This window comes from Delphinapterus leucas, chromosome 20 (genome assembly GCF_059928025.1).
Source record: "Delphinapterus leucas isolate spDelLeu-1000000601 "Yukka" chromosome 20, BTC_Dleu_Yukka2, whole genome shotgun sequence".
Classification (NCBI taxonomy): domain Eukaryota; kingdom Metazoa; phylum Chordata; class Mammalia; order Artiodactyla; family Monodontidae; genus Delphinapterus; species Delphinapterus leucas.
The window spans coordinates 50,902,393-51,046,571 of record NC_143148.1 but is presented as its reverse complement, the minus strand read 5'-3'; the positions used below and the strand labels follow the sequence as shown (position 1 = coordinate 51,046,571).

The following is a 144,179-nucleotide window of genomic DNA, read 5'->3' as shown; positions in this document are numbered from 1 at the left end:
GCAAGAGGGCCTGGAAAAGCCAAACCACCCTCTGTCCACCAGGGGGCGCTGCGGTTCAAGTTTAGCAGCTAAACTAGCAATGGTTTCCAAAAGCGCGTGCAAATAAATTCTGGTTGTCACTCACACTGTCTGCAAGCGACTTGGTTTCCTGAGTCTAAAAAATGAGAGTGATAGCTCTGGAAATAAAAAGATGAACATTTCTTTAAAAAAAAAAAAGGCTGGGGGAGGAGGGTCCTATAGAATTCCAAGAGTTAACATGCTGCCGAGGGAGGGGCCAGGAACATGAGCCAGAGTAAATTTTGACCAATTAAATTATTTTTCAAGGGTCATTTTCGCCCTGCTTACCTAAGTGTTATATAACTCTGATTCGTAGTTTGGCTAAAATGACCCATCACCGAGGCTGAACTACATTCAGGAAAATTCCCATGGTTCCTGGTTATTGAGTGGAAATTTTGTTTCCACCTAAGCAGAGGTTTCCCCAGAACTAGTATTCTCCCCAGTGAAGAGGACCTTCTGTTTCTTTTCAAGTGATGGGAGCTTGTCAGACAAATATCAATACATAGACCCATCCTGGGACCCTCTGAAAAAAGCAGGTGTGTGATGTAATCTGATGTAGCCTTTGAGCCTTTCATTCTGTTGCTGTATGGAAAATGAACTCTAGGGGGTGCTGTGCGGATAAAATAAAATAAGGAAAGGGCAACAGAATGCCAGGGCTTGGCATGGGTAAGTCCTCCACATCTCTTAGTGAAATCTAAATGGAAATGCAACATCTCTTGATTTTAAAAAATGCGATAGATCTAGTTGAAATATTTTTCCTTAAGTCTCGGATTTTTAAGTATTTTTGTTCATGCATTCATTCAGTGCACAAATATTCACTACATGTTGCTTATAGGCTAGATGCTATGGTTTATTTTAGGCATATCTTTTATTGATAGCATATGTTTTCACTTAGTTTTTTTAATATACAAATTTATTTATTTACTTATGGCTGCGTTGGGTCTTTGTTGCTGCACGTGGGTTTTCTCTAGTTGCAGCGACCAGGGGCAACTCTTCATTGCGGTGCACGGGCTTCTCACTTGTGGTGGCTTCTCTTGTTGCGGAGCATGGGCTCTAGGTGTGCGGGCTTCAGTAGTTGTGGTGCACGGGCTTAGCTGCTCTGCGGCATGTGGGATCTTCCCGGACCAGGGCTGGAACCTGTGTCCCCTGCATTGGCAGGCAGATTCTTAACCACTGCACCACGAGGGAAGTCCATTTAGTTTTTTTTAACTATATCTGAAAGTATTTTCTTTTAGTTGGCAAGTTTCTCCCATTCAGTTATTGTTATGCAGGTAGATTTAGTTGTGTCATCTTTTACAGAGTCAGATTGCTTTTTTTTAAATTTATTTTTTATTGAAGTACAGTCGAATTATAGATGCTATGGTTTAAAAAAAATTTTTTTTTAAAGTAAGCTAGGGTGTCTGCCTTTGAGGAACTCAGTCTGGGGCTGATGGAGCAGTGTTTGCTTATATAAAAACCAAAGCCATTTTCCCATTTGAATAAAAACTTGACGGAGCCATTAAAATGTGTGTATTCGAATTGCTTTTCTGGGACTTTATCCTAAAGACACAATTCAAATTATGGGGAAAAAACTTACCACGCAAAAGATACTCGATTGTTTTCAATGGCAAAACATTGAAGCAACTTATATGTCACAGAATAAGGGAATGGTTAAGTAAACCATGGCTCTGACATTTATCTACTGAATGGAAATGTTTTGTAGCTGTTAAAGTGCTAATTATAAAGAATATACAGCAGGATTAAATGTCTTTATAATATTGTTAAATGAGAAAATCGAGGTGCATATTTTTATTTACATCCCCATAAAAACACGGGCATTCTAAAATAACTAGAAAGGGATTTGGATATATGATAAAACATTATGTAGGGGGAATGGGTGCTTTTTAATTCTAATGTCCAAACATTGTTATCTGGTACATATTATCAAACCGCTGCTTGATATAAGTTAAATGTATCTTTATTTTTTTAATTTTTAAAAATATGTATTATTTATTTGGTTGCGCTGGGTCTTAGTTGTGGCAGGCAGGCTCCTTAGTTGCAGCACATGGGCTCCTTAGTTGCGGCATGTGAACTCTTTTAGTTGTTGCAAGCATATGGGATCTAGTTCCCCGACCAGGGAATGAACCTGGGACCCCTGCATTGGGAACGCGCAGTCTTAACCACTGCACCACCAGGGAGGTCCCTAAATGTATCTTTAAATGCAGTCTTTGGATAAGCGAGCATTGGTTAGAATCAACCTCTTTTATAGACTGACAGTGTCATGTGATTGTTGAATTTCCTCACCCTAATACATAATCCAGGAGATTTCTCCTATTTCTGTGATGAATGATGCTTTCCAAATGCTTTTGTATTCAGTCTGAACAGCAGCTACTGAGAATCTTTAAATATCGTGACAGACAGCTTCTAAAACAGCTCTCAACCACCTCCTGGGACTCACAGTCCTGTGTAGTCCCCTCCACTTAAATGTGAGCTGGACCCAGCTACTTGCTTGTAACCAACCGAATACAGCAAAAGTGACAAATGTCACTTCCAAGATGAAAAGACAACCCTCAGAATGGGAGAAAATATTTGCAAACAAAGCAACTGACAAAGGATTAATCTCCAAAATATACATGCAGCTCAATATCAAAAAAACAAACAACCCAATTCAAAAATGGGCAGAAGACCTAAATAGACATTTCTCCAAAGAAGATATACAGACTGCCAACAAACACATGAAAGGATGCTCAACATCACTAATCATTAGAGAAATGCAAATCAAAACTACAATGAGGGGACTTGCCTGGTGGCACAGTGGTTAAGAATCCACCTGCCAGTGCAGGGGACACGGGTTCGAGCCCTGGTCCGGGAAGATCCCACATGCCACGGAGCAACTAAGCCCGTGCACCACAACTACTGAGCCTACGCTCTAGAGCCCGCGAGCCACAACTGTTGAGCCCACGTGTCACAACTACTGAAGCCTACGCGCCAAGAGCCCATGCTTCGCAACAAGAGAAGCCACCGCAATGAGAAGCCCTAGCACCACAACAAAGAGCATCCCCCACTCGCCGCAACTAGAGAAAGCCCGGACGCAGCAACGAAGACCCAACACAGCCAAAACTATAAATAAATAAATAATTAAAAAGAAAAACCAAACAAAACTAACCTACAATGAGGTATCACCTCACACCGGTAAGAACGGCCATCAACAAAAAATCAATTTCTTACCAGTTAAAAATAAAAGACTGTGACTTCTGTCTTCCAGTCTCTCTCTTCCTCTGACTCTTCTTGCCTTCTTTTTCTTTTTTTTTTTTAAAGGCTGACGTGTTTTTATTTATTTTATTTTTTTAACATCTTTACTGGAGTATAATTGCTTTACAATGGTGTGTTAGTTTCTGCTTTATAACAAAGTGAATCAGTTATACATATACATATGTCTCCATAGCTCTTCCCTCTTGCGTCTCCCTTCCACCCTCCCTATCCCACCCCTCTAGGTGGTCACAAAGCACCGAGCTGATCTCCCTGTGCTATGCTTGCCTTCTTGTTCTGATGACACAAATGGCCATGTTGTGTGCTGCCCTATGGAGAAGCCCACATGGCAGGGAATGGAGGGAGAACTCCAGCCAACAGCCAGTGAGGAACTGACACTGTCAGTTCAAAAGCCTGTGAGGCCCTGGATCCTGCCAACAGCCAACGAGAGAGCTTGGAAGCAGATCCTTACTCAATTGAGCCTTGAAATGATATCACAGCCTGGGCTGACACCTTGATTGCAGCCTTGGGAAAGACCCTGAGCCAAAGGACCCAGCTAAGCCCTACCCAGATTCCTCACCCACAGAAACTGAGATTATAAATTGGTTTAAGCCAATAAGTCTTAGGGACAATTTGTCATGCAGTGATAGATAATTAATACATTGTTACCTTGAATGTATAATTCTTATCTTGCAAGATACATATTATACCCATTTTACAGATAAGTACCTTAGTTCTCAAAGACATAAGCAATTTGTCCAAAGACTACATGACTATTGGCAACAGAAATGTGCTTCACACTCAGATTTGACAGACTTCAAAAACCAATGCTTTTTCCGAGTTCTGCCCCGATCATGCTGCTTCCTTTGATTCTCACATAATGGTTTCCCAGAATTCAGTTGTTTATTACCCTGGCAAGTCATTAAGCACCTGGAAACTCCTTGGAGATTAGGAACAGTTTTTAAACTGCTTCTCCAATAAGGTAGAGCCCAGGGAAACTGAAAAGCTGTTTTCTTACCAGTTAAAGCTGACTAAGATGCTAGAAAAAAGTTCCCAGCTGGGCAGTCTGTAATCTGCATATTTTGGGGACATTGCTTTCTGAAAGGGACTGACTCCTTGAAGTTCCTTATATGGGGGTTGGAGAAAGGATTAGGAGTCTTGATCCCCAGTCATGCTGTTTGAGTTTACATCCTCTTGGGCTGCTCTTGGGGATGTGAAGAGTCTTTTATGACAACTCTCAGAGGGAAAGAAACTACCATTTTTTGATCAATTCTTTATGAAGCACAGCGTGAGGCATTTTACATATCTTGCTTCATTTTATCTGCACCTATACTCTTAGGTGAGTATAGGCATCAGAGTTTCAACAGAGGAGAAACCCAAGGATGAAAAATCGCAGGAATCTGTCGCAGGTCGCCCTCTGAATGGTGTGGGAACCACGTAGGAATTGAGAGAGGGAAAGTTGCCCTTTTCAGGACTCTGGAAAAACCCAAGATGGGGCTCTGCTGTCTGCATCCCAAAACTTCCCTCCAATAACATCATCAAAGGGTAAAGTCTGCAAAGAGATTTTTCTCCCAAGTTATCAGTTTATGAACTGAGGCACCTGGGTAGGTGACAGGGTACAGAAGATGGTGGTGACAGCCTCCAGAAAGCTACTGGTCTCCCTTGTGGCTGCCAGGGAGATTTGTCTAAGGCACTCTTCTGCTTAGAACCTCTCCCCATTGCATTCAAAAGAAAAGTCTAGTGGACGTGGCATTGCCTAATACAGTCACCACTAGCCGCGTGTGGCACTGAGCACTTGAACTGTGGCTGGTCCAAACTGGGGTGTGCTGGGAGTGTGAAATACACAGCACACTTCAAAGACAATCATAATGAAAAAGAATGCAAACTCTCTCCTTGACATTGATTAAATATTGAAACAATAGCCTTTTTAATATCCTGGGTTAAAGAAAACATATAATTAAAATTAATTTCACCTGTTTCTACTTTTCTGCCTGTGGCTACTACAAAATTTAAAACTTTGCGTGTGGCTCACATTATAATTCTGCCAGACAGCCCTGGACTCAGTTTCTGGGAGCTGATGTCTGTTGCCCTTTCTGGCTTTGTTGCTTCCTCTTCCCCTTGTCTACCCCCTCACTCCCATCACTGGAGACACATCTGGACTTCTCAGCCTTGTGCCGATGTATAAACCCAGTTCCTTCCCACAGTGCCCTGGTCCTGGAACTAACTCAGATTTGTCTGTTGATTTAGATGTGAACTCTTCTAGGAAGCTGCTCTCACCGCCCACCCCCACCCCTCACAGTCTGGGCTAAGTGTCCTTTGGGCTCCCCCGGCACCTGGACCGGCTAGTAATGTCACCCTCACCCCCAGCTTAGAACTTGCCCATCAGCCTCTCCTGTACGTTGCTGTCCAATAGAAATATGAAGTGAACCATGGATGAAACTAACATTTCTCTAATTAGTCACAGTAAGAAGTGTAAAAAGAAGCTGCTGAGATTCATTTTAAAAATATATTTTCTTTAACCAGATCTATCCCAAATATCATCATTTCAGTATATGCTCAATACAATAAAAAGTATGAATGAAATATTTTATATTCCTTTTTTGGTACTAAGGTTTTGGAATCCGTGATGTATTTTACACTTCGAGCGTGTCTCAGTTTAGACCAGCCACACTTCAAGCGCTCAGGTCTGTCGTATTGGAGAGTGCAGCCATAGACGGCAGGAAAATGGCACCAATCTCAGGGACCCCAGCGCAAAGGTGTGTTTGGCATATGACAGCCTCCGGAATGAATGAATGAATGAACGAGGAAGTTGATTTGAGGGGAGAGTGAGACTCACGTGGCTAAGCCATGCCCAGAGGTTTCTGTCAGGTGTATCCCTGGTCCCAGTGCCCTTGGCCCAGGTAGCTGTATCTTGGTGGCCTGCTTGGTGCTGCCTGGATGGCCCGGTGGAGTCTGTTCATAAACAGGGTCATGGTCCCCCACACCCAGTCTGAGACGCCAGTGCCAGCTGCGTGGCTGGCCAGAGGCTGGATTTCCCAGGGCTAGGGATTCTGGCCACAGTCAGTCCATCTCTTCTGGAGCTGGTTTCCCATCCAGACAGCGGGAGGAAATTTGAGTCATGTCATTCAAACGCTTCAAGAGGCCAAGATCCTGAGCACAGAGGCCATCTCAGTCTTTTCTGACACTTCTTGTCCCTGGGAGGCTGCCTTGATAAACCATCCCAAGCGGATGGGGGCAAGAGGCAGTGGGAACATCCCTGATTCCTAGGCTCTGCTTTGGCTCACTAATGTCATTCCAGCAAGTCACTTCACCTCTTTGCCCCTCATCTTCTTAATATCTTAAATGATGATAACTCTTCTATCCATCCGTCCGTTCATTCTGTCACTCATCCAGCAGTGCCAAAGCCCTTTTCTAGCAGTTGTGTGCGCAGTAATGATTGGAACAGACATGCTCTCTCTGCCCTGAGGGAATCACAGTTTCGCTTATTAAATAGGCTAATCATCATAGAGCGTTTCACGGTCTAGAAAGCGTGTTCCTGATTTGTTCATTTCGCCCCAATGGACCGCAGCCCATCAGAGCTGATCTTGTACCATTGGTTGGTGCTTCAACCAAGTCCAGGAGCATTTAAGTTGGTGTTCAAGCATGAACATGTGACTGGCTCAGACCATGTTCACAGAGGAACACCAGTTGTGGTCATTCTTATTTCTTTCTGCAATGGATCTAGGAGAGGTGGTTTTCTGGAAGTCTGGGAAGATGATGGTGAGCAAACACCTACAAGATCCTCTGCGTTCATGAAACTTATGGTCTTACAGAGACACAGACTTAAACAATCAAAGTGACTCAAATGAACGTAAGATTGCCATTGGATAATTCCAAGATGGTGTTATGAGAACGTGGATAGGGGAATTGACCTGGTTGGGAAGATCAAGAAAAACTCCTCTAAAGAAGTGATAATTGAGCTGGATTTTAAAGGATGAGTAGAACATAACTAGGAAAAGAAGGGAGAGAGGGCCATTCGAAGCAGAGGGAGCTGAGTATGAAAGCAGAGACTGCAAAGAGGCCAGAGGGCATGAGGACAGAGAATAAAAGTGAACCTGGGACAAGATGCTGGGAAGGTTGCCTGGGGCCGATGGTACTACATTCCAGAGAGTCTGCAGGGGTGCGGTTGCCCACAGCAGATCCTACAAATCTACACTATCCGGTCACCTTCTGAGTGGTCAGTTCCTTCACACTTCAGCAATGAGGGTTAACATTGCTCCGTCTTTGTTTGGGGTTTCATTTAACGTTTCACAATATTCCATTTCTTTTTCAATGGTGTGAAAGGCGTAAATTCATTAGGGTACAAATGATACCACTTGATAACCAAACCATTTGGCTTGTGCTGTGAATAGTACTAAGCCTAGCCATCTAAAAGAGGAAAAAAATTAAGATGGATTATTCCACGGATCACTGTGCCTATTAGATGATAAATTAAAAGCTTTGAAAAAGGAGAAATGAGTAATACCCTAATTAAGAAACACATCTACCAAACTCTTCTCTGGAAGATGACTCATATTAATGACGTCCATCTTTGGGAGGGATTGATGATTGCTTAAAACCCAAAATGGGTATTGAAAAGTAACACGTTCATTGCAGGTAGACTTGAAATCTGGAATTTGTGTTCTGTCAGGTAGCTGCGAGAGTCTAAAGAGAGTGAGCCCCGAGATTTTGACCTACGTGGAAGAGTGACTGAAAAAATAAAATGTCAGGGGCCATGGATTGATCCACTGGGAAGGCAGAGAAAAGATTCAAACACAACTTTCTGGATTAGTTGCAAGTGGGTCTTTGCAATAATGCAGGGCGTGGGGAAGGGTGGGGCATTTAAGGAGGCACGCACTCCCAGGGTCATTCGAGTGGTGGTTCAGCACCTGAGAGTGAGCGCCTCCTTAAATTTTGCACCCTAGTCATCTCTCTTGCCCCATCCCAGTTCTGGCACCACAGAATGGCCAATGTAGATGATCCTAGAGGATTTTTTAAGGGGCCACTGGTAGGAGTACCGGCTTAGAAGAGGTAAAGAATGTTCCGAGAATGAGGAAGAGGGAAGGCAAAAAAGCAAGACAGTAGAATTGGGATGAAGTAACTGGTCCTTTTTCCCTGGGAACTTGGATGGCCCTGACACTGATGACCACATATGTATCATGGCCATTAGGAGTTCAAATGAAATAAACATTGAGTTAGAAGCCAGAACTGTTGTGCAGAAATCTACAGTCCATAATTAAGCCAAACTATATATTCTTGTCCAGCTGTATTCCAAACTAAAGCAAAAGAAGAAAAAAAATCTAGTGAATTGCCTCCAACATTTGTTTGATCTTATTTAACAATGTTCCCCAGTGTCGAATTTGGATGGTGGAGTAGAATTGAAGTGGACACTTGTGGATGCTTATTCCAACACATAAGTGAGGTCCGGGGAGGAGGATAAAATATGCATGAGATGGTTCCTGTCCCCTGCGGAAAAATATCTGTTATACAGTGTGTAAGAGAGATGTTTGAAGTGTGATGGGCATAGAAGAGGAAGCAATTAGAGTTGGGAGAAGGATGAAAACCTGGGGAAAACTCTTGGCAGAAAGGTATTATTAGAATGAGACTTGAGGGTCAGGGAGAAGTTTGTCACTCAGCCAAAGAGAAAGGCATAGAAATAGTCAAAGGAAGTATTACTTATGCAGAGAATGAGTCATTGATGGCCACCAGAGCACTGAGGGTGATGCTGGCGATTATGCTTTGAAAATCCTCTTGAATTACTTAAGATCCTCAAGTCTGCTGGGAATGGGTTACATCATAATGAGCTCCTGCCACTCCTGAAATCCCACGTGACAATGGCAGAACTTACAAAATGTAGTTTCAACTGGTTCTTGCTTCAAATCCTTTAGCAAAATCCTCCAACCAGTTAGAGAAGCTCTTATTTCTGCTTGGAGGACTCTAGTTCCTTACTAATGATGTAACCCCTTTGCTTCCAGATAGTACTGGTTTTATTCATTCCCAGGTGGATAATGATTCCATTCCATGGCACCTGAAAGTTTTCCCCTGGAACAGTCAAATGTGAGAGTTATGGAAAAGGGTTAGAACTGTAAGGAGGCCAAAGACCTTTCAAAATCTTGAAAGGTCTCATCTTTTCAAAGGGATGACAGCCAGACCTGCTAACATTTAGGAAAGTACAGTTTAGAAGGCCCTTTCCATAGGCTTTAAGGGAAAGGGCTTGTTTGCAGGTGTTTGGGGGCATTTCAGTACCTAAGGGAATTGAGATAGCATTGACTATGTCATCTAGATATGGCTGTCATTTAGATGAGTGCTGGGGTACCCAGGGTGCAAAATTAGAGGTGGCCAACCGAGGCAGGTATGCCTGGGACAAGTTGTTTGGGGACTGTGGGTTGCTCTAAAGTAACGAGTGAAATAAAAGAGTGACTGTGTAAGAGGCATTTGCAAACAAAAAGCTCTTGTAGGAAGCTGGTTCTCCACCACTTGGAAGGGGGGTTTCTTGTGGATACCCCCCACTTAGACAGGAAGGAAGGGGAGGGCTATATGTTTTGGACCGTAGTGATTTAAGAGTCACTACCTGCCCGTAGGTTATATTAGGAGAAGGTAAGTGTCTCAAGAAAAGAGCTGAATCTAAAAATCAGGTAAATGTGAAGGACGAGGCAGAGGTGGCACGTCCATGGGGTGGTGGGGGGCAGTGCTCATTCACATCACAGCAGCTGACATATGACGAATGCTTAGCAGGTGCTGTCACCGAGGAAAGCACTTCTGTGCTTGATCTCCTTTCCTTGCACCAGCCCTGTGAAGTGAGTGGGAATTTGTCAATCAGGTATACATACAAATATTCTCCCTTTTTTCCTTGAGTCCGTGTTGCTCACGGAGTTTCATCTGCTTGTGGTTCGAGGGGAAGATCTCTGTGGAAGTGGGGTCATAGGATGTGTGTGCAGAAGTGCGAATCAGCGTGTTACTCAGGCGACCCATGGCCCATGGTGCAATGAGCCTGATCTGATTGTGATGTGAGCAGAAAAAATTAGAAGCAGAGTTACATGCTGGAAATGCAGTGGAAGGCTGGTTTCATTTTGGCAAAGGAAACGTCAGGATGTAGTGTGACCCAATGGCTGGTGGTGATGTGTATCCTTGAATTAAATCGCAAACCTGTCAGGTGAACAGAGAGCCCAGAGATTAAACTGTATCTGGCTATCACTACAACCAAGTAAATAACAGTTTGCATATGGACAAGAAACTGGAAATCCTACCTTGAAAAATCACACCCGGTCTACAGCAAAACTAATCACTGTTTTCATTTTTTTAAAAATTATGAACGCATGGTAATGTTTGGGTATTGTATTGGTTTCCTAGGGCTGCAGTAACAAAGGACAACCAGCCAGGTGGCTTCAAATAATAGAAGTTTATTCTTGCACAGTTCTGGAGGCTAAATGTCCAAAGTCAGGGTGTCAGAAGGATGGGTTCCTACCAAAGGCTCTGAGGAACAACCTTTTCCATGCTTCTCTCCTAGCTTCTGCGGGTTGTTGGCAGTGCTTGGTGTCCTTGGCTTGTAATCACAGCACTCCAATCTCTGCCTCTGTCTTCACGTGCCATTCTTCCCTGTGTTTCTGTGTCTCTTCTTTTCTTATATGGACACCAATCATACTGGACTGAGGGCTTACCCTATTCCAGTATGCCCTCATAAGAATTTAACTCTCTGCAACGTTGTAATGTTGAAATACATCTGCAGTGACGCTATTTCCAAATACACTGACATTCCAAGGTTCGGGGAAGGACATGAATTGGGAGGGGCACTATTTAACCCGAGACAGGTAGTACACCTTTAACTTTTTTTTCTTTTTAAACTTTTGATTATGAAATAAAACACACACACACACACACAACCACACAAAACAAATATATAGTTTGTAAGTGCTCAGGTCAAGAAATAGAACTTTGTTGGACATCCTCAAAGCCTCCCCCCACCATGTATTCTGTGCCAACCTCAACTCCCTCCCCTCCTCCAACTATTACCACTTGTATCCCGACTTTCAGAGTGATCACTTCCTTGTGTTTCTTTTAGTTTTTCGCCTGACTGTACTACCCTAGGCACCATAGTTTTATCTTGCCCATTTAAAAAATGGACAAGTCCTTTTAAATCTATTTCTTCTGTTTTTTTGTTGCTGTTCCTTGCAAGGTGAAGAGCCCAGGTTGTTTGGTGGTGGTTTCCTTCGCCCTGTCTAGATTCTGTGGATTGCAGATAGCTGGTATTGTCCAGCATGGCATCTGTGACCTGTATTTCCTCCAAGTTGGTAGGAGGTTTGATCAGACTAAGACTGTAGGTACTGTTGTGTCCTCTGGGAGACACACAATGGCTGGTTGACCCTCTTTTCCTGATAATCAATGCCTAGACCCATTAATTTATTTGGGGTTGTGAAACGGTGATATTCTGATTCTAACACTCTGTTCATTTATTAGCTGCCATAATTTTTTAAAGAGACACGTCCCTTCATCTATTAGTTGATTACGAGTGATAAACATCTCATATAAGAAAAGGAGAATAAATAATTGATTCTTTCCTTATTTTTATTGGTAGCAGCAGCCTTTTAAAAGGAGCAAAATTAAGGAAACTGAATAAAGCTTTATGGGTAAACCATTCACTAATTGAATAGTTAATACTTCTTATTTGATATTGAAAAGGAAAAAGTTGGAGCAAAACATGTCCATCAGGGCTTCCCTGGTGGCGCAGTGGTTAAGAATCTGCCTGCCAGTGCAGGGGACACAGGTTCGAGCCCTGGTCTGGGAAGATCCCACATGCCGCGGAGCAACTAAGCCCGTGTGCCACAGCTACTGAAGCCCGTGCGCCTAGAGCCCGTGCTCCGCAACAAGAGAAGCCACCGGAGTGAGAAGCCTGCGCTCGGCAACAAAGAGTATCCCCCGCTCGCCGCAACTAGAGAGAAAGCCCGCGCGCAGCAACGATGACCCAACTCAGCCAAAAATAAATTAAAAAAAAAAAATCTAAAACAAAAACAAAAACATGTCCATCAGGAGTAGGATGGTTGGGGGAATTGCAGGATATCCCTGGAAGGTCACCTCATCCCATTTCTTACCGATGTGATAAGGAGAAAAAGTAATTTTATATTCAGTGTGATCACACCTCTGTAGAATATATATTAATATAAAGAATAAACAAGAGCTTGTATCAATCCAACTACCCTGGGTATATCTGTGGTAAGGCTAGTTTTCATTTTCTCCATTATACTTTTTGTGTTTTTTCTGTTTATTTATTTTTAAAACCACTTTATTAAGGTATAATTGGTATATAAAAAGCTGTATGTAATTAATGGTTACAGCTGAATGAGCTTGGGGATAAGCGTACACCCATGAAACCATCACCACCATCAAGACCATAAACATACCCATCACCTCCCAAAGTTTTCTCTCACCCTTTTTATTATAGTTACTATTTTGAGGTAAGAACACTTAACATAAGCTCCACCCTCTTAGCAAATGTTAAGTACACAATACAGTATTGTTAGCTATGAGTACTATGCTGTATAGCAGATCTCCAGAACTTATCTTACATAAAACTTTGTTCCCTTTGACTGTCACATCCCATTCCCCCTCCCCCCAGCCCCTGGTAACCACCCTTCTACTCTCTGCTTCTGTGAGTTTGACAGTTTAGATTCCACATATGTGACATCATATTGTCTGTGTTTTTTTAAATGTCCACAGTGAGCATGTGTTCATGCAGAGTAAGTTTTAAAAGCAATGGTGGGTAAAGCACCAACTCCACTTTGATCATCACGATAGTGAAGGGAGGTTACAGAGCAGGAGTACAAGGAAGCTCATCAGGGCGGGGCATCTGGAGCCTTTCACAGGGAGGTGTAAATAACTCCTAAGTAAAAGGAACCACCAGCTATGCAGGAGAAGCCGTGTGCTGTCATAATCAGTGGTCTCATGTGCCAAGTGTCTTTTCCAGGATGTCCCATCAGAGGAAGCCCCATCAGAGGTTACCCCATTCAAGGATGTCCCATCAGTCCTGCAAGGACAAAGCCTCTAAGAGGAAACTCATTATTTCACACCTTCTTCCTCTCCCTTCCTCTCTCCAGGCCACCAAAATCTAAACTTGACCTTTAATTGCAGCAAGCACCTCCCCTGCTGCAGCTAGTCAGTCAGAGGTCTTTGTTCTCATCTCCCTGTGTGTCCTATCTCCACTCTCCATCACTGCCTAGCTCAAGGCCCCATCACCTCCTTCCAGGATGATATTTCCAGCCTCCTATTTGGTCTCTGAGGCCCCAGTTTCTCCAATCTGCTCTCCTTCTACTGCCAGAGCTATGATTAGTGATCGATACAGCTGTATGTCTTTCATGTCCCAAATGCTTGGGACTGTGCTATAAATTCAGTAAGGATAATGATAATAATAGTGATTTTAATGGCTAACACCGACCACTTAGCACACAAGCTGGACGGATGCCGAGTGTCAAGTGTTTTTTGCGGAATAGTCCGTTTGCTCCTCATTATAACCCTATGATGTATGTGCCGTAATTATTCTCATTTTACATATATAGAATGCAAGGATTGGGACGGTCAATCTGCCCAAGATCACAGACATAGGAGGTAGAAGAGCTAGGATTTTCACCTAGACTGCTTATAAAATATTAGCAGGTGAAATGACATCATGTCTGGGATTTGCCTTAAAATACTTCAGAAAAATAATGGAGGAGGGGAGGCACCAGAGGAAACAAATTGGCCAAATGTTCATCACTGTGGAGGCTGCCTTGATGGTACATGGCTGGTGGGGGTGGGAGGTGGGTCAGTATTTGCTACTTTTGAATATGTTTGGAATTTCCCAAAAAGGTTATAAAATATGAACTTTGACTTTGTTCCCCCAAACAATAACTATAACAACAATTTCAGCACCCAAATGCTCAACTGTATACGTTGGATACTGATGTTATAAATGAGGGGTTTGGGCTCCTTAGAAGCTTGGTGCTGGAGAAGGTCAAGGTCTTACCCCATTTCCCCAGATAGAATAATGTATCCTTTTCAGCAAATCACCCAGCTTTGCAAGGGTAATAAATTCCAATATTGAACGCCTACCACAGGCCAGGCAGCATTCAAGGAGATGATCGCACACGGCCCCTTCCCCAGACAAGCCCCCACGCTGCCGAGGTGGGGACACCATCCATGCACTCCGTCCAGGAGAGCATGGGAAGAGCTATATTCTAGGTATGAATCAAGAGGTGTGCAAGCCCAGGGGCAGGAAATGACTCAGTTTAGAGAAAAATGGCATTTGCTCGGGGCTTTTAGGGGTGGGAGGCCTTTTCCAGGAAGAGAAAATGCATGTACAGAGTCCTGAAAGGGGAAGGATGGCTCACACAGGGACCTGAGAGTTAGTGAGGGGACACTGTGCTGAGCTGTGCCAGCTGGGGGCTGGAGGTGGGGCTTGGAGACATCTTCACTTGGACCTGATCAGAGGTGTGTCTTGAGAAGATGGCCTGAGAGGGATGCCGGCAGGTGGGGCAGGGGACGAGGAGAAATGGGAATTAGGGGGGCTGTGAGGTGGAATTGACAAATTTGATGGTGGGATATCTCAATAGGCTGCCCATCCCACCTGGCCTTTGAGATCATTTCAGGCTGTTTGAAAGCCATGTAATTCTCCAAAGGGGAGAAAGATCCTCTAAAAAGACCTACGTTTTGAAAGAGTCTCTATCAAGCACAGAGGAGATCTGAGGTAATTTGATATATCTTCGTCCATTTTAATTAGCGTTGCGAACAGGTGACTTTGCTAGAGAACCTCCCTTCTGTCGGCGCCTGTGTGATTCTAAAGTCAAGTTTTTAATTATCTCTGCCCGTTTGCCAAGGCACAGAGGGGCATGGGGGCTAACCTTTTCCTTCCTGCATCTTCCTCGCTTGTCTGTCAGCTGAGTTTTTCCCCCTAAGCACCAAGGAGTACCTATTAGCCTTGAGGTTGTGTTGCCACGGCGACGAGATGGAAAAATACACAGGCTCAACACACAGGGTAAAAAATTCAACGGTTGAGGGAGGTTTTGTCTTCCAGCCACTTTCCTTTCCTGCTCAGGGGCCCACTGCCTCAGCTGATAGGGCCACACGTCGGGGACAGGGTGGACGGGCCACTCGGGTTCACAGGGTGGTCACACTGATCCCCGAGGAACAGCTTTTACACAACAGTCAGACCCCTCTGGAGTCATAGGGGAGGGTGGATCTGGGAAGGTCCCCATAGCAGACAAAGAGTTTGGTAGAAGTTGGAGAGGTGGGTGGCAATTCACCCGCACTAATACAAAACTGAAGTCACATCCACACCACGCAGTGTAGGGAATGCTTGCACTCTTTACACGGTCTTTAAAACACCTTGTAATGTCTTTAAAATGCTCTGACCTAGCAATTCCACTTTTGAGAATATATCCTGAGGAAATAATGCTACATTTGGAATAACAAGAGAAAAAGCTTTATATCCAAAATGTTCATTGCAGCTACAGCAATAAAAATAAAAAATAATCTAGATGTCCAGGAGCAGGGGAACAGTTGAGTAAACCCTGATCTACTCATTTGTTGCAATACTTTGTGACCATGAGAGTTAAAAATGCTGAAAGAGTCTATCAGAGGGGAAAAGAAAGCAGTCTGCAAAATTTTTTACTATGTGATTATAACTTCTAAAAAATGTCAAACCCCCGAACAAAAGAAAATCAAAACAAACCCCCAAATGCACAAAAAGAAAATTTTGGAAGGAAAAAACCCCACAAAATATATTCAAGGGTTATCGTTGGGTGATGGGATATAGATGGTTTTTTCTGCCTTTATTCTTTTTTCTTTGAAGGGGTATATTTTTAAATGTCTCCATTGAATATGACATTTTTCCTATTGGAATAAAAACTTTTTAATGGTTTTAGTGCTTTTCTTCTTTTTAATTTATTTTTTATTGAAATATAGTAGATTTACCACGTTGTGTTAGTTTCCAGTGTACAGCAGTGATTCAGTTTTATATATATATATGTATATATATACTTTTTCATATTCTTTTCCATTATGGTTTATTACAGGATATTGAATATAGTTCCCTGTGCTATACTGTAGGTCCTTGCTGTTTATCTATTTTATATATAGTAGGGCGTATCTGTTAATCCCAACCTTCTAATTTATCCCTCCCCTGCCCCACCCTTGGCAACCACAAGTCTGTTCTCTATGTCTGTGATTCTGTTTCTGTTTCATAGATAAGTTCATTTGTGTCATATTTTAGATTCCACATATAAGGGCTATCATACAGTATTTATCTTTCTCTTTCTGACTTACTTTACTTAGTACGATAATCTCTAGGTCCGTCCATGTTGCTGTATATATATGTATACACCACATCTTCTTTATCCATTCATCTGCCAATGGACAACTGAATTGTTTCCATGACTTGGCTGTTGTATATAGTGCTGCAATGAACACTGAGGTGCATGGTGTCTTTTTGAATTATGGTTTTCTCTGGGTATACGCCCAGTAGTGGGATGGCTGGGTAGTATGGTAGTTCTATTTTTAGTTTTTTAAGGAACCTCCATACTGTTCTCCATAGTGGATGCAGCAATATACATTCCCACCAGCAGTGCAGGAGGGCTCCCTTTTCTCCACACCCTCTCCAGCATTTGTTACTTGTAGACTTCTTAATGATGGCCATTCTGACTGGTGTGAGGTCATTGTAGTTTTGATTTGCATTTCTCTAATAATTAGTGATGTTGAGCATCTTTTCATCTGCCTATTGGCCATCTGTATGTGGAAGAAAATAATTTTTAAAAAAGTTCCACAATCTCGAATCAGCCATGTTTCCAAGTGAATGAGTCAATAGTCTCACCAATACAGGTCCCAGAAGCCACTTATTACACTATTTTTTGGACTCTTCTATCATCAAAACAATTCTGGGCACTGCAGGAACTGCAAAACCAAATAATACAGCGTCTTGGCCCCCATGGACCTGACAGACTAGGTCTGTTCGCCTCTGGATGTTCCATAATTGAGCACTCTGAACAGACCTTGACTCAACCCAGAGCATCTGTAGGAAACACAGCAGACAGGTCTCTGTACGATGTGGAGTCTATAATTAGGCTCATCCGTTTTCATTGCTTGGGATTCCACGCAGGTTTTAAAGAAATTATCACACGGATGAAGAAAGCTTGGGAGAGCGTTCAGTTTATCACTGCATGTGTACAGGTGGGATTACGAGAAACCTGCCCCCATGGAGGACCCATCTGCCTGCGTTGTCTTCCCCTCCTGCAGTTCATCAGTCTGCAGTCTTGGCACAAAGAAGAGGTAGGTGTGCATGCCTCTCAGCCATGCACAGCTATTTAAGTCACTGAAATAGATCTAAATAATAATGTGGATGAAAACAGCTATTTGAGCTCTGATTACTGCAGGCAATATAATAGTAACAGATAGTAATGATTATAATGGTTATGTCTGTTGAGTACTGACGACATGCCAGCAGTAACCGGCTAACTGGTTTCCAGGCATCATCTCCCTTAATCTTCACATCAACTTTGTACATGGTGGGTTATTATTTCTACTTTACAGAGGATGAAATTGAGAATCCTAGAACTTAATATGCTCAAGGTGACACAGCTAAAAATATTAGAAGAGCTAGGATATAAAGATGGAAACCAGGAGACTTAAAATCTGTTCTGTTATGACCGTTTAGACGTTTAGTGCTTCTAACAAGTCTGAGAATGAGGCATCATTGCAATTTTTAAGGATGAGAAAACTGAAGCTAAGAGAGGTTGAGTAGCTTTCCCAGCATCATACAGCAAGAAGGCAGCATAGCTGGGATTCGAACCCAGCTAGTGTCCATGTGTCTCTAGAGCCTGCTTCCTTCCCAACTGTGACGGCACAGTGGCCCTGTCTCCTAAGCATGACAAAGAATGTTAGGCGAATATTTCATTTGTAACACTTAACATTGGACCCCATACCGAGCAGATTCTTAAAAAGATAAAAGGATGAGTACATGACATATAAATGCTGAGAAACTGTAAGCAAGACGAGGTGCCTCCATCCATCCCAAACAAAACAGTCAACCAACAATCAATCATCCTGGAATCACTACTGAAGGACTGTGTCCATCAGTGTGTCCATCCACACCTAGGACTGCAGAGGTAAAAAGAAATACTTCATGCCCTGAGTGATTGGTTTTGCTCTTCCAGAAGCTCGGTGCTGCTCCATGGGGCTGCCTTGCTGGGACGTGTCTTTGAATGTCAGTCACATGGGAGGCAGTCGCCAGGAGAAAGTGCAGTGGGAGCTATTGTGGGGAGATGAAGGGAGTGCCCTTGTGATCCCAAGAAGATGGTCCCCAGCCCTGCCTGGGGAGCATAAGATTTAGTTCCGATGCCTGGAGGCTAAGCCATTCCTTCTCAGGATGGGAACTGAACGGATTTCTCTAGGATTCCAGTAGAATAAACAGAGCTTCCAGAGTGACACAGCTCCCTAGTGCCTTATAGCGGGATTTTCAACCTCGGCACTAGTAACATTCCGGGCCGGATGATTCTTTGTTGCGTGGGGCTGTCCTGTGTATTGTGGGACGTTTAGTACCATTCCAGCCCTCTGCTCACTAGATGCCAGTAGTGTCCTCCCAGTTGTGAGGACCCAAAACGCCTCCAGACACTGCCAGCAGTCCCCAGAGGACAAAATCTCACCCAGCTGAGAACCACTGCCTTAGAGGTAGGCATTAGAAACAGGAGACTGGAGGGGAGCCTGTAAGTCATCCTGGGGCCCCCCTTAGCTTGATCCTCCTAAGCTAGGAGGGTCACTAATTGGAGAAGGGGAGAAAGAGGGCTGTGGATGCAAGACTTCTGTTCCCCCAAAGAATTATCCCCCCTTCAAAGATGTCACAGATCACTGCTGCCATTGCCACTCTGACCTGTAGAGGGCGCTGATGTATGTCCTTCACTGTGTGGCCCAAGCGTGACGATGTAATTTTCACTTAATTATTGAACGAGTTGAGAATTGGTTATAACACGTAAATAAGACTTAACGTAAGGCTCGGACATAATCTGCTCCAGTATTTACTCATCCTTCATGACTTCCTCTCTTAGTTTCATGGTAACCCTGCAGTGGTAGAGAGTGAAGTACACCAAGCAGGAAATTAGCAGTGAGAGGTGAAGTGACTTGCCTAAGGTCACACAGCTAATAAGTGACAAAGTTTGGGTTAAAATCCAAGTGTTTTTTTTGACTTGAGAAGGAGGCTTGTTCCACTGTTCTTGGAAGATTGAAGTCACGTGGAGGCTTCACATCCAGGCAGGATGACATAATGACATATAAGCCACTATGTACACCACCTCCTACTGGCCTTAGGAGCTCACTGTTGGGGAGCAGAGAGGGCCAAATAGGTAAACACACATGCAGAACATCAGGGGCTATATCGGGGGGATGAAGCATGCACTGCTGGCACCCCAAGAAGATGATCCATAACCCTGCGTGGAGAGTGTGAGGTTTATTTACAACTCCCAGGGGCCATACCACTCCTCCTCTGGATGGAAATCCAAGAAATCTCTCTAGTACTGCAGTACAATGAATAAATCCTGGGGTAGCTTTGTCAGTGGTAATTGTGGAGCCTCTGCCCCAAAAGGCCCAGCCTTTATGAGGTCAGTGGCCTCCTCTGCTGCCCTCCTGCCCTGTACCTTGACACAGAGGATTAATTCTGAATTCAGTGTGTCTGGGATTGTGCTGGGCCCTGGGGCAGAGCTAGTTTAATGGAGACATAGTGGGCACTGGAGCTCCAATCCCAGTCTCATCACTTCCAAGCTGGGTGACCTTCCACAGGTCACTCAACCTCTCAGAGCCTCAGTTTTCTCATCTGTAAAATGGCGTAAGTGCCCACCTCATGGAGTGGTTGTGAGGATAAAATGAGACAATGTGGTAGAGCCACCAGCACAAAGCCAGGCGTATAGCAGGAATTCAATAAAGAAGAGGTTCCCCTTCTCCTCTTTGCCCTACTGAAGCAGGATGTTCAATGTCATGGCCAACAGGGAGATGACTGGGGCTTTCTGAGGGCTGAATGAGGACCTTATGAAAGATGTGGTGGAGAAAATGTTTTTGTTTCTTTTTTTTTTTTTTTTCCTTGAGTCCTACATGGATAGGCTTGGGGCAGAAGTTGTGTATCAAGAGAGATAAGATGAGATGGGCTAGATGGACAGAGTTTCAAGAGGCAGAAGAAAGGGAGCCACACACCTTGTGCTGGGGGATGATGCACTGGCGGGGGGGGGGGGGGGCCTGCGCAGCCATGATGAGGGAGCGTGCCCGTGCTGAGAACTGGGTTCAGATCCCAACTCCATCACTCAGCAGCTGTATGACCTTGGGTGTATCCTGTAACCTTTCTGCTCCAAAGTTGCTTATCTGCAAAATGGTGATAATTGTTATCAGCAACTATAGCCTTGGGGGCTTGCATGAGCTGGCATGAGAAACTGCCTGATCTGGTGCCTTGCACATAATCCACAAGCAGCTGTAAGAGGGGGCTGAATCCAGTGTGTGCTGGAGCCAGCCCCTGCTGGTCCAGGAAACCTGACTGTGTGCATTTCTTCCCTAATCTCAGTTCACTGATGGCATGTTGGTTGCTTGAAATCAGCCACGGTGGGAATACTGCACATTTTCCCAGTCCCTAAACTTGCAATGACTTAGCATCTTCCTTCAGAAGACTATAGTTCTATCTCACATCTTTGGGCACATTTTCTTGGGTAATTGTCAGCTCTCTTTACACCTCCAGCTTAACAGCCTCTTTGGAATCCTCACCTGGTAGGGGCTTCGACTTGTCTCTTCAATTTGTGTAAATCTAGAGACCCAACGCGCCTGGTCCAAGAGGTCTTTCTCCAGGTCTCTAGACTTGGCTCCTTCCCTTTGCTGTTGGCTTTTACCTGAAGGTAGGGGGCAGGTACGAGGTGGCAGAAAGAGCTGCTTGCGCAGTGATTTGGGAAGATTCAGGCTCCTCTTACTGGACTTTGCAATCCTGGGCAAATCATGAAGCCCCTCTGAGCCTCGGTTTCTTCAGGTCTAACATGGGCTATATGTCGCTCCAGAGGTATAGAGGGAATTTGGCTACAGAAGTACAAGTGTTCTTTAACCTTAAGTCTCAGTATATGACGATAACCAGGAAGGTCCAGAGCTTGGAAGCGCCCACTGTACCCACTAGGTCTTTCCCGCAGCAGGCCAGGGAATTTGTAAGACAAGCCATTGCTGCTCTGATCTCCCCACAACCTTATCGCATCTCCCACTTTCTCCCTGCCTGCTTTCCCCTCACCCAGGCATATGTCACTGAGCCTTGGAGGAGGAAGTCAGGAGGGGTCAGAAAGAGAGAGGGAGGCAGGCTGCTCTGGAGAATGAGATGATACTCATTAGGCATCTACTGTGCTTTAGACAGTGCCAGGCACTCTAGACACATCACCACATCACAAGTCTCAACAGCCCTGCAAACAGGTATTTCTTCACTTTAACTTTACAACCAGTATTGATTTTACTGAGCAATTCTGTCTCCAGCAATAATGGCAGGAGACACGATCCAGTAAGTCCAACCCTCTTTCCCATGCTTCCTACTTACCTTTCTTTTTTAAAAAAAAGTTATTTATTTTAATTTAATTTTATTTATTTTAAAATTGGAGTAGAGTTGATTTACAATGTGTTAGTTTCAGGTGTACAGCACAGTGATTCACTTATTTATACACACACACACACACACACACACACACACACATTCTTTTTCAGATTCTCTTCCCTTATCAGTTATTAGAAAATTTTGTGTGTATTTCCCTGTGCTATATAGTAGGTCCTTGCTGTTTCTCTATTTTATATATAGTAGAGTGTATATGTTAATCCCAAACTCCTAATTTATCCCTCCCTGCACTCTGTTCCTCATTGGTGACCATAAATCTGTTTTCTGTGTCTGTGGGTCTATTTCTGTTTTGTAACTAAGTTCATTTGTATCATTTCCCACTTCCCTTTCTGATCCTCATTCTCTCCCTCTCTCTCTCAGATCTGGGGTAAGGATAAAGTTTTCTCTTAAACATTATTGAAAGGACAGTGGAGGAAGGACTGGGTACAAGGTTCCTTCTGATTGGAAAGTGTTAAAAAAAATTCCTGATGCCCCGAAGAGGTGGCTTTCCCTTGATTCCCCAAACAGTTGTAATTCTATAGAATATCAGTTCTGTTACCTGCACTGCCAATTTATTTCATTATCTGTAATAGGCAGTGATGACATTCCTTAATAACATTCCATAAAAATCTCAGTTATCACTTTAGAATTACATCGGGTTAGATGAAGAGGCATGTCCCACAACCAAAAAGAAATTTCACTCGTTGAATGAAACTTTGATTATTTTTTCAGAGGTGCCCTACCCTCTGTGAATCAGTTGGCTGGTTTCAACTGAAAGTAAGAACCAAGTGAAATAAACTACATTCGGTGAGGCGGAAGTAAGAGAGAAAAAAAATTTGCCTGAAGAAATGTTCCGTGGGACCATAAGGGAACAGAGCATCTTGATGCATTTTTCTCTCACTCAGAAATGAAAACTAGATCGGAGTCGCTTTTGGAGGTAGCATAAGAGGCGGGTCGTTAAGCTGCCATGAAACTGTTCCCCAGCCTGTGAGTTTTTCATCAGACCTGTAGACCCGCCTCTTACTCATCCTTACGCCTCCATCGTCTGATGCAGGACCTGCCATAATTGGTACCTCCTGCTTGGCTTTGAAACTCTAAGGTACCACACAATCAAGTACTTTTCATATTACAGCTGAACCATAAACCCATCCTGCCTCCGTCTGTCCGCTCCGCTGGAATCCCTAATTTTTCATGGTGGTTACTGTTTAGTGTTTTGGTTTTCAAAAGACGGTTCCACATACCACTGCATTCATTTCCTCTTGCTGCTTCTTAGGCCAACTACCCCAAACTTAGTGGCTAAAACCAATACAGATGTGTCATCTTACAGTTCTGGAGGTCAGAAGTCCAAACTGGCTTTCACCGCGCTAAAGTCAGGTGTCAGCAGGGCTGTCTTCCTTCGGGAAGCTCTCGGGGAGAATCTGTTTCTTCGGCTTACACCCACACTCCTTGGCTCGCGGCCCCTCCTCCATCTTCAAAGCCAGCGGCACCTTCAAGTCTCCGCGACTCTCACCCTCCTGCTCCCTGTTCCAGGGACCCTTGTGATCACATTGGGCGGCCTGGATGAATCGGGAAAATCTCCCCAGTTCAAGACCTTTAACTTAGTCACCTCTGTAAAGTCCCTTTTGTCATATAAAATAACATATTCACAGGTTTCAGGGATTAGGGCGTGGACGTGTTTGGCCGCCATTATTCTGTCTACGACAACCACTATTCATCTGGTTTTCAGGCCAAAAATCTAGGAGTTTTTCTTGGTTCTCTTCTCCCGCTCTTTACCTCCAACCTACCAGAAAGTCTGGTGGATTCTACTCTTACTCCCCTTTTCTCAGAACCATCTATTCTGCACAAAGGAGCCAGAAGGATTTTTCAAAACAAGAAAATCAGACCATGTCCGTCCATTGCTCAAAGGACCCCAGTGGCTCCCTTCCTATCGGAGGTGGAAAACTCCCAGGTTCCTACGGTACCTCCCACCCCAGACCGTGCTGCTGCTCTGACCTCCTTTACTCTTCCTTCCCTGTCTTAGTCCTTCTGGGCTGTGATAACCAAAATACCAGAGACTGGATGGCTTATAAACTGCAGAAATTCATTTCTCACAGTTCTGGAGGCTGGAAAGTCCAAGATCATGGTGCTGGCAGATTCAGTGTCTGGTGGGGGCCTGCTTCCTGGTTCAGAGACACTTTTTCATGTGCCCTCACATGGTAGAAGGGACAAGGGATCTTTTTGTGACCACACCATGCAGCATGTGAGATCTTACTTCCCCAACCAGGGATTGAACTTGTGCCCCCCTGCAGTGGAAGCGTGGAGTCCTAACCACTGGACCACCAGGGAATTCCCAAGGGAGGTTTTTTAAAAAAATAATAAATTTATTTATTTATTTTTGGCTGCGTTCGGTCTTTGTTGCTGCACGCAGGCTTTCTGTAGTTGCAGCGAGCAGGGGCTACTCTTTGTTGTGGTGCGCAGGCTCCTCATTGCGGTGCACGGGCTTCTCATCGCAGTGGCTTCTCGTTGTGGAGCTCGGGCTCTAGGCGTGTGGGCTTCAGTAGTTGTGGCGTGTGGGCTTCAGTAGTTGTGGCGTGCGGGCTCAGTAGTTGTGGCACACGGGCTTAGTTGCTCTGCGGAATGTGGGATCTTCCTAGACCAGGGCTCGAACCTGTGTCCCCTGCATTGGCAGGCGGATTCTTAACCACTGAACCACTAGGGAAGTCCCCCAAGGGAGCTTTTTAGGGCTCCTTTTATAAGGGCTCAATTTTGAGGACCTAATCACCTCCTAAGGCCATCATGACCTAATCACCTCCTAAGGCCATCACCTTGGGAGTTAGGTTTCAACATATGAATTCTAGGGGAACACAAACATTCAGACCACAGTGCTTCCTCTCTACCCCAGCCATGTTTGCCTTATTGCTGTTTTTTCAAATGTGCCCAGGCTATTCCCACCTCAGGGCCTTTGCGCTTGCTGTTTCTTCTTCCTCCAGCTCTGCATAAGACTGCTTTCTCTCTTCCTCAGATAGGTGTTTAATAAATATTTGAACGAATGAGTGGATATCTAATTTAATCAGTCCTCACAACAGCCCTGTAAGATACAGTTTTTAGATATGGGTTTGATTCTGGCTTTGTCATTTATGAGGTGAAGAACCTTGGGCAAGTTACTCCACCATTCTGAGCTACAGTTTCACCAATAAAAGAGGAACTAAGATATACTTCAAATTTACTGTAAGTTCAAATGAGACAGAGCAATGAAACCGCAGGATGTAATACTTGAAGTATTTTATCACACAAATTTCCTTTTCTTCTCTTGGCCACTAAAATTATCAAGAACTTAGGGGCTTGAGGTTGGGACACTTGTGCTACCCACATCTGATTTTCCTCTCCTTCCTGGGCACTCAGGAAAACTACATTTCCCAGTCTCCTTGCAGTTAGGTGGGACCGTGTGACCAGTTTTAGCCAATGAGATTTGTGTGAGACACTATCCCCCAAGTACTTGGAATCCCACTGCTTTGTCCCTCTGCGTGGAGTCCTAGCATGCTTCCCTCCTAACGTTCATTCTCCTGTGTGCTAGCTCAGCACTCCTGGTTAAGAAAGACTCCCCCTTTGTTTTTCCCTTTTGGATTTCTGTGAATTCATGGAGGCAAACAAGAATGCAGGTTTGTGGGCAGAGCAAGAGAGGAGCCTGGGAGTTCACAAAGAGTGTGAGCCGTGACATCTCAGCAATTGCTTCACTGGTAGGAAGCGGCATTCTTCTCCCCGGACACTCTCTGTTTCTACTGTGGGTTCTAAATGATGAAGCACCATCCTGTTCTTCCCCTGAATTTGAACTATTGCATGGCTAAGATGTGACAATCTGGTGACAGAGACAGAGCTATATGTTTGTAAAGACGTTAGTTTCCCAAGCTGTGTTCCATGGAACAAGTGTGCCTCAGGAAATTGCATTAAGTGAGCTACAAAGCAAATGGTTTCCATAGTCAAATAAGTAGGACAGTGCAGTATATTCTCTAGACAAGGAGTCCTGGAGGAAAGAAACCTGTTCAACTTTGTTTAACTTAGCGTTTCTTTCTTTCTTTCTTTCTTTTTTTTTTTGTGCGGTACGCGGGCCTCTAACTGTTGTGGCCTCTCCTGTTGCGGAGCACAGGCTCCGGACGCACAGGCTCAGCGGCCATGGCTCACAGGCCCAGCCACTCTGCGGCATGTGGGATCCTCCAGGACCGGGGCACGAACCCGTGTCCCCTGCATCGGCAGGCGGACTCTCAACCACTGCGCCGCCAGGGAAGCCCTAACTTAGCGTTTCTTAAACTTTATTTCAAACTTACAGGGTGCATTTCCTGATTTCTCCTCCCCATCTTGCAACAAAAGAATAAGGATCCCAAAATTAGCTTGCACTAAATGCCCAGGTATGGATGAATGAATGAATGAATGAATGGATGGATGAATGAAACCCAAGGCAAAATAATATATGGTAACTCCCTTATTGGTAAAACAAGCAGCCTAAAAATATCACGGTCAAGATACATTTTTTCCCCACATTCGATCAGAAGATTTCTTGTCAGAAATAGCAAGTTAAAGTCCACATAGCTGCTAAGGTGTTGAACTTGGGTTTTCTCCCTAATTTCTTTCTCTTTTTTTTTTTTTTTGGCTGCACGGTGGTGCAGCTTTGGGGATCCCAGTTCCCTGACACGGGATGGAACCTGGGTGCCCGCAGTGAAAGTGCCGAGTCACAACCACTGTACTGCCAGGGAATTCCCTCCCTAATATTTTGAATTTAAATGTATTGCTACTAATCCTGCCAGGTGCCAGCATTCACGTAGCTGTGTGATTTCCATGTCCCCTCAGGAGTTTGTAAGGTATTACTACATAGCCAGACTTTATGATTTCCAACTAGGATTCCACTGTACAACATTCTGCATTTGCATGTATAAAATTTTTCCCGCTATGAAATCACTTTCTAAAAGGTATGGTGAAAATTACTATTTTGATCAAAATTTATGACATTGCATAGGTCTCATATAACTGGTGAATTTTGCACACCAGCAAATACAGTATTTGACCCCAGGACCTTTCCCCTTCCTCCCCTTATCTACCTTTTAACATCTCCCAGGCCTGATTCTTCCATAGAATGCATGTTGGAAAATCTGATGTAAAAGTTAATTCTACATAGGCTACTGTCATTTGTTTCCCAGACAGAAAATGTGTGATCTTGGCCAAGTTACTTCCTCTCTCTGGGCCTCAGTTTCCTTCTCTTTAAAACAGGGAGCTACTGAAATACTAAAAGCCCAGAACCTTTCACTTCTGACATGCCGTCATCCTGTGTGCGCTGATGTCATTTTGTACGAAGCTAAGCTGCTGAATGCCCGCCCAGTCACCCCCTCCAATAGAAGAATGTTCTTAAAAGACAATCATTCTGATCTGGGGGGCAGTCTAATACAAGGATTAAGCCGCTGGCCTCTAGACTACAATGACGTCAATTTGAACTGCACTGGCTGTGGGTTCCTGAGCAAGTGACCAATTTTTTTAGCCTCATCTGTAAAATGGGTAAAACCATTATCCATTCCCTGTGAGGTTATGAGGTTGAAGTGAGATAGAATTGAAGATCTTTAGCACAGTGCTTGGCACATCTAAGTACTCAATAAATTATGCTGAATCTTATGTCTTAGGTTAGGTCAGGGTTAAGCCAGATAGAACGAAGTGTCAGGAGACTACTCTGCTTTCTCCACCTGCTCCTTCTAGAAGGACAAACACACTGGGGAGGAGAGAGAAGAGCCCTCACCCTGCAACATTGGGGAGGCCAAGACAAGATGTAGCTCTCCTGGGAGCAAGAGTGAAGGGTCGGCTTAACAGCAGAGGCTTCTGATGCCCTGGGAATCACATCACTGAAGCACCAGAGTGAGTGACCCAGGCTGTGTACATGGTATTATTGGGTGTCAGGGAGCTCACCCTGAGATGCAAGTGAGGCCAGAGCCCTGGAGCCATTTAGAATGATGGGTCAGGATTAGGGGTGCGTGGTTGAGTATGATTCAGCTCTGTATGACACCTCCCCCCCGACCCCAGACCTGTCTCATGTGCTATGGCAAAGAGGCATTCAAAGGACGGGGTCAGACTCAACTCCTGATGGCCCCCTCACTGTGCAGAGACACAGAACCAACGAATGGGGTAAAAGGAGGTGGCCCCCAAGAACACCAGCAGTGGTTAGCAGTGGGGAAAATCTAGTGGCTGCCACCGAGGCTACGCATGGCCTGGAAACAGCACGAATATAGGCTGGGGGTAGAATTCGGTGGGTCATTCCAAAAATGTTGAGAAGTATGGGACTGGGGTTAGGTGAGTGATTCATTCCAGGAAGTATGAAAAACAGGAGCTCGGGGTATTAGTATTGGTGATCCGTTCCAAGGAAGATAAGGAATTTGGGCTTGGCAGGGAGGCAGGTGTCTCTGGCTCATGCCAAGAAGGGTGAGAGATAGATGTGGGTTGGAGGAGGGGCTATGTTGGTGGTTCATTCCAGAAAGGATAAAGAGCCTGGGCCATGGATGTGGGCTGGACGTTCACTGGGAAATATGGTGCTTTTTTGGAAAGACATGCAGGAAGCGGAGTGCATTGTGCTGGATAGGACAGTGGCTTGGAGGGCAGGTTTTGGACTCATTCTGCTGACTTGAAGTCCCAGTTCTATCACTTAACAGCTGGGTCTTCTCAGATAATTTGCATAACCTCTAAGGGCTTCCTGAACTATACAGTGGGGGTAATTACACCCCTACCTCACGTCATCTTGTGAGTATGAAAGCGCTTGGTAGGGGTGCGGGTGGCCTTTGCTTCATTGTGTAAGGGGTCTCCATCCCACCAGAGTTCCCTTCTGATTCCCTATCTGCTGCCCTCCCCGTTCTGAAAATATCAGTGGTTTGAGATATGCTGACTGCTTGGGAAAATGGGGCTCTTTTCTTCCATCTGAAATTTACTTTTATATTTTAAGTGTTCTCTGGAACACATCCATGATTTGCTAGAGCTGAGAATTGCTAAGGCCTTTATTTATGAAGTATTAAACACTGACAGAAATTCAGCATGTCTTGAAACTCCTTAGGGAATAATACAAATAGATGGCCTTAAAAACGCATGCACAGAGTGATCGTGTAACTCCGGTTTCTACCAAAGTAGAAAAAATGTTGCTGACCCTTGCCGCACTCATGATCCCTCTCTGGAAGAGAGTGCCCCATTGTCGAGGTGGCCCTGAGCCAAGCAGCTAATTATCGAAGGGGAGGGAAGGGGATTTCTGGAGACAAAGAAGGATGTCATATTCCATCCATCCAGAGAATTTAGAGCTCAAATAAAAAGCATTCAAAGTAAGTCAGTACCGTGCAGCTTAAAAGTAACAGAGTATCCTCGTGCAGCAACCTGGAAAGTTCCACTCATTAAAAAAAAAATTCTTACTTTTCTGACTCCTCTGTCAATCAGTATAAGACGTTTTGTGCAATTGGTTTTATAATTGATTTTGGTGACTAATATCCAACAAATTATTTAAGAGGGACTTGCTTTCAAATCTTATTCCCTTGATCATAACTATTTCTTTACACGTTGCCATGATGGGGAGAGTGAGGTACAAATGCTTTAAGGGGAAAAGGTTGGATGTAACACCCAAGATTTTCCAGGTTTCCGAGATGTCAGTTGCGGAACATTTGTACGTGACTTTTGCCTCACACGTAATGTGGTGTTACAGAAAGTCTCAGCACTCGATGGATGAGCTTTTACAAGCTGAGAGACAACCTCTCTCTATCCCTGAGTCCTGTCTCATCTATGTTGGAATAATAATAAGAGAGAAATACTAGCAGTGACAGCAGTGGGATGAGTGAACAGTGAGTTTTCGTAAGTGCCGAGTACTGTACTAGGCGATTATATAGCTTTTGTCATTGAGAATTATCTGACATTTATTCTTCAGAAAGGAGGCTGGTGACCAGACACATGATGGTTTCCCTGGCATCTCAAGTGTAACAAATGGTCCAGAGTCAGGGCTCACTGTCTTCAAGCCTTCACAAAGGGAGGCCAGCTCTGTGGTCTCTGACTGGACTGAGCATTAAAATGGCTTTGCCAATAAGTCCTGCTGTGACAGTGTTCCACTTGAGCTAAACAAACACCAGAGATATGAAATTTTACTCCATTATTCTGACAATGCAAAGAAGAGGCATCTCATTGTAAAGGGAAGGATTGAACTAGAGGTCAAAGGACTTTTGATTTTCATGAACAAAGGGAGTCAGAACCATGGGTCAGAAATGCTAAGAATTTGAAAAGAATTTTGAAAACTCGGTGGCTGGCAATTTTATTTTCTGAACTGCAGATCAGGACGGATGGCCTGATGTGAATTTGTGGGTATATCTAGGGCAACCGCAGGGAGACAGCACAGATTTGTGGCAAAGAGCGCAGCCTCTGGAGATGGACTCACTGGTTTTGATCCTGGTTCTACCTCTTACTAGCTGTTCGACCTTCATCACGTTATTGAACTTTGCTGAGCCTCAATTTCTCCATCTGTAAAATGGGAACAATAGCAAAACTCGCTATATGCAAAGCCCACCAAACCGTGTGATGGGTACTAAGTTCTCAGTAAATAAATAAGACATTCCTAAGCAGACAGGTAGAATATGTAAATGTATAAAGGACTTCAAAACACTGGAGAAAGTGTTTGGTTGATCTCTAACTTCAGGGGCGGCCATGTTGGAGTGACCTATGGAGGCAGAGTCCCTTTCCAGGTCACACGTAGAGGTAGAGTTACCTCCACAGAGGAGACTGCAGCAACAATGAGACAGGGCTCTGTCTCTGGGATGAAAACAAAGGCTCAGCCTGAGCTATAGGCTGGGAAATTGCACAGTCAGAGAAGCCATTGGGCGTGAGGGGAGGAGGGGCTGGGGAGGGCTGTGAAGCCAACTTTAGTTTCTATTCTGAGATACTTAAAAAAAATCTGGCCACATTTCCATGCGCTTAATCAGACACCACATCTCTGAGTGTTCTATTTTTTTTCCATTATTTTTTTATGATGAATCATTGGCAGGAAAGGATCAAATGAACACATACCATTGATCATCAAAGGACCAAATAAAGCATCTAGTCAATTTCATGGTCAAGGACTTTAAAAGAAAGAGGTGGATGAGGGAATTAAAGAAAGATGATGCTTCCGGCTTTTTATGTTGTTTTAAAGATTTCTCAAAGGGCACTGTCTTGTGATCCAGCAATGACTCCCTAAGTCCACAATCTATTTTATTCTTTCAATTTCCTCTAGTTTCTCCTCTAGACTTTACATCATTCACAGTGATGGGGAAAAGACAAAATTGATTTTAGGAAGGGAAACTGTGAAAAATGGTATGGGTTAGTCTCATCTCCTGCTGAGTTCATTTTATTAAATGAAGCAGAGAAAACACCAGAACCTGGGAAGCTGAAATGGTCCATTTTTCTTAGATTAGTTCTGGGCAGAGAAGAGTAGCATTTACTGAATGACACGCTCTGCATATATGGACCCCTTTAATCCCCTCAACAAGTCTTTACATTAAGGGGTCTGAGCCTGACTTTCTCAAGAGCTCAAGCAACTTGGTCAAGTTCAAATAATAACTATATGATAAAGCTGGGATCAAATTCACACTTGTCAGATTCAAATAAACATAAGAGGCAGACAGTGCTGTAACCAGGGCTACGACCAGGGTAAGTCAAGATTTAAGGAGGAACTCATGCTCAAGGCTGTATGTACATGAACCCGAGACAGAGTGACCATCTCCTTAACTTTTGCACCCTGAGTGCCTCATCGGCCCCACCCCAGCCCATCCACCGAGTTGTCAGCATTGACTGATGGTGGCGGGGGGAGTGCATGCGGGCAAATGGGCTACTAACCTAAGGACCTCCTATGAACTGGACACTGTGCCAGGAGCTTTATGTACATAAAGGACCACCCATCCTCTCACAGGCCTTGGAATATTTACCTTCAGTGTAAATGATTAGATAGAAACAACTGTATGTACCAGAATTCCTCTTCCAGCAAGAGGGCAATATATTTGCAAAGAAATCCTTTAATAAAAGAAAAGGGACAGAGAACGAGTTGGCCTTCTCCCTGGTCCAGAGCTTAGGTGTTTGCTGATACCAAGTCCAAAGGGGTAAAAACAAATTACTCTGCCAGCCAGAGGGAGAAGAATGTGACAGTCTCGGGAAGGAGGTTGAGGGGAGATGGAAAGAAGGGGGAATCAGGTGGTGGCTTAGAGGCTGAGGGTTCTTGCCCTTTGATATGATCCCTACCCCCATCCTCAAATGCCCCCGAATCACAAGTAAATTTGCTAAAGTTCAAAACGCTTCACCTGTGTGTGATGGGGCAGTGCGGGGGATGGCGGGCGTATTATGGGACTCAGCGAAGGTGCTGAGTTGATGCCTGCGTGATCCCAGGTGAAACAGAGACCCTGCCCATAGTCACGAGGAAGACCACCGGATCCTAAGCCCCAGGAAACAGCCAGTATTGAAGGAAGAGTTTCAGACTTTGCCAGACCACAGGGCTGGCTGGGGGTCTGAGTCAGTACACCTGGTTATGGGGAAGAGGGGCCCCCAGCGGACATCTGTCTTATGTACAAATGGAGTCAATGAGGTTCAGAGAGGTTGAGTCAAGTGCTCAATACCCCACAGCTGGTCAGAGGGTGGGCGCCAGCCTCTGGTGTGTCAGTTTCTTAGCCGCATAAATGGACATCCTCACCCGCGCTGAGAAAAGGGAAGGTGGGGGGGGGGCAAACCAGGAGGGAGACATCAGCGCTGGTGGCGAGAGGGCCAGCTTGACCAACAAGCCCAGCGCAGGCCAGCATGTGGCCGCTAAGCTCAGAGTAGCTGCCCTGAACAGTTTTCTACGCAGTCTTTTTTTTTTTTTTTTCCTCAGTGAAGGCAGTGTGTTTTCAGAAGCTGCGTCCCCAACTTGGGTAGAATCTTAGAGCAAAAAGGAGCCTTGGGGCTTCCCTGGTGGCGCAGTGGTTGAGAGTCCACCTGCCGATGCAGGAGACACGGTTCGCGCCCCGGTCTGGGAAGATCCCACATGCCGCGGAGCGGCTGGGCCTGTGAGCCATGGCCGCTGAGCCTGCGCGTCCGGAGCCTGTGCCCCGCAACGGGAGAGGCCACAACAGTGAGAGGTCCGCGTATTGCAAACGAAAACCTTCCCATCCACCTCATTTTACACATCGGGACATTGAGGCCCAGAGGAGAAAGCCTTGTGACCAGGCAGGAAGCTGGCTTCTGAAAAATGCCAGAGGAATTCTACAGAACAGAGAGCAGAGAAGGCCTGGCAAGTGAAGAAGTCTGCTTGATTTTGATAAAATTAATCCTCCCAGGGAAAGGATTTGCAGACCTGATTCCGGGCCCCTGAGGTGCTCCTTTTGGTTGGTGCTCTCAGCCCCCCAGCCAGTCCCCGACTCCCTGCCGGCTGTGAGACTTCCAGCTGCCCCTTCACCACAGAACTGCCCTCTGGAAGCTGAGGTCCTGGGGGTCTTCAGGCCATGCTGCTGGGGGAAGGCATCTTGAGCTGGGGGAGCTTTCCAAAGCCCCATCTGTGACAAGACAGTGCTGGCTTTGAGAGGCCACCAGGCCTGGTGCGGCGTTCTCAAGACCGAGCGCATGCAGAAATCACTCAAGATCCGAATTGATAGATCTGGGCGGGGGGCCCGGGAATCTGCATTACAAAGCTCCCAGGAATTCCAACTCAGGTGGTTCACAGACCACACTTTGAAGGGCACTGGTACCACACAAACTGGATGGGCTGGGAGGCCGGATAAAGCTAGGTTGACATCCTGGCTCTGCCTCATCGTAGCTACATAGCTACGGGGCGGGAGCAAGGGGGCTTGGTCCCTCTGTGCTAAATCAGGCATCTACTACTGCTGCTGCTGCTTCCTCTTCCCCTTTCCCTTCTCCGCCTCTTCCTCCCCCTCCCCCCTCCTTCTTCATCTTTCTGATCCAACTGGAAATCCAAGGTTATTAAAAGAATTTCAGCCACAGAAAGATAAGAGGCTGCTGACTGTGCTTAAGCTTCCTCACCCATCGCACGGGAAGTGTTTCTGGAAGTTGAATGAGAATTTCGAAAAAGTGCCTAACAGTGCCTGGCACACAGTAGGCACTTCATAAATGTGAACACCCTTCTCCCTCTTGGCCCGTATTTGAGAGGCTGGATCCCTTCCTGCTTCTCCCACATAATGATGGTCCCTGCCGGCAGAGGCCACATCACCACCCTCTTGATGACACTCCCAGCTGTGACAAGCCTCCAGCAGCTGCCTGTCTTTTCATCCTAAGGAATGAATCGCCTCTCACTCTGGGGCCAAGGCGGAAGAATGTTCCCTTGCAGCCATTAAAAAGCAGCGGCATTTCTAACAATGGCCCGGGCTCTCTTTGTTCAGTTGAAACCTGTCTAGCTCAGCTGCCTTGATGGAACTGGCCTTGGTAATTACTATAATTCTGTGGCTCTGAGAAGCTCAGCTTGAAGACTGTGCCTTTTAATTCCCAGACATGATAGGAGCCATGTGTATTTCACACACACACACACACACACACACACACACACACACACAAAGAGTTATTCTTTTTAGCAAATACAGTGTTCCACACGCTTGAATTTTCTAGATAGTCACGACTTGTGTCAGTAGACACTAATCTAAAAAAAAAGGTTTCTCTAAAGTGTCCAAGATTCCCTAATTATTATTTATTCAGTTAGGATTTGAGGGGACTTAGAAAAATGCATATGCCTGAAAGTCTCAAAGTGATCAAATTAGGACAAAGGGAAAATATTAATACAGAGATAAAATTAAGTTGGGGTAAGATGAGCAGGTAAAAAACAGAGAAAAGGGCCTGTACAGGTTTACAGGACAGCCCACATCCAGCTCCCACAGACACTGTAAGACTGAAACATAATTCATTACAAGATTCGTGGTCCCCAGAAGATCAGAGCCAACCAGTTTCTTAAGAGAAACACAGGTCTATCTCCCACTGGATGTATTTCTCCCATGTATCCTCGTAAAGGGGAATCTGTGGAATGGATCAAGTTCTTCTAACACCCCTTTGAGATATACAGTGGAATTTCTTCTTATTGCGATATCTCTGGGTACAAGATAGGAAAGTGTTTTCGGGCTCTGACTTGCTCCAACCAGAGAAGAGTAGAAAGCCCGTCACCGCTTGCTTCCCTCCCAAGTCCCATGACACACATTATCAACTCTAGGTAATAGCCTTTCTTTTTTCTAAGGTAAGATTTGGCCTCAGAATCCTTCCTAACACAGATTTTCAGGTAGCTACTGGCAACCCACTGAAATTGACATATAAAATAAAAATTTATTTGCCACTGCTGATCTAGAAGGATGGATATTTGTGTTAACTTCTGATGGATTCACTATGTGTGTGTATGTGTGTATACACACTATATATACATACTTTCATATATACACATATTATATACATGCAGTACATACAAAGAAGATACTCAGTCTTCTGAGGACCAAATACACACATTTGGATACAGTATTCAGTCATCTTAGAAGATACAATACAAGGCCATCATTATGATTATCAGGTAATGTGTTCAACTATAAGTCACTGGGGGTTTTCAAGCACTAACGAGGTATCTGGAGTTACTTTGTTCTTACTATAAGTGGCAGCTGTGTTTGGGGGAGAACTTTGGACCGCTTTTTGCAGGTCTACTCTGCTCTTTCTTGCCCCATTGCCGGGCTACTGGCTATCACTCTGGCAGTTAAGAGGACCTGCCTCCATCAGTTTCCTCCAGCTTTTCAAACTTCAGATCCCACAATAGACCAAGATGTGTAGCGGTTAGAACTGTGTGAAAACTAAAAGTCCCCAGGAGGTGAACTAGGTCTTGCCTGATGAGGCATATGCTTTTGACACCTCCGTGTGGTCCCAACAGTGACCACTTTGCCCTTTCTTCTGGACTTACGGCTGTACCCAGATACGGTTGCTTTTTAGATAAATGACATATATTGAGCCTGCCTTAATAGTTCCAGGTATTTCTTGCTTTCTGAACTCTCGCTCTGCACACCCAAGAGCCAAGGAGATTTCGCTAGTAAGGGATATTTTATAATGCCTTTCTCTTTCCCTGTCACAGTGGTCTTTTCTCTTTTTCACGTGGAGGCTCACTTTAGCTCATGCTACCTAAGAGCTGTCACTTGAAGAGATGGGATCTGAGAAGGCGGTTCACACCCCCCCAAGAACACTCACGTAGCCCCACATCCTGTTCCCCACATCCCAGCCTGTGAAGCAGGGAACGGGGATGTTCTAGGGGGCCACATATCTGCACCTTGAATTAATTTTAAACTGCCTGCCTGGCAACGCCATTGCTGAACACTTCTCACCCCAGCTCCAGACTCTATTTCTGTTAATTAGAGAATGTTTTGTTGCAACTAATCAGCCCAGCATCCTTTCTAATCAAAACAACATTCTGGGGCTTCCCTGGTGGCGCAGTGCTTGAGAGTCCACCTGCCGATGCAGGGGACACGGGTTCGTGCCCCGGTTTGGGAAGATCCCACATGCCGCAGAGCGGCTGGGCCCGTGAGCCACGGCTGCTGAGCCTGCGCGTCCGGAGCCTGTGCTCCGCAACGGGAGAGGCCACAGCAGTGAGAGGCCCGCGTACCGAAAAAAAAAAAACCAAAAAAAACCCCAAAAAACAACATTCTGGTCTAGGTACAACACCCATCTCCAAAGGGCCTGGTTAGGTTCGCAAATCGGGAAGCACAGGCAGCTTTCTGTTTCCCTCTGTATATCCCGGTTGCAGGCAAAGCATCCTGACACACAGACACACACACACACACACATTCATTCATCTGGAAGCTCTAAGAGGACTTTTCGCTAGTGGCTGGTTGGTCTCAGTGCTCTTTCCCGTCCCCATTGGCACAGCCTGTACTGTGAAAGGAGATATGGATACCTCAGCATCGTTTATCTAGCCAAGTGTCTCTTAAATAAACAAGAAGGTAGATAGGAACTTAAATTTAAACTAATAGCCGTGCTAGACACACACACACACATACACACACACACACACAACCACACACAGAGCGAGAGAGTGAGAGAGCACACACTTATTGCATTGAGCAAACATTTACTGGGAGCCTGTCCTGGGCAAGATATTCTGCTATAAATTCGAACCCAGAGACGACTAAAGGAAGATTCCTGCTCCAAGAAGCTCAAAGTTGGGGACAAGCAAAGTGGGAATTATGTAGAGTGTGGTGAGAGGTAAGACAGAGGAAACCCAGGGGGTCCTGGGAGCATGGTGCTGGGATGGTTGGCTCTTGTTGGGGAGCAAACAAGGAAGGTTCCCTGGAGGAGGTGATGTTTGGTTTGCGTCTGAAAGAATTCCTGATAGAACAGGATTTTCTTTCTCTTCTTGTGCCCTTCCTCCTTACCCCTCCTCATCTACGGTGGTTGTGTGTGTGTGTGTGTATGTGTGTGTGTGTTGTGGGCGGTGTTGCCTCTGGATAAGAGAGTAGAAAGAAACAGGCACCTTATTAGAATAGTAACATGTTGAAGTTGTATTCTGGGGAGGGTGTCAATGTCAGTAAGAGGAAATGTGGATGACCCTTTTGTAGGGTGTGCAAGGCAACATGCCTCTTTGACAACTCAGCAGGGTGGAGACTTGGGTGATATGCAGGGCTGCTACTCCAGGATGGAGCCAGGGCCCTGTAGGGTATCAGGGGAGGATAATGACCCAGGAGACTGTGGGGTGGACAGAAGACAAGGAAGCACTGGAGGTCATACCAAGTAGACCATTTACGGAATGAAAGTTCAAGGCACCTTGTTCGCCGTCCTGTGGGAGGCACACTCACGGTCAGCTTGGGAGGGTGGACACACGTCCTCCCCATTTTAAGCCTGTATTTTCAGGGATGGAACTGGATGTTGAGAAACAATCGGAAGAGGAGGTTTTCCATCCTCCCCACAGCTCTGGTCGCCCAAGTGCACCATGGGTAGCACCTAAACTCCCAGCAGGCATCTGGCCCTGACATTCTCGTGTTGGCCACAGGAGAGCGGGGATCAAGGGGACAGAGGCAGGGAGACAGGTGGCCAATGAAGTGGTCTATCTGAGGGAAAATGGCAGGTGGGATGATAGTGGTGGTAGGAGTGAAGAGAAAGTACTAGATTCAAGAGAAGTGTAGAGGGAAGAATGGACCAAATACGTGTTTGCATAGGTGTCTGCGGAGGTGGAAAGATTTCCCCCATGGCCACTTGTGTGGATGGTAGTACCATTAACTGGGATACAGTGAGAAAAACATTTCCAAGCGTCTGAATCAGCAACAAGCTTCTTGGACTCACTGTATCACCTTTTCCTGGCCTCTGAGACAACACAGAATAAACAGCTTGCTGGGCCAGCTGCTGTGGGCTCAGCGAGAGAACCTTCCAGCTTCTTCAGCCAATTAGCGAATTCCTTAATGCTTCCACTTTGCATCCCTGAAACTCCCCGTTCACATGCTTACTGGGCCATGAAATTCTTCAAAGTGTGTCTTTTTGATCGAAAAGATTCAGGCTTCTCTCTCTGCTCTTTATTTATTTCCCTGCCTTGTTGGGTGGCAAATAATTGATCATCTCCTAGGATGATGGGAAGGGGTTGCCTGTTGATCTAGAACTTCAGGGTCTGGCTTCAGTTGATTTCCATTCCTGCAGCTCCCCCAAGTATGAAAATGGGATGTCTGGGAATTCAGAATCCTTGCAACCCACATGTCTCCCACTCAAAGGCAGAACAAATCACATACCTTCCTCATTACTCCTTTGTGTACTTCTGTAATAATGTCTCCTAAATTCCAAGAAATCCATTGGAACCAAAAAAGCAAGGCAGCAGAGTAGAAAGACCCTTAGATTAGAGAAAAAGGATCCGAATCCCCCTCCACCCTATAGCAATCTTTTTGAGCCTCAGTTTTCTCATATCTAGCCTTATAAATTGCCTATTAATGGAAACAAACATAGCAAATTAATACAAACAAAGCAAAACATAAAGAAAACACAGTTAAGTCTCTGAGCTGGATTGAAAAGTGCCCTCTTTGCAATGCAATGATTTCAAGTTGAACAGGGGTCTTTGGGACTGCCTTGGGATGAATTTCATTATCACTGTTAAATCTGCAGTGGGACCCACCCGAGTTCCTTTAGCAATTTTTATTATCCAATATTACAGATGATACGGTTAAAGGAAATACTTTAATCAAAGGTAATACCTCTGAAATTATAAAGCACAGATATGCCTTTCCCCATAATAGCTGTATCTTAGCGCTCAAGATGATTTACCCCTCCCTTTTTCATCTCATTCAATTTTTCTCCCCTTCTGATTCCTCCTCCCATCTTAACACTTACTAGAAGATGAGCCTAGATTTCCTCTAACCACTTCCTTTATTTCCCTCTCATCCTCCTTCCAGATTGGCCCTCAGTTAATGAAGTGAGGCTTCCAAGGCGACTCTTCGAGAGTCGGGTTATTTTTCCGAGGCTCCATTAGGCCAAGGAGACAAATTACTCCAGATTATCTCTTATCTAAATCGTTCAAGTGCTGGTAGATGAATAATAAACTTTGGTTCACTGAAGTAATACACAGAGATGATTTTTTATCAAAACAGCGTCTGTTAGAACTGCTGCTGCCCAGCTCTTAATGGTGATGACTAATGTCACCAGAAATGCCATCACCACGAATCAGAGGGTGCTCTCTGCAGAGGACGCCCACAACGAAGTGGAGAAATGGCAGGGGTCACTTTGAAGATATGCCTGCCTTTAAAAAAAAAGAACAAAATTCAATATGTCATAAGAAGCATCCCTGTAGGCATAGGTTAAAAAAAGGCAAACCTCTGCTAAAGGAGTTTTTCTTATTTCTTTCTTTGAAATTTCCACATGTGGAAACAATATTAAAATACCAATTTACAAACCTCCTTAACACGTATCTTTAATCCTCAGAACAGCCTTATGGTGAACATAGGAATATACCCATTTCACAGATGAGGAGGAGACAAGACCCTTCTGAGTTTCATAGTCAGACAGCAGCTAAGTGGCACCGAGTAAACTCTGGTCTTCTGAACCCAAACCCCTTCCGTTTTTCTCTGTACCGTGTTGTAGGAGTCACAGGGACCCTAACATAAGGAAAGTTCTTGGAGAGACAGCATTTCCAAAATGCATCTTTGCTCGAAGACCCACAGTGAATCCCTATTGCTTGGTTCACCAAACCCAAACTGACTTCCGGGATAGCAGACGCTGTGGCTGCACTGCTCTCGGCCCCTCATCCTTACTGATCCCTCAGTGATGCTGGCCCATTTCTCTGTCCGAAGGCTTTCTCTCGCTGATACTGCCCGCACAGAGGGCCAGAAGTGCCAGAGTATTAACGTCACCCACCCTCGGGACAGCTTTCAACTAACGACCGTTGCGAGTTGATGCTTAAATATTCCGATCTCCTCGTCCCTCGGGGGGATGACTGAGGTGGGCGTTTCCTATTACCTCGCAAAGTTCCCCCATGGGGTCAACCTCCAACCACTCACCGGTGTTGCTGGCTCGATATGGCACCATGCAGTGACTGGCTTTCCTTTCTGCTCTCCCTTTCCCACCTCTCCCACTGGCTGTTCTAGATCCCAAAGAAATATCTTGCTCTTGATCCCCTGTCTCAGGGTCTGCTTATGGCTTATGAGACCCTCCATTGGCTGCATCTCATCTTTTCCACCCCCACTTGCTATTACTTCTCTGTCTGCTTGTCCACTCCCAGGGGCTTGGTCTTGCAATTGACAAAGTGATGAAACACCACCAGCATGTTCTTCCACCTCCAAGCCTTTGTTCACACTGTTTTCACCCCTGCTCTGCACTCTCATCTTCTATACGTCCTTCAAGGCGTTGCTCAAGTCCAGCTCCTCTGAGAAGTTGTCCCTGATGACCCAGGCCTTTTGAGACACTGCCCAACATTAAACAATGTACTCCTCTGTCATGTACCTTCTTGTCCCCTAATCCTTCTTTCATCCATGCCATTGTTCTAACCACTAAATAGACTTTAAGTTCCTATATAGGAACTTGCTCGCAGCTAGTGGTGTGCTGGTAAATGTTTAACAACCAACTCTGGAAAAACATATGCCTATATCTACATATATACGTTTATTATAAACTTTACTGACATAAAGAATGTGTAGTCCCCAGTTTTTAAGTGATAATAAAAATGATTATAAAATAATAATAAAACTAATAAATAAAATATGCATTACTCTTTGTTTATGAAGTCCATATAGTGAATTAAGTCCCATAGAACGCTTTCATTGATTTTTGCCCACCTACGGTGGCCTATCTGTAGCCAACCTGTGGCCACAATTCAGTCAGGATTTGACAAATTGAGTTGTACCTTAATCCAATTACTCACTACCCAATATATTTGTTATTGATCCTGATATGTGATTGATCTCTGATTAATCTCTAAACTGTTTCTCACCCTCATACAAACTTGTGCTCAATTGTCTGTAACCTCCTTCTGATTCAGCACTAGACATGACACATTTTAAAAGTTTAATCTGGATTATTCACATTTCCTCCATTCCTTTCTTAAGTTTGGACAATCAACAAAATGATAACTCAAGCTTTGATTTCTGTGGTGTAAATACTCCAGCCAGGGCTGATTTTCAAGCTACACAAGTGATGTCACTGCAGGCAGTTAGGAAGCAATGCGTGCAGCACATCACCGTGGAGTACTTTCCCTGTACAGATAAAATAAATGTAAATAACCCCGAGAGCATTGACAATCGAATGTAGTAAAATTAAGAAGTGATGAGTTTCAAGTATTTATTACCTTTGTCTACAATAGAATTTTTTTAATTGTAAGTTTATATACTTTAATATTTCATATAATAGTTTCGTTGATTGACCGGCTCACAGAATTCCTGAACATTTAACAATAGGCTCTTGTGAGCTGGTGGGAGCCAGCCCCAGCACACCACTGCAACTGTTTTGTAATTCAGATTGTCGAGTGTGGTCTGGGTGGCAGTCAAAGCTCTCTGAATACTTGCTGTGTGAGTGAGTGGCTTTAGCTTTCTAAAGGACAGATGACCAAAGAGCTTGAGAAAATGAGGCCACCATCAGACATTTCCTCAGTAAATGTTGCTGAACTGCTCAGGGCACCAAGCCAGAGGAGGGGAGGGTCTTGTCCCTGAGCTGATATTGGGGAGAAGGGTCAAGTAGTGGAAGCTGCCCATCACCTCTTGGTTCCTTCCTTCTTGTAACCAAGTATCTTGGCTGATTAGCCGTGGATTCCCCTATTTTCTTCTCAACAGAGACACCGGGCTAACCAGAGGTATTATATGTCTGAGACTGAGGTTATGTTTGTCACTGTCAGTTAATTAACTGGCATTCTGGTTTGGACATCGGTCTTATTGGGTGGGTCAGGCTGGGTTAGACACTGGCTGGCCATTGCAAACCAGTTCTGGGGTCCTGTCCCATTGGATGATAGTAAACGAGCGCATGTAATAGTTACAAGCAAGGCTTCGGAGTCAGACTGTTTGGGTTCAGATGCCAACGATTAGCGATGTGCCCCTGGGAAAGTTACTCAATTTCTCTAAGACTGTTTCATCATCTATAACGTGGGGACAGTCATTGCACCTTATAATCTTGTAAGGATTCAGTGTGAAATTGCACGTAAAGCTCTTTGCACAATGTCTTGCAGACAGTATGTACTCAAATAATGTAAACTGATGATAATAGCAGTAATAGCCTAACAACTTTGGGAAATAGAAGTTCAACTAGTATTAATGAGGTTTCTTTAATGCAGGACTCCTAAAAGTTCTTAGGATCTCAGAATGCTTAGGGTATTCCTAAGAAGTGATACTGCATGCTCAGTTTCCAAAACCACTAGTATTTGCATTTGTGAAACTCCCTGAGATGCCCGTGTTTAACTTTTTCTGGAACTCTTTGAAATGTCCCTTCAGGAGAAAAGAACAGCTGCTGTTCCTCAGCTTTTCCTTTTCCCTTTCCTTGAAGCAGAATTCTTATTCATCTGAGATACATTCATCTGAGATGCATCTCAGATACAGGGAGAAGAGTGGAGATTTAGGGACCCTTGTGTTTCCTATGGGAAGAATTCATATGTTTGCGAAGAATATTCCAACTCAAACTGAATTTCACCTTAATGGTCCTTCTTGGTTTCCAAAAGACATCAGAAGAGGAATCTCCTAGGTCTGCCCTCTCCAGCAACTGGGTTGTTGACATATTCTTTCTTTCTTTTCTTTTTTTTTTTTTTTGGCAGTACGCGGGCCTCTCACTGCTGTGGTCTCTCCCGTTGCGGAGCACAGGCTCTGGACGCGCAGGCCCAGCGGCCATGGCTCACGGGCCCAGCCGTTCCGCGGCATGTGGGATCTTCCCGGACCGGGGCACGAACCCGTGTCCCCTGCATTGGCAGGTGGACTCTCAACCACTGTGCCACCAGGGAAGCCCTGTTGACATATTCTTGATGTGGTTTCCAGTTGTATTCTTCCAAGAGCCTGAGGTATTCCTGTAAGTGCCGCTCTCAGGAGGAAGGAGGGGAGGGTGAGCGGAGGCCTGGGCTGATGGGCAGAAGCAGCAGGCAGGCATGGAAAGATGCAGAGTCCCGGTGATGTGGGTTCAAATCCATCTCCTCCACTACACAAGCAGATGTGTAATCTTAGGCAAGTCGCTGACTCTTTCTAAGCCTTTGTCTCCTGAACTGCCAAAGCTGGACTGGTTGTGAGTAGATTGCAGAGAAAATACAGGTAGAGTGCCCAATACTTAGTAGCTCAAGAAGTCTTTACAATTCTTTCTCGAAGAGAAGCGAGAAAAAGAAGCACAGAAGGAGGTAAGGATTGGAGGTAATAGACAATTTCAGAATGAACTGTCATCACCTAGTTTAAAAAAAAGCCTCTCTAAAAAGAAGTGATTGTCTTAGTTTTCATGTCTTACTGTGTGACCTTGGACAAGTTACTTTACCTCCTCTGTGCCTCATTTTCCTTCCTGTGGAATAGCGATAAGTAATACCATCTACTTCCTGTGGTTACTGGGAGGATGAAATGAGGTACAGAGCACATAAAGAGCTTAGGATGGTGCCCAGTTTGTAGTATAGGCTCAAAGTGTGTTCATCATCATCATCATCATTATTATATATTATCATTATTTTTTAAATGTTTGTTTTATTTATTTTTTGGCTGCGTTGGGTCTTACTTGCGGCATGCAGGGTCTTCTTTGAGGTGTGCGGGATCTTTCGCTGTGGCACAGGTTCTTTGCTGTGGCACAGGTTCTTTGTTGTGGCACGCAGGCTTCTCTCTAGTTGTGCTGTGTGGGTTTTCTCTCTCTAGTTGTGGTGCATGGGGTCCAGAGTGTGTGGCTCTGTAGTTTGCGGCACGCGGGCTCTCTCATTGAGGTGTGCGAGCTCAGTAGTTGTGGCACACGGGCTTAGTTACCCCGCGGCATGTGGGATCTTAGTTCCCCGACCAGGGATCGAACCCACGTCCCCTGCATTGGAAGGCGGATTCTTTACCACTGGACCACCAAGGAAGTCCCTATTATTATTATTACTAGCATCCTTTGCCCAGCTCCTCCTGTTTGCCCTTTATTCTCTCTCAGCTCTACTTTCCTCTTCATCTTTTAAACCATTAAAAGAGCATCACTGTTAGAAGATGAACGCCCATCCTCCTGCAGGTTCTGTAAGTGTTCTTGGCTTTTTCCAAGCTCCAACAGCTCCTATTATCTGGGCCTTCGCTTGGAAATTAATCACGGAGAGCCTTATGATGGCTCTTCTATAGTTATGAGATGTTATCCCAATCTTTCATTGCAACTTTATGCTTTTATTACCATTCTCTCTACACAGGCACTAAGCAATGATTCAAGGCCCACACTCTAATCATTGATGGTGAGAATCACAGCTTTCCATAGACCTAAACTGCCCAGCTTGGGGCAAATACACTACTCAGCACTACTCAGCACTCTTCCTCGAGGGAGAGAAGAGAAGAGGGGTTAAGATTAATGAAGTTTCAGGCCCTGTGCTAGTAACTCCAATGCTAGGAATATCAGCTAAACACAATGTCTGCCCCTGCCTTTGGGAAGCTTAGGGTTTGGTGGGGAATCTGGACAATAAAAAGACAATGTAGGGTCACGTGGATGAATGGACCAGGGTGAGGGACAGCGCCCCCCACCTCCAGGGGACTGCAAGACCAGCAGCTGTGGGGCTAACAGGGTCTTGGTGCTCTGGCCGGGTGTCAGGCCTGAGCCTCTGAGGTGGGAGAGCCGAGTTCAGGACACTGGTCCACCAGCGACCTCCCAGCTTCATTTATATCAAATGGCGAAAGCTCTCCCAGAGATCTCCATCTCCTTGCTAAGACCCAGCTCCACTCAACGACCAGCAAGCTACAGTACTGGACACCCTATGCCAAACAACTAGCAAGACAGGAACACAACCCCACCGATTAGCAGAGACGCTGCCTAAAATCATAATAAGGACACAGATACCCCCAAACACACCACCGGACACGGTCCTGCCCACCAGAAAGACACGACCCAGCCTCATCCACCAGAACACAGGCACCAGTCCCCTCCACCAGGAAGCCTACACAAGCCACTGAACCAACCTTACCCACTTGGGGCACACACCAAAAACAATGGGAACTACGAACCTGCAGCCTGCAAAGAGGAGACTCCAAACACAGTAAGTTAAGGAAAACGAGAAATACACAGCAGATGAAGGAGCAAGGTAGAAACCCATCAGACCAAACATATGAAGAGGAAATAGTCAGTCTACCTGAAAAAGAATTTAGAGTAATGATAGTAAAGATGATCCAAAATCTTGGGAATAGAATGGAAAAAAAACAAGAAACGTTTAACAGGTACCTAGAAGAACTAAAGAGCAAACAATGATGAACAACACAGTAAATGAAATAAAAAATTCTCTAGAAGGAATCAATAGCAGAATAACTGAGGCAGAAGAACAGATAAGTGACCTGAAGGATAAAATAGTAGAAATAACTACTGCAGAGCAGAATAAAGAAAAAAGAATGAAAAGAACTGAGGACAGTCTCAGAGACCTCTGGGACAACATTAACCACACCAACATTCGAATTATAGGGGTTCCAGAAGAAGAAGAGAAAAAAAAAAAGGGACTGAGAAAATATTCAAAGAGGTTATGCTTGAAAACTTCCCTAATATGAGAAAGGAAATAGTCAGTCAAGTCCAGGAAGCGCAGAGAGTCCCATACAGGATAAATCCAAGGATAAACACACCAAGACACATATTAATCAGACTATCAAAAATTAAATACAAAGAAAAAATATTAAAAGCAGCAAGAGAAAAGCAACAAATAACATACAAGGGAATCCCCATAAGGTTAACAGCTGATCTTTCAGCAGAAACTCTGCAAGCCAGAAAGGAGTGGCAGGACATATTTAAAGTGATGAAAGGGAAAATCCTACAACCAAGATTACTCTACCCAGCAAGGACCTCATTCAGATTTGACAGAGAAATTAAAACCTTTAGAGACAAGCAAAAGCTAAGAGAATTCAGCACCACCAAACCAGCTTTACAACAAATGCTAAAGGAACTTCTCTAGGCAGGAAACACAAGAGAAGGAAAAGACCTACAATACCAAACCCAGAACAATTAAGAAAATGGTAATAGGAACATACATATCGATAACTACCTTAAATGTAAATGGATTAAATGCTGCAACCAAAAAACATAGACTGGCTGAATGGATACAAAAACAAGACCCATATATATGCTGTCTACAAGAGACCCACTTCAGACCCAGGGACACACACAGACTGAAAGTGAGGGAATGGAAAAAGATATTCCATGCAAATGGAAATCAAAAGAAAGCTGGAGTAGCAATTCTCATATCAGACAAAATAGACTTTAAAATAAACACTATTACAAGAGACAAAGAAGGACACTACATAATGATCAAGGGATCAATCCAAGAAGATATAACAATTGTAAACATTTATGCACCCAACATAGGAGCACCTCAATATATAAGGCAAATGCTAACAGCCATAAAAGGGGAAATCAACAGTAACACAATCATAGTAGGGGACTTTAGCACCCCACTTTCACCAATGGACAGATCATCCAAAATGAAAATAAATAAGGAAACACAAGCTCTAAATGATACATTAAACAAGATGGACTTAATTGATATTTGTAGGACATTCCATCCAAAAACAATAGAATACACTTCCTTCTCAAGCACTCCTGGAACGTTCTCCAGGATGGACCATATCTTGGGTCACAAATCAAGCCTTGGTAAATTTAAGAAAATTGAAATCCTATCAAGTATCTTTTCCGACCATAACACTATGAGACTAGATATCAATTACAGGAAAAAATCTGTAAAAAATACAAACGCATGGAGGCTAAACAATACACTACTAAATAACCAAGAGATCACTGAGGAAATCAAAGAGGAAATAAAAAAATACCTAGAAACAAATGGCAATGAAAACACGATGACCCAAAACCTATGGGATGCAGCAAAAGCAGTTCTAAGAGGGAAGTTTATAGCAATACAATCCTCCCTCAAGAAACAAGAAACATCTCAAATAAACAAACTAACCTTACACCTAAAGCAATTAGAGAAAGAACAAAAAAACCCCAAAGTTAGCAGAAGGAAAGAGATCATAAAGATCAGATCAGAAATAAGTGAAAAAGAAATGAAGGAAACGATAGCAAAGATCAATAAAACTAAAAGCTGGTTCCTTGAGAAGATAAACAAAATTGATAAACGATTAGCCAGACTCATTAAGAAAAAAAGGGAGAAGACTCAAATCAATAGAATTGGAAATGAAAAAGGAGAGATAATAACTGACACTGCAGAAATACAAAGGATCATGAGAGATTACTACAAGCAACTCTATGCCAATAAAATGGACAACCTGGAAGAAATGGACAAATTGTTAGAAAAGCACAACCTTCCGAGACTGAACCGGGAAGAAATAGAAAAATATAAACAGACCAATCACAAGAACTGAAATTGAAACTGTGATTAAAAATCTTCCAACAAACAAAAGCCCAGGACTAGATGGCTTCACAGGCGAATTCTGTCAAACATTTAGAGAAGAGCTAACACCTATCCTTCTCAAACTCTTCCAAAATATAGCAGAGGGAGGAACACTCCCAAGCTCATTCTACAAGGCCACCATCACCTTGTTACCAAAACCAGACAAGGATATCACAAAAAAAGAAAACTACAGGCCAATATCACTGATGAACATAGATGCAAAAGTTGTCAACAAGACACTAGCAAACAGAATCCAACAGCATATTAAAAGGATCATACACCATGATCAAGTGGGGTTTACCCAGGAATGCAAGGATTCTTCAATATGCAAATCAATCAATGTGATACACCATATTAAAATATTGAAGGATAAAAACCATATGATCATCTCAATAGATGCAGAAAAAGCTTTCGACAAAATTCAACGCCCATTTATCATAAAAACCCTACAGAAAGTAGGCACAGAGGGAACTTACCTCAACATAATAAAGGCCATATATGACAGTCACACAGCCAACACCGTTCTCAGTGGTGAAAAACTGAAACCATTTCCACTAAGATCAGGAAAAAGACAAGGTTGCCCACTCTCTTCACTGTTATTCTACATAGTTTTGTAAGTTGTAGCCACAGCAATCAGAGAAGAAAAAGAAATAAAAGGAATCCAAATCAGAAAAGAAGAAGCAAAACTGTCACTGTTTGCAGATGACATGATACTATACATAGAGAGTCCTAAAGATGCTACCAGAAAACTACTAGAGCTAATCAATGAATTTGGTAAAGTAGCAGGATACAAAATTAATGCACAGAAATCTCTTGCATTCCTATACACTAATGATGAAAAATCTGAAAGAGAAATTAAGGAAACACTCCCATTTACCATTGCAACAGAAAGAATAAAATACCTAGGAATAAACCTACCTAAGGAGACAAAATACCTGTGTGCAGAAAACTATAAGACACTGATGAAAGAAATTGAAGATGATACAAACAGATGGAAAGATATACCATGTTCTTGGACTAGAAGAATCAACATTGTGAAAACGACTGTATTACCCAAAGCAACCTACAGATTCAATGTAATCCCTATGAAACTACCAATGGCATTTTTCACAGAACTAGAACAAAAAAATTTCACAGTTTGCATGGGAACACAAAAGACCTGGAATAGCCAAAGCAATCTTGAGAAAGAAAAACGGAACTGGAGGAATCAGGCTCCCGGACTTCAGACTGTACTACAAAGCTACAGTAATCAAGACAATATGGTACTGACACAAAAACAGAAATACAAATCAATGGAACACGATAGAAAGCCCAGAGATAAACCTACGCACCTATGGTTAACTAACCTATGACAAAGGAGGCAAGGATATACAATGGAGAAAAGACAGCCTCTTCAATAAGTGTTGCTGGGAAAACTGGACAGCTACATGTAAAAGAATAAAATTAGAACACTCCCTAACTCCATACAGAAAAATAAACTCAAAATGGATTAAAGACCTAAATGTAAGTCCAGACACTATCAAACTCTTAGAGGAAAACATAGGCAGAACACTCTGTGACATAAATCACAGCAAGATGCTTTTTGACCCACCTCCTAGAGAAATGGAAATAAAAACAAAAATAAACAAATGGGACCTAATGAAACTTAAAAGGTTTTGCACAGCAAAGGAAACCATAAACAATATGAAAAGACAACCCTCAGAGTGGGAGAAAATATTTGCAAATGAAGCAACTGACAGAGGATTAATCTCCAGATTTTACAAGCAGCTCATGTAGCTCAATATCAAAAAAACAAACAACCCAATCCAAAAGTGGGCAGAAGACTTAAAGAGACATTTCTCCAAAGAACATATACAGATTGCCAACACACACATGAAAGGATGCTCAACATCACTAATCTTTAGTGCAATGCACATCAAAACTACAATGAGGTATCACGTCACACCAGTCAGAATGGCGACCATCAAAAAATCTACAAACAATAAATGCTGGAGAGGATGTGGAGAAAGGGGAACCCTCCTGCACTGTTGGTGGGAATGTAAATTGATACAGCCACTATGGAGAACAGTATGGAGGTTCCTTAAAAAACTAAAAATAGAACTACTATACGACCCATCAATCCCACTACTGGGCATATACCCTGAGAAAACCATAATTCAAAAAGAATCACGTACCACAATGTTCATTGCAGCACTATCTACAATAGCCAGGACGTGGAAGCAACCTATGTGTCCACTGACAGATGAATGGATAAAGAAGATGTGGCACATATATACAATGGAATATTACTCAGCCATAAAAAGAAACGAAATTGAGTTATTTGTAGTGAGGTGGATGGACCTAGAGTCTGTCATACAGAGTGAAGTAAGTCAGAAAGAGAAAGACAAATACCGTATGCCAACACATATATATGGAATCTAAAAAAAAAAAAAAAAAAGGTTCTGAAGAAACTAAGGGCAGGACGGGAATAAAGATGCAGTTGTAGAGAATGGACTTGAGGACACAGGGAGGGGGAAGGGTAAGCTGGGATGAAGTGAGAGAGTGGCATGGACATACATACACTACCAAATGTAAAACAGATAGCTAGTGGGAAGCAGCCACATAGCACAGGGAGATCAGCTCCGTGCTTTGTGTCCACCTAGAGGGGTGGGATAAGGAGGGTGATAGGGAGACGCAAGAGGGAGGAGATGTGGGAACATATGTATATGTATAGCTGATTCACTTTGTTATACAGCAGAAACTAACACACCATTGTAAAGCAGTTATACTCCAGTAAAGATGCTAAAAACAAAAAACAAAACAAAAGACAGTGTATCTCAGTGTTGGAAGCACAGGAGGCACGTGAGCTGGGGGTGGATGTCCAAGTGAGGAGAGCTTAACAGAGGCCTAAAGAACAAGGCAGAAAGGATCTGAGGCCTGGCGTTGCTGAGGGAAGGAGCTGATGCCTGGATATTGACCTTTTAAAAATATTTATGTATTTTTTATTTTTTTAAATTGAAGCATAGTTGCTTTACAATGTTGTGTTACTTTCAGGTGTACAGCACAGTGATTCAGTTATACTATATATATATATATATATATATATATATATATGTCTCTATATCTTCTTTTTCAGATTCTTTTCCCTTGTAGGGTATTACAAAATATTGTGCATAGTTCCCTGTGCTATACAGTAGGTCCTTGTTCGTTGGATATTGATTTTTTTTATACCATCTCATAGTAAATATTCTGAAATGTTCTGAGATGGTTTCCCCCAGTTGTCCTGCACGAGCTGGGCAAGGTGACATGGAGCCAGGGCTTCTCCACACAGGAGACCAGCAAAACTGAGCGCTCTGCCTGATGGTTCCTGAGGGAATCCACCCTCCAAGCAGTATCCTATCATTGGCCAACCCCGGGAACTTGGCCCCAGGAGACATGTCCCAGAAAAGGTAGCTCTGACAGCTGATGGTGTGTGTCCCTTCCCAACTGTGCACTCATGATGGTAACTTGATACTGGTCCTGATGGAGAGTATTTACAACACAGAAATCGGCAAATGCTACCCGTCAGGGCGTTCTTTGCCAAGGCCAGTTGTTAAACATTTCCCAGCGCACCGCTGTGTGTACCTCCACTTGGGGAGCTTTCTGTGCTACCTGTTGCAGGAGCTACCACTTTCCAGGTCTCTATATCTCATTTCGCTAAAGAAATTTACACCCGTTGGATCGGCCCCCTCTTGCACAGCACTTGGAATCTTCTGGGTCCCTTTCATTCTCTAGCTACTGCTGCTGGGACCTGTACCATGCAGGCGTTGACTACCCTGCATGTGCCTTGGGCCCTGCGTGTACCTGGGCTTCACCCTGCGGTGTCCTTGATGCGTGAGCGGGGGAGCCCATCCTCATGCATGCACAGCTTGGTGCACTGGGGACTTGGTACCTGTGGGGCCACCTGGACGAATGGGTAGTGACAGTCAATGACAATGCGTTCTTCTTTGGTTTCCCAGGAAGACGGTTCTGAGATGCATTTCCCAAGTCTCCCCAAGAATCGAGCCTCGTACCTGTGTCTTCTCCTGCAGTCCACTGACAGCCAGTCTGACTAAGGCAGGTAAGGAGATGAAGGCTCCGAGAGTCAGTGACTTGCCTAAGATCGCGCATCTTGGTGGTGGAGGAGGTGGGATGCGAACCCACGTCACAGGGCCAGTGTGTCTTTCCGTGCCCGTGTGTTGCCTCTGCCTATCAAGCCAGCTTGCCAGCTCACCCTCCCTTTCCTCCTCGTAAGAGTGGTTCCCATGGGAACATCTCAGGTTCTTGGAATTAAACAGTTAGAAAGCACTCATCATAGCAATAGCTGCCTCTGATAACAGTCCTTTCTTCATGTCGTTAGTGTTCTCCATCTCTTTTACTTTTCCTCCCTGGGATCATTTCTCACATAAATTCTTGCACCCAAGCCTGTATCCCAGGCTCTGCTTTGAAGGGATCTCAGCCTAAGACGTCCTCAGAGTCTGTTGACGTCTGTCCATCACTCACATGACTCTCCTCTTCTGATAACAGTAACAAGCAGGAAGGGGCCCCGTGATGGGGAAGCAGGTCAAGTGTGACTGACCTCCTCTTTGAAGGAAGTCTTGCCTGGTTCCCCTCAGACCTGGTCATGCTTTGCCCCTATGGGAACTGCACTGCACTGGAATTGATGGGTTTATACATCAGACCTCTCTCCCTCCCGACTCTGGAAAATGAGACAGTGGGACATTCTTTTCTTCACCTTACAACATCCTCTAGCACAGAGTAGGTATCAATAAACTTTTTGAAGAGTGAATGCAGACTGCATTTTTTTTCAAAAGTTTACTGTTTAGCACAACTGGGAAAAATCATTCATTCAGCACTCATTGTTGGTAGAAGATGGGGAAGGACATTCCTGATGTGAGCCAAGCCATCCAAACACCACAGAGCGATGGCGAGAAGAAACTCAAACCACAGACAAGGAAAAGTGAAAAATTAAACCTGTAGCAAATAAGGAAATATTAAGCCTGAACCTCCTAAAGCAAATAAAACGCTCGGAATGTCAGTGAGAGAAGCAGAAGCCACTGCTATTGACCGATTTTTATGATTATTTTTTAAAAGGCATGTTTCTTAACACTGCAGGTCTGTGATAAGTTTATCAACACTTTAGAGGAAGTACAAACATAGGTGATGAAAGTTACAGCGAGTGAGTCATATTTGCAGCACGTTGAGGATGATCCTGTCACACAGCAAACCTAAATTGCAGCTAATGATGTAAACAGAGGATAATGATGTGGGGAAGCCTGCCTGCCTAGAAACAGAAGCAAGTCAACTTGTGGACAAATAATGAAGCAGCAGAGGACACTGAAAAATGGCAGCCAAGTGGAAGCCAGGAGCAGAAAAGCAGTAGGAAAATGGATCCAGGCAGAGACGTAGAGAATGGACTTGAGGACCAGTGATGAAAGCGGGGGGAAGGGTAAGCTGGGACGAAGTGAGAGAGAGGCATGGACATATATACACTACCAAATGTAAAATAGATGGCTAGTGGGAAGCAGTCGCATTGCACAGGGAGATCAGCTCGGTGCTTTGTGACCACCTAGAGGGGTGGGATAGGGAGGGTGGGAGGGAGACTCCCGAGGGAGGGGATATGGAGATATATGTATGCATATGACTGATTCACTTTGTTGTACAACAGAAACTAACACAACATTGTAAAGCAATTATACTCCAATAATGATGTTAAAAAAAAAAAAAAAAAGGATCCAGGGACTTCCCTGGTGGGGCAGTGGTTAAGAGTCTGCCTGCCAACGCAGGGGACACAGGTTCAATCCCTGGTCCGGGAAGATCCCACATGCCATAAAGCAACTAAGCCCGTGTGCCACAACTACTGAACCTGTGCTCCAGAGCCCACGCACTGCAACTACTGAGCCCACGCACTGCAACTACTGAAGCCCGCATGCCTAGAGCCCGTGCTCCGCAACAAGAGAAGCCACCTCAATGAGAAGCCCGCGCACCACAACGAAGTGTAGCCCCCTCTCGCCGCAACTGGAGAAAGCCTGCGTGCAGCAACGAAGACCTAGAGCAGCCAAAAATAATAAAATTTAAAAAAATATGGATCCAAACAGAAAAATGATCGCAGTGGGTGTGGCAGGGACTATTCCATATTTGCTCTCAGAAGCATCCTCCAAGGAAGAGCTGAAGAAACCTTGTCAATTTTTTTTTTTTTTTTTTTGCGGTACGCGGGCCTCTCACTGCTGTGGCCCCTCCCGCCGCGGAGCAACAGGCTCCGGACGCCAGGCTCAGCGGACATGGCCCACGGGCACAGCCGCTCCACGGCACGCGGGATCCTCCCGGACCGGGGCATGAACCCGTACCCCCTGCACCGGCAGGCGGACTTCCAACCACTGCGCCACTAGGGAAGCCCTCAAATTTTTAAACACAAAAAATAAAGTTAGAATATTGGCTAAAACAAAGGACAGTGAGCAAAACTTCAGGTGTCTCCTTTTAGCTCTTACTTCTTCTGTCCTGATCCTGCCTTAGGTTTTTTTCTTCTCTAAAGACAGTGAAGACCTGCCAACACATTGAACGCTCCCTTTCTTTTTCTAACCATCAGGAAATTATTGTACTTCAAAATTTAGAGCACCCAAGCATTCCGCTCTTACAAGTTGCTAAGGAGGCGGACAAGTAAAGCCCACAACTGTGATGGGGAGGGCGTGGTTTATAAGGGTCTTTCACAACCACAGGGACGCTCAAGCAGAGTTGAATTCCTGCCGTTTGCCATCAGTATTTCTTATGAACGTGCGCCCATTAATGAGCTTGCAACATGATATTTTAATTGTCTGTTTACATGTCTACCACCAGCTGGTGTGCTCCTTGAGAGTACTTTGCTTTTCTGTCCCTCCAGGGCCCAGCTCTGGGCTTGGTAAATAGTAGGTGCTCAATAAATGCAAGCTGGTTTTGAAAAACTATTGTGTGCAACTACATGGAAATTGAAAAAAAAAGTTAAATAAAAAACAGGTGAAGGAAAGAATCCATAGGCAGCCCAAACACTATTGGAAGCACACTTCTTTACCCCCAGTTTTTATATTAGTTAGAAAGAAAAGAAAAGAAGGAATGAGCTGAGTCTCTCTAGGGAATTTAGGGAGTGTTATGAACTGAATGCTTGTGTCCCTGCAAAATTCCTGTGTTGAAGCCCTAACCCCGCAATGTTCCAAAGCAAACACTTCCTCCATTTTGTTGTGGTTCCACATCCCTCCTTAAACAAGCATCATAATATACTCCTAACGCGCTCACACAGGCTCAGGAGCCAATCTGGGCCACTTAACAACTGTCAGGGGTGGCAGGGGAGAAGATGTATAGGAATAAAGCCAGGAATGGGGTACATTGACAATAACAGTAGTTCAATAACAGTAGTTCTGTTTAGGGTGGCACAATTATGGGTGATCTTTATTTTTTCTTTCTGTTTTCTAAATTTATATTGTGGTCATATGATATTTATATCATTATATCATTATATCATTTTATCATTATATCATTATCATTATCATTATCATATCATATATCATATCATTTAATCTTTTACTTGTGAGAAAAAATGCTGGGGAAAGAGGCAAAACAAACACATAAGCACAGTAGACACACAAACACACACATATATACAGACACCTATACACACATACACACAAAGACACACATATTCACAAGCACACGTACAAACACACATACTCACAAACACACATGAGCTCCAGAATAAGAAACCTTGCTTGGATTCCTGGTTCTACCTCCTAGTATAAATTACCTTGTTCAGTCCCTCTTTTTAAAAATCTGTATAATGGGCATAACAGCTGACCTGCCTGTCTCTGTGGGTTTTCTGTGGGTTTACTGTGGGGCTCGATTCCTACAAGGCAAGTAAAATGCTGTGCTGATGGGGGGTGGGTGCAGCGCACCTCTACACTTCCCACCACAGCCTTGGATACAGTGACTTGGATGGTAAAGATGATCGTTTGGAACGTGTTCACTTGCCAAGAATAAGAGTGCAATGAAAATAGCCCAACTAGCTCATAATTTGTAGCCACTGTGGCCGGCAGAGAGGGAGGAGGTGAGACTCAAATACTGGCTTGGGAGTCGAGGGAATTTGTGCTGCCCTTTATGTCCCATGTCTTGGAGAAGGATCAGCTCTCCTCACCTGAGTAAAACCCACCCCAGAGGGCTGAGGTGAGCATCTGACAGCTGAGGCTGTCAGCTGACGCACCACGGCCCCATCCTCACCCAAGTGCTGTTTGACAATGTGTGTGAGTGTGCCAGGGAGTGATGAAAGTGACACACGTTGGGGAAGAGACAGGGAAAGGAAGAAACAAACGAAAATTGTATTAAGTGCCCACTCTGAGACATTTGTACACAGCACACGGTTTATAGCTGACACGTGGTTGCCCCAGACTTTAACATGGAAGGAAGAGCAAGGGTCATCAGCCCCATTTTACAGAGGCAGAAAACTAAGGCTTGTGATTCAGAGTCACCTGTCTGCACTCACAGAAGTTAGGGACAGAGGCACGGGGGTTTCGAACACCGGTCTTCCCTCCTGACCCAGGATGCCTCCGATCAGGGTGATGGGGCAAGCGGGGTGTACGGCCTGGGACAGTCATCCCTGTTCCCAGAGGGGCTGAGACTTGGTTACGAGCTCAGCTTTAGGAGAGAGCCAGCCGGAGACTCAAGGTTCGACCCCACCACTTCTTGGCTATGTGAGCTCGTCCACAAAGCCACTTAGCCCTCTCTCCAAGCCTCAGTTTCCCCATCTGTAAAATGGGGAAGTAATGGTTCCTGACAGGATGGCTATGAATCTAGAGGAGCCAGTGCCCGTGAAGTGCTCAGGACAGCGCCTGGCTCAGTGTAAACAGCAACCTTCAGCTGCCACTACTACTTTGTCACTTGTCCAGTACCCACAGCTGCTCATTTAGAGTTTATTAAATGACTAACCAGAGCACGGCACTTGCCTGGCAGCGCCTCCCCAAACCAGCTGACAGTTTTTAGAAATCCGAGATGAGATGGGCAGAGGCTCAGAGGATCCAAACAGCCATGTATTTATCGTTTGTGCTGCTCTGAGCTTCTGTTCCATGAAGCAGCTCCTACTGATGCCTTCAGGAAGGAAGGAAAGCATAAGACCCCAGTTAGCCTGCCTGCCTGCATCACACAGCAGCAAATCAGGGAGGAAATGGGTCCTGGGGGCATTCACCTGCCAGAGGATAGAAAGACAGGGCCCACCCCTCCCACCCCTCAGAGTGATGACAGAGGCTGACTTTTACCATGGGCCCGGTCATGCCCGCCCCCCACATTGCCCCTGACATTTTCACAACAACCCCATAGAGGAGGCACTGCTGCTGTTATCCCATCTCACAGATGGAGAAAGAAGAGAAGAAGCAAAGTACCTTTCCCAAGGACTCACAGCTATAATTGGAGGGCTTGAACGATTCCGGAGCCTGCCCTTTGAAGCCTTATGGGAAATCTTGTCTCTGCAGCCCCTTATAGCTCACAAAATATTTCCCTTTTGATCTTATCTGACTCGCCATTTGTTATGGACTGAATCGTGTCCTGTCCTCTCCCGCCCCCTGCGAATTCATATATTGAAGTCCTAACCCCCAGAACCACAGAATGTGACCTTGTTTGGAAATAGGGTCACTGAAGTTAGTTGAGTTCACACTGGAGCAGGGTGGGCCTCCATCCAATATGACTGATGTCCTTAGAGAAAGGGGAAATTTGGAGACAGACACACACACACACACACACAAACACACTCACACACACACACACACTCACACACACACACACACACACACAACACCATGTGAAAACGGAGGCAGAGAGAGACAGTGATGCTTCTGTGAGCCAAGGATTGCTGAAGACGGCCAGCAAACCACTGGAAGCTGGGGGAGAGGCCTGGAACAGATTCTCCCTAACAACCGTAAGAAGAAAGTAACCCCGTTGACACCTTGATTTCTGACTTCTGGCCTCCGGAGCTGAGAGACAATAAATGTCTGTTGTTTAAAGCCATTCAGTTTGGGTTACTTTGTTACGTCAGCCCTAGGAACAAATATACAACTGTTCCGGGAAATAGGGTCAGTTGCTCCTATTTTATAGGCGAGGAAAAGGAGACTCAGAGAAATGAAGTGTTATAGGCCAGAGAGCCAAGAAGTGGGAGGGTTAAGAAACCCAGTATGTTTGCTTCCTGTTCCAAAGCTTATCCCACCTGATTGGAGCTGCTCTAGCCTGTTATCATATGCCACATATTGGCAGAGAGCTTTACAGTTTGCAAGGGTTCAGCACATATCGGCTCAAGTGATGGCACAGTAAACATAAAATCCTTTGCAATAACAGGGAACGTGGTAGTAGCTCCATTTTCAGTGGATGAAAGGGGTGCTCAGGAAGTAGGATGGATTCTGGAAGGTGAAAGTGAAGGCAGCATCCACAGTGTGTTTCCCTGCCGGGATATGACCTTTATTCATGTGTCCTCTGATTTAAATTATGTTCTCCTATTCAAATGATCTTGGCCTGCAGGAGAGTTATTTATCCCTCTTCTCTGGCCTAGCGAATAGGCCAGAATCCGTGATGAACACATCAGGACAGATACCTCGGAAAATATTTGAAAACAGTCCTTCTTATGCCACTGTGCAAATAAGACATATCAAGTGATTCCTCCAATACCTAGGAAGGCAAACAGAAGCAAACAGACATGTCCATTTCCAGCCTTTGGAAGCAGCAGAATCTCATCTGGGTCATGTGAAAACACAGCCAAGAGCAGTCTGCACTGACCCTGTCCCTGGCTCACAAGGAAACCCAGATTTGTGATGTGTTTTCAGCCAAATGACAGGTGTAAAAGCAAGAGTGATCATTTTCTTCGTAACAGATGTGTATTCAGAGCTGAGTTCCTAGACCTCTTAACAAGGAGCGGAAGTACCTGTCCTGAGGCCCCGGGAACCTTCTGCCCAGAGCATCCTGTGTTCTCCTTGCTTGGTACCTTGCCTAAGAGTACCTGACCCCAAAGACCTCAACTCCGTGGCGGACACATTTGCAATGCGCTGTAAGAGCAGCTTGCCAGTTCATACTGTCCGGTCAGCACCTTTTAGTTCCTCCAAACTGATGCAAGGTACAGTTATCTTCTCCATTTTCACAGGTGACTGTCAGTGAACACGTCAGTGAGGGCGGCAAACCCTTGGGACCTGAAAGCAGGGCTTCCTAACCAGGGGTGGGCGTCATGGCAAGACTGGGGGATGTCGGGGATGTTATGGCAGAAGAGTCAACACCGTCCCTACGTCTTGGCAGATGGGCAGGAATTTTGCAGGAGGACAAAGACGAGGGAAGGGCATGAGAGGTGGAAATAAGAGCACAGATAAAGGTGAGGAGGCAACAGACTCAGGTTTCTGAAGAGCCACAATGGTCCATTGCGGCCGGAGGGATGGGGACAGTGGGCAATGGGCAGGGGCTTCCACCTACCCCACCTCCTCCCAGGGCCGGCCTTCCTGCCTCCCCATCACTCTGTGTTCAGCCTCATCCATGTTTGTTGAGGCTTGGATTCTCCAACCCCCATCTCTCTCCAGCTTCCAGGCCTTTCCCTGGGATGTGGCGCATGCTTGGGTGGGTCACACCCCCATCCAGCTACCCTCCTCCAGGGCTCATTTCCCACTGCTGTGATTGTCTGGTTGCTCCTTGTTGAATGGATGGCATATTAATTTCCAATTGCTGCTCTGGCAAAGTACCACAAACTTAGTAGCTTAACACATCACAAATGTACTCTTACAGCTCTGCAGGTCGGAAGCTTGAAATGGGCCTATGTGGGTTAAAATCAAGGTGTCCACAGGACTGTTTCCTTCTAGAGGCTTCTGCTTCCTCGTCCTTTCCGGCTTCTAGAGACCACCTGCATTCCTTGGCTTGTGGTCCTGCATCACATCACCTTCCCTCTGCTTCCTTTGCCACATCTCCTCTGACCCTAGCTCTCCTGACACTCTTGTAAGGACTCTTGTGATTACATCAGCCCCACCCACATAGTCCAGGGTAATCTCCTCATCGTAAAGTCCTTACTTTAATCACATTTGCAAGGTTCCTTTGGCTGTATGAGGTAACATATTCGAAGACTTCGGGGATTAGGACGTGGGTATCTTGAGGGCGCTATTTTTCAGCCTGCCGCAGATGGATACGCTGACCCAGAGCTGGAACTCATCGTGCTTGATCTGTTGGGTAGTTAGAGCACACTGAGTCCTGGTGCATGGCAGGGTTGGGGGCATGACTGAATTGCAGAAAACACGTGAGCAGGGCATGCGGGGAAACTGGGAATGTGTGCGCGAGCCGGGGGTGATTATGTTGAAAGGGGGACATGCAGCAAAAAAAGTAACAAAAGGGACATAAAGCAAACATAGTGGTTACTTCTGCAGCCTCAGTTTCCTTATCTGAAAACTGGGAGGATGGACCAGGCAGAATGTGCAGCTTTATAAGGCTATGCAGCTAGAATATTAGTAAGGACTGAGGCCAGCAATCTGACTTCCCAAGCTGTACCTCTTTCCCATCTCCCATGTCCCCTTATCCCATCCTTAAATAGCCCTTCTCTCTCTCTCCCTCTGTGTGTGTGTGTGTAATTTATTGAGATACAATTTGCATACCATACAATCCATTCATTTAAAGTGCACAGCACAATGGTTTTTAGTGTAGTCACAGAGGTATACAACTGTCATTAATTTTAGAACATTTTTATCTCTCTGAACAGAAATGCCCCCAGCCCTAGGCAACCCCTAACCTACTTTCTAAACAGCCCTTCTTTGGACCCAGCACCCCCTGGCTATTTGCCAGCCCTTTTTTCTGCTCAGTGCCAAATAGGAGGCTTATGCTGGCTGTCAGACTGTCCTACCCATGATTCTCTTCCTGACCCTCTGCCTTCAGACTTCTGCCCTCGTCATTCTACTGAAAGGCTTTCTGAAAGGTCAACAATGACCCTGGGGCCAAATTCAAAGGCTTTTCTGCTCCGTACTTCCTGACTTGTCCGCAGTCCCTGGCTTTAAGACCTGTCATGGTGGTCCCTTTACCACTGCCCTGCCCGGGACGCCTCACCTTCTCCCTACTGTGTGAATGGTGGGGGGTGCTAGGATTCTGTCCTCACCCTCTTCCTTCTACAGTGGAGAAGTTAATGCCCACGGTCTGAATGCCAGCTTTGCAATGCACCAGCTGTGTGAGCTTGGGCAGCTAACTTCATCTAAGTCTACTTTCCTTATTTATATCTCAGGAAGAGTAACAGTACCCACCCCTCGGGGTTATTGTGGGGACTAAATGAGTTAATTCATAGGAAGCGCTTGCTTGGAGAACTACTTCGCACATATAAACAGGCTACGCTAAGTGTTTGCTAATATGATTATGTTGCTCCTTCTTTTGTTCAATTGAGTTTATTCATAGCCATGTTTTTTCAATAACTTCTATGCATCACACTTCCCTGGGATTCAAATTTCCATTAAATTCAATTATAAGCAGGGGCTTTGGGCAAGTATAGCTTCCCCAAAGCCTCACTTTTGTGACCTGTAAGACGGGGGTAATAGTAGCTGGGTCTTAGGGTTGTTGGAGAGTTTAAATAAGTTAATACATGCAAAACATTTAGAACAATGCCTGTCATGCGTAAATCCTCTAGAAATGTCAGTAGCAGCAGTAGTTGTAATTATCCAGCCTTCATCTCTCACCTCCATGTGATGGTGGGTTTTACTTGACCGTGGACATCACTTGCACGTTCTACCATCATCTTAAACCAAAATCACATCTGAGCTCATCAATTTTTTCACGGCAGCTTCAGTCACTGCTAACTCAAATCACACTGTTGGTACCCCCATTCCTGGTTTCCCAGGTCGAAAGACCATTGGTCATCTTGCATCTCCTTTGTCCTTTCTATCCAATTTTCATCCTTCCCAATGACTCACATTTGCTCATTCCCTCCCATTCACTTCCCCCACTTTTGTCTGGGGCTTGCCTACCCAGGTCTGAAAGTCTTCAATGACCTCTTGCCTGCCCCCCGTCCACCCACCAAACCAAAGTACACATGATACAAAATACATTGCCCACTTCTGGATGATGCTTCTAAGTACTCTCCCTATCCCCAACTCTGCCCCTGCAGGAGCTTTTAAATCTTTAAAAAAGGTCTCCACGAGCCAGTCGCCAACTGCCATAATTAAGTGGGACTTTCCACGGTTTCTCCTCGAGTCTTTGCCTCTTAGTTTTGGTTTGGGTATATGTTTCAGATGCTTGGCTTCATCCTTTCTTTTCAGTCTGGTGTTGGAGGTGAAGCCTGTGGCTTCTTTAAAACTGAAAATCACACCTCCACCCACCCATCCTTCTCTCTTGAGTCATCCCACCCTCCCTGTTCAACATTAATCTGCCTTTTATCCAGTCAGCCTCTTGCTCTGTGTCAGATAAGGGTCCCTATAAAGCTCAGCACCACATTATTTTTCCTTAATTTATTCTTTTAGGCAGACCCATCTCTGTATAGGTTTTGTGATGTCATAGAATGAAAGACACATTATAATTAAGCCACAACTATTAACATGAAAGGAAAAATGTGGGGGACACATAATGAGGGATTGGAGCACTTAAATCAAATAAGTGACTGCATTTGGTCAGTGAACTTCACTACAGCCAAGGCAAAGAGAAGTGTACAAGGAAGGGCACAATTAACGTAATTTACTAAAGGTAATCATGCCAGATTACTGGGGAGACAAATTTACCTTCAAACAGAAGGATGACATCATCTCATAGACCAGCTCTAGGAGAATTTCTGCAGTGATGGGAACATTCTTCCATCTCTGCATGGTCCAATATGGCAGCCACTAGCCACATGCAGCTACTGACCACTTGAAATGTGGCTAGTATACCCAAGGAACTGAATTTTTGATTTGACTTAATCTTAATTAAATTTGAATAGCCACATGTGGCTAATGGTACCATAATTGGAGAGTGTAACCACAGACTTTTATGTAAATTATGTTGTAAAATATCTTTAATAGAATATTTCAAAATTGCCAAGATCTCTCTGCAGCCCTGTATCCATTTGCTAGGGCTGCCATAACGAAATACCACAGACTGGAAGGCTTAAATAACAGAAATTTATTTTCTCACAATCCTGTAGGCTAGACATCCAAGATCAAGGTGTCAGTGAGGTTGGTTTCATTCTGGGTCTCTCTCCTGGGCTTGCAGATGGCCCTCTTTTCACTGTGTCCTCACATGGTCTTTATGCAAACATCCCTGGTGCCTCTTTTTGTCCTAATCTCTCTTCTTATAAGGACACCAATCAGATTGGATAAGGGCTGCCCAAAGGCCTCATTTTAACTTAATTATTTCTTTCAAGGCCCTATCTCTAAATATAGTCAGATTCTGTGGTATTGGGGGTTAGGGCTTCAACATTTGAGTTTGAGAGGGGACACAGTTCAGCTCATAACAGAGCCCTCTGTGCACTATTAAACAGCAGACAGGTAAAGGCACTTTTGATCAGAGGCCACAACTGGATACTTCAGGTGTGTATCTTTCTAGCGACATACTTGGGACTAGGATGGGCTTCTGGGAATTGGGAAATCAAAGGGTGTCATATTCCTTAGGCCACAGTCTCTAATAGCAATCCCCTCACCCAGAATGTCAACTCACACTCCTCTGCCTGGCAGTGAAGGCCCCCGAGATTTGACTCCATTGACTGAACCAGCCTTTTCTCCTCTCTTCCTTTGTTCCTGTTCCTCTGCTTTTTTTCCAGACCTCTCTACCCCATGTACCTTATACTCACTCCTGCTTCTCTGATTTTGTTCACACTGTTCCTCCTGATAATACCTTGTTTTTTAACTGCAACATCATCCTAAGAATTTATATCCTGCTAATCTCAACCAAGACCCATCTCATTCTCAAAACCATCTCTGAACATTCAGTCTTCCTTAACATCATTCTCTCTTGTTTTCAAATCCAGTCACACTTGAAACAAACACCCCATGATTGAAAACGAAGTTCTTCTCTAATTGTTTCTAGGTCTTAGTGTTGTCTCTGAAACAAAATCATAAACGCAAGGGTCAGGGAACAAGTGACCTATCCCTTCTGTAGACTTGACATCCTAACATAGTACAAGCACATAGCAGGTGCTCAGTAATGTGTCTGCTGCTTGGTTGACAGATGTAAGTATTTTTTGTCCCTTTCCCACCTCTGAACTGTTTTTCCAACTTTATGTACAATTGCACATTTAGTATCTGGAGCAAACCAGTTGCACGTTTAGTATCTGGAGGCTGCAGCATATCACTCACTCTTTGTATTACATTTACAATAAAGTCAAAGATAGATGGCTGAAAAGAAACTCTAATCATCTCTGATATTATTAAATCTTCTAGTCTGAATTCCCAGAGAGCCCAAGAAAAATTTCTTTTAATCCCTATGGTCTTTCTATTCCATAGATGAAGTTATAGAGCTGGCCTGAGAAGCAATTTTGTGAAATCATTTACCAAAGGGGAGGGGGGAAAATCATTATAGTCCTCCTTTGGAGGTTTGCAAGTAATAAGCATGCTCTATTCTCTTCAAGCCCAGAGGAGCTGCGTGGGCTTGATAAACGGCTAAGCTTGGCCCACCGGCAGCTCTAAAAAGATGTCTGTAAACATTACAGAAGAGAACCATCAGAAAGTTGGTGGGTGTTACTGATGAGTGGCTGTGGGTGCTTTTGTTGGCCAACATGGCAGCAGTCTTCTTTCTCTCCTTTGTGAATGGCTAGTGACCTATACTTCGTTTTCCTGGTGACTGTCTTAACCGATATGGCTTCTTTTAAAGCAGTGGTTTTCAACTAGGGAAAATTCTGCCTCTGTCCCCATCCCACCTGGGGGACATTTGACAATGTCTGGAAACATTTTATGTTGTCACAGCTGGCAGTGGGAGGTGCTGCAGGCATCTCCTGGGTAGAGACCAGAGATGCTGCTAAACATCTATCTTCCCTTGTCGCTTTGCTTTTGAGGGTCTCTCTGCCTTGCATACTCTTCTTCCAGTTTTTTCCTATTTCATGTCCCAGTTCAAACAACACCTAGCCTTCCTTATCGAAAGCCACTCTACAGCATGCATTCTCAGTGGGAGCAAGGCCACCCCCAAAGGGGTAAAAATGGATTCTTGGAGGATTTTTAAAAATCTTACTCTTTTAATGTATGTAAAGCACAAATACACATACAGGACATAAACAGATGGATGATAGATAGGTAGGTAGATGGCTGGTGTATCTATGGTACTAAAATTTCATAGAGGTGGTTGATTAAGAAAAAAAAAGTCTAAAAAAGCTCCTTAGGGAGCAATAATGAAAAAAAGGTTGAAAAATATTGCTCTGTGGAAACTGTCTCCCCGCTCCACTTACTCGCCAACATATACCCTAATTTACCTCCTTCCAGAACTTACTGCAATTGGAGAATACCCTACTTATTTTTAGTTCACTTGAGTATTTTCTGCCCCTCCCCACCCCTCTGAAAGTGAGCTCCTTGAAACTCAGGGATCTTGGCCATCTATTTGCCACTGTACCCCCAACGCCTGCACATGGTTGGGCATGTAATAGATATTCAGTCCATACTTGGTGATTCAATTGCATTATAACCAAGGAATGATTTCCAGTACTAAACCAAGGACCCACTGGGCCAACCAGACCCCTCTTCGATTTCAACCCTCACTTAAATGCTACCAGATTCATTGGGTCCCTTTTGGGCAGTGAGCTTAAGTCCCCTTCTTTCCTCCATGGTCAAGTTAATCTCTTAGCCCTGGTCTCAAGTAGCTCAAATTTTCTCTCCTCCCTGACCTCTGAGACCCAGCCACTGCAGTTCAGCCCTTGTCTATTCCACTGACATCCCATAGTGAATACCATATGGATGTTTGACCCACTGAATTAAAACATTTGATCCATTAAATTAAAACATTTTGACCCAAGTATAACGATAGGTTAACCATCTTAGAAATTACACAACAGAAGGAATGTATGATTATCTGATTTGATTTAGTAACACATTGAATTACAGTGAGCATATGCTGTAGAAAAAAGACTGGAAGGAAGCAAACCAAAATATTAACAATGTTATCTATCTCTGGAATGTGGACTTGCAGTTTATTTTCTCCTTATGTTTTTGGCTAATTTAGAAATTTCCTATAATAAGCATGTATTTCTTTTACCATAAGAAACAAGGGGTTTTAGTGGTCGGGTTTTTAAAGTATCATTCATGATATTGCATGATATTGCAGTATCAGAGAGGCATATATAGGCCTGATCCATGGATCCAGGACCAGGCCCCTCTGATTACATGGTGACTCCCACAAAGCTTTTTAGGGGGGGATTTCTGTGCTTAGGAAAGCCATTAGATTTTGCCCAACCTAGTCCATTAAGCAAATAACACCAGCTTTCTTGCCAGGATGACAGCTACTATCTGTTCCATGGAATTTTATTTTTGTTAAGTTTTTCAAAGGTGTCCGTGACTCCCCAAAGTACAAAAATGTACTTGTACTGTAAGACACTCACCCATGCAAAATGCAAAAACCAGCCAAACGAGCAAAAAACACACTCCCACATCTTTCTCAGGGGCTTCATGGCTCCCTGAAGCCAAGGTCATGACATCCTGACCTAGAAGATTTCTTAGTGGAATGCCTCTTGAAACCTAGACCACATTTCTTCATTTTCTCCTCACGGGCAGCTACCGTGACTGGCTTCCCAAATGTCCAAAACTTCCCTTGTCTTGAAGAATTTTCTAGATGCTGCCTCTTCCTAGCACATCTCCCCTGAACCAATATGGTCAGTTCACACTTCAGTATTCTTAAAGGTGACACGAGGGGCTCTTAATTTTTTTTTGTGATCAAGGAATGCTTTCAAATACTAGAACTTTTGGCAGATCAGTTAATAAAAAGACTCAGTCAAACACTAGATCCAACAATTCATTAATAATTACAGTGCCCTGGGTGGCAGCTAACAAGGTCTGGAAGGGGCTCCAAGCATCGGGGCTTGGCACACAAATCATTTCAACTCTGAACCATTGTCCGCCCTGGCCTTGATCTCACACACTCACATGGTGAGGCTATAACTGATGCTGCACAATGTACACGCTCTCTTGTAACCAAGGTGAATCGTACACACCCATCAAGATTTGGTGACCTACCCGGGAAGGGTTCATGGCATGAATGGCATGTTGACACACGTGATTTGAGAACCACTATGAAACTTAAAAGTATTTCTTGCATCCAAAGCACTCTATACTACAGGACAATGACTTTTAGGACCCTCATTTAAAGCAAACGAACCTGGAGAAAAATCACTTAATAAAAGAGCGGATCTGGCTGACCAAAGCTGACTAAAAAGACAGAGATTATTTGCTGGGGAAACATCATCCTTACCTCCTCCAGGGCCCACAGGGAGTCCACCACGGGCTTGACTTTTTTCTGGTTGTAGAGCCCAATGAGTTTGTCCACCACTCCTCGAATGAGGCCAGCACGGCCCTGTTTGAAGAGCAGGTTTAGAAGGGAAAACCCAGCAATGACTTTGTTCTCTTCGTATAGCTTGATGGGGTTCACCTTCTCAACCTGCCACCACTGGAAAGAGAGAAGGTGTGGGTTACAAGGAATCAATGGCAGGCCATGTTTGTAGCATTGCAGGGAGACAATGGGGCTGCACTTGGGTGGATTCCAGCTGCCCAGGAGGTAGCTCTTGCTGGTGTGTTTCTGTCAGCACCTCTTTGGCTGAGCACTGCTACAGGTGCACAGTGATGCTTCCCAGAAGAGACCAGGATGTAGGTGGGACACAGCCCTTTACAAAAACAACTGCTAGACCACATGTGATCAGAATGTTAAGTCACACGGTTGGGACCATCAGACCTGGAGTTGGATCCTGACTCTACAATTTGCTCCCTGTTATTCTCTGTGCTTCATTTTTCTCAGCAACATACACTGGCAGGATGCTGCCTCCGAGGTTTCCTGGGAGAATTTAGCGTAAAGCGCTTGGCTGGGTGGATGGCGGTGGTGGTGATAGGGCTGGTGAAGGGAGCGGGGAGGGGTGGGGGGACGTGGTGGGAGTGATGCCTCTGCCTGCACGAGCAGCTTTCCTTGGGGGAACAACAGCAAGGCTGGAGAGGTGAGGCAGAATGCTTCAGATAAGGAAGAGGAAGGAAGCGTAATATAGGAAGAAGGAACAGCATATCGGAGCGATGAAGCCACAGTGTTGGAACTAAATTGATGGTTCTCAACTGGGGACGGTTTTACCCCCCAGGGACATTTGGTAAATGTTTGGGGATGTTTTTTGTTATAACTCAAGGGGGGAATCAGCTGGCATCTAGTGGGAAGAAGCCAGGGGTGTTGCTAACTCTCCTACAATACATAGGACAGGTCCTCGAAACAGAATTATCCAGCCCCAGATGTCACTAGTGCTAAAGTCCTAAGTGGGATACCCACACCTGGCACATATGGCTCCCTTATTTCCGTCTTTCATCTCCCACTCCAGACATGAAAATAAGTAGGTAATCCATTAACTACAGAAATGGTGATCCAGCTGCTTTGTTCTGATTTAATTGTGTTTCTTCTGGTGCTGGTTAGAATTTAGAAATTCAAAGGTCCAGCTTCTAGAGGGTGCTAAGAGATCAAAATGTTTAATATAGAAGGCAAAGAGAAGTGTGATGGACACTTAGGAACATCTATAATAGTTATGTTATCGGTGTGTTTCTTTTACATCCTGCCTCCTTCCAGGATTGAGGAAACTCAAAAAAGTAAAATGTCTTGTTTTTTTAAGTGGGGAAATCAGATTGTTGTAAAATAAGTGTAAGAAAGACAGGTTGTAAACAGGGACAAGGTTCATGCACAACATTTTTTACCAAAATACGCTCCCCAAGGGCCTGGGGTCCAGCTCTAGGAGAGATACGTATTTGGCCGTGGGCTGCTTGCCACAAAAGCAAAGGTAGAGAAATGATTAGTAACTTGATTCACAGTGTATGTGCAGCACTTCCACAAAGCGTTTGTGAAATGAATGCTTGCCGAAGCTACAGTTGCTGCTCAGTTGTGTTTGTGTTCTAGAGCTGAATGCCTGGTTTTGAATCCCAGTTCTGTCACTCGCAAGCTGTGCAACTTTAAGCAAATCACTTAACCTCTCTGTGTTCAGTTTCCCTACTGTACCTCATGGGGTCGTCATGGGGAATAAATGTGTTGATACATACGAAGTACTTAGCTCAGTGTCTGGTGCGTAGTACGTGCTCTATAAATATGAAATATTTTTATCACCTTAAGTTGGAGAGATATCTTGGATCGAGCGAGTAAGAGCTCTGGATTTGGAGTCAGACTGCTCTCGAAATGTTGACTTCATTTGCTATTATCGTCATCGTTAGGATCTAAAAGCAAATGGCATGTGAACACAAGCTCCCCGTAAGAGTTTTAAGGGGGGACACCATTAAGATAGCTGAGTGAGAAATTCCTGTATGCTTCCAAATATGCCTTTAATTTCTAAGCCTTTCTCCAATGTATAGAAGAAAATGCCTTTCTAGAACCTTCCAGAACAAAGTCATCACCCCACTCCTCAGCATGCCCTGCCTTCAGTTTGCTTCTAACTGAACAACTGACATTGAAGCCGGCCTCTGAGAGGGAACAGTCTTCATTCCTGACCCCCAGCTATAATCAGCACCCTTGCTTTCAGCAGGAGAATCTTCCCCTCCATCTTGGCTGTTTCCACGAGCACCTTCACTGAACGTGGGCACACGGCAGTCATTACATTAACGCTCTGTGTTGTGATTGTGCACGTAGGGGAGAAAGGGAAAACACTTCTGACAATCGTGTGTAATTTGGGACCAATTTGGTTCCCTACAGCAGGCCGTCAGCATCATGTTAATTGCAGCCACAGCAACAAAACAGCTGCGAGTGACACAAAGCCTGTCGTCAGGGGACGCGCTCCAGACAGCATCATCCTTCACTAGACTCCATTCTTGCTCCCCTGTTCATCCCGAAGTTGCGATAACCTTGACCTGAACTTTAAAGCTCAAGTGCAAACCGAGGCCCTTTAATTCTAGTCTCACAGGGCAGGGAGTACTAATCATTCCAGAATCAGGGAGTGTTTGGAGATGAAGCCTTTGGCAGCCAGTGTTGGCACTTTGGGGACATATGAATATCCCACAGTGCCACAAAGAGTAAATTCTAAACCCCTTTCCCTGGCTTTGTCTGGCCACCCTATTCACCATGCTTCCACCCCATTCTTCTGTCTTCTACTTCAGCACCCTGCTTTCATCCCTTTCAGAGACTTTAGGACTATTTACAATCATCTTATTAATATGTGTTACTTATTCCATCATCTCCTTCATTAGAACGCAAGAGTCCCGAGGGCCTCAAATGCATCTGTCTCATTTGCTGTGGTATCCTGGTGCCTGGCACAGCACCACAAGTAGTAGGTGCTCAGAAGATGCTTGCAAAGTGAGTGAATCCATCAGTGGCTGCTAAGGAGGCTAAGAGGAGGGAGGACAAAGGCAAGCTCTGATGGGACACGGCGGCCCCTGTGGTGGGACAGGCGTAAACATGGAAGTTCAAGCCCAGATTAGTTTAATTCTAGTAAGTGTGGCTCCAGGTGGGAATGTAGACCTGAGGAGGTTCATGGTGGGGTGAGTGCCCAGGGATGCAGCTTCACAACTGCAGACACAATAACCACTGTGTTCAGAGCATGAGCACGTAAGCTAGTGGTTCACACACTTGCCTGTGTCAAAAAATCACCCCAGGAGCTTGTGAAAAGTGTCGAGTCCTATTGTCTCTCCAAGCCAGTAGGATGGGGCTACAGAGAAATCTCAAGTAGCCCTAGAGACCCGGTCAGAAAGTGGCCAAACTGAAAGGCTGGTCTCTCCGTGGACCAAGTAAAGTGCACGAATGCTAAGTTTATTCTTGACCAGTGATTAAAAATACCAACACTTAAACAATCTCTGTTGAAATCAAAATACAGTTTTCTGGAGTTTCTCGGGCACTCTCATTTCTCTGCTTCATTTGGACAAAAGTGGCCCAAGTCACAGTCCTGTCCATGTGTGGTGAGCAGGTTGAGAATGCAGGCTTTCTTGCAAATGAATGATGCAGATGAAGGACAAACAAGATTTAGGCTATTCGGTCCATGTCCTTAGATGGAAGAGCTTACAACATGCCAAGCACCACACCACCAGCATACTTTAGACGTGCATGGATACTTACTGATTTTGCAAAGCTAAAGAAGCTCTTGGTCTCTCCAGTCACCATGTTGGATGAACCTGCAAGTGGAAGATTCCCAAATCAAGCTAACGAAAATCAACATCTCTTGCTTTGCATGGAAGAATGGCAGTTGTCTGGCCCAGAACTGTCAAGAACTTGAAAAGAAATTTAGGTCAGCCTTGGAAAAATAAGGGAATTGGGGGGGGTGGTTGGTGTCGAGTTGACTTAATTTTAACTAAGTATCACTGGATCAGAGAGGAAGTAACATTTCTCAAGGTGACTATTTCATAACGTTGGACAATAGGTCACGTGGCAAAAATGTGATTTAAGTCAACATTCTAATAAAATGATGAGTTGCCAAAATGTCTCTGAGACTGAGAAATGAACTCCTTTGTGAGATTACTTTTATGGCTTGAATTTGATTCCTCGGCAAGTGAGGGGCTTGGGGAGCTGACCTTGGCTGGGCATTTAAGTAGTGGAGAGAGGTGGGGCTGAATTAGAATTTAGATGGATGGAAAGATGGGGTACAGAGGAGCAGATGAGGGTGAAAATAGGTTCACAAGCCAAGGAAATGGTGTGACCCATGTGTAAGCTCCAAAGAGGTCTGGGCAGAAAGGTGAAAACCACTTGAGACCAATGGTGTGGGAAACGGAGCCTTGCTGATGGGAACAAGCAATATTCAGAGTTAAGACAGGAAGTCGAGTTAGGAAAGATTCCCTAACATGCTCTCACAGAAAGGAAAAACCCCTTTCTGTGGTTCTGGGTTGGGTGGGGGTTAAGAGATACTATACCCTGGTGGTGCCTTTTCAGCGACAGATTTGGGAGTAAGTTCCTCTCAGAGAACCGTTAAATGAAAAAACAATGTATGGCTTAAACTTAGTTCTTTGGCCTTGGTAAACTAGTAGCCAGTTAATCACTGCTTCTCGTTTTATGGGGTGACTTTTACAGGGTACAAGCTTCACAGCACTAGGTTTTGATTACTTAGTAGTCAAGTAATTGATGTAATAAATTAGATACTCGTGATATGATCAAGTTGTGTACACCAAAATGACATCATGGAACTGGGGCAAAAATAGAACCAGTAAATGAATAAGGATGGGTAAAATGCTCATCTGTATTTGACTCACGTGTTAGTCATAGCCAATATCCCTACACTGACCTTTATAGCTTCTCTTATCAATAGTAATAATTTAAAAACTGCATCCACTGCTAAAGACTTTCAAATACATGACCACTACTCATAATGCCAGAATACTCCAGCAATGAAACTTTCTTCCTTCTCTGTCACCATGATCTGATGATGACAAAATGATGCTTGACTACTTATACCTCTCAGATATCTGTTTTATAAGCTTCTCAGCTAATAGTAGGGAAATGAGTATTTTTTTCTGAGTTATGCAGAACTAAGGCTCAATTTTCTACTCTACTTCCATGGGACAGAGTGCCAAAAATCTCAAGCATTGGAGAACTCCAAGATCATTTGGCTTTGGGATGTGACATCTGGCTTCAGATACGCTTTTTTCTTTGCAGAGACTAATGTTTAAATTGGTTTACCTGCCTATGACAAAGAGAAGAAGAGGGGGGAGAGGAGTCTCCGGGGTCTCATTCTGCTGGAGAAAACCTGCTCCCAGATATCTCTCATGAATCCTCCCAAACCCAAGAGCATATAAGTGAATTAGAGGCAGACATGGGCTCTATCCATCCAGGGCTTCTGTCTTGATTGGGACATACAGGAGTAGTTTAGAGGAAGGAGATTCTGTACCTTGCAACTTCATCTCCAATAGTGAAGATCCTCCCTTTTAAAACCACCACATCCTAGCCACTCTTCTCCATCCTCTTATGGGTGTTTTATTGCTTCATTTTTGTAACTTCCTTTGAAGCTATTAGTATTTTCCACCTGTGCCACCTTCTGTGGGTCGAGTCCCATCTTGTCACTACCTTGGCTTGGCCTTGCTTTATTTCTTTTAGAATGAGAAATGCTCATGGGATAATAGGGCAGTAGGCACTTTTATAATTGAGAACAGTAGCGATACTATAGAAAATATTAAAATATTAACACCATCCCCATCTCATTACGCCAGCATATCAACACATCTCATTTTTCAGAGCCCCTTGTAAGCACACGTGCGTTGCGGTGCTGCCTGTCGCCAACCATGTCCCCAGCTTCTGTTTAGCGCTCACCATATAAAATGTAGGTTCCCAGTGGTTTGAGAAGGCTGAGACCTTTTCCAGTGTTGTCCCCACAGAGGCAATCCAAAACAATGTCCACTCCTTCAGCAGAGATTCTAAATGGTGAGAAGACAAAGTAAAATAGTGTAACCTGTCAGGGACCAAACTGTCAATCCCTTTTCCTTCCTCTGTCATACTGTTTACTGCCAGAATCAGGAACAGAGAGCTCTGGGAGTAGAAATAAATAGGGCAGAAGCCTGGGAGGTGGATGTATCCTCCTGAGTCCAACTCTGAGAGTTTCACAAAGCCGCAGACAGCTAAGAACCTGGCTGGTGGTGCCAGCAGAGAACATCACAGTCAGTCTAACCACCTTGCTCAACTTCTCTGAGCCTCAGCTTTCTCCTTTGTAAAGTGGAGCTAGCGGGACTTCCTTGGTGGTCCAGTAGGTAAGGCTCCGCACTCCCAATGCAGGGGGCCCGGGTTCGATCCCTGGTCGGGGAACTAGATCCCACATGCCTGCCACAACTAAGAAGTCCTCATGCTGCAACTAAGAAGTCTGCATGCCGCAACTAAGGATCCCGCATGCTGCAACGAAGATCCAGCATATGCTGCAACTAAGACCTGGAGCAACCAAAAAATAATAAAAATAAATAAATTAAATAAATATTTTTTAAAAGTTAAAAAAAATAAAATAAAGTGGAGCTAGCATGTTTCTTTGTGCTAAGAATGAAGTGAGGTGGCAGATGTGGTGCTTGGTCCATTGCCAGCCACATAATAGTTGCTCCGTAAGTCAATCAACAACTCATATTTGTGGAAATTGGGGTGTGTGCCAGGCTCTGTCCACGGTGCTGAATAGTGAAAACCAGCAAGCTCCCTGTCTTCATGGGGCTTCCGGTCTACCAAGGATTGGCTTTCTTCCCTCTCCACCTCCCTGGGTCTCAGTGAAGCTATAAAGGCACGTTAATTTAACTTGCAAACTTCTATTCGTCCAATCTCCAGGTTCAACCTATAAACATACTCCTAGAGGAAAAGGGTTAAATAGAGAGGATTTTCCTACAGTGATGGAGGGCTCCAGAGGGAATCCACATTTGTACTCTATTAGCAAGAAGATCCCTTCTTCCATTCATTTATTTATACATTTATTAATTCACTCGCTCATGCACTTAACAAACATCTACTGGGCTTCTTGGGTTAAAAGAGATTATGCAGGAGGGGCAGTAGAACCGGAAGGCTCTGGGGATTGTAGGGAATATATTCCTACCTACAGAGTTCCCAACTCTGGCTGGGCCGTGCTCTGCTCAGACAAGAATGGCACTTCCTCAGACTTGTGCCTTTGCAGGGTTACCTTGTCTTAGCACATTGCTCACTTTTTCTACCCCCACCCTCATCCCCCAGCGAAGTTCAGGACCTGCCACTAACTGACGTCAACAGCTTTGTCCAGAGTGTCACCAACTAGGAAATTACACATGCATCTCCTGGGTTCATACACTAAGTCAACTGCTCCATGCCCCTGATAGCTGAGTCTTTTTTTTTTTTTTTTTAATGTGGAGCGCTTCACGAATTTGTGTGTCATTCTTGCACACGGGCCATGCTAATCTTCTCTGTATTGTTCCAATTTTAGTATATGTGCTGCTGAAGGGAGCACCTGAGTCTTGATGTGAATGTGCCCTTCAAAAGCCCTCAGGTCTTAACCAAAATCCAGCCCATTACAAAGGCTCTTCCAAAGTGATCAGCTTAGCTTCCCACCCAATAGTGTGCTTATCTCATGGGTGTGTCCGTTCAAGTTCCATCTGTAAATTCATAACCAGGGAGTTAGGCCAGTGGATCTCAAACCTGCATGTGTGTCAGAATCTCCTGGAGGGCTCGTTAAGGTACAACTGCGATTTGCCCTCCCTCTCCCTCTGCTCCTAGCTCTGATGTACTTGGTGTGGGGTGGGGCCCAAGGATCTGCATTTCTAAGAAGTTACCAGATGTTGATGCTGCTGATTCCAGCTCCACACTTTGGAAACGCCTCATCTAAACCAGTTACTCAGAGGTCGAGGCAGCCTTGTTTTTCTTTTAGTAGTAATTAATTTGTTCCTTAAATATTTAGCACTGGCACCACACTAGGCACAGGGGGTATCATGGTGAGCCCACACAGGTTTGATTTCTCCCCTTTTAGAGGTTACATTAGGCAGACATCAATCAATAGTTAAATAAAAATTAAATTGAAAGTGAATGGGGTCTAGTGTCACAAAGGTACTATGAAGCTGCTCAAATTGAGGGTTTGCCCAATCAGGGCTGCCAGAGAAGATGTCCCTGCGGAAGCGGCGAGTGGCAGTGGGAGGAGGGTAGGGAAAGAGTGGTGGGAACAGTGTTTCAGGCGGAGGGAACGGCATGCGTAAAAGCCCTATTCAGGAGGAGCCTGGTAGGCAGGAAGACTGGAGTAAAGAAGATGCGAGGGAGCTTGCTGCATGGTGAGGCTGGAGAGGCAGGCGGGAGGTCTGAGTACACATTCTGAGGGGGGCTCTGGGCTGGGCTGCAGACCCACTGATCAGCTCCCCACCTTGCATCGTAGGCCGGGTAGCTATGCACCTGTTTTTCTCACTTTGACCAGCTCCATTTTTGCCAAGTTTGCTCCCTCCTGTGGAAGTGAGATCCTGCTCTGCTTCTCCTAGACAGCCCGCCTGGGCCATCAAGTCCTCCCCGTGAACTTCATTTCCCTGACATCTCTCCCCTTGCCCGAAGGATGCTGCGCGTGCGTAGGGGCAGCCTCCCAAATGTGAGGCTGTGCACGCCTTCCAGGGAACCCCCGATGGACCCGCCCGTCGCTTCTCCTCACTTCATGCCGGATGCTCCTCATATCCGTAGTCTGCTTGTGGGTCCACGTTCTCTCCTCTGCCAATCACATCTCCTTGCGCTAGCTGCCCCGCCTCGGCCTGTTCCTCTCTCCTGTGGACTATGGTTCTGCAGAAATGCAGGGCACGCCCACAGCAATGGGTGACCACGAGCTCTGCGCACTTCCCCATCCCCACCTCCCACTAACCACGCCAGACAGTCAGACCTTCTAGCTGTTCCTAAAGTCCCACATTCAGGAGCACCTACTGTGTGCCAGGCACAGCGCTGAGCCTTCCTAAGTCTCATCTCATGACACCTCATGCCAACCCTGAGACTCAGGGCCTTTGTTATACCCATTTGATGGATGAGGAAACTGAGGCTCAGTGGGGTCAGGTGACTGCGGGAAATGGGTCCAGAAACTCAGTAAGGGCCCCAGAGATGGAGTAGGGTTTTGTAGGGTGGGCTGTCGCCAGCCCAGGGGTGACCACCACTGCCACTTCTAGCTCCCAGCGAGGGCTGAGCAAAGCTGGGGGTTGCTTTACTGGGCTTTACACTGGAAGGAGATACTGCAGGTCTCCTCATATCCAGGCCACCTGCTCCTCCCACATCTCTCTTGGCATTTCTATAGCTGAATGAGGCAAGACAGGGTTTGGCCATGCACAGGGGTCAAATAAGCCACAAATTCACTCCCCGTTGCTGTCATTGCATCCTTTAGGAGGTTAGTGGTGAACTGGGGGCCAAGCGGGGGGAGGAGATGGATTCTGTGGAAGAGAAGCTGGGTAGAGGCAGGTGTCACTCCCAGGGCCCTGAGGGTGAGGACACTCTGCTGTAGAAGTCAAACCTTTAAGCAGACATTGTTCCCTTTAGAGGCCAGCAATGTCCCTTCAGGTGAGAGTTGCAGAATTGAAAAGCGCTCCATCCCCTGTTCAGTCCTTATAAGCCCAATCAGCGGATCAGACTGAACTGGATAGTGGGTCTACTTAAATTGCTCCAGGCCCCACAAGTAAGCTTGGGTCAGGTCCTCCCTTGGTCATCCTTACACTGAAAAGCACCTTAGCAGCATCTTTTTTCTTGCGGTATGCGGGCCTCTCACTGTTGTGGCCTCTCCCGTTGCGGAGCACAGGCTCCGGACGCGCAGGCTCAGCGGCCATGGCTCACGGGCCCAGCCGCTCCGCGGCATGTGGGATCTTCCCGGACCAGGGCACGAACCCGTATCCCCTGCATCGGCAGGCGGACTCTCAATCACTGCGCCACCAGGGAAGCCCCTTAGCAGCATCTTTTAATGGAATAATCATGAATATCACAAGCAGAGCAGGTAGCCCATCAGAGGCACAGAGGACATCCTCATTTCTTAGCTCACCCCCGCTCCCCAATTTCTGGGAGTGTCTGCCTTGCCTGCATTTGTGTAGTCGTAATTACATAAAAGCAGAGAGGGTAAGGGCAGAGAGTTAAAGGCAACAGTTCCTATTCTGCTTTCTCCCTCTGTCATAAATCTCTGCAGACTTAAACAGCAAACAGAAATAGCCCCAGCTCAGAGATTCTGTGGGCCAAATTCAGCATCAAGATATTTTGGGATTGCTGATCCGAGACTTTCCTATCTGTCCTTCCTTGGTCCCCAACCCCTCGCTCCTTTATTGAGAATACTGCCTCTTTGCTTCCCATCCACTTGGATCAGTGGAGAATTTCTCTTGAGTGGTGGTAGTTGCAATAGAGCCGTTACTGGGTAAGAAGCCCTTCAACTTTGTCGAGAAATTAATTCCTCTTTACTGTAACTTTCATTTCCAGTTGGGTCCTTGGCTCTCCACACAGTTCTTCTCGTTCAGACTTCCCTTTTCTCTGAGAACTCATCTGTGCCTTAGCTTTAACCATCACCTCCAAGCTCATGACAGAGGGATGAGGTGATGTCAGAGTGCCCAGCACTGTGCCTGGCACACAGTAGGCTGCTTAGTAAAAGTTTACTATTGACGGTTCCCACGTGCACGTAGTACCACTTCTAGGAATCCTTTCTTGATCGCTTTCTCTCTGTTCTCTCCTGGTGGCTAGACTCTTGTTAATTTCCACTAGGTCTCAGTTTCTTTATATAAGATAAGGAATTTTCATCTTTCAGGATGCACCTACAATGATCTCACTGAAATGCTCAGCAGAGTGGGAGGAGACAGACAAAGCCTGGTGCCCCCCTCGCCTTGCCTGGGACTCGCTCCCTACCTCTCTGTACCGACTAAAAGAGTTCCCACTCTTCAAGCACCTCCTTGGGGTTGTCCACCTTGGCGTGCTCTCTGGTCTTTCTTCCCTCTTTACTTTTAAAGCCCTTACAGTCAGATGCACACAATTCAAGGCTTCTAACTCTTCCACTTGGTTTCAAGCATCTTCTTCTCTCTCCTCCGGAACAGAGAATGGGGAAGTGACATAAAGGTTATGTCTGTATTATAAATATTTTTTTTCCCCTATTCCCTTTATAATGCCTGGCTCTAGGATGCAAACATATTCAAAAGAAGCTTACTGAGTGACTGGTTGATAAAAGAATTTTCATCCCAAGAAATTTTATGTTATTATTTTTTCTAGTTGATTACACACAACACAGTGTGTTGTGTTACACAGTGTGTTACACAGTGTAACAAACAATATCCATGATCAGAAAAGGAAGACAAATCACTCAGCATTCCACTCCTATTGCATCTCAGTGGGTGGATTTTTTTTCCCCTTTCATTTTATGCCCTCACGCGCCAAGAATTTATACAAAGCTGTGATCACAGTGTAGCTGGAATTTGGCATTCTGCTTTTTTTCCACTCAATATGCTACCACAGGTATTTTTTTCATTTTCTGACAGAGTCTTCATAATTACCATTTTTTAAGGGGCTGCATAATACTCAAGTGTGTGGGTGTAGTGTAATCTACCAAACCGTTTCCCTTCTGTTGATAGTGGGGGCTGGTTCTGAATTTTCGCTTTTACAGACAATGCTGTAATTCACCCTGTCGTCATGTCCTGAGCACCTAACAATGAAGCAGAAGCAGTGCTTGGGTCTGCAGCAAGCAGGGTGGACCCGTGACTTTTATTTTCTTTCGGATTATATCCTGAGCGTAGGATTCGTGGGACAGAGAGCACAAACATATTTGCAGCTTCCCAGTCATTTTTAGGCTAATCCCAGAATCTCTACTTAAAAATGTAAGGAAGGAACTGTTGGAGGTCACATGTGCAGGAAGGTGGTGGGCAGGTGGGTCTCAGATGCTTCTGCTCTTCCGACATCAGAAGAAGTCACTGAATCTGGGGCTAAAGGCAGCGGGTCAAGGACACTGAGGGGATGGGGGATGGTGGAGCTACCTGGGACGTGGGGACAGCAGAGGCTCCCTGCTTATGGCCTCTGTCACTTCAGAAGAGCCGCCACCTCCCGACCCTCCTCTCCACTACCGCACACATCCTCTGACCACAGCCTACAGCTGCACTAGTCTCCTTTCACATTCTTGAATTGACCAAGTCTTTCCTGACCCCGGGCCTTAGCACATGCCATTCTCCTTGGTCAGAAAGGCTCTTCCTTTGGCCAAATTCTCAGCCCTCAGTTCTCAGCCCAAATCTCACTTGTTGATGGATGACATGTCTGATTTCCCCATTTGCCTATGTTTATTTCACTAGCACCTTGCATTTCTCCACCAAAGCACATATCAGAAGTATAAATCAATGAATTTTTAAAATATCTCTTGTCCCTTCTTCCCAACGAGGCTCCAGGCTCCATGAAGACAATGATTCTCAAGGTGGTTTCTGCTGGATCTCCTGCCCTAGCAGAGTACCTGCTAGGTACTCAGTATTTATTAAGCAGGTCAGTGCAGGAACAGAGGAAAGGATGCTTGAAGAAATATCTCTTAAGAGGGTGAAAGGAAAGGTGGCTGAAGGGAAAGTGGTAGTTCATTTTCCAGGCCACAGCTTGAAAGATGCAAGTTAAAGGAAGGAAGTTTATAAAAGTAGGCAAAGATATATTCTGGAAGTCTTTACAAACTACTGTACATAAAATAGATAAGCAACAAGGATTTACTGTATAGCACAGGGAACTCTATTCAATATCTTGTAATAACTTATAATGGAAAATAATCTGAAATATATATATGTATATATATATGTATGTATAACATACATATACCTGAAACTAACACACTATTGTAATATTGCTATATACCTGAAACTAACACACTATTGTAAATCAACTATACTTTAAAAAAAAAATGCCTGCAATCTCTGGACATCTGAGAAACAGGTGGTAAATTTCCAATATCTAGCTTTAAAGCTTTCTTTTCACATCACATGGGAAATACTGGGGCAACCTTAAATGACACGCAAATCTTGACACTCAAAATTTTTTTATAAATTTGAGAATTCAGACTGTCAGAAGACTCTCCTTTCCGAAAAACTTCCCAAGTTTCACCTAATCCGGTCTAAATCTATCACTTCAAACAACCAAATCTCCCATCCTCCAACCCTTCAATTTTTCATCTTAATCAGTGATTTGGAGGAAATTGTTTCTTTGTTATGATGCTATGCTAGCCGGACAACTTAATTCCTTTGTACCTTCTGATTTTGTGCTGGAGAATGAAATACAGAACCAGTGGCTCTGGGACATCTCTGAATCCCCCCAGGAGCTGTGAGTGGAGCAGAGCCTGGGAATCAGCAGGGGTGAGACACACAAATCACCTGAAAGCATGGCGGCAGCTGGGTGTTCCATCTGATTTCCTGTGTTGACATGCACAGGGCCATAAGGATCATAAGTGGAATATGGATCATGTTATAAAGCAACGTCTCCCCCGGGGAGACCACAACAGCCAGCAGATGGATGTCCCCTCCCATTCATTCTCTATGACGCACCAGTGACTCTTCCAAACCCAAATCTGATCATGTCACCACCTTGGTCCTTTGGTGGCTCTCAGTCACACCCAGGTTGGAGTCCACACTCCCTGGGGCTGTTACATGAATGAACGAGAAGTAAACTTCTCTGTGTTAAGGTAGTGTTATAGCAGCTCTCACAATTTAGCTTTGTAACTTAACTGCTCTGTTCCTCAGGTTTATCGTCTCCAAAATGGGGATAATAATAAGGTTGTTGAGAGGATTAGATGAATGAATACATGTGAAGTAGCACAGGACTAGTAATATATATGTTTACAATTATGATTGTTATTAGCCCTCCTCTAAATGAATGCTCCTGTTCTTTAAGAGAGAAGTGCAAGGACCATCCTGGTGCTCTTTATAGCAAACATCTTACCTTTTCACTTCCTGCACGTAGTCTGCATTTCTGTCAAAGAGATGAGTCACGGAGTCTTTGATGGCTTCATGCTTGAAAGTAGAAGCTGTTCCAAAGACAGTCACATTGGGGACAGTGGAGCACAGCTGAGCCACAGCTTGGCCCTGGGAGTGAAATACAATAGACAAGTCACACAAGAGAGCTACCATCCAGCAGCTAGTCTCACTGGGTGGAGAGCAGGATTTCTCAGCCTTGCCACTGCTGACCTTTTTGGGCTGGATTAGCCTTTGTTGCGGGGGGGGGGGGGGGGTTGAACTGTGCATTGTGAGATGTTTAGCAGCATCCCTGGCCTCTGCCTACTAGATACCAGCAGCAAGCCCCCAGTTGTGACAGCCAACAATGTCTCCAGACATTTCAAAATGTCCCCTGGGGACGAAATTTCCCTTGGTTGAGAACCACTGGTGCAGAGGAAGGTGAGCCAGCAAAACCCCAGTACCAAGACATAACAACTGTTATTTAACCATATTGACCCTCAGGCTCTCCATTTATAAATTAGCACTAATACTACCTGCTCCCTAGGATCTTGGAGGATGTCTTAGTTTGGATTTCCCAGAAGCAGATTCTGAGGCAAGGATTTGAGAGTAAATCCTTTATCTGGAATAGGATCACAGGAAATACCAGGGTAGAAGGCAGCCAATAAAGGGTGTGTTTATCAAGTCAGTATCCACCACGCTAACTGGAACTCAGTCCCTCTGAGGAACTCCATGAGCAAGTGTAGAATATGCCTCGGACATATCCAAACCAAGTAGTGAGGAAGCTGGAGTATTTATCCACCAAATTTCTGTCTGATACCGGTTGAGGGTTGCTTCTGCAGCAGTGACTCTTAGGCACGTCTTTGTCCTCAGAGGCCAAACGTGCTTCCACAGCCAGTCAGGAGCCCTAAGTAAGCAACCTTCAGCACACTGAGTGCAGAAAAGGTGTGGTGTGGCTGACAGCACCTGCTACAGGGGGCGCTAAATGAGGCAACAGGTAACATAGGTCCAGCACCTGGCACAAAACACGACACTTGATAGGTAATCAGTCTTAATCATCAGTACCCCTTATTGGCTTGTTACACCAGGGCTGAGGTGTCCAGGTGTATAAGGAAAATGCCATTGCATGAGGTTTAAGTCTCGAATGGTCCAAGAGAAATCACAGATGTAGTTAGGAATGGCTAATCTTCCCATATCCTTTTTCAATATCGTTAGAAGTTTAAGTCATTGGACAAAATACTGTGATCGTGTGCATTCAGAAACCTTCCAGTAAAACCCAATTTGCTGCTAACTAAGATGCATCCTAAAATCAAGTACTGTCTCTCTGCAGTGTTCCATCTACCATCTTAAGAAGGCAGAAATTATTAAGGAGGGAAATTATTCTACCAAAGGCACCTGTGATATGAATTACAGCCTCTCACTTTATTTACGTGTCTTCATGTTGGGAGACTCAATCAGGTTGGAAGGTCAATTTGTGGAAACGTGATTTTTCCCAACATTTGCTATTAGAGGCAATATTGAGAGAATCAGAGAATGTCAGAGTTGCAAGATCATCCAATTACCCCCTCCTTATTGTTTTATAGACCAGGGAGAGGGGACTCTGAAAGGTTAAGGTAACCCAATTCTTCAGAGGCAGACCTGAGATTCAAAGCAAGGTCTCCTGACTTCCAGCTACTGCCATTTTCTATGATGCCATGCATGCTGTCTACTTATTTTGGCATTTAAAGCTAAGCAGACTTTTAAGTTGCTGCCTAAAACAGACACATTACTGACACACTCACTTGGAGGTCAATATTTCAGAACATGGGCGTGAACCTGAGACTCCAGACAGGCTATAGTTCTCTGTTCTAAGAAGAGCTTTGGTATTTGGTTAAATTTTTTATCCCCTGATTTTGAAGAACAAAAAAAGGGACTCTCCTTCCTAGTGAGTGTAAATAGCATCAACCACCATGACGATCCTCAAAAATTCGACAGGGCTTGAGCTCACCTTGTTAGTTCTGGCGTGGGAGCTTAGAGCTGGTTCTCGTAGCCGTGTGGCCCCTCCTCTGTCCTTAAGCAAAGCTGACGTTTATCCACTCAACTCCTTTTCAAATTCCTGCTGTGTGCTACCTCATCACACTGTGCTGTAGGTGCTGGCGCAGCAGAGATGCCTGATAACCTTAATCTCTATCTCTAGTCCCACCGAGCCCCAGACTTGTGTACTGAAGTACCATTTTGGCACCTGTCTTCACCTGGCTCTCCAGAAACCACACATCAAATTCAACTCATCCAAAACATAACTCATGGCTATCTCCAAATGAGTTACTCCTCATAGTAGCTTGCTAGGGCTGCCAGAACAAAGTACCGCAAACTGGGCAGCTTAAAAAACAGAACTTTATTGTTCAACGGTTCTGGAGGCTAGAGGTCTGAAATCAAGGTATCAGCAGGGTTGGCTCCTTCTAATGGCTGTGAGGGAGGGATCTGATCCAGGCATCCCTCCCTGGCTTGTAGGTGGTGGTGTTCTCCCTAGGTCTCTTCGCATTGGTCTTTCCTCTATGCCAATCTGCATCCACATTTCCCATTCTTGTAAGGACACCAGTTATATTGGATTAGTGCTCACCCTCATGACCTCATTTAACTTGACCTCTGTGAAGACCCTACCTCCAAATAAGGGCCTATTTTGAGGTGCTGGGGTTTAGGATTTCAACTTATGAATTGGATGAGGGTGGGGGGACACAATTCAACCCATAACACTCCTCTCACTGCATTTGCTGCCTCGGTGGATGGAACTGCACCACCCACTCATCGCTAAAGCCAGGAATCTGGGGGTCATCCTGGACCCCTCTTCCTCCCTCGCCCCACATCCAATTAGCACCTTTGTTGTTTCCACTCAACAGCTCTTGGGGGTGTCACTTCCTCCCCTGGATTATGACAACACCTTTCTAACCGGCCTGGCTGTTTCCACGTGCACTTCAGAGTGATTTTTCTCAAACACAACACTGAGCATTTCATTATGTGTTTCAAAACTTCCCAGTGCCTGTCATGGCCTTCAGAATGAAATGCACACCCTTTACTTGATGGCACAAGGCCAGCCCTCTGGGATCTGACCCAGTCGACCTCACTAACATGATTGCCCTCCACTTTTCCAATATCCACTCCCTAACACACAGACGTGAGCCATCACTGACATTGGTCATGACCCTCATCCCATAGCGTTCTCAGAATGAGCCTTCAACTTTATTTTACTGAGGAAGGAGCTGAGGTTTACGGAGGCTAGGGACCTGGGCCAAGGTCATTAGGGTACGATGTGGTAGACCTTGATGTGCTGTACTCACCAGCTGAGTGACCTTGAGTAAAGTGTCAGCTCCTCTGATCACTTGTCTTAATATGCATTATACACAATACTATATGAACGCGAAGACTGTTGTGGGATTATGTGACATTATGCATCCACGGGCTTGGAACAGTGAATGTTTAATAAACACTTGCTATCATTGCTACTGGGACTCCTGTTACTTTTTTCTTCACATTATTATGGCGATATCAGCAGTGGAAGCATGTCCACTGCCTACTCTCCAGAACATCTCATGCTATTTTGCAGCAGTGCTGGTTTTCCCACACACCTTCCCCTTCCTGTCATGGCCTGGCCTTCCAGTGTCTTCTGCAGATCACAGCCACTCCCCCTGAGGCATATCGTCTTCTAGAAATCTTTCCCAGCATCCCAGGCAGAGTCTCTTGCCTCTTGTTGTGCCACCATTGACCTTCCTCCAGGACAGTGGCCACCACGGCCTGCTGGGGCTGCTCCCTGACCCATCTGTGAGCTCCAGGGGGGTCAGAGACGGTGCCGCATGTGGCTCCAGACCCCAGTGCGTAGGGCAGAGTCTGGCACAGAGCAGATGTTTGGTAAACCTTGTTGAATAGATGCATGAGAAACGAGAGGGGTTTGATGTAATGGGGAAGCCCCTCGTCATTTTGCAGATTTCTACGTTCTTTAGCTTTGCAGAGTGGGAATAAAGCATAGGTTTAATGAGCATATCTAGTCTCTGGCCCAAGCAGAATTTTACCATTTCCGTTTTAAAGAGAAAGATACATGTGGTAGTAAAATGAAATGATATAAGTAACTGGGTTACTTACATATTTAAATTATTATGTAATATATATGAACATTATATGTGATATATAATACATAAATGTATTATATATTATAATTATAGTTGGCCCTCCATATGCATGGATTCTGCATCCGTGGAGTCAACCAACCATGGTTCGAAAATAGTCAGGAAAAAATAAATTCCAGAAAGTTCCCTAAAGCAAAACTTTAATTTGCCACATGCTGGCAACTATTTATGTAGAATTGACATTGTATGAGGTATTGTAAGTGATCTTGAGATGATTTAAAGTATACGGGAGGATGTGCATAGGTTATGTAAATACTACACCAAGGACTTGAGCATCCTTGGATTTTGGTATCTGTGGGGGGAAGGGGGTGGTCTTGGGCACTACCACCCTGTGGGTACCGAGGGACAGCTGTATATATAATTAGAACAATTATGTATATATAATTAGAGTAACCTATGATATGCATTATATGTGTATAGGTACAATTAGTATTAGATATGCATATATAATAATACCTAGCATATAATATTCCATTTGCACTATATAATTAGTATAATAATAAATTAATATTATATGTGCATATGTAATATACATGCACATATAACTAGCATAATATACAAGTAGTGTATGTAATATTATATCATAATTCGTATTATATAAATAATGATGGGTAGTAAACACAAGTTCAGCACATATCTATTTACAGCATCCCTACCCCCTCTTTTAGTTCTTAAATAATTCACTCAGGCAATGAGAGGCCCTTGCAAGATCCTCAATGATTTTCTAAAGTAAATAATGCTCAGCATTCTGTATTTAAGCAGAAAAGTGCCGTCCCTCACATTTATAGAAAATCTGTACCCTCCGTTCTCCAAGTCCCAAGGTGAATGTAAGATCAGCATCTAATTTAGCCTCATTTCTCCCACGTGCCTAGCAAATAGCATGGACTCAGTAAATACTTGTGGAAGAAGGAGTGAATTTGCAATAAAAAGGATTCTGCAATTTACCTGCAGACCCAGAACATAAAATGAACAAGGCAATCCAGTCTCCCAGCAACAGCAGTAAATGGAGATTTGCATGTACTTGGTTTTTTGGTTTTTTTTTTTTTTTTTTTTTTTTTGCGGTACGCGGGCCTCTCACTGTTGTGGCCTCTCCCGTTGCGGAGCACAGGCTCCAGACGCGCAGGCTCAGCGGCCATGGCTGACGGGCTCAGCCGCTCCGCGGCATGTGGGACCTTCCCGGACCGGGGAACGAACCAGTGTCCCCTGCATCGGCAGGCGGACTCGCAACCACTGCACCACCAGGGAAGCCCTACTTGTTTTTAATTGATTTTCCCTTCCCTCTGTAGAATGTAAGAACTCGGCAGCAAGCCTCTCCCTCCCTTCCCTGCATCTAACAGTGCGGCAGTAACAGCATCTGTGGTTCCTGCCTCTCACCATGTGCCAGGTACTGGGTGAAAGTGCTTCCTTACACCCTTAAACCACTTTTGGAATACATTTTTTTTGTTTCCCTTTTATACCTGAAAATGGGGATTCAGAGAAGGAAAGGAACCTGTCCAAGGTTATGTACCTTGTAAGTGATAAACCTGGGGTCAGACCAGCTGTCCCTGACTCCACGGCCAATCTGCTATTAGTCTTTTTGTCCATCCCACTAAGCACTCAAGTTGCTGACATGGAAATCTTAGAGAAAACCATGGGTCCTTGACATCAATATGGAAGGCTTCATTGATCCACTCCAGATAGCTTTGTCTCAGTTTAGATGGGTGAACAAATTTCAACCAACTCAGTCCTAATTCCAGGGCTGTTGGGGTCCCCTCAAGCAGAGCACAGACAGCAGGAAATCCAGGGCCAATAGTTAGAAGGGAGTTGTTTGGGGGTCCCTGAAATTTGACTCTTACCAATAGACTGGCAGTTCAAAGCAAGATCCTATTCCAGAAAAGCTGGGCACAGTAGACAAACAATTAGAGGAGCAGATACATTTATATAAAAGACTTAGTACACTGTCTGGTACATACTCAGTACTCATTAACTGGCAGTTTTTAACACGACTGCTCTGGAATTAGGACTGAGACTGGTCGAAATTCTGGTTACACACTAAGTGGGAATTTAGGATAGATGCTCCTATCAGGGCACTGAGATTCAGGATTCAGCATCAGAGACTCAAGTAAATAGGAGACAAAGAAAGGATAGCTTAAAAGGGCCTCTATGGGACTTCCCTGGTGGTCCAGCGGTTGGGACTCCGTGTTCCCAATGCAGGGGGCTGGGTTCCATCCCTGGTCAGGGAATTAGATCCTGCTTGCATGCCACAACTAAGATCCCACGTGCCGCATCTAAGACCCAGAGCAGCCAAATAAATAAATAAATACTTAAAAAAAAAAAGGACCTCTATGATACAGATATTCTCTACCTCCTCAGCCTTGTTTGTCATCATATACCAGAACTCTAGCTTTGGAAGGACTGAGCATATGGAAAAATGCTTAGTCCTTCCTAAATGCCACCCCCTCTCACCACAGGACATTGGCACACATGCAGGTTTCACGGCCTGCAGCCCTCTCCCTTGTCTTTTCTCTTGGTTGATTCCTAGTCATCCTTGTCATCTCAGTCTCTCTGTCACTTCATTGTCATTCATTCCATCATTATAGGGCTATTTCATGACTGCCGCAAATAGATTAGACACTATGAGGGGTCCTGGAAAGATAAAGGTGAACAAGTTATAGACAGTCCCTATCATTTTGGAGCTTGCATTCCCCTAGAGGCAACAGATATTTAGAAAATAAATATACTATTAAAAGTACAGTCATACACCTAAACCAATAGGGTGAGAATGCCAATTCCAACCACTGAACCACTGGGATAAGACCCCATTGGTGCGCTGCAGTCTTGCAAATATGCGGAAAATAAGGGGCATGCACTCAAGTGCATGTGGACGATGCGTTGGGGAGAGAGACTAGATGAAACGGGAACTTGAACTTGATGATCCCCGTGGTCGCTCCAGTTCCACGATTTCTAGGTCACGTGGGCTGGTTCTTAGCTGGTCTAAAGAAAATCTATTTGAAAAGCCTCCCAAAGAGAATGAGAGTTTACACATTTCCCTACATTTAGTGAAAAATGGAATTTTCGATTGAGAACTTGACCATTTCCGAAATCACTTATAAAAAAGAATTAGGTTTACCTCTCCCAAGAGCTGTTTTCACATTTAAACAGCTCCTAGAAACCACAAACCATTCTAGCAGTCAAAGAATGTAAGAGAATGAGCTTGGGGCTATCTAGAGAAGACGCCTGGAGGAAATGGTGAGGTCAGGTTGTTTTCCTCCAAAGAACTGTCAGTTTACTTTTTCATCTTCATCAAGGCAGAGAGGCCTTTGGACTAGGAGAGCTAAATGAATGTTATCACAAAATCTAGTACATTGGATACCTGAGCCCTCCGTATGCTTTTCGTATGACAATACAAACTCCCACGCTGGGATTCAGACACAGGTTTAGAAATTTTTCTTTTTCCCCAGATCAGTGCTGTCATTTGCCTGCTCAACAATTCAGTTGACTCAATTGTTGTAAGAGGGGGAAGTTCACATCCCACTGTGTGGGCCGATCCATGTGACCCACCATCAAAGGCATCAAAGAAAATTCTATGTTTTCCCCTAGTACACTCTCAGAATCAGTCAGCTCCTCTTTTTCTTTATCTCGTTTGTCGCTGCAAAACTCTTGAACCACGCATGACACTCTGTGTAACATGCATGTGCTGAGGCTCTCAACAGTGAGAAGCTTCAGGGGACGGTGACTGAGGGAAGAGAGAGAGAAGGAGGAAAAAAGTGAAGATTGGTTGAGACTGGCATTCTTCAATTGCTCAAGGTGTAAGTGTGGATTTTTTTTTTTTTTAATCCAAAAAAGCCGTAGACACATTTTTTGGGAAGCCCTGGCAGATAATATCTTTCATTGATTGATTTTATCTATTATACAGCTCAGTGCTTCTCCATATGAGCTGCCAGCACCAGCAGCGCCACCTCCTCTGGAGACCTGTTAGACATGCAGGTTCTCAGGCCCCACCCCAGACCTGAAGAATCAGAACCTCTGGGGGTGGAGCCTGGTACTCGGAGTTCAAGCCTTCCAGCAGGCCCTGATGCAGCTCAAGCTGAGAAACCACTGATGTAGTTCATCCTTCATGGCGCCACTCCACTCCCCATGATGCAGAGGCTGAGGCCCCTGGGATGCTCAGAATCTCTTAATATCACATGTTTTATTTCAAACCAGGGTGGGGTCTGGTTATTAGTATATATTTTATAAGCTCCCTGGGTAATTCTAACGTGCAGCCTCTGCTGAGAGCCAGCGCTCTAAAAATTTCCTTGTTCTAATTTGGTCAGTTATGGCCTTGACCATAATCCACTTCCTCCTTTCTGAGTCGAGGTTGACATCAGAGCCTATGGGTGTAGTACGTGGGATCCCGTAGGTGAGGGTATGACTAACAGTCTTCTGTGAATCAGAGATGCAGGAAGAGAAAATAATCCCCCACCCTTGATAGCAGGATCGGAAGCTCTGGATGCCTGCTCTGGATGCCTGGAGACATTCAGCCTCCCTGCTCCCAGGGCCTCGGCAAGGCTGCGGAACACCCAGGTTTCCCAGCCACTCTCAGCTCTGCCCACCAGTTGTCTGCAAGGTGAATATTTAAACTTTTCCTCTGCTCAGGCTGCACCAAGCTCACTACAGAGGCTCTCAGGTGAGAAGCGGTAGGGCTAGGTGGTGAAGAGTATAGATTTATTTATCCAATGTCATCTGCACAGAACTTCCTGTGTGCTGGGCAGGGTCCTCCATGCTCTGCAAATACCAGCTCATTCGATCTGCATCCCGACCTCCATGAAGAGGGTACTCTTTCATCCTTGTTTTCCAGAAGAATGAACTGAGGCACAGAGAAGTTATGTAACCGCCCAAAGTCATACAGCAACAACAGAAACTCGATTTGAAACAACATCCCCTGGCTCTAGGGTCCACAATCTTAACCACTGCCTCAAGCTACAGAACAGCAGAGGGTCTGGAAACTAAGAGAAGAGACGGAAGGGGAACCATCTCTTACTGGCCAGTTGCTCTTTGTCAAGCACTGTGCCAGACACCTTACATATATCTCATTTTATCCTGCCAACATCATACTCCCATCATGAAGACAGGCTCAGAAATGAAGGCTCAGAAAGATCAAGGTTATCCTGCTGGTCATTGGAAACCGAGGCTCAGAAAAGCTAAGTACTAGCAGCGGGAACTGATGGGATTTAAACCCGCGTCTCCTTGTCACTAAGCCCAAGTTCTCTGTTCTGACATCAAAACAATTAAATAGAAATGAGACCCATCCGAGGTTGTAGAGCAAGCTACAGCTCTCAGATCCCAGACCACTTACTGCCACGTAAGCTGGCTGAGTGGCAGATTCTTCTTCTCTAAGTCAGGGATGGTAACATCTACTCCACAAGGTCAAATGGGGGTCAAAGGAGGTAACACATGTGATGTGATTCACCAGAGAAGACTCAGAGCAGGTGCTCAATAAGCAGGCTTCCAAGGCCACATCTTCCAGGAAGCTTTCCTGGATATCCCCAGAGGAGTTAATATCTCCTGCTTTGCCCTAAAACTCACAAATATCATTTCTCAACCATCTTTCTCACTGTGCTGTGGTTCTTCTTCTCTCCTCTCTCCTCTTCCCTCCTCTTCCTGCTTCTCCATCTCTCTCTCCTCCTTTTTAAAAATCTCTTTCTTTTGTGTCTCCCACTAGCCTGTCAGCTCCTTAAGGGGAGGACCACATCTTATTTGCCTTTATCCATAGCAGTGGGTCCCCCTACGTAGGTCTCAGTAGCTATGTGTTGAATGGATGACGTAGCAGAAATGACAGAAGTTTGATGAGCAAAGAGCCAGGTAGTCAAAGAGGACTCACAGTGTCAGAGGGCGACTGAGGGCTGGGACTGGGCATATGTGCCCTTTCTAGAAGGGGAGGCTTGGAAGGAAAGCAGCTTCTTTGCTTTATCCCTTGCTTGGATGCAGACAAGTTCTGCCCCACATTCCTTGGGCAGTTACAGCGTTACATCAATGATGGGGAGGGGGCGGGAAATGTATGTGCTCACCAAGAGTAAGTATTTTCTTGTTTTTCCCTTCCACTATAGACACGGAGCGGGGAGAAGGCTCAGATGTGGGTAATAACTAAGGGAAGAATATAGAAAGAATGCTGGGATGAATCAGGTTTGGGCATAGAAATATATTTCTCAAAGAGCCCCCAGAGACCAATTACAGTTAGATGGTGGTACTGGGTCCTCCTAAGGCAGTTTGCAGGCGCTCCCAAGCTGGGCTGGGGTGGGCATCTGCGCTGCTTTTGCCCCTCCCACCCATGCAGCCTATTGGCAGAGTCCTGCTTCCAAGAATCTGGCCACCTGGGGGGACAGAGGGACATGTTCATGAAGGGATTTGGTCAGAATGAGTCCCACGGCCCATCATGAGCCCAGCTCCCCACTTGGTGCCTAAAACACTTGGTCTCAGCACAGCTGGGTTTCATAAGGACAGGTCATCACTGAGCACGACAGGCAGCTTTGGGACAGAGGGTAGGAGGAAGGTGACTTTCGCATTCCCAAAGTTTCTCCTAAGACATGGTCCCGTGAGCACTGGGGCCTCCTGGGGTGATGGACCGGTGACAGCTCAGCCTTCTGCTCTGGCCGAGAGGGTAGACAGGCTGGTTTCACTTCATGGAATGTTTGAGGGTCAAACAACATGGCGCATTTTTGTTGGAGAGGCAGCTCCAAGACGGGTGGGAGAGAAGCTCAGGTGGGGTCTTAGGAAATAGCCTGTAGGGGACCCCTCTTTCAGAAGACCAAAGCAGCCTGGCCCCAACAGAGCCTTGGACAGACAGGAGTAGAGAAACTGAGTCCTTACCCTCCTTCCACCCTTTCAGCCCCTCATACCTTGAGTTGCTCATATGAACAGGAAGGGCCTGTTCATATGAACAGAGCACAGCATCTCTGGGGGTTCCACACAAGACAGCTCAACATACAGGGAGAGGAGAATATGGACTTTTTATAAAAATCGAGGTGTGACTGATACAGAAAAAGGCTCTACATACTCAATGAATACATCTTGATGAGTTTTAAGCTAAGTATACACCCATGAACATATCACCATAAACTCAACCATCACCTCTAAAGTTTCTTCCTTCCCTCTATTTTTTGGTGATGAAATTTGACGTAAATCTTCCCTCTTCGTAAGTTTGTAAGTATTGTTAGCTCTGGGCACTATGCTGTACAGTGGATCTGGAAGACTTAATCATCCTGTATAACTAAACTCTGCCCCTTTGGCTAGCACCTCCCCCATTCTGCACCCTGCCCCCAGCCCCTGGTAACCACCATCCTACTCCCTGCTTCTGTTGAGCTTGACTACTTTAGATTCCTGATAGAAGCGAGATCAGGCAGTGTTTGTTCTTCTGTGTCTGGCTTATTTTACCTAGTGTACTGTCCTCCAAGTTCATCCATGTTGTAGCAAAGGGCAGGATTTCCTTCTTTTTTTTTAAGGCAGACTATTTCATCACCTATACCACATTCTGTTCAGCCATTCACCTGTCAGTGGACATTTAGGTTGTTTCGATGTCTTGGCTATTGTGAGTAATGCTGCAATGAACATAGGGGTACAGATATCTCCTCAAGATCTTGATTTCAATTCATTTATGTATACCCAGAAGTGCGACTGCTAGATCATACAGTAGTGAAATTTTTAATTTTTTGAGGAAACTCCATACTGTTTTCCACCACGGCTACACCAATTTACATTCCCACCAACAGTGTACAAGGATTCCCTTTTCTCCACCTTCCTTTTTTTAAAAATTTTTATTTATTTGTTTATTTTATTTATTTATTTATTTACCTTTTGGCTGCATTGGGTCTTCGTTGCTACGCGTGGGCTTTCTCTAGTTGCAGCGAGCTGGGGCTACTCTTCATTGCGGTGCACGGGCTTCTCATTGTGGTGGCTACTCTTGTTGTGGAGCACGGGCTCTAGGCGTGTGGGCTTCAGTAGTTGTGGCACACGGGCTCAGTAGTTGTGGCTTGCAGGCTCTAGAGCCCAGGCTCAGTAGCTGTGGTGCACGGGCTTAGTTGCTCCGCGGCATGTGGGATCTTCCTAGACCAGGGATCGAACCTGTGTCGCTTGCACTGGCAGGTGGATTCTTAACCACTGCACCACCAGGGAAGCCCCTCTCCACCTTCTTGCCAACACTCGTTATCTTTTGTCTTTTTGATAATAACCATCCAACAGGTGTGAGGTCTTATCTCATTGTGGTTTTGATTTGAATTTCCCTGATGGTCAGTGATGTTGAGCATCTTTTGAGTCGGGCAAACCTGAATTGGAAACCTCGCTACCCCACGGATGGGCTGTGTAACTTTGGAAAGATATTTCACCTCTCTGCGTCTCAGTGGTCTCATTTATAAAATGGAGAAAGGGCTAAGGACGCCAAAGTGTTGAAGTTCACATGCAGACAGACTAGAGTACTCAGTCCAGTGCCAGGCAGAGAGCAGAAGCCCAGTAAATTTTAGGGCCCTTCTGCAATTCTTACCCTCAAGAACGTGCATGCTGTGTTACGAACTTCCGCCTCCTGGTTCAAGGTCAAGCAGCTTTTCCCCAGGTGCTCTGGGACTTAATGATTGTCAACTGCAGGGCAGGGAGCCGAGGTAGAAGGGTTCAATTCAGGGTCACCACTCCCCTCTCCCCTACCTCCCGGCAGGCACAGCTGTGAGCCTTGGCAACCAGAGTGTGGGCATGTGTATTGTAAATATTTTAAGTTTTCTCTGTATCATATGATGTTTTGACATCTTAAGAACCTTTCTGGCTGGGGAGAGACAGACCCTCCCTGGGCTCACCAATTCAGTAACAAAGGGCTCCCCCGGGAGCGACTGGCAATCTGTGACGCACAGACTAACTAATCCAGAGCCCTCCCTCCTCCATCTGGTCCGTTCACTCCTGGAGAAAACACCCCTCTGCCTTATCCCTCCCCGGGCCGGGTACCAGGCATGAAGAGACGGTCCCTATAGCCCAACCACCACTGAAATTATTCAGAATCGCCAATCCTCAGCTGTCTGTCTACCCTGCCCTGCCTTGCCTTCCCACAGAAACCCCAATAAAGGTCAGAGCCTAAGTACCGCCCCCAGCTCCTGTCTTGTGCCTGCTGAGCACCCTGGCATCCTTCCCAGGTGGCCTCCTGCCTCTAGGGCTGCAGAGTATAATACCCTTCGTTCTCCTGAGCCTTCCTCTGTCCCCTCCTGTGGCCGCATCTGACTGACCGTCTCAGAAAGGAATACAAAACAGCATCCCTCGCGTTTGCCCCAGGGGTTGAGTGCTTTTGTGCAGTGTACAGCCCGCCCAACTGCACATGGTAACTCTGCTAACCAGCCCTCGTGGGAATCATACTCAGTCTGTGTCTTTCATCAGGGACTATTTTCCAACAGAGACCACGGGTGGCCACAGGACAAGCCAGAGCCCAGAGCCTCCCACACCGCCTAAGAACTGGACTCCAGGAACCACGTGGCTGGAATCCTGGCCAGGGAGCCAGTCCAGGTTACCAGGTGGCAAAGGCCCCTTCCCAGGGCTGTAAATCATGGTGGGTCAGACCCACTTCCAGGCTGGCTGCCTTCCATGCGGTGAACCTGGATACGTTTCCTGGATGATTACTTTTGCACAGTGGGATGCCGGATGCACGTTTCCAGCCAAATTACAACTTGTACTCACAGTTTGGAGCTGTGGTTTTGATAAATGCGTCTATTTCAACCAAAAACTTGTTAGGTAGGCTGAGCGTATAATTTACCATCTAAATTGGGATATGCTTTGAGAGCGGGGGGTGGGATGCTATTATTAACTTTGCTCACTCAACACGCATAAAGTAGAAGTGCCCTCGGCAAACTGAGTGCCCACACCTATTACTGTGTGGCCACCCTAATATCAAGTCACGGAAAGGAACAAATAGGGTGGCTGGGAGAGGAGGGCAAAGGGACAGGCATCCGTGAGACTTGGATTTTGACCCTTGATCTACCACTCACCACCTGGGGGGCTGTAGCCCAATTATTCTCAACTGGCAGCCTGATCTCTAAAGTTGGGATGATAATACCTACCTATATGTGCTAAATAGACATGGAGAGAGAAAGCTCTGCATGGGGCCAAGCACCAAGTAGGGGCTCAGGCAGTACAAGCTCACTTCCTTGCCCCTCTACTGCACTGTCTGCACCATAACCACGGGGATCTGTGAAACCGACGTGTGACGGTGCCTGGCAGGCAGCAAGTTTCCCTGCTTGGGATGGTGATTCTCACAGCTCAGCGGGCTGGCTTCGTGCCTTCTGCTGAGTGTCCCTGTTTGTTGCAGGCGCCTCATTAATCAGGCCTCTTGACAGAACCAAGAGCCTGACCTTGGTTTCAGCACCCTTCGGATATGATCAACAACTTCATAGGAAATCCCCTGCCCTGGCTACAAAATACTCAGACTCTCAAATCCCTGCTCCCCCTGCCAGCTCTCAGGGATCAGACATCTGGACTCTTTCTGTGATTTCAAATCCCTCGGCTGAGGTTCTGAACCAGGCTGTGGTGCAGAGCCCATCACAGCTGGAGGGTGGCATGGGATGCTTCATATTCAGTCCTGTAGGGAGCAGAAGTGTGGCGTCTCCAGAGAAGAATTCCCACGGGGATGTTTAGCCCTGTCTGCTCGACCTTTTCTACCTCTCCATCCTCAGACCTGCTCTCTTTAAAAAAAAGAGCAGCTCACTTCCCAAATCTTTGTCCTGCGTTTCAAAGGTCACTGACTTTCTTTGTAAAGGCAGCAAGTGTACAGTTATTTCACTCTTAATATTGTTTATCAAGCCATCTCCCTTGGTTAGACACTGACACCACCAGCTCCAACACCATGCCTTGAATCGCCTCTTTATCTGGAGCCCCCGGGACAGCAACAGGCATGCAGAAAGTGTTCATAAAATGTGGTAATGGATGAATAAAAATCTCTTCGCATTTTTTTTCCTCCTTTGACACTTCTCAGTAAGGGAATATACCCTGTTCCTTTTGTGGTATCCTTTTCCTGTCCCATAAATTTTACGTTTATTTATTGTTCTATTCAGTGAAAATGTATGTGCCATGGACATAAATCAGTGCCATGCACTGATTCTGGACACAGATCACCTGTGGGGTACCCCTGACCACACTCACTAGCCATCTGGAATTGCGCAAGTCCCGTGAGTGCTCAGAACCCTAATCTCTCATGCGTGTGTGGTAGTGGTGTCCTCCTCAAGGTGGGTGTGAGGAGTGAAGGCTGTGACCCTGTAAGGGGCTGGGCATCCTGTCTGGCACCAGCTAGTATGGTAGTTAAGGACTTCGTCTCCTATTTCTGCAGCATCTCCGACCAGGCAGCGACACATTGGGACAAGAAGGCAGCAACCTGAGGAGCTTTGGAGACTTTAAGAGCTAAAAGTCTTCCTGAATCATTCGCTCCATCCTCCTACCTGGTGTAGGAAGCCTAACCCAGCTCCTTCCTGTATATTTCCAGGATGAAAACTCATGAAATGGAGACAGAGGTTCATTACCTCCCAAGTTAGCCCGTTCTATCTGGGGGCAACTGTGACGGCTCTGAAGGGTTTATTTGTATTGTGCTCTGGGTGGTCCCCCTGTAGAGTTTGCTCCTAAGCAATAGACTTGTGCGTCTCACACTCCTTCTTACTACTCTGTTAAGAGTTCCAAGATTGCTCCCGCACCCTGAGTCTTCTTTTTTCCAGCCCGACCATGTTCAATCTGTTTAACCCTTCTTTTTGGCAGATGAAACTATGGTCCAGTGGACAATGGCCTGTAGGGTGAAAATCCTCTTCAGTGTGGCAAAGCGGGACCATCTCCCTCCAGTTGAGCACTAGCAGTTCTAGATATTTCTGTGTTTGCAGCCTATTTTCATAAAACAGAATTTTGAGTAGTATACTTGAATGGATCAAAAAGATCAAGATAACGCTATAAAGGTAGGGAGGATGACATGGCTATTCACAACCACAGCACAGCAATATCTCATAGTCTCCATAAGGGCAATGACGGTCATTCCACTGTTTCCTTGGTTTCACCAGTTGACTCAAGTGGCCTGACCAGGCTCTTTTCACATGTATGCATGAGACAAATTTCTTGCATGGCCCAGTAAATAGGAGATCTTCCTTAGGCAACAGGTTCAATTTAAGCTTCTCCTGTCACTCACAGCAAGTCGTATCGCGTGCTGTGGTGAATTTCAGAGCTCTCTCATGTCCGCAGTCTGGTGGACAGGCAGGATATGTATCCTCAGTTGCACGAAAATTCAGCTGTACACATGGGTGGGTCACCGCCAAGGCCTCAGGTGCGCCACTGGTCCAGCAGTAGGACAGCACCATCAAGGGCTGCAGGTTTACACGTGGGAAGCCTGGGGGACAGTGGGAGCAGGGGAACGTTTGGCTTTTGGCCCCCTGCCGCTTCTCCAGCACCCACGGCTTTTGGCCACTAAATATTTACAGGCTGCAGTCAACGAAAGAGCTCATACAGGTACAGCACTCACAGGCCCAGAGTTTCCTAACCGCTTCCTCATTCCCAAAAAGCTCTGGAAAAGACCGAAGCTATTACTTCCTGAAGCACAGCACAAGCTGATCACATTAGTAAGCTCTCTCGACAGATGAGAGAATGCAATCGCAGGTTGTGCAGTGGAAGGTCTACTCTGATCTTTACTGAGCTCTTTAAAAAATAGATTACTATAAAGCAACACATGTTCGTGTCCCTTGTAAAGAATGAAATGGGGAAGATACAGAAAATGATAAACTTGTCAACCATCGTGCCATACCTCAGAGATAAAGACACTACATACTTTGGCTCCTTTTGTTCCAGTAGTTTTCTGACACGTATAGATCAATATTTGGCTGTCCACAGAATTGGAATCACACCAAATATACCACGGTGTGCCCTGATTATTGTTTTTTCTTCTAAGCTTACATTGTGAACACGTTCATGGGTTGTGAAACATTCTTTAACATCATTATTTCGAATGGCTGGGGAATATTCTATTGTGTGATATACTATAATTCCTTTTGCCGAATCCCTATCTTAGAGGAAATTATAATGCTGTACTATTATATGCCATATTTCAGTGAACATCTCTGAGCGTAGATCTTTGACTGTAAGTTTCAGGCGGCAGGGTCTAAATCTGTTTTATCTGCCACTGAGTATTTTGTGTCTAGCACATTGTTAGACGGACAATAGATGCTCAATGTTTGAATATGGACTGGCCGCCTGTTTGACTATCTCCTTGATTATTTCTTTTTATTATTATTATTTTACATCTTTATTGGAGTATAATTGCTTTACAATGGTGTGTTAGTTTCTGCTTTATAACAAAGTGAATCAGTCATATATATACATATGTTCCCATATCTCTTCCCTCTTGCGTCTCCCTCCCTCCCACCCTCCCTATCCCACCCCTCTATGTGGTCACAAAGCACCGAGCTGATCTCCCTGTGCTATGCGGCTGCTTCCCACCAGCTATCCATTTTACGTTTGGTAGTGTATACATGTCAATGCCAGACATTGCCAGTAGGGAGGGTTACATCCTGTATTTTATATGGCAACCCTACCAGTATAAATTATAAGGTCAAACAGCTTAGTATAGTTCTAAAGAGAAGATCTGGGAGGCAAAGCAGGAATTCCAGACTTTGTGGTCCACAGACTGATAAAGTAGAGCCTGCCGATGGTCATTTTTGCTTTGAAGAATACATTTTGGTATTGGGAAATCAAACATAGTTCCTGACTTAATAGCTTACAAGCTATCTTAAGTAATGAAATGGTGTCTATGTGTGGTTCAAATTTGATAACATACTCATCTGTTAATTCCACGTACTTAATAAATGTATCCTTCTCTGTGTAATTAATAACCTATCATTGCACAGATGCTGTCTGCCTGGAACAGGTGAAGTTCATCAATTTAATTTGATCAAACCATTGTCCAGCACCCACTCCACATGGACCCTGTGCTATGTGCTAGAAGCAGAGAGATGCCTAAGACCCACTCTGGCCTCAAGATGTAGACAGGAAGACCCGAGGACAATTGTAGCATGCTAGTGTCTGGCATATGGAGGTGGGTGATGGGTGGATGGTTGGATGGATGGATGAATGGATGAATGCAGTCTGGTGAAGGCATTATCAGTACTACAGTTGTGAAACATTCTTTAACATCATTATTTTGAATGGTTAGGAAATATTCACAATGTTGAGGGTGTAGAGATGAAAGGGCAAGAAAGGCTTCCAAAGGGAAGTGACATTTAAATGATGAATAGGAATTTTCCAGGAGGAGAAATAAGAGGAGCTAGCAAAGGCTGCAGGGTTGAAACGTGCGTGGTTGCAAGGGGAAGATGGACAGATGGGCATGGCTGGAGATGACGAGGTGGGTGGGCAGGAAATGATGGGGAGGGATGCTTGAGTTCATCTTTGGCTGGTCATGAATAACTTGTTCAGAAGGTTTGGGCTTCCCGCAAAGTACACCCTCGGATAAAGATTCGTGTGCATATGGTTTATTTGGAAATTGATCCCAGGAAGTAAGATGAAGGAGTATGGTAGTTAAGTCAGGAGAGGAAGGAAAGCCTAGGAACCTATAAAACGGCTCACCGCAGTGAACAGCTGGAGCGCATCTCTAGTGGGGACCTTCTGAGAAACCATGTAGGACACACCTGCTGATTCTCCCACCTAGGGGGAGGAAGCTCAGGTATTTATCCCCACAAGTCCTATCACTCATTTGTTGAGGATGCTTCTGGGGGGCATTAACTCCCAGACACTTCCACCTTGCCCCAAGCAAGGGCGAAGTTGCAAACCAGAAAAAATGACCTCAGGCAGAGAGCTGCAGGAATCTGCTGGCCTGAACTGAGACCATGCTGACCTCAGGGATGGAGGGGGTGGGTATGGCTGGGCAGCCGGGGCGTCTGCCGCAAAGCCTAGTGGGTAACAGGTTAGATCTCAGCAAGGCAACTCTGATTAGACAAGAATAATCCTCTTCCAATGAGTTAATACCATCAGCAATTCCTGCCTCGGGTGTTCGCTGTTTCCTAAAGCCAGCAGTGGACTTCTTTCTTGCTTTTCACATAATTACCACCTTGTTTCTGCTTAAATGTCACCCACTTGGTGAGGTCATCTTTGATGATTCAATCTGCAGTGCGTCTTCCTCCCTGTTTATTCTCTATGATAGCATCTTGATCCTTTCCATGTATATATCGTGTAATAGATATGCATATGCATATATATGTATATGTATGTCTGTGTGTGTATATATATAATATGTCTATACGTGCATATATTTGTTTGATCTTTGGCTATGTGCCTATCTCCCTTATTTACCACTGTATTCTAGACATCTAGCATGCTGCCTGGCACATAGTACGTGCTTAATAAAGGTCGGTTGGGTGAAGGAATAGGGTCCCCCACCTGCCTCATGTACTTTCTGGCAGAGGAAGTCTCCTCTCCTGTCTCCTCCCTTGTCCTGGGGCTGCGGGGCTGGGGAAGAGCCCTGAACAGCATGGGGCGGGGGGTTAGTGGCAGTAAAGTTGCCCTCTGCTTGGCCCTGGGAAGGGGAGTCCCAGTCTTGGCATTGAGCACGTAGCCACTTTCTCATCACGGGGATGGGCTCTAGAGAACAGGGCTCCTTTCAGTCACTTCTTTTGGGGCTTAAAATATTTGCCCTCCTTAATGCATTCCTGCCTGGATGCATCTCTTAATCATCTCAAATCCAGGAGTTCAGCCTCACTAGTGTAATTAGTTCCCTGAAAGGTTTAGAACTTTTTGTGGGAGGGCTCAGGCGCCCCTGGGAAGGAAGGATTGCCAGATAAAATCTGTATTTTGCTAAATCTGGCAACCCTACTGGGATTGACCTTCTGTTACGGCTCCGGAGAACGGGGGGAGGAGGGTACCCACCCGTCTAAGCTGGCTTGGTGCATAGCACCACCAACTCCCCTGCCCGCCACCGCCCCACAAGCTTCACTACTGCCCTTCCACTGCCCGCCTGGCTTCTCAGAGGCCAGTGTGACCCCATACACCATTGAAAAAGACAGCTTGTAGCAAGGTCGCTTCAGTGTTCCAAAAATAGCTGAGTAGGCAGAAAGCCTGAGCAGATGGATCCCGCCGTCTCCTTCCTCGTTTCCTGACCTGCCTTCGTGGTTTAAAACATGGGCTTTGAGAAGGACCCATCTGAGCGTGAATTCTGTCTCCATCTTTGCCAACCACGTGGCTTTGGATTATGAGCTTCACTTCCACAAGCCTCCATGTCCTGAATCTCAAAATGGCTTGATGATAATGGTATATACTACATGGAGTTGGTGTAAGCACACGTAAAATAATGAGAGCAAGGTACTTGGCACCATGTTTTAAAAAAATTAAGCAACACATACAGTCCCATGCTTAAATCCATATATATATATATATATATTTCACAGAATTTGAAAAATTGGAATTTTACAATTAAATTTTTAAAAAATTGCTACTAGGTATTATCTTAGACCTCATTCATCCATCAGTTTTATCTATTCAAAGAGTTATGAATAAAATTCAAAGAGCTGTGCCAAGAGTACGGAAAGGGGGAAGAGTCTCGTGAAGCTGATCTCACACACAGGCGGATCAGGGACCACATGATGCAGCTCTGTCTTCCTTCCTCACTTGTCATTACCTACCGGGTACTTGCAACTCCATACTTCCCTTGGGCTCTTGTGCTGTGTTTCCTGGCAACCTGGAAAACTATTTGTCCCTGAGAATTCTGCTGACATATCATCCCTCCCCCATAAAGAATTAACCCCTCTTTCTCCCAAATGCTTCCACTGCTTTTATTAGTGCAGACTCCAAACTCTAGTTCATGTATGCAGTTGCTTATCTGTCTCCTCCAGAGACTGAGGAGTCTTCCCGAGGCCTTACGCATCTTCGTCTCCACAGAATGGGCATCTGTATATCTTGCTCTGTGTCAACAGACCTTCAGGTTTATTCAGCCCCAGGAAGAGTTTTCAGTCTCCCCTTGGAAAAGAGTGACCAGCCTGATTTTGAAAGCCCTTGATAGCGTCCCCCGATGGACAGTCTTGGGTACCACTACTGCTTTCCAAAAAAGTGGAGTCCAGACTTGTCCTTGAACTACTTGGGACTCTTATTTTGACACCACATCCCAACCCTAGGCTGAGCCCAAGACTGTTAACCTCCCAAGGAAGCAGCCTCCAGGCTCTACCAGTCACCAAGCAAGTCCTCTCCTTGTCAGACAATGAAGCTCCAGCTGTAAAAAAGCATGGTGTTCAGGAGACAGGCCGATGGCCCGATGGGACTTTCTGTCAGCTCGCTGACGTTCACGGCATCCCCGTACACCTGACACAGTCTGACCGTGGCCCAGACATCTATCAGAGAGAACAGGAGGCAGCCGTGTGCCCCTCCACCGCCCCCAAGACCACCACCGTTGGTGGGGGTGACAATCTGTCAAGGAGGGAGTAAAAAGGCCGACGCCGACTGACGTCAGAGCTACATATGAGCATTTAGAAGTGCTCGGGGAAATATGTCATTGTCATGCAGGAGGGCTTTGAGTTAAGGGTTAACTTCTAAATCCATCTAGCTCACTCCAGGTTTGAGACTGAAGTTATCGCAAACCCAGTTTAACCTGAGGATGGACAGGGCAGAAAAAAAGTGCAAAAACAAGAGTGCCTATGTAATTCGAATATCTGTCTCCTTAAATCCACGCCGGCCGGTCTAACATCATTGCCGGTAGTACAATTAAAAATAGCGGAGTGGGTGTCATGTGCTGTGTTGACTACGCGTATACATTAAATGAGTTTTCTCATTTTACAAATGAGAAGAATGAGACTTGGAAAAGTTAAGAAATGTGCCCCAGGTTATACAATCAGCAAATAGCAGGGCCAGGATTTGAACCCACGTCTGCCAAGGCCAGAGGGCTAACCTAACCTAACCACATGAGGAGACATATTCCTTCCTAAGTGGCTGTGTATTTGGTCAGAACCTCCCGTCTGTATGTTTTCTGACGCACACAAAACTGAATGCCTCCTCCAGGTGGAGGAACAGGATATGAATGCCAGACAGATTTTACGGACACAAAATAAGCAATGAGCCCGAGGAGGATAAATGGCATCCTTAGTGTCCAAGTACTCCTTGTGGGTTGTTTCTCTTGTCGTTTTACACTAAAGTGTGTTCCTGACATTCTCAGACCACAAACTTCCTCCTCTATCAAGAAGTCAGCCCTTCCACCAGGTGGACACGCGGCCCGAGAGGCTGGGCATGAGAAGAGCTCAAAAGTGGAAGAGTTCACAGCTGTGAGATTTTGCAAATAACCATTCATTCCCCTGTGACACAGATGGGTACCATTTTATGAGGAACTCCCTCCTCCTCATATAATAAGCTGGGTTGCACATCTGCTTTTATTAGCAAACACAACAATGCGTACAGGATAATTATTCCATTACTTCTCTCTGAGGTAGGGCATGATTTGCACAGGATCACAGGCACCATTTACTGTGCTGTCACTTGGAGCTGGCATCGTGTTAAGGATTCTGTTATCTCATTATCTGCACAGCAAGCTTAGGAGCAGTCGCAAACCTGGAGTGAGCTATGTGGACTTAAAAGTTACCCATTAACTCAAACCATTAACAAAGGATTCGTTCTGATGTGAATTTTATACACAAGGAAATTGAGACTTAGATGAAGCACCTTGGTTAAGATCATCCAGTAAATTGCTGAAGCTCGGATTTCAAGGAATCTAAGCCTCTGTGCCCTAATAAACCTAACTAACGTATACTCACACAGAAGGTAGAAATGAATACTAATACATCCTTTAATGCATGACATTTCCTGTGCATCGCCCATTACAGAGCTCTGCCACACAAATGACAATGGTATCTAATTCCTCGTGAGCTTCTGAGTGTCAGGCTTTGCTGGAAGATCTCTGCCTCACTGCTTCTCAAACTTGACCATGCATTGGAGTCTCCTGGTGGACTTGTTAAAACACAGATTGTTGGCTTCCATCCCAGAGTTTCTGATTCCATAGTAGGTCTGGCGTGGGACCCAAGAAAAACCACAGTTCCATATGAATTAACTCACTGACTATTCATATCAACACTTTCATCCTCATTATGAAGATGAAGAAACCAAGGTCCTGAGGGTTTAGTAGCTTGTCGAAATAAAGAGAAATACACCTTTAACCTTTTATTTGAGCTCCTCTTCTTTAAGCTGAGCCCAGAATAGCTTTATTTCTCTCTTCTTGATACTGAAAGCAAACCCCACCATAGGAGACTAAAGCCCAGGGCCCAGTTTACCCAGCTTAGGGCCATGTTGTGAAGGTATTCCGATGTTTTGTCTGGCATATATCCTGGGTTTATTAATCAAGTGGAGCCCAAACGGTTTAGGAAAAAGCAAGTATTCACCAGCTTCCTTGTCCACACACTTATTCAACCCATTAGCACTAATTAGCTTCTTCTGGGCACTCAGCAGACTTCTAGACAACAGGAATGATTCTCAGAAAAAAGAAGATAAGCTTCCAGAACTAAGCATAGGGCTGGGAAGCAAGGTCTAAATGATGGCCGTCATTGGAAATTCGACCAATGGACCAGGTAGGCAAGCAGGTTTGCATGGGCTACAGATATGGTGACGGTAATCGTAATGGTCATCACAGTAATTGTCGTAGGCCAGGTTCTCTGGAAAAGGACTCTGAGTGGAGACCTGCACGCAGAATGTTTATTGGGAAGTACTCCCAGGAACAGCATCTGCAGAGCAGTGAGGGAAGCAGAGCTGGGCAGACAGAGAGGTAGAGCTGTGGTGCAGCTGCAAGAGATGCTCTGATCGGTCCCATAAAGAGCTCCAAAGATGGGCTAGCCCTTCAGAGCTATCTCTGTTGAGGCAAGGGGACTGGGCTTCTGTAGCCGTGCATTCAACAGTGATTAGATGGGGGCTGCCCCAGCAAGGGGCAGAAACCTTGAGCAAGGCTGCTCCCTTCCACTGAGGACTATTACTGGGGAGGGTTACAGCCATGAGTCATCAGTAGCCAATGCTCCTGCCATCTCGGGGAAATGAGTACCTCAGTCCTGAAGGGCGTACTAGATGGCACATCACAGCATCCACGGGTTTTATTAGGTAACATTTTTTGAGTACTTACTAGGTTCAGGCACTGTTTAAATGTTTTCCACATATTGATTCATTCAAGCCTCCTAATACTATGAGATAAGTATAATAACTATACATGAGGAAACTAAAGCACAGCTGAGGAATAAGCCAGAGAAATCAGGATGCAAACTCAGGAAGCCTGTTCCAAAGACTGAATGCTTCGCAACGGTTAACTATCTCTCTTGACTCTAAAAATTTAAAGAAGGGGATCATGGTGGGGGAGTTGGTGCAGGTGAGGAGAGTGATAGGTAAGGAGGTTTTCATCTAGGAGATAAAGACTGGCAGCATCACAGGAAAGCACAGGATCACCAAGGAAGGTGGACAGGGCCTTAGAAACCATTGGGTCTACCTCATTTTACTGAAGAAATATTGACTCTATCTCATTTTACAGAAGAAACATCTGGTCTACCTTGTTTTACAGAAAAACCTAAGGCACAAGATGGGAAAGGGCTTATCCAGGGTTGCACTGTGATGCTGTCAGACCAAAGGATAGAGTCCTGGATGCCTGAATATCTGGCATTCAGGCATCCAGGACTGTAATTGCTCCAATGAGAGAAGTTGAAGAACACAGCCATCCCTCAATCACCCAGCCTCCACACTGACCTGCTCCAACCTATTCACCCTTCAGCAACACAGGATCTTATAAAAATGTCAACCATGAGTTAAATCTTTGCTCAAAACCCTCTTATGATTCCGCATGGCTTTTAGGGTAAGGATAAGGATAAAACTGTCAACATGGCTGCTATGTGGTTATTTATCTGCCACTCCCTCACTGTCCCCTTTTGTCTCTATTCTTCTCCTCTCTTGCCACGCTCTGGTCAGTTTCTTGAATGGGCCCAGATCCACATTATTGCCCATTCTCATAACCTTCCTTCCTTCCTCCCTTCACTCTTTCCACCTCCTCATCCTTAAATACCAGTTCTAAGTTTAGTTCCTCATACAGTCATCTCTGATTCCCTAGACCAGGTGCTTAGGTCCCTTGTGCTACAGTCACAGCACCATCTCCTCCCCCCTTAGTACCTATCACCACTGTCATCGATGATTCATGTGTCCCTGGTAAATATGTATTATATTCACAAGACTGCAGGCTTCAGGATGGTGGGATCAGGCTTATGTTGCTCATTCTTATATACCCAGAGACTAACGCAGTTATCCTCAGGGCTCATACTAGATAGATGAAGAAAGAAAGAGAGAGAGGAGGGAGGGAGGGAGGGAAGGAAGAAAGGAAGGAGGAAGGAAGGAAGGAAGGGAGGAAGGAAGGGAGGGTGAAGGGGGGAGAGAGAGAACAAGAGAAAGGAAGGAAGGAAGAAGGAAGGACGGAAGGAAAGAGAAAAAAGATAAAAGCAAGGGAGGAAGGAGAGAAAGAAGAGAGAGGGAAGAAGAGAAAGGTACAGAGGAAGAGAAAGAAAGGAGCAAGAGATAGAGATACAGTCAGAGAAATGGACAGAAAGATAGACAAAGAGAAAGAGAGCCAAGCAAAGAGAGATGAGAGACAGAGACAGGGGCTGGGGGTGGGGAGGGAGGGGAATAATGACCAAGCTCGGTGGGGGTGGGTGGGAAGAATGTGGGGGCGGAGTGGGAGGAGGACTGCAGGTTGCGTGAGGAGAGGTGGGGTTGAATGTTCATCTGTGTATCAGGTCATACCGCTGAGAAGCCTGAACACGTTTTGAACAGGGGAGGAGTGGGGATTCTGTTGAGTTTCTCATGGAGTGAGCTGTGAGCTGCAGGATGGACACCATCAGAGGGACCAGTGGCTGGCCAGGGTGGGTAGAGTACCTAGGACCATGGCTGATAGCCTGGTGGGTACCCATGAGAACAGACGAGGCTGCTTCTTGCTACGCATCTCATTCTTTCCCAGCTGAATTGATTTTTTTTCATCCTAATGTGGGCAGTAATATTCTGAAAAGCAACTGTGGCCTTTTGGGTGTGTTGCTGGGGAAGTGGGCGGGTCCCTGGGGTTATATAAACTCAGCAAAGTCTAGTCTGTATTTGGAGTTCTTGGCACATGTCCAAGGCCTGGAACTACAGAGGTAAATCTTCTTAAAGTCTAATTATGTCTTAGGTGTTTTAGGGAAGTGATGTTTGAAAAGGGGCTTATGTGACAACCCCACTAATTCATGAGACCATTGTGCAGCCTCCTGTCAGGGAAGATAAACAAAGGATGCTGAGATCGGCTTTATCTGCCCCTTGCTCCAAGTTCCAACAACCAGCCGCCAACTGACTGTCCTATTTGCTGCTCTCTTGCTTCTGGCTATAAGTGCCAGAGGGGCAGTGAGTAATATTTTCTAACCAGATAGATAATAATACGATGATAATAGTAATAGTAATAACAGCAGCTGACACTTGAGTTTCCTCTATGCCAGCTAGCTTGCAAAGGCCATTCCATAATCCTCTTTCTTTTTAAATTAATTAATTAATTTATTTTTGGCTGCGTTGGGTCTTCGTTGCTGCGCGCGGGCTTTCTCTAGTTGCGGTGCGCGGGCTCATTGCGGTGGCTTCTCTTGTTGCGGAGCATGGGCTCTAGGCGCGCGTGCTCAGTAGCTGTGGCACGTGGGCTCAGTAGTTGTGGCTCGAGGGCTCTAGAGCACAGGCTCAGTAGTTGTATGGCACATGGGCTCAGTTGTTCCGTGGCATGTGGGACCTTCCCGGACCAGAGCTCAAACTCGTGTCCCCTGCCCTGCGTTGGCAGGCAGACTCTTAACCACTGCGCCACCAGGGAAGCCCCCATAATCATCTTTTAAAACACCATACAAAAACAGAGATAGGTACTATACCCATTTTTAACAGATGAAGAAACAAGATCCAATGAAGTTAAAGTACTTGTTCAAGGTCTCTCACCTGGAAAATAGAGAAGCTAGGATGAAAACCAGCTCTGACTTTGGAATCTGGGTCCTTAAGTTCTACACTGTCTTCATAATTAACTTGAATGCTGCCTTTTGGCCCCTTTCTTCCTCCATTTCCTCTACAAATATTTATCAGGTAACCCCAGTGTGCTGCGCAGTGGGCTCTGTGCTCAGGATACAGGGATGAAGAGATCGCACCGTCCCCGCCTTCGTGGACATGGCAACCTAGGGCTTATTTCCAGCGCTGGACAGTTAACGTCAAGGGCAGCTTCAGCACTAAATCTGCCTGATTCTTTGAAAGGATGGTCTTGTCAACAGAAGATGCCCCCCTCCTCCTGAAGATAGCTCAGCTCTCCTGAGTAACCCCAGGTTGTCCTCAGCTCCTAGGGAAGGAAGCTCACCAACAAAACCCATAGCATGGAATCCATTCCACTCCATTCTAAGCAGAAGCACGGTTTCTCTGAGCATGGCCTCCCAGTACTTAAAAACATAGCCTCTGTATTCAAAGAGACCCAAGTTCACATGCCAGTTCATCCTCTCCATGGTTGTGTGACCTGAAGCAAGTAACTTAACCTCTCTGTGTCTCAGTTTCCTCTGTTAAAATGGGGATGTAATAGTATCTACCTCACAGACAGTGTATGGAAATTACTGGACTCCATCTATTTTAGTTTTTATTCCCTCATGAGCTGATACATATGTTCAACAAATATTGAGCGAATGAATCCTGTCTCAGAGGCCTAATGTAACCTTCATAATATCTGTAATAAAGATAGTTTCTTTGGCTCAGTCATGACTTACTGTAAAGGAGTTAAAAGCAACTAGAATAAAGATCACGTGAGGCTTTTGCGGACATAGACCAACCTAGCTTGGAAGAAATGTTTTTAGATATATTTTTTCTTAACCTAAGGCATATTGCCGACTCGTGAGGAGTCAGGCACTGGCTGCCAGCATCAGAGATTTCTGGAAGCGGGGAGGTGGGGCCTTGGTCCATGACACATCTCTGCAGCATCTTTGACATTTAGGAGGGTGAGGACCTGTTACCTGAGGTGAACAGTTATGGAATAGGGGTCTTAACCTTTCTAGGGAGTCCCCAGGCCACAGCCCTTTCTGCTGATGCCGAGAGGCAGTTAATCCTCGTCTCTTGGATTATTCGTGAATTATTCGTGAAGGATATGACGGAGGCACTTTGTCCTCTTTAAACTTTCAGAGGTTCTGTTTCCTAGCATTGCAGGCCCCTGGGGACCAGGAGGTCTTGCTATAGTGAAGACTCTCTTGTCCAGGGCACAAGGTGGGGCAGGCAGAAGACAGGAGGGGAGGTGCAGACGATTCCGAGGCCACTGCTGTGGGGTAGTCTCAAGAGCACTGGATTGGGAGTTCCTGGCCCTGGATTTTAAGTTCACGTTTGAGCTTTTCTCCTAATGGACGTTGCAGCCTTGGGAACAACACTGAAATTCTGAATCTGGGAAATTACGATAGCTCATTTTCGCTGGGTGTTTATCATGTGCAAGCCCTGCTCCAAGTACACGAGTGCCACCTGAGGCTAGCCCTAATGTCACTCCACTTTACAAATGAGGAAGTAGAGCCTTAGAGGGCTTGGGAAGATGGAGCTGGGATTAAGCCCAGGGAGTCTGGCTCTAGAGCTCGTGATCTGAACTCTTCACTGCCACGTACTCTCCCACGGGAAGGGTCGTTATGAGGGCTAGATGAATAACGTGTTCAACAGCTAGTGTGCAACAAAACTTGGTGTCTTTGTCTCCTTCCAGCTCTGAGATCTCATGCATGCGCCCTCTAGTTGGAGCGCTGAAGGGTACAGACTGAGCATAGCTGTACCATGGGATGATGGGGGGTGGTGAGACAGCCACAGGGCTGTGAAAAGGAGGCCACGTTCAATTAATAATGCAACTGGATGCAGACAGAAAACTCAGAAGAATATTCAGAACGCGGGATGGCATGAGCTAGACCGCCAGAGATTGCTTACGAGACTGAAATTCACAAGATCCCTAGGAAGGAGTTTTTTTCTGAGATTAACTCAATGATAGGGCCCTCCTTAGCTCAGCAAATAACTTTTCCAGAACGTAAAAAAATGGCTTGCAACAGCTTTTGATTCACAAATGTTTACTGCATTTATGATGTGGCAGGAATGAATCACAGGATTTCAAACATGAGGCACTTGGAGAGGACTTAACCATGATTTGGGGGTTGCTGACTTGAGTAGCTGGGTAGATGTTGGTGCTGTTCATGATCAGCAATGGTATTGTTTTCAACAAACTGTTCTCCTATAGTGATCTTGCAGATGGCCGTGTCTTTTCTGCTGACATGGAGTGACTCTCCAATATGTCCCATTCCTCCACCACACTAAGGATTCCTGCTCACCCCATGCTTTCCCAGGTTCGTGTTAGAATGGTGTACGGTTAATGATGTATGGTTAAGCCATTCAGGAAGGACCCCCAACACATGAGCCCTTATATAGGGTCGGGGGGGGCGGGGCTCATGATGTGCCCCTGTAGATTCTGGCCCTCCCTCTGTGGTAGCTCCTTGGAAGTGATTTGAATGACACTGGGAAATGCCGCATCCATAATGAATAGAATTTAATAATTGAGTAGTAGCCATTTAACTCTGTCGGAAAGTTAAATTCTGCTTTCCTTTCCAAGATCTGTGGCCCATCTCTGTTCTCTCTGTTCAGATGAGATGATGAAAAAGGTCAAAGGGCTCTGAAAGCCCGGAAAGCATCAGATGTCAGACACGGATGCAAATATCCACACAGTAACAGTAAGGTTATTCTCCAGAAATGGAGCACACCCCCAGTCAAGATGCTCAAGGCCATGGCAGCTTGTTAATGGGATTGGCAGCAAAGCCCTCTATGGAAGTTCCTGACAAGAGCCCCACTTGCTTATGTATTTTCTTACTTTTCCTTTAGGAGGTTGTGAGGAATCTTCAACCAGGTTCTAAAGATTTCATTAGTGGTGTTATTGTCTTACACCATCTGGCCGTGCTACTGTCAGAGGAAATCAACAATGTCTTCAGAGATGTGACAGAGCAGTGTTGACACTTGGGCAGTTCCAATGGGAAAGTGACTGGCTCTGGATTGAATTATTTTCCTATAATATATTAAAGTTTCCTTCCATATTACAGTTTAGGGTGGCATTTCTCACTTCCTATCTGCAAATATCCCATCACAGCCTTTGACAAGAATCAGACAGAAGTCTTGGTGCCATTACAACTGCACACTTTATATGAACTCAGTTTAGGAAAGTTCATCCTAATTAGGTTGGACGTTCTCTGTCATCATCATCGAATTAGGAAACGCGTGCCCAGGCCATAGCCTTTGGCTCTCTGAAATGTCTGTAGTTGGCACTGAGGTAGAAGATGAACAAATATATGTCGAGTGAATGAGTAAGTGAAGGAATGAATGATTGGGTTGTCAAGTGGCAAGAGAATAGATTTTAGAATCAGCCAGATTAGGGTGTGAATCCTAGTTCTGTTACCCGTTGCTTGTGTTTTCTTCAGGCCTCTGTGGGCTTTCCACACTGGGAAGGGAGGCAGCCCAGAGAAAGTGGCTGTATTCGTTTTCTATTGCTGCTGCAACAAATTACCACCGAGTCCATGGCTAAAAGCAAATAAACAAAACCAATTTATTCTATTAGAGTTTACTGTAATAGGATAAGTAAGAATGTAATCTGTATTACATTATATACAGATGTATTATATTACAGTTCTGGAGATCAGAAGTCCAAAATGGTTTTTTGTTTTTTTGTTTTCTGGCCACACTGCGTGGCTTGTGGAATCTTAGTTCCCTGACCAGGGATAGAACCCGGGCCCCCTGCAGTGGAATCGCAGAGTCCTAACCACGGGACCGTCAGGGAATTCCCCAAAATGGGTTTCACTCGGCTACAATCAAGGTTTTAGCAGGGCTGCGTTCCTTCTGGAAGCTCCAGGGGAGAATCCCTTTCCTTATCTCTTTCAGCATATACAGACTGCCCACATGTCTTGGCTTATGGTCTCTTCCTCCATCATTAAAGCCAGCAGGGTAACATCTCTAATCTCTTTCTAACTCTCCTCCCTCCCTCTTCCGTCTTTTAGGACCCTTATGGGTACGTCGGACCCACCTGGATAATCCAGGATGGTCTCTCCATCTCAAGGTCCTTTCCTTAATCACACCTGCACAATTCCTTTTGCCATGTAAGGGATTAGGACATAGATATCTGGGGGGGTGGGGGGGGGAAGGGAATCATCCTGCCTACCACAGCAACCGCGCCAGACTTACCCAACAGTGATGGAAAGCAGCTCCACACCTCTCCAGGGTATCACAGATAATGCATAAAAAGTACTCCCCAGGGAGCTCCCCCCATCATGAGAGCCGTGGCTGGTTGTCTTCTTGGGAGGAGTCTAGTTCTGCCCTGGAGTGACCCACTGGTCTTTCCACCGTGGGGTGGTGAATTGGTCTGGGCTCCCTTTAGAACTTGTTGGGTTTTGTAAGACAGTGTCAACTCCACCTCAGCTTGCTTAAGCATTCACATACGTGGTTATGCACTTGGCCAAAAAACTTTCCTCTCAGGGAAACCTTGAACTCCGTGCTGCAAACCACTTAGCAAATCTTGGTTGGAAAAATGTTACTTAAGGAGACCCACCCACCTGAGAGCTGGGCAGTCCAACCACACTCTTCAACTGTCCATGGATTAAGCCAGACCACATCCTTTTTGGCCTAGGGTATTTGCTTTTGCTAAATGTTGCATTACTTCGGTGCTATTAGACTACATTACAAGCACACCATAAGAAAAAGCATCACGGAAATTGCATTTATTATAACCGTTTTGTTGATGGATGTTCATTGCTTGTCAGCATAGATTTCTTATGAGAAACCACAGAGAAAGATTCCCCCGGTCTTAAAACCCAGTACTAGTTATGGTTTTCCTAATAACTGGTTTATTTCCATCAAATGAACATTAGTGCACGTGAGTGATCATTTTTCTCTTTGCACAACTCACTATTAGGAAGCAAGAGCCTTCAACAGAGCTTTAGCACATCAAAGCCTGCATTGCATGCAGCAGCTTAGTTACCTACCCTCACTGTCCCTTTTCCCCAGTTCCTTCATCTGTTTCACGTTTTATTTCTTGCTGTTGTACCGTCTGTGAGCGTAGAACAAGGCATGATAAGAACTTTTGTTATTTTCCAAGACTTTTTTTCTCTTTTGTGAGACCCATGTCCCTGATACATTTCTCTTGGTTCCAAGAACAAACTCAAACAAACAAACAAAATCAAAACATGAAACGAAACATCATCAGTGCCAATGTTTCAACGTGGACTCTCAGCAGAACTGAGTCCAGCCCCATTGTAAAGCCTGGCGCTTATGTTGATAATATGAAAACAGATCTCTCACGCTTTGTATGCCGAGCACACCGAGCTCATAAATGCCAGCATTCTAAATGGCTTGCTTGCTGTTAATAGATTCAGTGGCACCAAAATCCATTTCTTTTCTGAGGGATATTTTAACTTTTATTGTATCTTTACTCATGGTCAAAAGACATTGGCAAATTTGCTAAAGTGATTGACGAGACTCCTCTTAAGGCATTCCTAAAGTTTCACGTCTCTGCCTTCACATTTTTGTATGTGAGCTTGTCTTCTTGGAAAGGAAAACCGGAAATGTGCTTTACACTATGTAGGGTTTTGGTAGTTGTAGAAAGCCAAAATTAAAAAAAAAAAAAATCAATGTTAGTAGAACCTCCAGTGAAAACATCAAGATACACCTAACCTAAGAGTTCATCTCTGAGTTCATCAAACCACAGAATCCCCAACACCAAGAACCTCTCACACAGATACTGGATGGTGTATCTGGACCTTCTCTTTTTAATCTCTATCCCCATAAAGTCTAAGACATAGTATGTATTTGATACATAATTGTTGAATTAATGCGTAATGTCTCCTACTCTCAAAGAGTTCTCCTCCAACCCCAGTAGACCACGATGGGAACACAGTGCTTGCCACGGACCAGCTGTGCAATACATATGGAGTGACTGGTACCGAGACCCATCCAAACCGTGGAAGAAATCTCTGCCATCCCTTAGCTCCAGAGCAGCGATTTTAATTTCCATTATTTCCCCCCTTGTCAAAAACACACCTTACAGATGACATTCACGTAGGCAGCCACTCTCATGGGTAGACTTAGGTTAAAGTGTAATTCCTATTGTGCTAGGACAATCTCTGTCTACCTCTCTCCCACTCAAGAAAATATATCAGAACACAAATGAATAAGGGTGCCATTACTATGGGAAGCATCACGAATTCGTGGCAACTTATTGAAGAAGTAAATCATCTGCCATTTTGGTGTTTCAGATAATGTTAGTAGACGTGACTTACGAAGCGGCTCACAGTGACTGACATAACAGCTCACTGAGATACCAAGAATGAGAGTGCTTCTCTACAGAGTCCACCTCTGACACACACTGAGTCCTAACACGCCATCTTGGAGACCTTTCCAGACTCCAGGGAAACCATCCCTGAGGCTTATCCTACCCCACACGCAGTCATCTGTACAAATTCCACCATCCACGTGAGCTTCACCAGAACCACAGCGATCATCCCTACGGACGGACACAGCTCACACAGGAATCTCATCATCGACTGGGTGCCACTCCACTTTCTCCATTCTGACCTTGGGGAGGAGGCCTCACAAGCAGCCCACTTACCACGCCACCGCCAGCAGAGTGTACGAGCACAGACATCCCTTCTCGGAGGTTGGCAACTTCAAAGAGCATCATGTAGGCTGTGACAAAGTTCACAGGGAATGCAGCGGCCTCGGAGAAGCTCATGTCATCTGGGACCTTGTAGACGAATTCCGCTGGTGTGCAGACCACCTCTGCCCAGGCATTGTAATTGACAAATGCCATGACACGGTCCCCGATCTGGGAATAGGGAAGCACAGAGTTAGTGGAGGTTTCTTAATCTTTTCTGAGAGATTTCTCGAATATTCTTAAGAATCTGACGAACACGAAAGAGTCCTTCCCAGTAAAAAAAGAAACCCAAAACCCTCAAATACGCACACCCTCACCTCACCTGCCTTTCAAGGCATTTGTGGATGCTTTTTTTTTTAACGAGAAACAATTTTTTTAAATTAATTAATTAATTTATTTATTTATTTATTGGCTGTGTCAAGTCTTAGTTGCGGCAGGCAGGATCTTTCATTGCAGCACGCGAGCTCTTCATTGTGGCACGTGGGCTTCTCTCTAGTTGTGGCGAGCGGGCTCCAGAGTGCACAGGCTCAGTAGTTGCCGCACGTGGGCTTAGCTGCCCCGCGGCATGTGGAATCTTAGTGCCCTGGCCAGGGATCGAACCGGTGTCCCCTGCCTTGGAAGGTGGATTCTTAACCACTGGACCACCAGGGAAGTCCCTGTGGATGCTCTTGAAGTCCATCTGTGCAAGCTTCCCAGGGACCATGGAAGCCAGGGACTCTACCCCTCTTCTGGAGCGTAAATATATCGATACAACGTGCATCACATCACATGCCGTGGAATGTTAGTGTTGGAAGGTCATATTACTGATTTAACCTCTCATCTAATCTCCTTGTTTGGGAACTGGGAAGGTCAAAGGGGCTAGGAGTCAAATCTACTCTCAGCTATTCTCTCCCACCCCATATAGATTCCCTGCCAGGTTAGTTCACTGTGGTATTTGCATCGATGGATTACCGATTACATCGGATGTGAAACGTGGTCCATCAGAGGAGCCATGTAAGGCTAAGTGCAAGAGATTGAACAAGAGCAACCAGGCTTAGAGCGAAATAGGAAAATGCCATCGGGTGTGAGGAATAACAACTAACGTTTATTGCACACGTATTATATGGCAGACATTGTCCTAAGGCTGTCACATGCTTTACCTCATGATTAGATGAGGCAGGACTGAATACTGTGGGGTTTTTTTATCAGTGGTTTACATAGCCAGACACCATTCAAAAAAAAGAAAAAAAGCAGTCTTCCCTTTAAAGTGGTTATAATCATATGCTAAGTTTTTTCATAGCATATCATTATTAAAGGTAAATACAAAGTAAACTATCACTGATGGCTTACATGAGCTGCCAAGTGCTAGTTCAATTGAACCATTCTGCTATTTGATGTTAGTTGCTTATACTATAACTTTTAAATGCAATATTCAGATTGCTGTGGTCATAGTGATTTCTCAGTAAATTAACAGCTTTCATATATGTGTGTTTTAGTGTATATATATTTTTATGATTGACTCTACTGTTTTATTTTCTTTCTAGTTTAGGATTTCTCTTTCACCCCTGCTCAAAAACAACAACAAAAGCCTCCTATGAGATGGGTTTTGTTACAGTGCCATATTACAGACGAATGATCATAGGTTTTACAGACATTTAAACTGAGGCAAAGAGAGATTAAAGCACATGCCCAAAGTCATGTAGCCAAAGAGTAGCTGTACTGGGATGTGAATCTAGGTAGGCTGACTCCAGATACAAATAGTTAATTCATCACACCTAAGTGCTACAAAGAAGAAATAAATTTATATAAGGATGTACAGCAGGGGAACCTACCAAGTCTGGGAATATTAGTCTAACTCTTTAAGTCTCAGTTTTCTCAGCTTTTAAATGGGTATAATATTAGGAACAGGTCCTTATGGAGATTAAATGACATAATATGCATGCAATCCACTTGGCACAGTGCATGTAAAACGAGGAGAGAACAATTAATGCTAACTCTTAAAAAGAACAGATTGGTTCCTGATCTCATGGATTTCACAGTTGAATGATCAAAAGCTAAATATCGACCCACTGAGTTTCATGAACAGAGGAACAGCTGTCTAAGCGTTAAAAACCAAATGATGATGTCAGGAATATCATCTCAGATGCCCTAGCTTGGACCAGAGGATCTCTAGGGTCTAACACTGGCATCCTACTTTGCACAGAATCATGCAAACCCAAAGATCCATAACACCACAGAGTAGCTGATGGCCTCCAGTGTCAACAGAGTGTATGAAAAGAGTATTTCAACCACCTTGACAGCGATGGTTGTGCCGTCACGGACCACCTTGACGGTGATGGTCGTAGCCATCCCAGCAGGGTTGACTGCTCCAGACTTCTTGTTTCACTATCAAAATGGCAAAAAGAGGATCAGCCATCAGATCAGCAGCCCCAGTCTCAGAGTCCAGCGGTGGGGAACCATTTTTTTTTTTTTTTTTTAAATCCGATTCACCTCATTACTTGATTCTGTTTAAAAAAACGAAATTAGTCCTGGGCGACTGAGTCCAAATTATTCCTTTAGTGCTGAGCCTCTGGCAACAACTTTTCAAGGCTCCCTTGCAATCCATCAAGCCAAGAGAGCTATTCAGTGTGTTGCCGTGTGGAATTCCATCTCTAACATGATTGAAAATTTTAAGTCAAAATTACAGAGGGCCTATTAGTATTGGTTTTCTCCCAAATCACACCCTGACTGGAAAGCTGTAGGTGGCTGCTTTTATTTGTTTGTGCAGCTGAACGTACTGGAGGAGGGAGGAGTGGGGGATGGATCGGTTTGACAATAGCAAGTCAGGGCTAACTAGCAGAAGAAAGATCACATATAAGGGAAACAATACATGTAATCAAGCACAGTGATTCCTCCCTCTAAATTAAGGCCAACAACATCCTTATCGGCTGTTATAGTCTAAAATGATGGGTTATTTATCCAGTGCTCAAGATGAATAGCGCAAACGGTATGATCTGTTCCTTTGGGACCACGTGGAGGGGTGAAGAGCAGATCATAGCGCTCACGTGCAGCACTTTCAGGGAGAGATGGTGCTGCCACGTGAGGTTAGATTGCTTACCTGGGGACAGAAAATGTAAAGTCATAGGAAAGAAAAGAAAAAGCGCATCTACTTCTGTCTCAACGTTTTTCTGCCATGTTATCTGGAAACCACCGGCAAAAAGACGGATGAGCGGGATGAGATTTCCAGACGTTCATCATAATGAATCGGGAGCATATTGATATTTTCACAGTATGTTGAGGCTCCGAGGCACCGAGAGCTGAGCAGCCTCAGAATCAATTCCAAGGGCGCATTCTGGCTTTGCCTTTTATAGCGTTTCTCTCCCTGTGTTAACTGTCGCAATGGTTGCAGGTGGAGAACAGAGGGAAAGAGCGTGGGACTGCAGGACGAGTAAAGAGGCTCTGGTGATTTGAATCCAGCTGCAGCTACTACTTATTATCTTTCTGACCGCATGGAAATTACTGAACCCTTCTGAACTTCATCTCTAAGGGGATAACAATATTTACCTTGCAGGCTGAAAAACAGTAACTTCCCCATGTTTCTAGTTATGGTAGATTCTCAAATGTGAGGTCCCTTCATCTCTCCACGGGAAGCATTTAAAGTCGAGCGAGAGCTCTTATGCCTGATTTCCACTGTTTTTTCTTGCTCCAAACTACCGCAATTTTGTGCAACTGATTTGCCCATGGTTTTTCAGTTTTTATAGACAAGATCCTACTTGATTTGCATGATAATGGTAGGAAGGGTCATACACCTTTTCAGCGATAAAAAAAATTTTATTATGTGGAATTTTGAACATGTACATAAGTAGTCAGAATAATATAATAACCCTTTTTATCCCTTGCCCTACTCCCCAAGCCACCAACCCATAGCCGATTCTGTCTCATCGTCAGTTACCTCTCCCCTTCGGCTTTAAAATCTTCAACCAAAAAATGCCACTTTCCCAGTGTCTGAAATAACGATTTATAAATGATCGCTTAGATGCATCAGCTAAGTAGATATTTAAAGGAACCCAATTATAAAATACAGAGGCTACTTCTCCCCAACTTTTGCGTTTTGTAATTGACTTTTGAGCCTGAAGTGATGGGGAAATGAGAGCCACGGATAGAGAGGAGGGATGTACACTTAGTTAATACAAGGCCAAATTCATAGCTGTATTAATTTTAATCTTATTAATAACTGTATAAAATGAATAAAGGGGATGCTAAGGTTTCCCCTGGCCCCTTCACCAGACCGTTGCCAGGAACAACAAGACGGTACATGGGAAAGGTATGAGACGTTTGGAAAGTCCTATCATTTACAACCACTGTTAATAAACCCAAATAATGAGACAATAACAATAAGACACGTTATAGATTATTTCAAACATATCTTGCATACTCTTTTATTATCTTAGTGGATTCCAGATAGAGATCATCCTTTCAGTCAGAAGTCAAAACATTACCTCGAATCCTTTGACGCTGTCCCCCAGAGCTTCAACAATCCCAGAACATTCAAATCCTGGCACCAGGGGGGTCTTGGGAGGGTTGTCGATATTCCCTTGTCGCACCATCAAGTCAATGAAGTTTAAACCACTGTGAACAGCAAACATGAAAAAAGAAATTCACAATGAGATCCGAAAGAAAGCACTGGCTTGAGTTTTCTTTCCTTCCCATTCCCTCCCTTCCCCCGCTCCCCAATTCCTCTCTCCTTTCTTTTTAAATTTTCTGACGAAACATGCCTAATAGTAATGTTACTTAGCTAGATGTCACCAATAAAGTAAAGTGGTGATCTTTCTAGACAACTAATGCTTTCCCAGCCCTTCAAATGGCAGTTGCAGAGTTCACTCTCTAATTCAAAAGAGAGTCCCTTTGCTCCCACTCAGAGCCTCCTTACTCTTATTTTAAAAGTATGTATTAACCAGCCTGGTCATTAGCTGTTCTAGCAGTTAATCAAGGGTAAAAAATATACTAGGAAGAGGTTATAAGAAGACACATGGAAAGCAGCCAGACACAATGGCCATCCGCCATTCTATGAAAAACAAAGAGAAAAAAGACCTAACCTAAAAGGTCTCAAAACAACTCTCACACCTCAACCATCCCATCGACTTACATGAGCGCCGAGCCATAAACGGTACCCATAATGGTGACTATGAGCCATTAAGAGACCACACTGGGTCCAGCTGCAGGAGGGTGACTCGAAGAATATAGGTCAAAGTGATGGACCAATGGGGATGGGAAGACTGGAGGGTTCATTTCAAAAACTTTAGTTACCTCTGGCTGAGAGAAGTCATTAGGTATTTTCTACAAACATATTACTTTTGAAATAAAGTTATCATTAAAATATATCAAAGTCATTGCCTTGGAAAACCACATACTTGATTCTAATGATGCTACCAATGCTCCGAACTGTTGGATTTTTTTAAAGAGCTACAATTGGGAATTGCATTTAACACCCATGAACTAATCAAGTGGGTACACATATCTCACTCAACGTATATTTTTTCCCACCAGCTGTGGTTCTAACGTACTGCCTGTTTTCATAAGCTGCCATCTAAGAAAGACACGGGTTATAGAAACCAAACTCCTCGGTCTGGCCCAAGGCCCGTTAGCGTCCGACCACAGCTTCTTTTTCAAGTAAGACGCGAACCCTTTCTTAAACACAGGTGGCCCATTTCTTCCTTGGCCTCTTTGGAGCCAAGGAAGCATCTAACTCTACCTACATCCCCTGGTCTCTATACTCATCAGTCTCACCCATAAGGAATGGATAAGGGCAAGGAGGATGACCTCCGTGAAAGATGGGTTCAAGAATCATCCCTTTCGTTAGGTTTTTCTGGACATAAATGAGGCAAGATGCACATATTGCCCCATTGAAGTATCTCTAACATGTGCCTTTTCTGAAGGCAGCTGCGTGCCTCGTATTTCTTTGCTTCCAGAACACCTGGCATACATTATGCCCACAGCAACACAGTAGGGACTCAAGCAACATCCACTGGATGAAGGAATATTCATGAATATCCAAAAAAATGTGCTGCCAGTTTGAGTACTAACTCCTTTTTTAAAAAATGTATTTATTTTATTTATTTTTGGCTGCGTTGGGTCTTCCTTGCTGCGTGCAGGCTTTCTCTAGTTGCGGCGAGCGGGGGCTATTCTTCATTGTCTTGCGCGGGCTTCTCATTGCGGGGGCTTCTCTTGTTGCGGAGCACAGTAGTAGGCGTGCGGGCTTCAGTAGTTGTGGCTCGCGGGCTTAGTTGCTCCGCGGCACGTCGGATCTTCCCGGACCAGGGCTCGAACCGGTTTCTCCTGGATTAGCAGGTGGATTCTTAACCACTGCGCCACCAGGGAAGTCCCTTAACTCTTTTTAAAAAGCGGCCAAGGGATGCTCAGCGTCATGGACACATTCCTGAAATGTATCTGTGGACTTCCAAAGGTCCTGCTTTGATGGTTAATAATTCTTAGGGTCATTTACTAACCAAAATGTTCCCCAATAATGTGCCAGTTTTTTAAGAGCTCGGGGAGATCTGGGCACAAATCTCAATTCCATGACTTCTCCTTGTGTAACCTTGGCTCAGTTACTCAACTTCTCTAAGCCTCAATTTTCCTTGTCTGTGAAATGGGGGCTATGGTAGCACCCATGCCACAGGGTTGTTAATAAGAGTTAAGCGTTAAGAATGGTGCCAAGTACATAGTAAGTACTCAATAATAATATCTGCATCTTCTGTTAAGAAGAAGGCTGACGTGTGAGACACATTTTAGGAAGATTCCCATTAAACAAGAGTTACAAACAGTTTCAGAGCTGAAGTGGGAAAACTTCAGGTATCTATAAGCTTCACTTCTGTGAAATAGTCCATTTTCCGACACAATCAAATAAATAAAGCATCGCTGTATAACAATAAAAGGAATTTCTACGTCCCAAGTCAAACACCCCATCTCATTTCACGCATATTTCAGCTCACTGCGTTATATCCTCTGTGTGAAAACTTAGGATTTCCCAAGACCCTGATGGAAAAATGCCAGAAGAAATGACGTGACAGTGCCGTAAACGCTCCAGCCCCCTGGAGAAGGCTGCATCCTAGACGCTTTCTACGCTGCTCAATACGGCGGCCTTCAATCTCCATCCAGCGTGAAGTGGGCCCAGTATTGTAAACGGGGAGCCAGCTACTTGATTCCAGCGAGAAGGGCTAAGACAGACCTTATAAAATCCTGTAGCATCCCATTTTGTCAGTGAGGCATGCAGTGATTCTGTCAGGATCGTGGAGAATGCCAGCCAACTTGAGGACAGAAACATGAAGGAGGTGTATCCCAGGGGACAGAGGACGGGTCATTGTTGTTCATCTCAACACACAGAGGAGGTGAACAGTTGTTAATGAAGTACCCTTATGTGTTGCATCCGACCTGTTTCATGGTGCCTGCCCACACACCTCCTCCTGATATGGACCTATCCAGCATTTACTGAGGGTTCAATTCGTGGCAGAAACCGTGCTAAACACTTCCCTTTTGTTATTTAAGACTCAATGACACTCCTACAAGGTGTGAACTATCATATCTATTTTTTAGATAAGGAAACTTAGACTCAACAAGATTAAGTTACTTGTGTAAGGTCGCATCTTTAGAAACTGTCAAAGTCAGGATCCGAATCGAAGCCAAGCCTAGAAACTGAGCCCTCACAGATGACGCCCTACTCCGTCTCTAAGGAAACTTCAGCCACTGCCCTTGACGAAGGGGCACATCCAAGGGACCAGGTTTATGACTTCTTGTCTCTTTGCCCACTGATTGACCCAGTGGTGGACCCAATGTTGGAGGAGTGGCCATTCACAATCTAAGCAGGAGCCCATTCAGTGTAAAGTAAATGAGCTGGCCTGAGAACTGGATGTTCTCTCAAAAACTATGAATTGGGAAACATGCATCAGGAGAAAAACTTAGTACCAGAAAGGATGTCAAAAAAAATAGAACTGAGCTGGGTCACAAAGCCAACCTAACAGGCTATACCAGGGTGAGTTATACAAACCTCACTGCTGAGTTATCAAGGATGGAAGGGTTCAGTCTCTACATGTGGTGAAACCCAGCCCCACGTGCCTCCTGCCCCAAATATCCAAGAGTTCCTTTGATACTTCACGCATGTCTTTATAATAGGTTATGTGTATGGTCTCTGTCTCATGAAACCAAAATACAAATTAAAACAAATACCATAATCAATAACCCTAAATCACCCACTGGACAGCCATTACTGACCTCATTTTTTTCTTTTTTCAAACAAAACCAGCAACATTGTTTTGAGATAATAAGTTCTTTGCCCAAGGCCACACAGACAATGAATGGTGAACCCATGAACTTAAACTTGGGTCTGTCAAACACTTTTTTTCCCCAACACAACAGGAAAACACAGGGGCACATCAAGCCATACATCATCATAATTATAGTGTCCAGTATTCGCTAAGATAATTTGATTTTTCACCTGGAAATTTTGAGGGGGTAGCAATGACTATGCCTGATGACTCAGGCCCATATCGGGGGTAATTGTCAAATGTCTCTCTTACCTAATTTTTACATGGCTCTTAAACATCTGAGAGCATTGCAAAAAGAAATACTGCTGCGAAGCGCTTGATGTAATGGTCTTCTAAGTAATCCTATGTTTCTCAAATATTGGTATAATTATAAAGATAAGGCTGTTTTGTTTCCCTCCCACACTAAATTATTAGTCAAATAATAGGCTTAAAGGGTTATTACTGAGACTTAGCATCCTGAAGGAATGAAGGCCGAGGTATGAGAAAGGGACCCTGAAAAACTCAAAACACAGAATGAGGGGGGTACAGGGAAATTTGGAGGCAGAGTCTCTTTACAAAATAACTCTTTCATTTGCATAGCGTAGTGCAGTCTATAAGGTGCTTTTATACACATCTCATTAAACCTTGTAACAATCCTAGAAAGGCAAGAAGCACAGATATTATTATTCCCATTAGATAGATGTGAGTGTTGAGCCTCAAATAAGAAAGCTGACTATGCCAAAGACAACACAATTAGTCCATGGCAGAGCCGAGACTTGAATCAAGATCTTCAAGCTCCTTGCTTATCTTATACCCCATGACACCATGAAATCTGCAACGCAAGTAAATTCAATGTGACTAAAATCAGTAGTGTCAAGAATCAGGGGCAAGAAGACTAAGAGAAAAATGGTGGAAGGAAACAGATGCAGGGTGCGTGGGTTCCACTTCCTGCACTGCCATCAGTGCGCTGCGGGACCTTGGCTCCGTCTGTGAAGCCCACTCCCCCCCGGCCCCACCCCAGCTCTCATACTCTGTTTGCTTGATGGTTCTTTATCCTGTGGGCTCTGCTTAAAATATTATCAGAATCAAAGCTGAGGTAGAGAGGAAGAGATGCTTGGTGGTCTTGGTAAAAGACACTGACTTGGGATGCTCAGATTCTATCTAGAAGCTGAAGGAAGGCAAGCTAGCCTTGGCGTCTGTACTCTGTTTTCTATTATCTATGAAGTGATGGATGTCAACCCTGTAAAGTCTCACGGGAGATGTCTAGCTATTTTCATTTTATGTTCTACTACACTCAACAAATGTTGCTCACTTGATGATGATGCTACAGGTTGGGTATTAAGGTATGGACCATTTTCATCTCCATTTTGTTCAGGAGGATGGTTAAGCCTAAAGAAGGTATAGTACCTTGTCCAAGGCCCTATTGTAGGTACCAGAACTGGGGTACAAGCCCTTTTTATATGGCTTCAAAGTTTGAGTTTCTGACCACTAGGCTGTCATTCTGTTACCTATAAACCATGGTAGGCTGCTGTGTATTCTTGTCCCCAAAGCTCTGGCTTGGGCTCTGTTAATTTCCGTTGGATATGCTAATAATATCAAAGAAGACATAATTTATTTCTTTTTTTATTGAAGGATAGTTGATTTACAATGTTTCAGGTAGACAGTAAAGTGATTCAGTTATACATATACATATATATATTCTTTTTCAGATCCGTTTCCATTATAGGTAGGTCCCTGTTGTTTATTTTATATACAGTAGTGTGTCTTTGTTAATCCTAAGTTCCTAAATTTATCCCTCCACCACCCTTTCCCCTTTGGTAACCATAAGTTTGTTTTCTATGTTAGTGAGTCTATTTCTGTTTTATAAATAAGTTCATTTGTGTCATATTTTAGATTCCACATATAAGTGACATCATATGGTATTTGTCTTTCTCTTTCTGCTTACTTCACTTAGTATGATAATCTCTAGGTCCATCCATGTTGCTGCAAATGGCATTATTTCATTCTTTTTTATGGCTGAGTAGTATTCCATTGTATGTATGTATATGTGTATGCATATATATGTATATATGTATCTTCTTTATCCATTCATCTGTTGATGGACATTTAGGCTGCTTCCATGTCTTGGCTATTGTAAACAGTGCTGCTGTGAACATAGGGGTTCATGTATCTTCTCGAATTATAGCTTTGTCTGGATATATGCCCAAGAGTGGGGTTGCAGGATCATATGGCAACTCTGTTTTTAGTTTTTTGAGGAACTTCCATACTGTTCTCCATAGTGGCTGCCCCAATTTACATTCCCACCAACAGTGTAGGAGGGTTCCCTTTTCTCTATACCAGCATTTATTGTTTGTAAACTTTTTAATGGTGCCATTCTGACCAGTGAGAGGCGATACCTCATTGTGGGTTTGATTTGCATTTCGTTACTAATAAGCGATGTTGAGCATCTTTTCATGTGCCTGTTGGTCACCTGTATGTCTTCTTTGGAGAAATGTCTATTTAGGTCTTCTGCCCATTTTTTGATTGGGTTGTTTGTTTTTTTGATATTGGGCTGTATGAGCTGTTGGTATATTTTGCAAATCAGTCCCTTGTCGGTTGCATCATTTGCAAATATTTTCTCCCAGTCTGTAGATTGTCTTTTCGTTTTGTTCATGGTTTCCTTTGCTGTGCAAAAGCTTATAAATTATTTCTTAAAGGACACCACTAAGTGGATGACAGAGGAATCAGCCCAGTTATAGTTTATTAATTTTCCAATTTGAGATAAAGTTGGCTCAGTGAAGGATTTAGCAAAGAAGAGGCAAGTAGATATGGAGAAGGTCCCCTTTTATTTTCCAAGTGAAAGGAAGGCAGGGGTGGCTCATGGGAAAGGATTTTAGATCTCTTGCCGTCTTGTTCCTCCCTCAGATCATCAGTATCCTCAGCATGGACCCCAGGAATCCAAACACTCAGACCATTACACGAAGAGCGGTACGATGAAAACCTTCCTCTTCCGGAAGACTGCTTCTTTACTGATGCAGCTCAATAGAGCCCAATCATATATTTCGATTTCACACTCAATAGAAATCCCTAATCTTGCCCCATCATTGGTTCAATTGGGAGATACATGGCCAAAGAAACAACCTTCAGTAACCCACTGTTTTACTTACTGAAGGGATATTGTTGAACATAATATTTGTTAAAATATACATTCTCTTCTTTATGAAGACAGGGAATTTTTCCTCAAATTTCAGCACAAAGGTTGTTTGTGTGGCTCTTACAGGCCCAGTGCAGTGTAGAAACTGATTATATTTCTTTCTTTGCATTGGCTACTAGGAAGCTCTGAACCAAATTTGTAGCACACACTGCAGAGCTTCCTGGCATTCATCCTCTATGTTATCCTAACACTCAACTTCATCTTAACTTTCTGAATGCTTTGGAGTTCCCATTAAAATAAATCTTAAACTCTATTAGATTCAATCTCAAACTTGACTGTGCATCAGAATTCGCAGGAGTACTTGTAAACACACAGATTGCTGGGCCCCATCCCTGCGTTCCTGACTAAGTAGGTCTATGGGGGAGGTCCAAGAATTTGTATTTCTTTCTTTCTTTTTTTTAAAATTAATTAATTAATTAATTTGGCTGTGTTAGGTCTTCATTGCTGCACGTGGGTTTTCTCTAGTTGCGGCAAGCAGGGGCCACTCTTCGTTGTGGTGCACGGGCTTCTCTTTGCAGCAGCTTCTCTTGTTGCAGAGCACAGGCTCTAGGTGCGCGGACTTGCATAGTTGTGGCACACAGGCTCAGTAGCTGTGGCTCGCGGGCTCTAGAGCGCAGGCTCAGTAGTTGTGGCGCATGGGCTTAGCTGCACTGTGGCATGTGGGATCTTCCCAGACCAGGGCTCGAACCCGTGTCCCCTGCATTGGCAGGTGGATCCTTAACCACTGCACCACCAGGGAAGCCCCAGAATTTGCATTTCTAACAGATTTCCAGGTGCTGGTGCTCCTGGTCTGGGAAGCACACTTAGAGAATCGCTGCTCTACCTATTTCTTTTTAAGCTATTTCAAGCTGTCTTTGGAATGAGACAAGGTAAAAATTAATAGATGATGATTAAATAGATAAGAAAATGAAAAGCTCTCTCGTCCTCTAGGGCAGTTGAATTTTTTGATCCTAGTCCAAAGAATTATATTTACTCATGTTAAATGTGGTCTTATTAGATTAGATTCATCATTCTGATTTGTCTGGCTCTTTCTTGGATCCTAATTCTTTCATCCAAAAAAATTGGCTTTTCCTCCTGGATTTGTGTCCTCTGAAAATGCAGTTATCATGCCATTGATTTTTATGTCTAAATTGCTGATTAAAATATTGGATAGCAAAGTCATTCCCTCCACTGCACACCTCATCTCATCTCTTCTCGCTACTCCAAACACCACTCCAGCAATTCTCCCATCTCTTCTACATCATCACTGCTCCGGCCTCCACTACATGAAAGCTAATCAAAACGTGGTCCATGCACGGATGCCGGTCTTTGAACTAGTCGCTGTCGGTCGGGAGAAGATGTGTACAGAAGTTGAGAATAAGCATTCAGAAACTTTTAGAAGATTTTGACAGAGTAATTTTGTTTATTGAAGTTAATCATTTAAAAAAAATGTTGGATAGGCTGTCACGTTCCAGGCTACTAAGGGTGTTTGTGAAGCTCACAAAAGATGTCATGGAGGGAATTCAAGACGTAGGACTAGCTGACATTTTTTAAGTTTCTTTAAATCGTGACCTCTATGATTCTCTGAAACATCTCCAAGATACTTTGAATTCATGTTAAACAAATACTGTATTAAGACCGTGAGCCTCACTCTGTGAGCGACGGCAGTCAGTACCCTCCCCCAGCGGCAATAACTGCGGACCACGTGGGTGCAGGCTGACCAAGCTTCAAGAATAATCATTTTCTGGATGCATGTCAGGATCATCGTGGTGATACATATATTTTAACGTGTACAGCCTGGCTCTAGCTTTGAGAGTCTGTTTCACCCAAGCACACATTCTCACGTGCCATCAGCACTGAGAAAAATTGCTCTAAGTAGCCCCAAATCAGCTGTTTCCAGAAAGAAGACTGTTCAAGAAGAAATGGACCCTTTCTGAGACCGGTTCTCATATAGGGCTTTGTGATGGGTGGGGCGGGGGGCCCCAAGAAGCTAGTAGAATCTCTAGAAATCCCCATTCTAATTCCTCAAGTGATGGGGCATGGGGAGAAAAGGACTTATTGCTGGTGAGTCATTGTAGTAGATAACATTTATGTGGTGCAAGCTGTGTATCAGGCATGGTGTTCAGTGTTTTATAAGTGTGATATTTAATTTTTCCAACAACCATAACAAGGCAAAGAGATACACGACATTACCTACATTTCACAGAGAACAAAACGGAGGCGCATTGAGGTTTGCAAAGCCAAGGGATGAAAGCAAGTGATGTCTCCAGAGGCTACTGCCCTTTGCTTTTCTTCTGAGAGGGCATCACTCAGTTTTCCCAGTTACAAAGAGGGGACTTCTCGACTCATCTGTCACATTGAGCACTTACTATATCCAGAGCAGACACTTAGTATTGGATACCCACAGTTAACAGGGGGTTCAATTTCTCATGGGGAAACAGAATCATGAAAGCTGCTCACAATGCAGCGTGATGAGTGGTTTTACAGAAGTGTAGCCAGAGAGCTCACCCGGTCACCAGGAGATGGGCTCACAGACAAGATAACCATGGAGTCAAAACAATGAGCCCCGGAAAGGCTTTCCCAAAGAATTGTTAGCTCTGCTGACACCCTCTGCAGTCACCAAAGCTAAATTTAAATCCTTCGCTTTTGCTTACTGGCTCCTCCTCGCGTGGGTAGCTTCCTCTCCCTGAACCTAAGTTTCCTCATCTCAAAAATGGGTTAGTAGGGGGCTTCCCTGATGGCGCAGTGGTTGAGAGTCCGCCTGCCGATGCAGGGAGCGCGGGTTTGAGTCCCGGTCCGGGAAGATCCCATGTGCCGCGGGGCGGCTGGGCCCGTGAGCCATGGCCGCTGAGCCTGCACGTTCGGAGCCTGTGCTCCGAAACGGGAGAGGCCACAGCAGTGGAAGGCCCGCGTACCGCAAAAAAACAAAAAACAAACAAACAAAAAAACCACATCGGTAGTATTTCAAACATGGAACAAAGTGACCAAGGAGATACACTGAGAATCTAAATATCAAGAGCCATTTTCAACAGAAACAGAAAAGCATGGCATGAATGGGTCCAAAACAAGCTGTCCAAGACTGACCCCTTGATTTCTGGACCTGGAGTTATTTATTTACTCTCAGCCTCTCCTGGGGACACAGCAGGTATTTATTCCTAAGAAGGTTCCTAAGAAGGTTCTTGAAAAGGTTAAAATCTCTGTGGTCCAGGTTAGATGTTGACGGAGTCATTGACTTCAAACAGATGCCTGGCAGTGACTGGTTGTGTAGAACATTCAAACTAATTTAATTTAAATTCAACAGACCTTCCATGATTTGGGACTTGGCTCAGGACAACAGTGACAGTGTTACAACAGTGACAATGACATCTCTGGTTCCCAAGAGTTCAGAGATCAACGAAATAAATGACTTCACAGTATGACAATTCCCTAACAGGCAGTGGGACACAGGTCACAACTAGCACAGGGAGGGCAGTTACTAACTCGCTTTGCAGGAGTCATGGAGGTTCCACAGCTAAGTGTCACTTAGGCATGGCTGCACCCTTTGCTTCCATTCTCCCAAGCTCTCCAGCCTCATCCCACCTCTCCATGAGGGGAGAAAGCATTATGAGACAGTGCAAAGCGCTTACTGCTTGACTTCTCACTGGAGCCCCAGAGGGGCAGGGTTCCCACAGAGAAACAGTCCATTTTTGCTATAACATGACAGCTATCTCCTAAGTCATTGCTGCTGATAAAAGCTATGCTTCCTAAAACAGTTGTTTCAGTGGGAAAACGAATAAGGTAGACTAGAGCAACATTGTCCAAAGAATATTCTGCAGTGATGGAAATGTTCTGTATCTGCTCTGTCCAATATGGCAGCCACTAGCCATGTGTGGTTACTGAACACTTGAAGTGTGGCTAGTGTGGGTGAGGAACTGAACTTTTAATTTTACTTAATTAGTATTTAAATTTAATTAGCCTTTATTAGAGAAATGTGAATCAAACCTACCATGAGGTACCACCTCACAGCAGTCAGAAGGGCCATCGTTAAAAAGTCTACAAATAGCAAATGCTGGAGGGGGTGTGGAGAAAAGGGAACCATCCTACACTGTTGGTGGGAACGTAAATTGGTGCAGCCACTATGGAGAACAGTATGGAGGTTCCTCAAAAAACTAAAAATAGGGCTTCCCTGGTGGCGCAGTGGTTGAGAGTCCACCTGCCGATGCAGAGGACACGGGTTCGTGCCCCGGTCCGGAAGGATCCCACATGCCGCGGAGCGGCTGGACCCGTGAGCCATGGCTGCTGAGCCTGCGCGTCCGGAGCCTGTGCTCCGCAACGGGAGAGGCCACAACAGTGAGAGGCCCGTGAACCGCAAAAAGAACAAAACAAAACAAAAAACTAAAAATAGAGTTACCATATGATCCAGCAATCCCACTCCTGGGCACGTATCCAGAAAAGATGAAACTCAAATTCAAAAAGATACACGCACCCCAATATTCATAGCAGCACTATTTACAATAGCCAAGACATGGAAGCAACCTAAATGTCCATCGACAGATGAATGGATAAAGAAGATGTGGTACATATATACCATGGAATAATACTCAGCCATAAAAAAGAACGAAATAATGCCATTTGCAGCAACATGGATGGACCTAGAGATTATCACACTAAGTGAAGTCAGAAAGACAAATACCATATGATGTCACTTATATGTGGAATCTAAAACATGACACAAATGAACTTATTAACGAAACAGAAACAGACCCACAGACATAGAGAACAGACTTGTGGTTACCAAAGGGGAAAGGGGGTGGGGGAGGGATAAATTAGGAGTTTGGAATTAGCAGCTACAAACTACTATATATGAAATAGATAAATAACAAGGTCCTACTGTATAGCTCAGGGAACTATATTCAATATCCTGTAATAAACCATAAAGGAAAAGAATGAAAAATAATATGTATATGTAAAACTGAATCACTTTGCTGTACGTCAGAAACTAACACAACGTTGTAAAGCAACTCTACTTCAACAAAAAAAATTAATTAGCCTAAGAAGGAGGCAGTAGCACAGTCACTGCCCTGCTGTCTTCCTCATGGACTGTGTGCAATTCCAAGGCAGAGAGTTTGCCTTAAAATCCATTTCTCCCACGTTCTCTGCTTAGCCCAGGGTATATTCTAGCCTTGCCAACGATGATTCCTCCACTGAAGGTGTAAGTAGGAAAACACCAAGGAGTGATTCAAGCTCTTTCCTTCCTTCTGCTAGAGGGAATATTGGTTGGCAGCCTTGTCGTGTAGCAAGGGGAAAGCCTAGAAGAACAAAGACCTGCTTGATTGCTGTGCTTTGGGAAGAGCAAATATTTATCCTGGAACATAAAAGAATAGATGTGAAAGGTGAGCAAAGATAGATGCAAAAGACAAGAGATAGCAAGGGCAGGGCTTGAGAATCTGGGAGAGTTTCAAGAGCACAGGGAGAGAGTCTGGAGGGAGCAGGAGGCAGTGAGCGGATCTAAACGGGAAGAGAAGTTTTTCGAGAAGTTTTTCTTCGTAGCACGGATGCATCCAGCTTTGGTGTTTTCTAAAGGACTCAACAGAATTTGACCGTGCTTCTCAGTTATACTGGAAACTGGGTTTCTATTCAAGGGTGAATCATGCCAGCTAAATCTAGGATACCAAAGGAAAAAAGAATAGGAAAAGGAACAAAAAATGTTAAAAGAGCAAAAAGAAGAAGTCAAGTGTCCCATAAACGCTGTTGGCTGAGGGCAGAGATGTGGACTCGGTGGGTAAGGGGGTGCAAATTGCCTTTGCTCGTTATTTCCTACGAAGGAGCAGTCCCAGGGGCATGGGACGTCTCCTCTGCGGGCAGACAGAAATGTTCTCCAGGATCTGAAAGCAGAAAGGGCTGTCTTTGGGAAGGTGGGCACGTTTTTAGCTGCATTACGCATCCTGGGTTCTGGCTGCAGAAACGTTGAGTCAGAGTTTAGTACAGAGTCCCCAGTTGGAACAGTTTTATTCAGTTTAGCTGGAGGATACAGAGAATCCAATTACAAAATCATTCAGACCAATGATAGGAACAGTGGGTTTAATAGCTCCCCATTAGCTGATTGAACTATGTGTAGCATAGATAAATGAAAAGCAATTCTTTCTGATCTTAGACAGGGATCTTTTTATTGTTTTAAGTCTGTTACTTGATGGATTGTCTATTGTAAGAAGCAGGTGTGTCTGCATTGGGAGGAAGAGCGGGAGGCTTTGTAGAGTGCAGTTGGAAAGTTTCATCAGAGTTTACTGTAGAATTTAGAGTGTCTGAGCCCCACTATGTATCTATTTGGATGAAGAGCAGATAAGCCTTCTGGGGGAAAGAGAAAAACTCATCCTAAGGGTAATCTGAGTTGGAGAACAGAAGCCTAGATGAGGAAGCCTGTGGCAATGCAAGAGGAAGGTTTGACTCTGAATGTGGTGTTTGGTCCAACTCAGATTGCCCTTCAACTTCAGGGGCTTGTGTCTAGGACTGAGCAGTGAAGAGTGGGAGTGAAGTTTGATTTCAGCAAACCCTGGCTGAAATCCCAGCTCCCTTTGTCTTATGAGATGTGTGATCTTTAGCAAGTTCCCTTATTTCTCTGATCCTTTCCCTTCATCTGGAAAATGTTTGGTATCATAGAAATTTCTACAGAACGCTTAATATGGTGCCCATGGCACATAGAAATCACTCAGTAAAGGTCATTATGATAATAATGATGATAAATGATTAATGACAAGAGTGTCATTATTATTAGCTCCAAACAGGAGGAGGATTAATACAGAAGGTAGCATATGCTGCTTTATAACCTGTATTGGGTGGAAAGGGGACCACAGCCTAAGCAGAGAACCAGGCTCCACCTGGGTTGGAGAAGAAACGAGGAAACATGCTGGGCGGCTTTGGTCTATGGGGAGGAACCAGAACTGTGCTTCTGAGCATCCAAGCTACACCCCCTAAGAAACCCCTGCAACTATCTGGGAGGTGTTGAAGGTGGGGGGCCTGATACCTACAAAGGAAGGTAGGAACAGAGTCACGGACATACTGTTTTAAAAGGGGCTTTTTTTTCCCCAGTAGCTTGAAATATTTATTCATTTACTTTCCAGTTTTACTGAGCTGTAATTGACACACTTTCTTAATTTAAGGTGTACAGCATGATTTGATGTGTGGGTATCTTACACAAGGATTACCACCATATGTTCAGTTTAGTGAAATATTGTTTGAACACCCAGGCTGGCAGGGCCTGGCGTCCCCAGGTGTACCAGCATCACAGGAACACTTGAGTTCAGGTGCTCTTGGAATAACCATCATCAGAAGCAGCACGCCAGGTTCTCTCCAAGAGCCCCAGCCTCCGGTCCCCGATGGAGCCGCACGGCAGTACGGAGGAGATTACAGAGCATCTCGATAAGTCAGAGGCCCACATTTCCCAGCCTCGGGAAAGTAGTTATTAGAGGGTTCAGAAAGTGATCTCTAAGGGCTTCCCTGGTGGCGCAGTGGTTGAGGATCCGCCTGCCAATGTAGGGGACACGGGTTCGAGCTCTGATCCGGGAAGATCCCACATGTCGCGGAGCAACTAAGCCCGTGCGCCACAACTACTGAGCCTGTGCTCAAGAGACTGTGAGCCACAACTACTGAGCCCGTGTGCCACAGCTACTGAAGCCCGCGTGCCTAGAGCCCGTGCTCCGCCACAAGAGAAGCCACCGCAATGAGAAGCCCGCGCACCGCAACGAAGAGTAGCCACCGCTCACTGCAACTAGAGAGCCCGTGTGCAGCAGTGAAGACCCAATGCAGCCAAAAATAAATAAATAAATAAATTTATTATTTTTTTTCAAGTGATCTCTAGTTTCAAGGGAACAGACTGTGTCAAGGAGAAGTAGAACTCTCCAAAAACATAGCTCCTTTGGTATTCTTTCAAGTCCCCACTCAAAGACGTGCGTGCTGGAGAGATGTAGACTTCTGTCAGAGAAAGCTGAGATGGCAGAGGGGAGGCTGAAGGCACACTGGCGTGGACGGGCCACTGTTTGTATTAGGAACGCCACATTTACAAGTGACACTGCTGCTTCTGCCAGAATGTACACTAACAATTTGGGGAAAGTCAGTAACATTGGGCTGGCCAAAAAGTTTGTTTGGGCTTTGCCATAAGATGGTACAGAAAAACCCGAACGAACTTTTTGGGCAACCCAGTATATTCACTCGTTCCCCCAAACACTGATTGAGCGCCTACTGTTACCCAAGCCCCAGGCTTGGTGTTCATCACTTAAATGAGAACAGAGAGAGTTTCTGGAATGTCCAAGATGACCAGAGATTTTAAAGATGATGGGCCTCAAAGTTGAAAATATTATATATGTTATTTAATACGATTCAGTAACTTGGTGCTGAGAGATGTAAAGTCCCAAGACAGGGAATGGAGCTGCCTTCTCCAGTCCCCTGCCTGATTCTTCACTTTTCCTGGGTGAAGAAGCGTCTTCTATCCCCCATGATGACTGCCATTTTGATCAGTCCAGTGTGTCTCTTACCTGCACTGTCTGATAACTGCCCTCCATTCCATTTAGAGTATCTACCCCACCCCCACCCCGAACATACACACACACACACACACACACACACACACACACACACACACATGCTTCATGAGCTCCTGGTGGGGCTGTCAATCATGAGGCTCCATTCTTCTAGGTCAGAATAGAACAGAATGGGGCACAAATGTGGCCAATCACAGCATCTCACTCCCTTGGGCCAAACAGAGAGAGGGACATCCAGGGGCTGGTATGTGATTCATGAAGGGCCAATCAGATTCCTTCCTTGATATATGAAAATTGGGAGAAGAAAGTTCTCGTTGCAATGGGGCTTGCTAACCTTGCAGAAGGCAGCTGGGGCGAAAGGCCACCATCTTTCCAAGTCTCAAGAAGGCAGCTCATTGCAGTAGGAGCACATGAAGCTAACAGATGAGGAGAGAGAAGATAAAAGATGGAAGGGTCAGGAAAGGGGAGAGCCTGGAAGTCCAGGGACAAGTTCATCATGACAGTCACCAAGGCTGAAATGAAGGAAAGAGAGGTCAGAGCAAAAGTGACTGGTCTTCTTTTTGAAGGTCCCTAAGCTTGGCCCAGCTTCTGGAACACAGTAGGAGCACGATACATTTGGGTTCCATTTCCTCTCTTGTTCCTTCAGGAATTCATCTGGATCTTCTTGTTTACGTCATGCCATGGTGGCATGTTCTTTCCAGGCTACTTTTGATGTTAGGGTCTTGTACCCTTCAGGGAAGACATGTGGAATCTGAATAGGGACTCCATCCAGAAAACTATGACACATGGAGGGACTTTCTAATGTCCTATTTTTTTGCATCTCCTCCTTACCACACCATTAATATATATTAAACGTACACTATATGACAAGGACTTCATTCATTCAACAAATATTAAATATGCCAACATCATTGCTAAATACTTTAGACATGATCTCTCTTTTGATCCTGACACACACAAAATTATCCCGTAAGGACTATTATTATACCCATGTTACAGATAAGCAAACTGAGGTTTCAAATGAGTGAGTCATTTTCCCAAGTTTATAGAGATTGCTAAAATGATCAGATTCAGGACTTGAATCCACATCTGCTTCACTTCAAACATTAACTCTTTTATAACCAAAAGCATCCTGCCTCCCATCCAGTTTGGGTGTTTTTTCAGTGCCAGCCCAAGAAATGAATCATTATCATTCCTTTCACAGAAGATAATTACCCTGCAATGGGCTCTGGGGACTACAGGTGTTTGGAGAAGTCAGGAGTAAGAGGACCCCATGCTTTAACTTGCCAAGGGGGTTCTGTCTGGGGAACCACTGACTCTCATGTTCCTGCCCCCAGGACAGTGCTGGGGAAGAGGCTTAGGCTGAGAGATCAAGGGTCACTGACAGATGGAGACTGAGGACAGAAGTTCACTGCAGGCTGTCATCAAGAAAATATCACATTTAAAGATGAAACAGCCCCTTTCACTGGAGCATCTATTTTGTCTCGGGCCTTCAAACATTACATTTACTCATTTTAATACCATGGCTCCAACCGATGTTCTGCGTGAGATCACACACAGAGGAATCAAACTAATTTGAGATTACACGCCCACTGCCCTTTCCTAGGAAGAGCGTCTTCTTGTTTCTAATTAAACGTTTTCTTCTATGACAAATGCCAAGATGCCAAAAAAGATCCCTATGAAGAATAAGAAGTGGCAGGAACTTGGGGTCACGGGGGCGCTATTCCCCATGTCTGGGTGAGCTTTGTTGTTGGCGCTGAATGTCAATGATTTGCCCAAAGGTTGTGGGATTTTGGGCTCTTCTGGATGAGTGTGAACCAAACTCCAGAGGCTGGGCTGTTTTGCACACCCAGCTATCAGAGAAATCTGTGCTGCTACCCCCAAATGAGTGTGCACAGAGCTGGTGTTAGGGTAGCAATACATCAGTCCAAATCCATTCCCAACCCCGGGCATAAGACTCAAAAGCCAGCACCCTAGTCCCTGCTGCCCATGTAGTTTGGTGGGAGATTATCAAGACAGGGAATGGGAGGATGGGGTCGTGTCCCAGTTCTGTCTTTTGCAGCCCCGGTAACAGAGGAAGGAAAATAACTTTTACTGAGTGCCCACTATGTGCAAGGAGCAGTGAGGACTTTCACAGCCTCTCAGCCAGTCTTCATAACAATACCAAAAAGAGGGTGTTATTACCAACGTGAGGATACGCACAAGGTGAAGGTGCTGTCTGCCTACCATCACACAGCCATGGTGAGGTAGGGTTAGGGTAAGAACTCAGATCTGTTGTAGCCTCTCACTCTTTCCACTTCATCTCTGAGTCCCTTTTTCATAGCAAGTAAAGATGATAAACTCATGGGTGAGCGGCAGATGAAAAATGACAAGGGTGATAGGCTTCATTGCTCCAAAGGTGCTGCCGGTGGAGGGTAGAGTGAGCTTGAGTATCAGTCATCACTCCCTTTGCCCATTATGAGCCACTGCCATTGGCTTCTGTCTAATTAAGATCAGGCTGCTGTTTATGGGAACCTGCTCTATGTCAGATGTCCTGTAAGATGTTCTACATTTCCTTTTTGAATGAAATAGAAGACACACTGATTCTGGGCTTCCTTTCTTCCTCAAATTGCTGGGGAGACAGGAAGTCCATTCCGTTATTGCATCAAGAGCAAACCTTGCCACCATCACCAGCCTTCTCCAGGGAGGACAAGATAGTGGGAAAAGGCAAACTTCGATGAATAAGAAAGACCCCAGAAGCAGCATCTCTACCTTCTCATCACCAAACAGGGCTCAGTGTGACTCAGAACACTTTATTCCAATCTCTCTGCCATAGTGGCTCCTGGCTCCGGTCTTAAGACCCTCCAAGCAATTTCTCAGTTTTACAAACATCTGTGTCACTTAACCTCATACACTCCACTTCTTTATTTGAATAAACTCAGGGAAGATCATATTGGCCATACTTCATTGGATTGGCCTTGTCAGGGACACTTTAATGCTGTGTTGTTTGGTGACATCCTGCACTCAAGTTGCCAATGTAGCCATAGCCCAATGGAGGCCACAGGGGCAAAGGAAGGAACTCAGTGTCTTGAGTGATGATTATATCGAATCAGCACGGGTGTTCTGGGTCAACAGCCATAGCAATGTGATCCTAGCTGGATCCCAAAAGCATCCCAGACCACGGAAATGGACAGAAAGTGAATGTGGTTCAGAAGCACAATGGCCACTTTGGGAGACAAGATGGCACCATGCAATTTTGAGTCTTATCAGCTATACTTCAAATCAGTCAAATGCATCCATGGTTCTTTCTCTGTATTTCCGATTCCGGTCTTTGTGTCTGTCTGCCTCTCTCTGTCTCTTGGTCTTTCATTGTCTCTGTGTCCATTGTGCCTTTGTCAGTGTGTCTCTCTGATAATCAGACTCCCACATGTAAAGAGTCCAGGAACAAGACAGACTTGGATTTTTATACTGCTCATCCACTTAAGAGTTTGTGATCTTAACTTGTCTCCGAATGTCAGTTTCCCCATTATTAAAATGGAGATCGTAACATTGACCTTGTTGAGTTGCCATTAGGATAAAATGAAACAAAGAGTGTATAGCAGGCAGTTCAGTTGCTGGCTCCTAACAAGTGCCCAGTAGATATGAGTTCCCTCCCCATCTCCAGTGCACTTTAGCCTCATGATATATTAGGATCCTACCAATCTGTTGGCTTTCCTCTAGTGTGGCCTGCCCTCGGCCCATTTTCAGATCAGCCAATGGAGCCATTGGCTGATGGCTGCAACTATTTTTCATCCAGTTGGTCTCATTCCAGCAGTTTCATGTGGCCTCTTGCTGTAAATCAGTCTGGGAAAATAAATGTCCCCAGTCCATTAGTGCCTTTCCACCACAAGCCAATTTGAGCCACAAAACAGACCAGCTTCTTAATGGCCACTTAAATACATTCCTGCAGCCCAGTCTGGAGACTCTCAGCCTCGAATCCCACCAGCTCCTGTCCAAAAGAACCTCCACTGTTACAAGACTGCTGGCAGCAAAGGCATAGACCAGACCCTTAACACCTGCGGGGGGCAGGGGAGACCACAAACCCTGGTTTGCCTAGAGCGGTTCCAGTTTGTCCCTGCTGTCCCAGAGCAATTATTAGCAGTGTTCCTTTCACTCTCCAAAGAGTGCTGGTCTGAATGATGGCGACTACAAAAGGTATCTATGGAAACCAAGAATAATAGTTTATAGTGATAATAATAATGTCTAGCATCCATTGATCACTTGCTGTGTGCCACACATCACCATAAAGGTCCCGATGCACTGTGGGCTCATTGTGACTCAGCAGAAACCCCCTTACAGCACTCTGAAGGGAGGTGCTATTATTATCTCCATTGTATAGAGCAGGAAGCTGAAGTTTAGAGCACTAGACGACAGGGAAGGTCAACCAGTGTAGAGGGCGTGGGTTGTGCCTCACTCAGATCCCTTTTACTGGGCAGTGCACCCATCCTCCGGCTGCTGGGCGAGCTGGCTGCTCAGAGCTCAGAGCAGTCCCCGTCCCCTCTTCCATGGGGAACAGAGGCTCCGCATCCCCCCTTGGAAAGCAGCCCAGAGCCCAGAACCGACTGATGACAGGGGCTGGGGGGGGGGGGGGGCGGGCGGGTGTGGCCCAGAAGGCTTCCCCCATTGCTACAAGGTCAGATTGACTCTATGGTACAACTCATGCTCCAGAACGCCTGGTGGGATCCAGCTGAGACCCAGCTCTTGCTTGGCTACTTCCCCAGCCCCATCCTTCTTCCCTTGCTCCCAGTCTCCCGAGAGCGCCTCTTACATCAACCACTTCAAAAAGCATTCCTGTCCCAGGCTCTGCCTCCAGGGGACCAGTCCTAGGATAGCCAGTTAGCAGGTGGCTGAGCTGGGACTCATGTCTAGGAAGGTCTCACTCTTCATCACTAAGCAAATGTGATATAACACTGCCTATATTATACATCTCCAAGTCATCAAGTCTCCAGGAAATATGTCATACAGGCATAGATACGATAACAGTCACAATGACTACTGTTTACTTAGTGCCAACTTTGGGCCTCTTTCCTGCATCTGATCCTCTCAACACCATAATGTTCATTTTAGTATCCCCATTTTGCAGTTGAGGCACAAAAATCTTGGAGAAGTTGAGAGAGATGCTCACCGAGGTTACACGGATACATCTTTCTCCAAAGGCCAGGCACTTTTTCCCCTCGGCCAGTTAAATCGCTTGCTGTGTAAATTGTTCACTGAATGGTAGATGAAACAGATTCCCCATTAAAGTTGATGCTCTGGCAACAATTTAGATGGAAGACTGGGCTATCCCTCCCACCCTGCACACCCCCCAGTGGTTCTTTCTGAGCTGCGTTTGACCATCAAGCCTCCACTTTGGGGGGAAAGCCGTATTACTCTGGGAATGGCCAGAGAATGTTTCCTTAAGCCAGACATAAACAGATCAAAGGAGCCATATTCACTGAAGAAAGGAAAGAAAGCAAGCTTATGTGCCAAAGGTCCGGAGAAGTAAATTACCTATCTTGTGGCTTTTCCAGAGAGGGAGACAAAATAGAATAAAAGGAAAACAGCAGAGCTTTAAGGAGAAACAAACCAGGATTGAAATCCTATCTCTACTACCTGTGTGATGTTTTAGCAAATTACTGAACATCTCCAGGCCTCAGTTTGCTCTACCATAATACCTACTGCGCTAGACAACAGATGAGGGGGTAAATGAGATAAAATATGTATTTCCCCCTGCCTCTTCCATTTCCATGAAATTTATACAGTAACCAACTTGGACCCTCATTCCAGGTCTGAATACTACTAGTTCAGATAGACTGTGGTTTATTCTCTAGCAAAAAGCATATCCTATTTGATGATAAAAGGTTTACATTAAAAATAGAGAATGAGAGAGAGAGAGGGAGAACAGATAAGAGGGAAACCTTCATCCAGGAGGCGATCAGCTGATCCATAAAACTACAGAATGAGTCATCCTGGCTCCAAGGCTAAACTTACAGTCAATGGGCATCTTTGGCCAGCCAGTCCTAACCTAGTGGAGAAAGAAGGGCCCAGCGGGCAATCTTCACAAACCGATTCCAGCCCCACCTTGCAAAACCGATTATCTCTGCTTCCAGCTGGGGGAAATGAAAATCAATCTGGGCCTTTGCAATACTGTATTCCAAATCCGCCCCCTCACCCCCCATGGCTGGCTAGCTTTCTGAACAACTGGGGTGGGGGATCTGCAGTGATTCCATTGTGTGTGTGTGTACGGCTCCAGTGAAAAACAGGCTTCAGTGTCTGGCTTTGAAAATCAGTCTCCCGGCCTTCATCTTGACATTTATTATTTCCAAATGCTTCAGATCCTCTCAGCATTTATGCAGTAAGCGAAAGGCTGGAGAACCCAGACCTATTTGCCCTGCGGATGACAATCTCTTCTCTTAAAAAGTAGCTTCAACATTTTCACTCTCTGAAAATACACTCTGACAAAGAGTCCTAGAACCCAGTCCTCAATTTGAGGAGGGTCATAAGTTACACACACACACACACACACACACACACACACACACACACACACACACAGTGTTTTTGATAGGTGGTTTAGGAAGGAGAATGATCAATACACAGTTTTAATGTTACTAGATAGACATTCTTCCACCAGCAAGTGAAGAAAAATAATGACTCAACAATCCCCCTCCAGGCGTCTTTCCTCCATCCATTCATCCAGCAGTAACTTAGTCATTCAGCAAGAGCTTATTCAGGATATACTGGGTGCCAAGCTCTGCGCTGGGCACTGGGAATTTATTGGTGAGCAGGGCAGAGGTAAGCTCTGCCTTCTGGGGTCAGCCAGCTTGGTTCAGCAAGAGTTAACAGAACAGAACTGTATAGGATCCCCCAGTTGGCCAGAGCTTTGTCCCCTGCCCTGAATTTCCCAGGGAGAGGCCCCTGTGTTTAGAGTCAAACATGACCAGCCCCATATGTGATGAGTGAGCCAGAGAGCAGCGACCGCCTCTCTCCAGCCTCCTTCCAGTCTGGCGAATGAAACCTGCGTCTGCTCTCAAAGCGGCAAAGGGGAAGGGAAGCTCCTTTGCCTTTTTCTTGCCTCTAGATTGCTCCCAGATTCTGAGTTTGGGGGTCTAACTTGGGAACCGGTGAGCTGGCTGCTGCTTTTAGGGAGCAATGTCTGTTGGGGGCTTTAAAAAACCGCGATGGGAAGGGGTGGGCCCATCTCACTCAAGAGTAGTGGTCCAGTGAACCCTCTGGGATGAGCCCTCCCTCCCCAGAATTCCAAGGAAATGACCATATAGTAACAGCACAAGAGAGGCTTAAACACTCCAGGAGGAATCCCAGCCGGTTCGGGGGGTGGGGGGAGGGGAAAGGGAGGAGGGAGGCAGCAGTCTGAGGTTCCCTGGGGAGGAGTGGGGAATAGAAGGGTACTCAGATTGCTGAGCTCCTCCTGAGATGGCAGCAGGAGTTAGGAGAAGATTCAGTTGTTTTGTTTGTTTGTGTTTTTCCTCTTCAGAGAAACACAGAAGATCTTGCCTGTGGGGAAAGAGGGGGGATGAAGTAGCAGTCTTGGCCTCAGCCCTCACGGGGCTGAGATGCTGGGTACCTAGGATGCTTCCCAGTTCCTTTCCCCATGTCAGACCGCAAGGACGGGAGTGTGCAGCTGTGAGGAGGAAGGACGCATTTCCCCAGCCCCGCACTTCGTCCCCAGCCCCACCAGGACAATAGCATAGAGGCTGAAAAGGTCCAGTATCAAATCCTGGCCATGCCACTTAGTGGCGGCCAAATGATCTTGGGCAAATCACTCTCCGAGCCCTGGTTGCCGCACCTGTAATGGGGGGCAATGATGGTACCTAACTCACTGGGTCCCAGGAAGTATTAAATAAGATCGCACACATAAAACTCTAAAAAACGATAGCTCGTACACAGTAAGCCGACGGTTATTTTTTAAGCATGTTATCGTCAAACCCCCTCTCCTGGCAGCTGAGCTGTCCTACCCCACGGAGAGCTTCCGCGGCGCAATCTTCCAGACCCTGAGCACTGGGCGCCACATCGACCCTTCCCCTCTCACAGGCTCCTCCGGTCACCCCTAGATCCCGCTCGGGGAGGGCGAGGGCCGCCTCTCAACATCCTCCCCAGCATCAGCTGGCCCAGGGCCTCGGGGAGGCTCTGAGACCCGGGTGAGGGCACGGAGGGGGGTGTCCACGGAGGCTCTCCCCCCACCTGCTCCCCGGAGCACTGAGCGCGCAAAGAGAGAAAAAGAGAAAGGCGCGGATACTGGACCAGGCTTTGACGCGGATCTTGAGCTCGCCGTCCTGCGGCTCGGGCATGGCCTTCCTGGTGACCCGCAGCTTGTTGAGCCCCCCGAAGCCGGCCAGCACCACGGCGCGCATCTCCTGGGCGTCCCCGAGGCGGTGAGAGCCGCCGCCGCCCTCCGCCGGCTCCTTGACTGCCTCCTTCTCGATCATTTGCTCCGTCTCCTCCGCTTTCTCCACGCCTTCCTTGGCCATGGCGCGCGCGGGCGCGGGGCGCACGGGCTGCAGCGGCTGAGGCGCGGGGGGCTCGGGGCTCTTCTCCCGCGGGTTCCTCCTGTTGAATGTGGGATGCTCAGCGGTGCAATGGCTGCAGCCTCTGCGAGCAGCGCCAGGGTCCACAGCCTCCGCCGTAATCCCCCCAAGAGCCGCGCCACTGTCCGCCCCACCTCGCTCCCCACCGATCTTCCCTGCCCGATCAAAGCCTCAACTCCAGTTTCTCAACCAGTGTCAAATCAAGCTCTTGATCGTAGACCCAGAGTCCAGATTTGCCCCAAACTCGTGAGTTAAACATGCAGAGAGGACGCCTTGTCCTCCGCTGTGGGCGCAATACTTCATTATATACGGTGCAGGTTGGGCGCCTTGAAATGGACAGAGATGAATGTCTGAGTCTGGAGGATGCCTCCCCGCCCCAAGGTTGCCTCCTCTCCCACCGACGTGCGGGAGCGGGCGGGATAGACTGGAAATGGTGCTTTTTCCCAAACCATCAGTCCCAGCTGGAAGAGAGGAGAGGTTCTGGAAGCTGGAAACTAGAAATCCCTCTCGCTGCCCCGAGGAGTCCAAATCCAGGGTCTTCAGGACCTCCAGAGTTATCGCGGATGCTCTTTACGGCATCGCCAGGAGCATCTTCTGATGGCTAATTCTCACTACCCGCACCATTTGGGGCCGTTA

At 45.2% G+C, this 144,179-nt stretch overlaps 1 protein-coding gene and 2 non-coding genes across 3 annotated transcripts; 1 reads left to right on the top strand and 2 right to left on the bottom strand.

Annotated features, from left to right (window-relative positions):
- Positions 1-66,632: 66,632 nt before the first annotated feature.
- VAT1L (vesicle amine transport 1 like) lies at positions 66,633-143,809 on the bottom strand. The gene is made up of 7 exons (XM_022583135.3): positions 143,260-143,809; positions 119,518-119,647; positions 115,016-115,231; positions 81,240-81,382; positions 73,191-73,294; positions 71,013-71,068; positions 66,633-67,406 (listed from the first exon to the last, which is right to left on the bottom strand). The coding sequence occupies exons 1-7, from the start codon at positions 143,484-143,486 to the stop codon at positions 67,134-67,136; spliced, it is 1,149 nt and encodes a 382-aa protein (XP_022438843.2). The 5' UTR covers positions 143,487-143,809; the 3' UTR covers positions 66,633-67,133.
- On the bottom strand, positions 74,717-74,823 carry LOC115802525 (U6 spliceosomal RNA). The gene has a single exon (XR_004022988.2). It is a non-coding gene; the product is annotated as a U6 spliceosomal RNA (small nuclear RNA).
- LOC115802531 (small nucleolar RNA SNORA15) lies at positions 116,216-116,367 on the top strand. Its single transcript, XR_004022992.1, has one exon. It is a non-coding gene; the product is annotated as a small nucleolar RNA SNORA15 (small nucleolar RNA).
- Positions 143,810-144,179: the final 370 nt, after the last annotated feature.

Bases quoted from the DNA above. Each gene is read 5' to 3' on its own strand.
- VAT1L (XM_022583135.3), bottom strand. From the start codon at position 143,486: ATGGCCAAGGAAGGCGTGGAGAAAGCGGAGGAGACGGAGCAAATGATC. The intron at 115,232-119,517 runs GTAATGTTTTGA...CCCTATTCCCAG, and splicing joins ACAGCGTCAAAGGATTCGAG to ATCGGGGACCGTGTCATGGC. The intron at 81,383-115,015 runs GTAAGTGGGCTG...TTTCACTCCCAG, and splicing joins ACTCTGCTGGCGGTGGCGTG to GGCCAAGCTGTGGCTCAGCT.